Raw genomic sequence first — 122,713 nt, forward strand, 5'->3', positions numbered from 1 at the left:
TAACACAAGTTAACTTTCCAGGGCTAACCGACTGTTCGTGAAAAGATGTCTCGATATTTTTTTATTATTATGACACAACCCTGGGAATAACACCACAGGACTCTGTGGAGATAGAAAATCTATTTAAGGACCTAAATAGCAAAAAAGTCAATAAGAGTAACCGCTTTAAAATGACTGAATCGATTTTTATGAATTTTTACACTCTCCGGATATGTCCGTCACTAAGTATGTCTAAAATACACGTACTGACATACTGTAGTCATTTAAGAGTAAATATTTAGTCATTTCCCTTTTTGCCTTTGACCTAAAAAAGACGAAAATGTTACAAGTTAAACTTAGTATCTGGTAAATTAAGTGCTAGTGATCTCTCCATTTGTTCGTAATCTGTGCTTAGAGCTTAATTCTGTGTAGGCTAGTCTTAAAGAGAAAGTTGTGACTCGCGACTATTTTTATGTAACGCCTTTCATGATACCAACTCTTTTATTGTTTTTATAGCAATGAGTTAGAAATTCCGTGATATTCTTGCTATTAACCAGTGGTCAATTTGAATTAACAAAACGCGAGGACTGTAGCAAATTTTGTGAGTAGCTTTTACATATTTAAGTAAGGCTTAAAAAAGAAGAAAATAAAAAAATTTTTTTCAGAATGTAGTACCTACAAATATAGGTGTTTTATGTTTAGTAGTAAGCAAGCTTCATACTAGATGAAAGAAACAATCAAAAAATCCTCTCTATTGAGTTTTGAGGGCCCATTTGGCTTATTTTACATAAGGTCCTCGAAGGCGTAGGACCCGTACTAGACTAGATAGTATTTTATGTGGTTTACTGCTGTGATTTTTTTCTGTAATTTTAAAGAGGTAGGTAAGTATACTAATTCTTAGGTATACTAAGTAGATAAACATAGCTCTTCATATTCAGACATCTGTCTATATTGGACCATATATATCAAGTGGTAAAATATCTCACACAACAAATGACAGAAGCTAATAAAGTAGACAATTTAAAGAAACCAAACCCATAGTTTCAAGGTAGGAAGTTCCTTGATAGCTAATACGTACAATTTATATTGCCAGACTAAAAATAGTGTTGTGACGACTCGCCAATTTGGCTGGAATGTTGCAAGCGTCTGGCGCCCACATTGCCCTAATAAATAGGGATGGGACATGGACTACGAATTGATAATGACTACTGACTTAATTGTAGTTTCCAAAAAGGACTTGATAAGTACTTAGGTGAGTAACAATCTTCATTTACCGCTGTTTACAGGGAATTTGACATTACTTGTATGCAGCTACTTAACTAAACTCAAAAGTTGTGTCAGTAGTAAGACAATCAACGGATGAAATAAACCACTAGGTAATCTTCTACAAAGCAGGCTGAAGGTTGGGAGTTAGTGCTGATACACCCGTGCTTTGGAGAGCAAGTTAATGTTGGGCCTGATCTCTCTCCGGTCGTGTTGGATTGCCGTCCCATCGGGCTATGAGAGTGAAGGAATATTGAGTGCACCTGTGTCTGCGAAAATGCTTGTTCACTATATGTCCTGCGCAGATAGTTAATTTTCTTTACTTTTAACTCTTGAAATCTCCTATTAGGCCGATTTTTTTTGTTCTAATATTTTAATTTTCCTGTAGTCTAGTCACATCACTACTAATAATGTCTGTCTGACACGTGACACAAGTATTGGGGCAGGACGTCGCGATTTATAAGCCAAATAGCTTCATTACTTAGTTTTTGTTGCTTCAAACTAGATTTTTGCTGACATAACTTTTTCATGAATTTTGGGCTCTGGCTCTCGTTTGTAGGTACATGTATATATCTTTGGCAGTTGTTACAGAGTCCAAAAAGATTGATAACTTGCCTTGCAAAGGGGGATTGAGTAACAGATGACACAGAATAAGAGACAGAGACAGAAACGCTTAACAGACGAACGTTTAAATTTCAGTTTAATTTTTTTATCTCTTATTTCCTTTATTTTCAGTGTGCTTTTGCGCAAAAATTAACTATCTTTCTTTCTTTAATAACTTATTTATCAAAGAGTGCCTTAAGCTTATCTCCATCTCAGATATTACCCAAACCCGACCTAAGTATTTCTACCAGTGAGAGAATTGCATCAACTTAATTTTCAAAAAAGTTTTTCAACCACAGAACAACACAAACAGCTCTTTTTCGCGATGTGACGTCACAAATCCCCTCCACCATACATTAGGTAATGTTTAAAGTAAACAGTGCAGGCATTGCATTCATACGGCTTCCACTAAGTCAATTTATTTCGCGACTAACCGAACATTCTGGTAGCTTCACTCGCAACTGGGAACAAGTAAAAGTGGGAACTAGGAACAAGTACAAGTGGGAACTACTTCGCACATCTAGGTGATGATGTCCTCTTAGCCGATTATCGGCTACGGCGGCTGATCTCATGTAAGAGATCAGCTAGCTGCGCAGGACATATTATAGTGCACAAGCATTAGCGCAGACACAGGTGCACTCTCTGTTCCTTCACTCTCATAGCCCGATGGGACGGTAATTTGACACGACCGGAGAAAGATCAGGGACACCTTTATAAAAATTAAGCTCCGTCGATAAATGGTTATCTAACAATGAAAGAAATTCTCAAATCGTACCTACTTATAAATCCTGAGATCACCGTGTACAAGCAATTTTTCTAGTTTAAAATGTGAATCGATCCTTCTTTTCTATCGAATGTAGGAAAATAACAAAATCATTTCAATAGGTTTTTTGTTGAATGGGTAAAAAATTATTTGTACCTACTTACCTAGTTTTGAGGAAAACCAATTTGTGTTTTGTCTTCCTGATAGGTTTCTTACCGGGGCTTGGGAATTCCCGAACGCTGATTGTAATATGTTTTTTTACCTAATCCTATTGTAAAGAAATAAGTAGGTACCTTTTTTTTTTTTTTTAGCGACGTAAAATCATCAAATGACCCCTCCCGCTGTGGGTTAGCAGCGGTGAGGGAGTGTCAGACTCTTACTGACTAAAATCGTCGTGTTCCGTCATAGGCCTTTTATGTACCAGGGCCGCGGTATCTCTTTCGAACAACCCGCAGCCCCGGCAGTGCCAGCCTGCTGGGCCCCGCTGGGTTGCTGACATCTCTTTGAGGAGCGCGTGGAACAACGCGCGCCGTCGACGCGGGTCTGTCGTCTAGAAAGACAGAGGGACGATGAGCCACCCGAACTCACCGCCCACAGACCCACGCCTACGGTGGCCGGGAGTCATCTCGCGACACCCGGCGCCCATGGTGTCTACCTGGTCCAGCGCGGCGGCCGGGATGAGAGGTGCGAACTCTCTGGCGTTCCGCCTCCTCCTTCTCGAGCATGACCGCTTCGCAGAAGGAGGCGACGGCATCCCATTCCCTCGCCCCGGACCATGGCTGAACCAGGGCCGGGCGCGAAGGTCGCCGCCGCCAAAGCCTCGACGAGGACCCGGCGGTGCCTCCCATGCAGGGCACACCTGGACTGTGTGGTCCACCGTGTCCTCGGGGCTGTCCGCACAATGGTGACACCCGGGCGCCTCCTCACGACCGATGCGGTGCAGGTACCTCCCGAAACAACCGTGTCCGGTGAGGACCTGCGTCATGCGGTACGTGAGGGCGCCGTGACTCCTCGAGCCACTCCTCAAGGGGACTTACCGCCACGATGGTGGCGTGCCCTGCACTGGGTTGCGACAGTCGCTCCCTCCAGGCCACCATGAGATCGCGCCGGAGCTCCGCCCGCTGCGCGACAACTTGCCGCGGCAACGGGGTTTCTCCCCGGCGCTGAGCCTCCTCGCGCCAGTCGTACAGGCGCAAGAAGACCCTCGCCTCCAGATCCCACGGTGGCAGTCCAGCAAGTAGGCCAGCTGCTTCGCGGGAGATCGTGCGGTACCCCCGGATTAGCCTAATGGCTATCACCCTTTGGGGCACGTTCAGGTAGTGTAAAGCCCGCGGCCGTACCGAACGTGCCCATACCGGGGCCCCGTAAAGGGCCATGGACCGCATGAAATAAGTAGGTACCTAAGTTTTAGTTTTAGTAGTTGAAAAATATACCTAATTATGGTTCTCATATGAGCAGGACAAACAGGTACTTAAGCTTCAAAAATTAATTGAAGTTCATCAAAATCTTCAGCTCAAAAAAAGTTCCAAAAACTTGGATAATTTACTTGGCATTTCAATTTATTTTTTCCTCAAAAAAGCAGTAAAAAACCTCTAAAGAAAATATCATATTTTAAGACACATTTTAACAAGAAAATAATCACTATCGAAAATAAACTTCCCTTAATTAACGCAAACACATGTTAGGTATTCCATCAAAACTACACAAAACCCGCCAACTTCACCCAGAAATCGAACCCCCGACTCACGCTGACTACAACAACTGATCCACTAGCGATTTGTTTAGCAGTATTTTGTGCTACAAATCTTATTAGCGGCATGACGTAACACTGTGCGTCCTTAGCGTGATTCATTTAATCCATGCATTTATTGAGGAATGCAGTTTGTGGAGTCAGGAGTTTCTGGTCATCATCATTGGTTTTTAGAGTCACTAGGCTAAAAGTCGTGGTGGCCTAGTGGGTAAAGAACCAACCTCTCGAGTATGAGGGTGTGGGTTCGATTCCAGGTCAGACAAGTCCCAATGCAACTTTTCTAAGTTTGTATGTACTTTCCAAGTATATCTTGGACATCAATGGCTGATAAAAAGGTGAAGGAAAACATCTTGAGGAAACCTGGACTACTTATGTAGTCTGAAATCACCAACCCGCATCGAGCTAGCGTGGTGATTAATGCTCAATCCTTCTCCTTGTGAGAGGAGGCCTGTGCCCAGCAGTGGGACAATAAAAAAAAGGCTGTAACAGTAACAGTAACAGGCTAAAGGTTGCCGCGCCTTTCGGAGCACTGAAAAACTGATCATGATGAGATGGTCACCCATCTACAAACCGACCACGCTGAGCGTTGCTTAACCATATGTTCAATCGACCCGTGGGAGTTTCTTAACCACGAGCCCCTCTTGTATGATATTGTTATAAGGTAAATGGCGCAATTTCCTCTGTATAGGTGTTATTTCGTCATATTAATCTCATTTCTTTGCAAAGTTCTAAATCTTTACAACCGAAAATTATGCGGTCAAGATTTAGGCATTAACAATGTCTCAAACCTTTCACCACATACCCACAACTTTCAAAACAACAAAATGACAAGAAAATCTCTCTCCGAACACAATACAACATCCCACCGCACCCATTTCTAATCTTTGCCGTCCATTTTCCGATATCAAAAATAATAATCGTTTATTAGCAACCCCCCACCCTGTTCCCTTGCCTCTCCCCCCCTCCCTCCACGCACGGAAACACACGAAGTTACCCGACGACTTCCGACAGACACCGATAGTGTCCAGTGAAAATATCCACGGCGAAACTATGGTATGCCGGTAATAGGACAGCTTGGAGCTGGGAAATGTGGATACGAAGGTTTCTAGATCGATAATGAGCACAATTGCTAGTTTGTGTGTCTGATTTAATAAAATATCTATTGGAGTTGTCTCTGAGTAAAATTAAAGATTGTTGAAGAAACATGATGCTATTCTTTCATTAAGTCCAGACCTTTCAATAAGTCTAGACATTAGAATATATTCTTTTATAAAAGTAAAACATCTAGATTTTAGTTCGAGAGGCTGTTGTGAAAATTATAATAATCTGCCTAGCTTCTCCCATGTGGGGTCCGCTTTCAGACTAACGGGGACGGGATGCAGCTGGGTAACAGTGATTTACAAGAAACGCCTTTCTGACCAGGAAATGCAATAAATAAGGGAACACACACTATCAATTGTCTTCCAAACCTATTTCTGATGTTCCCCAATTTTTTTCCATATGCCAGTTTTTGGGTTCCGTACCCAAAGGGTAAAAAGGGACCTCATTGTTTTCGTTCCTCTATCCGTCCGTCCGTCTGTCACCAAGCTGTATGTCATGAACCGTGATAGTTAGAGAGCTGAAATTTTCACAGATGATGTATTTTTGTTGCCACTTTAACAGCAAATACTGAAAACTAGAATTAAATAAATATTTTGGGGGGCGCCCATACAGCAAACGTGATGTTTTTGCCCATTTTATAAATAATGGTACGGAACCCTTCGTGCGCGTGTCCGACTCGCACTTGGGTGGTTTTTTTTTCTAGGTTTGTAACGACAAATTCACCAGTTACATTTCGTATCCACGTTTCTATAATCCGTGCATTTCCCATACCTCGGTCGATATGTTACATTTAAATGTGTATCGAGTGTGGTCGCTTTGTGTCATTCCTATTTACAACTTATGCGTTTATATACTTTCTAATGGCTACTAGCTGCCTTTTATTAATTTTTATACCTATCTAATATCTGTTGTAAATAGCGCTTGGTTTTGAGTTCCGCTAGTCTGTTATTTAACATCTCATCAGCATGCGTTACGGGTAGTCAGAAGCCAGTAAGTTTGACAACCAGTCTTGCCAAGGGATTGCCCGGGTTGAGGAGGTCAGATAGGCAGTCGCTCCTTGTAAAACACCAGTACTTGGTTGCATTCGGTTAGACTGGAAGCCGACCCCAACATACTTATATAGTTGAGAGAAGGTAAGGCAGATGATGGTAGTTCCGATATAATTAGTAATCAAGGAATTTTCGTTGTCAAAGTTAAAGTTTTATTGTTAACTAGCTTCCGCCCGCGGCTTCGCTCGCGTAGAGTTTGGTTATATCGCGTTTCCAAGAGAATTCTTCAAAAGTACGGAATAGAAACTACCCTATGTTCTTTCTGAAGGTCAACTCTCTATCTCTGTACCAAATTTTATTAAAATCAGTTCAGTGGTTTAGACGTGAAAGCGTAACAGACTGACAGACAGAGTTACTTTGGCATTTATAATATTAGTAGGGATTACAAAAGGACAGCATCCTCAAAGATGTCTTTCACTACTTCAACAATCAATATATTTTATTAATATATTCAAGAGTTATTTCATCTCTAAGACCTCAAAGCTATTGTTTACTCAAGCCTCATACTCTTAGCGAAGGTATATTGATTCGTTTCGGAAAACCTCTAAAAGAGAGGTTTTAAAAATTTTACACGACTCGTGCACCTGTATGTGTTCTAGCTATACTCCTTATTGTTGGTTCTCGATTCCTTTTCATAGATTTTATATGGATATTGAGAGGAAGTTTTTTCGCATGTAATGATGTTGACAGGCTAGATTTTTAAGGTGATTCCTGGATTCATCCTCTTTTTTTCTATCTATACTAATACCATAAAGAGGAAAACTTTACTTGTTTGTTTTTTGTAATGGATAAACTCAAAAACTACTGGACCGATTTTAAATATTCTTTCATCATTAGAAAGCTATATTATCTGCGAGTAACATAACGCGGGTGAAACCGCGGGAAAACGGCTAGTTGTAAAATATAGAGGTTTATAGCCAAGGCCTTTGAAGGCAGTTACTCTACTTTATCTTGCTTGTTGTGTTTTTGAACTATACAAGGCAATGTAGTGCCAACAGTAAGTAACATTAAATGCATTGAAGCATAATTTTAAGAATTGTAAGTGATATACAAAATACTAAAGTGCATCAAATTCGCTTTCCATGTGCCATCTTTAAAAACAATCCAAAATTACGACACCATTATAAGTACTGAAATACTTAGTGCCACAAAAGTAGATACAAAGGCTTATTATTGACACATTGCCCAGGAAAAAACTAACTCCCTGCAAAAATATCCCACAAGCGAGAATCCCCCGACTTTCGACAGTAAGGGCCCACCTAATGCAAGAGGCAGTTACGAGCACTCTCAATTTATGGTCACCATAAACCGCCGCTCAGTCGCACCCAAGTTCTGTAACCATAGACACCGTAACCTGGTGCGAGATTTTCATAAACGTACCGTATATTACCTTATTTCGTTTGATGGATATGCTTTTCAAATATGGTTTTGAAAATTAGGTATTTGCTCTTGAAAATACAGTTTGAAAATTAGATAGCTATATCTACGCTCCTGTTTTATGAGATAAGCAAATGGCAAATTTTCAGTTTTCGACATATGCTGAAGAAGTGCCTGATTAGCCTGTGTGTTAATCCAGGGTATCACCCATCTACATAGTAAATTTCAACCAAATCGGTCAAGCCGTTTTAGCGTGATAGAATAACAAACATACATCCATACATTGTCATAAGCTTTCACATTAGGTAATATTATTACATGTAGTAGGACAGTAGGATTATAATATTAGTAAGATATAGTATTAGTATAAACCGCCGCTCAGTCGCACCCAAGTTCTGTAACCATAGACACCGTAACCTGGTGGGAGATTTCATAAACGTACCGTATATTACCTTATTTAGTTTTTGATGGATATGCTTTTCAAATATGATGTTTGAAAATTAGGTATATGTTCTTGTTTTATGAGATGAGATCTTTTTCCCAACTATGTTGGAGTCGGCTTCCAGTCTAACCGGATGTAGCTGAGTACCAGTGCTTTACAAGAAGCGACATTTTATAAGATTACCAAATAGCGAATTTTCAGTTTTTGATACATACTGAAGAAGTACCTATCTAGGTACTACACGTTGCCTGCTGTATACTCATGTTCCCTATCTTTTTCCAAATACGTTAGTCAACATCCCGTTTAACTGGATACAGCTAAGTATCAGTGTGTCTTGAAATTCCTCCGTGTTTCAAAAGGCCAGGAAGTCTGAAAGTCAGAATTACAAAGGCTTATGGGATTGAACAGGAAACTGAGTTGACCAGGTCCATGAGACAGTCGCTTCATGTAAAATAATGGTACTCAGCACCCTCCATGTAGTGTAACATTTGGCAGTAACATATTTTCCTTAATATACCTACCTACATACTTGTGAGATCCTTCCATATACCATACTGACTAGTACATTATTTGGTCATGAAATTAAAAGATAAATCATTCTAGTTGCTTAGAGAAAATAATTCAGATTATATAGAATCATTAAGATTATTCAGTATATATTTACAAACAGGCGTAGTAACATAACTACAAGAATCATTTAAACAGCCTTAATCGTTCAAATAGAAAGCATTTGTACAAAGTGCACATAAAAGTCCTTACAGACGAGACATTTTGCAGCAATCAGACAGTTTTTAGTGCTTGTCTAGATTAGCCTTTACACTAATCCTATTAAATGGCACCCCTTCTTCATAGTAATTAAATGAACTGTGATTTAAATTCTAGATTGAAGTTGCGTACTTTGTAGGCAAGTATACAATAGTTTGTCTTTGTGAAAGGTACAATGTCTTATTACGTCTGTTATTGATGTCTAACTAACATACACTTGTACTTTTAATCTGCCTGCCTAGACTTAACTAGGTATATGGTCCCCTAAACCCAGTTACCTACTCAAACAACACGATACTCATTCGGAAGACTGGTCTTCTGACTTTCAGACTGCCCAAACTCAATGCATTTTGTAAGACTGCAGTATTTTATGTTTCTTAATTTTTGTTTTTTCTTAACTTCACTCAGTTCAAAAGAAATAAATATCTGTCGAAATAAAATCACAAAAAATGCAATAACATTAGTATATAAATGATTCACAAAAATCCAACCCAAAAATATATAATTATTTTCATCATCATCCTCCTCCGAGCCTTTTCCCAATCATGTTGGGGTCGGCTTCCAGTCTAACCGGATTCAGCTGAGTACCAGTGCTTTACAAGAAGCGACTGCCTATCTGACCTCCTCAACCCAGTTGCCCGGGCAACCCGATACCCCTTAGTTAGACTGGTGTCAGACTTACTGGCTTCTGACTACCCGTAACGACTGCCAAGGATGTTCTATGACAGCCGGGACCTACAGTTTAACGTGCCATCCGAAACACAGGCAATGGTGTCTAAGATATACTTAGAAAGTACATACAAACTTAGAAAAGTTGCATTGGTACTTGCCTGACCTGGGATCGAACCCGCGCCCTCATACTTGAGAGGTTGGTCCTTTACCCACTAGGCCACCACGACTTCAAAAAAATAAATAATTACATATTCACAAAAAAGCAATCAAACCTCAATAAAGTTTAATTGTAATTCGTATCCCAGGATACCTTTTAGCGACTTTGTCGACGTCGGCTTCCAGTCTAACAGGACGCAGCTGAGTATCAGTATAAGCTAAGTAGATACATAATTATGACTATAGGTTAAGTGCAATGTAAATACAAATTCCAGCCCACTAAATAATTATTCACAAAAAAAAATCCATCTCTAAATCAATAAAGTGTATTCATACTTCGAACTCTATGATCAAAGGGTCGTCGATCTGACAGAGGTGATGAGGCCGTCGGAATATTTTTTCCGCGGGCGTTCACCTGCCGCTCTGTTGGTACCACCGCGCCGTGAAGGATCACGCTTACATGGGTTTGGGATGCGTAGGGATAGCAGATTTGTGTTATGAAATAATGTTAGATATTTTTTATTACTACGTATATTGCTTGAAGGTAAATCTAAAGAACTTGAAACCTGGACTTAATTTTCTTTCATCTTTCATTCTTCTATTCACTTTTTATGTCCACAAATACCTCCTTTCATTTTGTCAAACGAATCAAAAATGGTTACCTATAATTTGACGTATTATGTAGAGTATTGTAGAGTAGCAGCTTACTTAAACTGCACAATCTATTAACCAGGGCAACAAGACACCCCTAGACAAGACTAGTTTTGAGCTGTAAACAACAATTCAATGTCGTTTTGAAACCAGAAGTATGTACTTGCTACATGACACAAATCGTCACATTGGTCACCTATCCTCTGTGTTAAGCGCTGCTCAATTCACAGGCTTAATAAGAGGTAGGGCCTTACTGCGGTTTTTAATAACGGTCTACTTTTCTGTTGATTTACTTACTCACTAGAGATTTGTCACATTAGCCTGAGATAAGTCATGACAAATGCCTATCATACTATAAGACAGAGTTGCTTATTGATACAAGCCATAGGTAAGCTACAAATTAAAATTAATTTTCATCAACAATAGTTTGTCACCGTTATCCGGTTAGTTAGTTTATTATGCAGCCACTACTTTGAGCGTGTCTATTGGGCAATATCTGCCGCGCTGTGATCACACGACGTGGCACTGCGCTACTGACCAAATAGCCCGGGCGCGTTAATTGTCAACCTTATCATTTGTGTGCCTCACTACACACTGCGAGTTCCACGCTTTGTGTAGCTAGTCTATTTGGATGGAAAAATGTCGCTTTTAATATTTTTGCTGCTACAAGTTTTTATAAGAATAAAATCGCATATGAGGCATAGCTTCCTAAATTGTTATCTACATATTTTGGTAGGATTGTCAATTGAGTTTCCAAAAAAGGAGGAAGTTCTCAATTCGCATCTTTTTACTAACAGTTGTCACAAATTGTAATTAAAGCCTCTTGAATATCACAATACGAAGACAACGTATTTGCTTGACACAAATCGTCACACTGGACGCCATTCCCAATATCGGAGGAAGTTGGCATCGATTGTAAGAGCCTAATGTCAAAATTCTATCTCTACTAAGAAAATACAGTAGGTACCTACTACTCTACAACAGATACATAGAATATTGGGAACGTAACGGCACTTAACCAGATATAAAATAATTTTTCTAACAATACTTTCCCACAGTTACCTATGCAGCCAGTACTTGGAGCGTGTCTATTGGGCAATATCTGCCGGGCTGTGATCACACGACGTGGCACTGCGCTACTGACCAAATAGCCCGGGCGCGTTAATTGTCAACCTTATCATTTGTGTGCCTCACTACACACTGCCAGTTCCATGCTTTGTGTAGCTAGTCAATTTGAATGGAAAAATTACGCTTTTAATATTTTAGCTGCTATAAGTTGTTACAAGAATTAAATGGTATAGAGGCAAAGCATCCTACCTACTTTGATAGGATTGTCAACCAACTTCCAAAAAAAGAGGATTGGAGGTTCTCAATTCGAATGTTTTCTACAAATAGTGGTAAAAACTCCAGCCTCTTAAGTATAAGTGTGTGCTTTCAATTCTAGATTAGGTAAGTGCAGATGTAGCCTTAATAAGGAAAAATGTTTTCTGGATGTATCTTGAACTCTATCAGTCCACTCCTAGGTAAAATAAACTAAGTTTAAACACTAACTTTCCAATAGTTATGCTGTCAGTACTTGGAGCGTGTCTATTGGGCAATATCTGCCGCGCTGTGATCACACGACGTGGCACTGCGCTACTGACCAAATAGCCCGGGCGCGTTAATTGTCAACCTTATCATTTGTGTGCCTCACTACACACTGCCAGTTCCATGCTTTGTGTAGCTAGTCAATTTGAATGGAAAAATGATGGTTTTAAAACATATTTTTGCTACTTTAAATTGCACAAGAGTAACTTTTACTCTATATAGAGGCAAATCTTCCTAAGAGCGTCTGACATTGTAGCCTTTTTTGATAGGATTGTCTATGGACTTCCCAAGAAGGAGGAGGTTCTCAATTCGGAGGTTTTCCACAATAAGAGGTTTAATCTCTAGCCTCTTAAATATGAATGAATCGATTCTAAGTTAGGCAGGTACTTAGCCACAAATAAAATTAATTTTCACACACAATACTTTATCATACTTATGCTGTCAGTACTTGGAGCGTGTCTATTGGGCAATATCTGCCGGGCTGTGATCACACGACGTGGCACTGCGCTACTGACCAAATAGCCCGGGCGCGTTAATTGTCAACCTTATCATTTGTGTGCCTCACTACACACTGCGAGTTCCACGCTTTGTGTGCCTAGTCAATTTGAATGGAAAAATGATGGTTTTAATACATATTTTTGCTGCTGTAAGTTGTTGCAAGAATAGAATTGTATAGAGGGAAAGCTTCCTACCTACTTTGATAGGATTGTCAACCAACTTCCAAAAAAAGAGGATTGGAGGTTCTCTATTCGAATGTTTTCTACAAATAGTGGTAAAAACTCCAGCCTCTTAAGTATAAGTGTGTGCTTTCAATTCTAGATTAGGTAAGTGCGGATGTAACCTTAATATAAGTTTTAGTGTTTTCTGAGTGTACGTTGGACTCTCTTAGGTAAAATAAACTAAATTTAAACACTATCTTTCCAATAGTTATGCAGCCCCTACTTGGAGCGTGTCTATTGGGCAATATCTGCCGCGCTGTGATCACACGACGTGGCACTGCGCTACTGACCAAATAGCCCGGGCGCGTTAATTGTCAACCTTATCATTTGTGTGCCTCACTACACACTGCGAGTTCCACGCTTGTAGCCAGTCAATTTCAATGGAAAAATGTCGCTTTTAATATTTTTGCTACTATAAGTTGCACAAGAGTAATTTTTACTCTCTATGTATAGAGGCATAGCTTCCTAAGAACGTGCAAAATTATTACCTGTTTTGATAGGATTGTCAAATGAAATACCAAAAAGGAGGAGGTTCTCAATTGGAAGTTTTCCACAAATAGTAATTTAAGCTTCAGTCTCTCAAGTATGAGTGAGTGGCTTCGATTCCAGGTTAGGCAAGGCAAGTATCTATTAATGTGACTTTTATTAACTTACTAAAAGTCAGTTACTTACTAAAAGTAGTTAAAAGTCTTTGTTTATTCTAAGTGTATCGTCAACCCCAATAATTGAGTAAAGATGAAGGAAAACGTCAGGAGGAAACCTGGAATTTTAAAGTCCGCTTTGTACAAGGTAAATAATTTTCAGTGCTTCAAAAAAGAACTTTGAATATAAATAGAACGACCTTTGGTGTTATAATTTTTTTACAACGTGAATAAAAAACGACGTATCTTTTCTACATACATTCCTCAAATTTTTCAACGCTGTCATTTCAAAATTCTTCCATCAAATATCAATGAAAAACTTCATAATAATCATCAAAAACCCTTCTTTCGTTTCAAAAACAAACTGACGTTTCATTATTAAACTCGGTTCTATTCTAAGTTCCATATTAGGTGCAAAACCCGTTCAAGCTAACATTGCATCTGCTACAGGTGCAACTTTATAGCCTAGGCATTAGATCTATCTAGGTGCACTTCAAATGGCTTAGTATAAATGATAATGCAAGTTAAATTGTCGTTTTTTGTTTAAAAGGTAGATAAGATTTTTTTTTTTTTTGGTTTGCGTAATTAAATTATTATAGCTTATAGATTGTGTTGCAATTCTGAGGTCTGAGGTCTCGGGTTCGATTCACGGGTCGGGTCTAATGTTTTCGGAATTTAAGAAACTTTTATATAGCAAAAAGGAAGTTGCTGATTATTTATTGCATGATTGTGTATTATGTCCTGTGCAGCTGGTCGATTTCCTTAGAATCTATTACCTACTATTTTAATCATTTTTGGTCATCTTTAAGCGTAGGTAGATGATGTGAAATATCAGCAGATGAGTTCCTCCATGTTTCGGAAGACACGTTAAATTGGTGGATCCAGGCCATCATTCGAACATCTTAGAAAGTCTGACAACCAGTATTTTAAGAATATCTATTAAGTTTATATTTAACTAATGTTTATGTTTAATTAATTCTTAAAGTACAATTACTCTAAGAATGAATTTTAACTTGGTAGGTTTGTACAAACTCAAAAAATGCAAGCATCAAAATAAATATTTAAAATCCGCCATTTTGGTCTCGGAATCATGGCGGGCGATTGTTTGAAAATTTTACGGAGCTGTTCGTAAAATGTCAAGTTATACAAAGCGCACGGAGTCAATGTTTCGTGCGCGCTTTTAAGAATATGCGCTGGCGCAGATCACTGGCGTATGTCAGATTTTTGAGATTTTTATCTTGGGCTGTATGTAGAGAGTGAGTGTTTTTTTGCAGTTAAAAATAGTTTTGTTAATTTCTAGTAGCAAAAAGTATGCAATACTAATCGCGGCTTTATGTACCTATTATTTCGACAGTAGGTACCTAGTTCTCTACTTGAGATAAATTAATCAACAACCTTACCCATTCCTACTTATACTATTTTTCAGGAATAAAATCACATATCCCCGAAGCCTCGATTTCTATCCATTTGGCCTCAAAATTGTACATATCTATGACATTCTGATATTAAGAAAAATCGTTTTCATGAAATTACTCTATAGCTAAATTAGGTTTTTTTGCTAAAGAAGAGCATTTGGTCCTAGCTATAACAAAAAAAACCCATAGATAGTTTTCTCACTTTCCTAACTTATGCCACTTGCATGACAGCGCATATGCGACTGCGCCGCGAATTCGACGCGGCCTTGGCGCCGGTCGCCGACTCGGGGACTTGGCGAAAATAAGAACATCATACACACGATATGACAACCTCTATGGCTTAAGTATAATAGCTTGTGATATGTAATTTGTAGGTATAGTTGTCAAATTCTGGATGTTTTTGTTTAAGTATTAAAAGCTGTGCTTTTGTGTTTGGTTGTTGTTTTTGCTTCTTGTAAAAAATAAAATACAAACAAATGCAAACACTTTTAATGGTGTACCTAGTATCATGAATTTAAAAGCAAAAGTTGTTGTTAAAAGATTGGAAAGCAGGGCCTTTTTAGATGAAATTCTGTGTATTCTTATATTGATACAGGGAAATAACAATTTTATTATTTTCAGTGATTAAATAACATAATCGCAAATAAATCACAGACGTGTTCAAGATGAAAATTGATATGGAAGGTAAGTATTTCCTTTTGGATAATGGCAATATCCGATAAAGGATATTTTTTGACAGTTTTTATACCAAAGTAGGAACCTGCGCTGAGAGAAAAGTTTTTTATTATTTTTTGGCGTAAGTAATAAGGTATTAAAGTCTTAGTTTAAATTATTCTTTAAAGTTACAAACGTTACGTAAATGAATTTTTATTAAAATCGGTACCGACCGACTGCATAATATGCAAATAAAATATGTTTAAACAAAAGGAGAATTAATTTAATTTATTCGGCCTGAATAATTGGCATTAAGTTTTTTTTTTAATATAAAAATGTATATTTATGTTTAAAATTAAAATCCCTTAGCATAATTAGCCATGGAAAATTCAAATAGGTACAATGGCTAATAAAAGTGGAAATATGCAATGTTTGTCCGTTTCGTTTGTTACCATTCTACAAAACAGCTGGACACTTTAGTGTCATGCTTTTAAAATCGCACCTGCAAGTGTCTATGTTTTTATTTGTCATTATTTATTCTAATAGAACGTTAGTGTTAAAAAAATATATATTCTATATTTTCCTAAACATTTTATAGCTTATATGGGACAGTCGTATTTATTTTACGCGAATAAGATATCAAATTATTTAATTTATAATATGACCATATATCAAAAACTATAATTATGGTCATTTTCATAAATAAATGACTGGTTTATGAACCCGACAGCAAGTTCTTGTGATCTTTAAATAAATAAAAATAAAATCAAAAAGTTTTCGACCAAACTGACTCCACCCTGAAGGTCAATGACCTTAGACGCGTCATTCTTATATTGGCCGCATTTTGGCCGGACGAAACAACGGAAATGCACCTGTCCTGCTCACACCCATTACGAAACATACACATTTTCGTGTGCACAATGAATACCGATTATCTCATTCACGGCGTTCGCTTTTTGAAATTTTGCGTCGATGTGCGTTTTTATGTTTATATGTGTGCGTCACAAAAATTATCTGTCCCGCGCTCCGCGATGCATTCGAATGGCGGTTCGCGCCAAAAATATCTTTTTATTATGAATTTTTATTATATTTTGTATTCAACAGGCGTGTGGATGCATACGATGTCATATACGTTTGTATTTTCAATACATTTTTCGATAACGTTGTGGTAGGTCACGGATGTTGTGAGTGTGTGCGTGGGCGCGTGATTCGAATTTCGGGATTCTAATATCGAACCGGATTTTGTTTTAGACGGCGCCATGTTTGTTTCTTATTGGTTAGGAAGTTCTTTTTTTTAATGCTTCCCGCCTTGTTTTTAATGGCGATTATTTGTTTTTTTATAGCTTAGAAAAAGGCTTTGAAAGATGCAATTACGCATGAAGTATATAGCTATAAATGTCCGTTGTTCTGTTGTAACTAATGAAGCAATGAATACAGGTAGTCTGAACATTTTATGACTTGCCATCAAACTATTATTTTAACGTCATTAAAGGACTTCGATGGATACTTACCTACGTACGAATAATGTCCGTAACTAGTATTTCCTTTAATAGTATTAATAGCGAGTGACAGTTTTTTATACATTACCTAATTATCTAAAAAAGTTTTTTAATTATTAGGTACTATTTTCGTAATATAATAAATAGGTACTTAACTAATAAATATAAGACTCAACAACCAACTAATAAAAAACAAAAAAATAGAAAAAAAATCGCAATAAAAATTCAAACCGATTCTAATTACGGTGGAAAAAAATCGCAAAAAAAACCACAGTTACGGCCGATCGGTTCTATAAAATCTCAATGTATAGCAAGTTGTTCACACAAGGTAGTTGACCGGTACCACAATAAGAAGACTGCACATCCCGTCACCTGCTGGTACAAAAACATAGAACGAACCGGACCGGTTCAGCGGTCCGGTCCAAGCCGGCCCGACTGATTTAATGATAGAAACACGGTTTTTAGGTATGGTCGCACGATTTTTAGATTGTTGCGTTTGATTTATGGGGGGTTTTTAAGATTTTTTTCTATTTTTTTTTTCCTTTTTTGTAATAGATTACTAGTTCATTATTAAAGTAAATAGAACTACGTAATGAGTAATGATATGTCTATGAATGTTTAAAGGGTCATAAAGCTCGATATTATCAATTTTATTTACGCACTTCAAATAATAATGATCATCACAATAGCATAAACATTTTAAGCTCAACGATTACTTCTACTGACATTTTACTTCCATGACAATATCAACTTTTTTACTTAACTTAGAAAACAGCAAACAATAAAAATGTACCCTAAATTAACATAAAAACGTTTACGTAATCCATATTTAGGCAAAAAAACGCCCCGTCACCCACTTCATGATAATGAATTTAAATGGTTCAATTAATTTTATGCATACCAACACGGCTATATAAAATTTATGCTCAAACGAAGCTGAGCGTAAATTGCAAAAATAGCTATTCAACTTCTCGGTCATTACCCTATGAAACTAGGACCCTCGTAGATTAGCAGGAAAAAAACAAAAATGGCGTATTGTTTTGTTTAAAACCAGTGTTGGCATAAAGGGTGGTATTTTCATGATTTTAGTTAGAAAACCGACGTTAGGGCTCCACCAATAGCCAGCGCCCCTGTCAGCGATAGATAGGGGATGAATTTTATACAAAAAGCGGAAAGCGCTTCATAGACAAATTTATACAGCGCTTTAGCGCTTCACTACAGCCCACCCACTGCACAAAACCAAAAAATAAACGAAAAAAAATCTAAAAAAAAAATGAAAAAAGTTTTTTCTTTTTTTTTAATTATTTTTTTTACAAAATAAAAATCCTACATCTAAAGCAAGGTTTATCTATCAAGCGCTGTTCGCTGCAAGGGTGCGAACATCCCCTAGCCGGCATCTAGGTCCCATCCCGACCGTTTACACACATTATTGCAGTTTGATGAATTGCGCCGCACGCCTCCGTCAGCGGTCATTCAACTCGTGAAACGTGGGTCCCTCAGCTGGACTGGCATAATTAAAAAAAAGTAGAACTAATCTATATTCTGAGAGATACCATGTTGATTGGTATTTTTTTTTTCTCAATGAGAACGTACCTATGAAATGAAGATATAGAAAATACGCAACGAAATATTACAATGTAAAAATTAGGTAAGACAGAAATCTTTCTTTTACAAAATTTAAATAAAAACTTAGGTTCCCGTGGACTTTCGTTTTACAACGAAAAACGTACAAAAGGGGTTTTCGTTATAAATTTTGTAAAACCTATCTGGTACCTAATACCTCAGCCATTTACTGATTGACCGATCTCAATCTCCATTGTCAGAGAAATTACTTAGGTTCCTTAAAAAAGTACCCAAAAAGCGTATTTAATTTATTGTTTTGGTAGTTTATCATTTACATGTTTTATCACAAAAAATACATTAGTTAAACCTGGGCACATAATTATAAATCAGTAGCATTTACGTAGGTAGGTAGCAACTATTTAGTAATGTGTTGCATTGTAGCGCCACCTATTCTTTTGACCACTGAATTAATATTAAAAAAAAAACTGTGCGACCCTATACTTTAAAAAGTCTTCGACTTAAGAATATTCACAAACATTTGTTCGAAGAAATGTGTCTATCTTTTTAAAATAAAAACGATTCAATTCATGAACATATTAAAAACTTACCTTTCACAGTAAATTCCTAAAAAAGGAACCTGTAAGTACCGAATTTTTGTAGACTTCAAAATAGGCAAAGGATAATTTTGTCAAAGATTTTTAGTTTTTTGAAGATATCTTTGAAAACTTGTCAACTGTAATCTAAGGGTCGTTGTGATAGGGGTAAATTCTTTTAGGGGTAGATACGTAAATCTCAAGAGGAAGGGTGAAAAGATACTTTTGATAATACAATCATTAATAACCGAATTTAGTTTTGGGTCAATGATCAAAACCGTTTACTTTTTGGGGAGTCAATTTGTCACTCATAGACGTAGACGCACTAGTGTGTCGTCAAGATGATACTAAGTATGTCGTACTTAATTCAGATACCGATAAATAAAATCTTTTGACGAATTTTAAATTTCGAATAGCGTGTCGCTCTTTTTATTCAAAAAAAGAATAGCCTAATTCCCTTTCCATCTAAAATTCAAAAACCGAACCGAAAATCCGAAAAAAGAATCAGCCAGCAACCTTAAACTTTACTCGCAAGTGATTGGTGTAATTAAAAATCGTTCAATGAACTTGGCATAACATAACTAACCTACGACAACGTGTCCTGCGTTGTGTATGTGTGTGTGGTGTGCGTGTGTGCGTTCATTTCGTGAGTTCATTCACCTTGCCAGTTGGGGAAGTTGGGAGTAGCGAAAGGTGTGGAGAGGCCTTTCTGACTTGTTTATAAATTCCAGAGCTTTTTGTATGGGTTTATGAAAATGATAAAATAATGAGATGAATAAAAATAGTTTTTCTACTGTGTTTAGAAGTGATGGCAAGCCCATAAGGTCTTAATTTAGCCAAACTATAAAGAACCAACTTTTTAAGAAACATTTGAAGATTACAAGATTCCTTCCAATCCTTCCAGCTTTTATCTGTATGTAACTTTGTAACTAGCGTTATATATTATTTTTTTTACCCAAAGATATAAATAACCATAGTATCGAATCTAAGATTCCTATTTTAGATAAAGTTTTATTCAATATTAAATATCAGATTCTCCCACAAATAACACCTGTCTTTAAACGGCCCAACAAAAAAAACGAATTCTAATTTACGTTACCTACTGCGTAAACACTTTGACCAACAACAAACATTTAATTTTCAATTTACAAAAAAATAAAACAAAAATATTTTTAAAACTAAGTCGACTCCACACCACCTCTAATCGTCCGATATTTAACCAAGTCGCGGAGTTGCATTTTTGCCATACACGCACTTATCATGCTTGTGTGCGTGCACACACACATTGCCGTCCAGTGCGTGTGATGGACGCTTTATATTTTTTTTTCTTATACTCGGTACACACTGGCCGAAGGTTTTAAGATTTTATTATTTAAATTTTACCTTCTTGGTGAAATGATCGAGGTAATTTTTTGTTCAGATTCTTTGTACTTACCTATAATGTTGGTTATGTATGGTTTTATTTGTTTTGGTTATAAAAATGCAGCATTGAAACAGGCCTATATGATAGTCAGTTTCGTAAAGAAATAGATTGCTGATTTCTTCAATATTACCTACCCAGAAAACTAAAAAATCGAGTGTCCATGGAGTTTCTTGCCGGCTCTTCTCGATGAGACCAATATTTTGGAACCGTGTAACTTGAGTCGACGTTTTATAAGAGCCTGCAAAAGCCTAGTTAAAATAAAAGCATTTGACTTTGTCTTTGAAAATCTTTACACTGTTAAAACATTGCTTACATAGCTACGTAAATATTTGTATAAACTTCTAAATTCACCACCAATATGCTGCCTAGCCCTCATAACCAAGCTAAACACAGTACCCTCTTCCCAGCAGTCGGCTAACACAAATGAGTGCTACACCTAACACATATCAGTTTACTCGTGATGTCCGTCCGTCCGTCCGTCCGGCGGCGTTTCCGTCATCATATTATTGTTTCATACTAATTTTATTACCGGACCTCATCTCACGTTTATCTTCGAATTCCTATTTTATATGCATTTTCTAGTTAAAGTAATTATTTTTTTCATAGAAATTATCTATACCTACTATCTAATACATACTGTATAAAGAGAAGTAATAAAGAGGATGAAATAAAGAGGATTTTTTTGTACCGTAAAGGCTCCGAAACTACTGAACCGAAACATTCTTTCACTGTTGGGAATGTAGACTAGCCTCCGAGTAACACACGCTATACCTATTTTAGCCCATATAACAGAACCCCAACAAACTAATACCGTGAAATAATTTTCAAAAAATACACGAATACACGACAGCAGATTCGTTAATAGACATTGAGCTACACCGAAAATGTCCAGTACCCCTTGTAATTTTGCACAGGTACTATGTAGGTAACTGCACTTCATCTAATTAGAATTCTAAGCAAACGATTTTTATCTTTAACAAATCAAGTTAACAAATTAATGCATCTTCCCATTCCGTAAGGGTGACAGACTTATTACAACACAAAGCTTCGAAACTACCCTTTGTGTCAACCCTTCAGCATAATTTACTTTTAATAAGCGCAAACTATTCACCAACTATAACCGACATCAAAAAGAGATGACGCGTAGAATCCATTCAATTAACTTAACACGTGAACGAGTCAGGCGATAATTGGAGACGCCGAAATAAGGGGCATAACCGAATATTGTAGTTAAGTTATAAGCTGTAGCGATTTTTATTTGCTACAAGCGATTTTTATTTGTTACAAGCGATTTTTATTTATTACAAGCGATTCTTATTTATTACCATAGGTTTCCGAGGTTTCACCCGCGTCCGTGAAAACTACTTCTCATATCTAGATAAAATATAATCCAGGTATGTCACCCGAGGAGAGTGTAGCTTCTTATGAGTGGAAGAATTTTCTAAATTATTACGGAGCCATACGGTACAAACAAACACAAGTTGTAAGTAATCGACCCTTTGGATTCATATTATAGAAAACCTACTATTGTTAGGAAAGAATATTTACCTGAACCACACATCAAATTCTATCATGATGGTGTGTTACTTTCAGTTAAATGTTTTTATAAGCTCACTTAGGTCTATCTTTCAATATTACAGCCTGAAAGATAATTAATTTAATAGTAAGTACTTTGTATCTCATTATAAGTGAACTGTATGTAAGTTGTTATGAGAAATAAATATCTTTAAACCGAAAGATTATTTTTTTGAGTCGCAAAATTTGATTTTATAGAAGACAATAAAGTTTTGCAACTAATCTCTACGTCTCTACCTAATGAAACAATCCCAAGCATAATGCGAGATCCTCAACCATTAAGAAGAACTTAGGACCTAAATCAAATAACACAAACCTTGGACCATCGTCTACAAGTCGTAAGCACAAGCCCGACTCAACAAGTTGTAATTACTAGGAAAGGCGACATCTACACCGCTATTTATATTTCGGTTCAGACGCTGACTGGCCAATTAATGTGATACAATTTGTGCATACTGTAGGTACAAACTTATCATATTATACTTAGTTCAGTTTTGTTAGGGAGTACCTCAATACTTACTTGTTTTTTTTTTAACGTCGTCAAAAATCATCAAATGACCTCCCGCTGTGGGTTAGCAGCGGTGAGGGAGTGTCAGACTCTTACTGACTAAAAACCGTCGTAGGCCTTTTATGTACCAGGGCCAATCAATCCCGCAACAATCTTTGAACTTCTAAATCTAAATAATTGAGGACAACACAACTATTATACAATATTTGGCAAGTATTTAACACACTCACATAAAAGGTAGCCTTTAGCCTTAATAGAAAAATGGACAGATCCGTAACACTGATTTTTTTTAGAAATAGGTCCAGTAGTTTCTAAGTCTTAACGCATTCAAACAGACAAACTCTCGCAGCTTTCCTACTTACCATCTTTTGAGCCTATGAACCAAATATGAAAATATTATAAGTCTTTGTGCCAATGTAGATAAGTTTTATCTATATGTACTTACTTACGTGCGATTTTTTGCCAACACATCAAAAATCTACATAGGTAAGTAGGTAGTCGCTAGGTTACTGCTCCTAATACATACCTCCGAATTCATTAATTTGGAGCGTTCAAGCGATATCCAAAGTTATTAGAACGAAAACCACTAGATTTGGGTGGATTAGAATAATAGAATTAAGAATTCGAGGACGTCGTTTTAATTAACAGTTTGTGTATGTATTTAAGGATGTTAAGGCTTATGGGGACACAACAGATAAAAATGTTAGATTCGACAATGATAGATGATTATTCGAAGGCTTTTGTGGAGAAATGTGAAAATCGAGCTCTTTAGGAATCAGATAATACCTACTTCCTTATAACTAAAAAGGTTTTTATGAATTACCTAACAGATAAAAACTACACTGACATATAAAACTGTCAAGTTGATTGACCATTCACGTTGGAAATAATTCAACAAAAAATATTCTGCTACCTATTTACAGCTTTGCCAAGACTTCGTAGCAATATGACTTCACGTAAAATAGAGGATGTTCATCGGGAGCTACTGAACAAACTGCTGTCGGATTCAGGGTTGGTCTGCTTCAGGTCACCGACTGAGTCGCCTGATACCTTCACCAGTTCAGGGTCTGCTGAGGAGCAGGGTAGGTAGACCGTGAGATAGAAGCAACCATTGCAAACTGTCATAGTAGATAAATATTTTAAGCCCGATAGCTCTTATGAATGTTCCTAAATATAATAGTATATGTCTGTTAGTCTTCACGGTGAAACGGCAGAACCGATAGAGATGAAATTTGGCACGGATATAGATGGATACCTATTACAGGGTCTCTTGCTGACACTCACGGATGAACCTATATGTATTGGTAGATGTTAAATTTGTTACTATTCAACGGCAAAATTACTGCAAGTTTCGCTTAGCTGCTTCTACAAAACTGTTACAATCTTCACCTAGAAACTACCTTCACCAGGTCCACCAGAAGAAGAAGAAGAAACGGTACCAGAGGTGGTCTTGGAAGAAGAACCGAAGGTCGTAATAGAGGAAGAGTCTCTAGAGTCGTTACCAGAAATATTCCCAACGCCATCCTTGCGATTCGTACTGCCCGACAAAGTGAGGAAAATTGAGAAACAGAATAGGTGCTTATAAATATTTATAACGCTGCTTATATTATTCGGTATAAATAGTCTTAAAGTCAATGCATCTATATCATCCATCGTCATCTCCCGAGCCTTTTCCCAACTATGTTGTTCAGTCTAACCGGATGCAGCTGAGTATCATTGCTTTATAAGGAGCGACTTCCTATCTGACCTCCTCAACCCAGTTACCCGGGCAACCCTAAGGTTAGACTGCTGTCAAACTTACTGGCTTCTGACTACCCGTAACGACTGCCAAGGATGTTCAATGAGAGCCAGGACTACAGTTTAACGTGCCATCCGAAACACTATATCTATATAACACATTCGTATACATAGACAATGCATCTATATATTTTGGTGAAATGGTATAGCTAGATGGAAAGGAAATCATGGCTAAGTAACAGCTCAGGTTGCCTGAGTTGCCTTTCAAAAGGTATGTCTTGAAGACAATCTGTACCTATCTATTTAGATCCAATTTCAAATACATACAAGTTCAATCACAAACACATAATGTTCCTGGAATAAAAGTGACATGTTCCCAAGTAGTTTATCACCAATCACAAATATCAATTCTACAACTCCCAACATTTTTAACATAACTACATATTTCTTCCTTCCACAGGATTCACGTTTTACCAAAAGAATTCAACACCAGTATAGATCCTCTCACCATTCCGAAGATCAACACCACACCACAACAGAAGTACATAGAGATATTAGCTGAAATAGTCGGCTGCAAGAGATACAAGAGCAGTTTGGCCGAGTTCTGGTTCTTGGATACCATGGCTAATTTGCTGAGAAGAGCACAGGAGGACGAATTGGATAGACGTTAGTTTATTGAGCTCATCTTCATGTTAATGGTCAGAATGGTAGTCAGAAGCCAGTAAGTCTGACACCAGTCTAGCCAAGGGGTATTGTTTTGCCTGGGTAACTAGGTTGAGGTGGTCAGATAGGGCAGTCGCCCCTTGTAAAGCACTGGTACCCAGCTACATCCGGTTAGCCTGGAAGCCGACCCCAACATAGTTGGGAAAAAGGCTCGGAGGATGGATTTCATGTTAATGGTCTTGAGCTACCAGTTAGAAGAACAGTATTTAGCATTGACTTACCTACTGACTGCCATTATTGAGGTACCACGAAGACATCCGTTGGTAGCATTCGTTTCAACTATAGTGACCGATCAGGAATATCCATGCGTTAATATCTCAATAGCAGATTCAAAGTAAAAGAAAGTCAAGTACCTGTTGATTTCTGACACTTGCGCGAATATTAGACATTTAAATAAAATTGCTTTTACGGTTTTTTTTTGCGGTTATATTAATATGATGTAATCCCGACGTTTTGGATACTTTACAGCATCCATAGTCACGGGCAGACTAAGGTGTTGGTCGTCTTGATATTTTAGTTACAAACAGCTACCCTACATTTTGTTGATTATTGACAATCCGATTTACGCAGAACTAGCTCACTGCATCCTTAGATCTAACAGTTTTCGGCTTGGATTTAGATTTAATAGTTTATAAGATGGGGTTTCCAAAAGGTTATATGTACGCTCCAGCCATGTTCTATATTGAAATTTGTTTTTTTTCAATAGCCTCGCGAATCCTTCTTTTATTTAAATGTCTACAAGGTACTGTTGTCATATCGTTTATTTCAAGTAAAGGTGCAATAAGTTATTCATGTCAGGGTCTCATTCTAGCCACCCAAGCAATCCTAATGCTATGGTTCTGCGAGTGGATGAAAGAAATGGAGTACTTTGACGCCGCTGATAGACAACGAATGATGAAGAGGTTTCAGGTCTGTAGCCTCATCATCTTCCATCTATACTAATATTATAAAGAGGTATGTTTGTTTGGTTGTAATGGATAAACTACTAAAAACTACTGGACCGATTTTAAATATTCTTTCACCATTAGAAAGCTATATTATTTGCGAGTAACATAGGCTATATTTTATCCCGGTGCGGGCAGTAGCTCCCACGGGACGCGGGTGAAACCGCGGGAAAACGGCTAGTATTAAAATATTGTTCCTCAATTAAGTTTACATACATTTATCGATACTCCTTCAGAGTCGCATTGCCTGATTTGATCAGTAAAACATCTCGAGGAAACCTAGACTATACAATCAGAAATCACCAACCCGCATTGAGCAAGCGTGGTGATTAATGCTCAATCCTTCTCCGTGTGAGAGGAGGCCTGTGCCCAGCAGTGGGACGATAAACAGGCCGATGATAATGACCACCCCGACAACCATGTCATCAGTTTCTAAACGTGTTTTACCTATCATAGGATAGGTCATAGATGCTCAAGTCTCTTTTCAGGATAATATGCTGGCAGCAGCCAGGTATATAGCTGAAACTGGTTTCCTACCCGATCCGAGTACAGCTGGGGTTCATTACAAGGCCATGGAACAGGCCGAAATGGACAGCATGTCGTCTAAACAGGAATTGTCGAAGCAAGGAGTGCATTTTGGGCACGCCAGTTACGAGTGCTGTCTGAGAGATCTTACGAAGATCATTCATTATATTTTTGATCTGTTAGTGTTCAATCATTATCTACGTATCTTGACTTTCTCATTTCTTTGAAAGTAAGTGTAGGTAGCTAGTATGATTAGTGGGAATATGGTTTTTAGTCTGTTTTCGAGTATTGCTGAAACCAACAATGGCAAAAATTGCTACTATTTTAAACGACTTTCCCAGGACAATTCCATTGGTAAAAATTGTTGCAAGGTAAATTCCATGTCAAAAAATCAGCAGCATTATTTACGCAACTTGAAGGCAAAAATAAATGAAGGTCTTATTGTAGCTTCCCCAATAAATTCTAACCATCCGTCTTAGGTCATAATCGAAAGACCACTCTTATTTATTTTCTAACAGACATGAAAGAAAGACCCCCTTAAAACTTAAGCACTTTTAGTTTCAGCACAGACTACCAATACAACCTAGTCCGTTCAGTGTTCACGTTCACACCAGAATACGCGTTGTTAGACGCTCCCTATCAAATGCAGAACCCTAAAAAAATTTATGCTGTCGCGAAAGCTAAGCCTGCCAAGAAAGAAAAGTCACCCAAGAAAGACAAAGCACAAGCAAAAGTCAAGAAAAAGGACGTTGAAACTGAAGAGTATTTGGCTTTGATGGAGGTAAGACATTCCGAATTAAAACATATTTTGTTAATCTTTCGCTTATAATATTAGTTTACTAGACAGATATAAGTGAACTCTAAATATTCTGAACCACTAAGGCCAAGTTCACCGACGACATGAACAATTTTCGCGTTAGATTTTCAAAGTAGACGGTTGTTTTAAGAAAACCATACATTTATACTGTCGGCGAAGATGGGCTTGAATGTGGGGTAGTTACCTAGTTGAGATAAGAATAATCCACGCATCTATCCACAAAACCAACATTTGCGACCATTTCACAGTTAAAAGCCAAAGAAGAACGTTTCCTAGAAGAGAAAGAGGAACGTGAACAGGAGGAGTGGAACCGCAAAAGTCACATTCTACCTCTCACCTTCGCGGCTACGGACGAATTCTTTAACAAGTACTGGCCTCCACCGCCCCCCGAGCCTGAGCCGGAACCAAGTGTTGAAGTTGCTAAAGGAAAGCCGAAGAAGGGGAAGAAGTGATGGGGGATGGGATAGTTGGGGTGATTTGGGATAGTTGTGATGATGCGGGATAGTTATTGTGATGCGGGATTTTTGGGTGATATGGGATAGTTGGGGTGATGCGGGATAGTTGGGGTGATTTGGGATAATTGGGATGATATGGGATAGTTGGCCTAATGTCGTATAGTTGAGTGAGAGTAGGTTAATATTTGGGAAGATAGTTATTTACTGTGTTTAACAATTCATTCGGTTATGTTAACATTAAAGCTATAAAGATGAACACATGATTGTTTTTTTTTTTCAAAAAAAATATCATTCTACTCCACATCATTAATTTAGAAAGATATAGCAAATCAAAAATGTACTATGGGGATTATAAATAAGAAAACATCTACAGGTTACAGTTGATTTAATTCTCTATATTTTACATCATTGACAACTGGTATTCAATGTACAAGAATAATGTCTTTATATCAGTTCTCGCTATTAAATTACGCAAAATATCATTTTACTTGAATTGTGCATTATAACTCACTGATACTTGCTAGGCGGAATACATGAACTTTAATGTATTTTTTTATTCGGTAAGGGGTAAGACATTTTTAGTCAAAAGAAGTCTGACTCCCACTGCACCCACAGCGGGAGGAGTCATTTGATGATTTCCCACAAAAAGGGATAGACAGCGAAATAATAATGTTGTACCTTTTCTAGTACAATAGCTGCACTCATTATTTGCAAACTTGGGCAACTGGACTTGCATCTTTATATTGCGAAATATATTTTTAATAATTATATATTCGTATATGTATTCGTAATTTCCTTCACTTGTTTCTGGAATACCTAATATATTTTTAGACCATATATCCCGCCTAGCAATGTTTGCATAGAAATGACTTTAATACATAATCTAAGATTCCTAATACATATGTACATCGATAAGTTTATAAACTTACGAACTAAATACGACATATAGATTATATTTGGTTATAAATCCATTAATATTTAAACACTTTTAAAAGATCAACCGTCTTACCACAAAAACTTTTAAACGTCAGTTTATGCCTTGTCTAAAAAAATGTCAAATTATGACGTTGACATATGGTTCATTTTGCAGCCAAAATTTTATTAGACAAGTGTAAAACAGGGTTTAAAGTTTTTGTAGTAAGGCCAATACCGTCTTACCACAAAAACTTTTAAACGTCAGTTTATGCCTTGTCTAAAAAAATGTCAAATTATGACGTTGACATATGGTTCTTTTTGCAGCCAAAATTTTATTAGACAAGTGCAAAACAGGGTTTTAAGTTTTTGTAGTAAGGCCAAAACAGTCTATAATGAGACCTTGATACTTATATCGATATTTTTGAAAACATAAATTTAGGAATAAAAATTTTACTACTATTTTGAATAAAAAAAATGATAGGGAATTGCCATGAAAAAGTAACAATTATTTAAAAAATCAATTGCATTTTATTTTGGTACTATTATTTTGTTAATATTGAGCGTTTAAAAAAAGTTGAAAATCATATGGGTATCAATTAATTGTCAGTTACCCAATATTTAAAATTAAAAAATCACATTAAAATTATTTTTTTTACGGAAAGTCATAGCCCATATATGGGCAGTAATTAAAAAATATGTAAAATAATAAAAAATATTCGATAGAACTCAATGATATACAAATTGAGCATTTGATTTCCAAATTGAGAGCAATCAGTATCAGATTTCGACTATGAAATCAAAATTTAGTTTTTTTTTTGTAATTTTATTTTTTTCGTGGTGTTTTTGGATCTAGTAAAGGCCTAATGTATTAATATCACACTCATATTTGAACAGTAAAGCTTCCATTCCGACACACACGCAACAGCAACGCGCGGCTGTCGCCAGACTCGGAAGGGAATCTTAAACTAAATACCATGCTTAGATTCAATCAGTTTCGACGCCCCTTTTCAAGTAAAATTATAATATATTTATTTCTAGACATTTCTTAATAACATTGATATAGTGAAAGATAACCTTAGATTTTAAGCAAAAAGGTTGCTATTAAAAACTATTTAGTTTGAAAAACTGGCACTTTAAAAAAAACTTATAAACGTACTATTAAAATTAAAATATTGCACTATAGTACTATGTGAAATGTTTGAACTATATTTACTTCATAAATTGCAGTGTGGTTTGTAATAAATGCTTACATCATACTTTTAGAGCTGAAGCCAGAAATAGCCAGACCTTTATTTTTAACCGACTGCACAAAAAACAATTCAATTCGGCGATTACCCTGATATAAAATTAGCCCTCGTCGACAAATAGGGAATTGAGCAGTCCAAGATTTTTTCACAAAGATAAGAAAGAAGTTTGCAAGTTACCAATGCAACTTTTCTAAGTTTGTATGTACTTTCTAAGTATATCTTCGACACCAATTACTGTGTTTCGAATGGCACGTTAAACTGTAGGTCCCGGCTGTCATTGAACATCTTTGGCAGTCGTTACGAGCTGTTCGAACAAGCCAGTAAGCCTGACAACCAGTCTTACCTAGGGGTATTGGGTTGCCAGGATAGCAACATAGTTGGCAAAAGCTAGGGAGATGATGATGAGATAAAATAGAGATCTGGCAGTCACTGGCTCTTGATCTATATAGTAACTATTGATTGATCAGTGAAATATTTCATCTGTGGAGTACTAATCAACCGTTAATGGCAGTTATGTTCATAATACAATATTTCTTATTTATAAACTGGAGGATAAAATTAACATATTTGTAATAACATAATGCATTTCTTAGAAGATAATTCAATAATACATTGAACAGGTTTTCATATATTAACTGTTTCTAAACGCGGGTGGAACCGCAGGTTAATATGATATATGTTTATCTAAATTGAAATGATATGACATTAAATGGCCTAAACAATAAAATATTAATTGCATTTTCAAATTAAATTAAGCAAATGGCATTTTTGATATGATCATGGGGAAAAACCTTTTAAATAGTTTTTCTTCTTTTTTTGTTTGTTTCATAAATATAATTTTAGTGTACTCTAATTATTTGTACAAATACATATAGAATTGGGACTTAGCTGCATCTGGTTAGACTGGAAGTCGATCCCAACATAGTTGGGAAAAGGATAGGCAGATGATGTTACAAAATAAAGCAATAAAATTTGACACACTGGAATTTTTGTAACTTCTCAAAAATTGAGCGTCAAATGAACAAAATCTAAAATTTTGTCCAAAATCAGATTTTTATGATAGTGTACAATCACAAAATAATTGAAAATTTTGAATTTTACTGCACCTAAATAATTATACAATTTGGTGCTAAACAACTAAATAATTAATAATGCAGATTTCTCTAACACAATTTCCTAAATACGCAATATTTTTATTTATTTTTTCATATAAAAATTAACTCAGTCTAATTTACACAATAATTGAAATCAACACCATTTTCAGATTTAGTCTTGGAATTTAGTTCTTTTTTGTCAAAATTGAGCACTTTGCCTTTTTAGGCAATAAACCGATTTACTGAATAGTGCAAGTAATTTATATTCATGTAGTTGCTTATGAAACTTTCACAAAGCAAGTTTCCCGTAGTCTGGAAGCTGGTGATTGATTCACCCGTGCATCGGAGAGCACGTAAATGTCGGTCCTGCGCCTGATCTCTTTCCGGTCGTGTCGGATTGCCGTCACATCGGGCTATGAGTGAAGGAATAGTGAGTGCACCTGTGTCCAAGCAAATGCTTGTGCAGTATAATATGTCCTGCACAGTGGGCTGATTCTGAAATATTCATCACTTGCAAAAATCAGTAAAAACGGTTGTTAGAAAATGGAATTTAGGAAAAAAACTATCACAATTTAGATATTTTCCTACTTAATCATTACAAAAGGAAGATTTTTACGACACATAATAATTATAATTACACTATTTTTATTAATTAATTACATTCTTATTATGTATCACTATATGACCGATACTGATATTATGCTGAAAACGGCTATACCACATTACATGGAGAGAGAAATATTATATATTGACGCTATCATATATTCGAAAAAATATTACATAAGAAAGTCCAAGTCCAACAAGATTTTTTCAAATTGGCCCAGTGGTTTTAGAGATAAGTGCATTCAAGCAAACAAATCCTTTTGCTTTCTTGAATTAGTATTTATCTACAGAAAACAGTAATATCAGTATCTGTCCTATATTAATACCTTGTGATTGAGAATTATATTCATAACATGGGCACATCCCATTATTAATTATAATAATAATTACGCTTTATATACAGTCCTTTATAAATGCAAGTAATTAAACATATTCAATACATGTTTTTATTTATACTGTGATTTTATGAGTAAAACTTTTTCGTGAAATATTTTTTTATTGGCAACACAGTTGGGTGTGACCAGTCACTAAAAATAACATTCTACCAAAAAGTTCCACTTATACAATACAAAAACACATAACTTACAAACTACAGATAATAATTAACATTGGAAATTGGCAAACATATAATTATAAATATTACATTTTAACAATTATGTAGTTTTTTTTCAAAAAGCTCGCAGAGATCCGCCTACCTAAGGTATCGGCGTGATAGTACGAAATGCAATTCCAAAATTGTCTTGAGATTCAGTTTTTTTTAAAGAATTTTACTTATTTTTTTAGATGTGGCAATGCTGATTTTTTTTGTACACTGGCAATATAGATAACTGGCTATATTGAGAGCAATTTTTGGCTTTCATTTGCTTAATAATTACATATGGATATTTGAATGAATTATTTAGTGTAATGGTTTAAATATTTTTGAACATTACTTATATATTTTTTGCTTTCAAAATCTTTATTAAACATAAAAACAAACCAGTTTCCCATCCAAAAAAATAAGTAAAACTCCCCACAATCATAAAATTCATCACTATGGCACATGATGACATTGCAACCACTTTGAAACCACGATGGCACATTCCAAAGTTCACACTGAAAAGTCTCAAACACACACACCACTATTTTCGAAGTCGGTTAACCGTCACTGTAGATGGCACAAGACACAATACACTGACACTTATAAGTTTGTTTGTAAGTCTTGGACACTGCACATTGTGTAGTCACTCTGTCCGCTATGGTTGAGTGGTTGAGTGGCTCAGATGTGCAGGGCGGGCTGGGGTTGCCCCGAGCGCGGCGCGTGCTACAGCAGCGCGCGGCGACACTCGTCGCGGTAGGCGCCCAGGGTGCCCCTGTTTCATGTCTGCCATCTGAAAGTTGAAGATTGATTTCGTTAATCATTTTGGAATTTCTTGCCGATACTTCGCCATAGGACCATATAGAACTATCAAAAGAGTATACAGAGAGAGGCATATTTCAAATACAAAAACGCTTTCGCTTTGGCTTGAATTTGTGAAAATGACAAAAAAATGCCATATTTACCTATAGAAGATTAGTAAGTTAAGTATGTTTTAGACTTCTGTATTTGTTTTTACAGAGGAAACAGTAATAAATCATCTGTGAAATTTTCAACTGGTCAACTGTCAGATTTCATGAAATATAAGTCAGTAACAGACTGATGCCTTAGCAAAAAGGTATTTATTTTCGGGTACGGACCCCTAAGTATGTGTAAAAAAAAATCGTACCTAGCTTTCTGCAACTCTATCTGTCCCTCCAAAGTCTTAGCGAGGTAGATAACGAAGAGTTGCGACAGTGCAACTCCTAGCGCGACCGACGCTATGGTGTACAGATTGCGCTCGGCCCAGGATCGCACGATCTCTATGCAGCCGCTCGTCCAGACGCGCTTGCTTGCTTCGGCCACCTGGAATTAAATGGGATCAGTTATTTAACGTGTTTATTGGTACACAGAAAACTCTGGAAAAGGTTTATGAACCTTTTTGATGAACTTCTTGGTGACACAGTCTTTTCTATTTTGTTAACTCATAATTAATTAATTTTACAATATTTGCACACGTTTATAGCAAACAAATGATTCTATTTGAACACACTTTCTCAAAAGTACAATATGGCGGCACACTAGAACAACATGACGTTATAAGCACTGACAGACTTTCTGGGTCCTGATAACCAGTCTTACCAAAGGATACGGATTGCCCGGGTTACAAAGTTGTGGAGGTCAGATTAGGCAGTCGCTCCATGTAAAACACGTACTCAGCTGCATCCATTTAGACTGGAAGCCGACCCCAACATAGTTGGGAAAAGCCTCGGGAGATGATGATGCTAGCCGATGATGATGATGAAAAACTGACGTTTAATTTGTCATTTACAATAGGCCTTACTCCCACACACTTAAGGTCGAAATTTCCTCAACATTTTTTGCCACTTACCGGGTAGTTCTGAACACCATAACCGCACATGATATTGACGAGTCCTGAGGATATATCGGTGGCGTTGATGCAGCATGAGAAGGGCACTCCGCATCGCTCCACGGATGGAGAGGAACAGTTGAAGTACTCGTTCTTGGACCAGTCCATGTAGCCGTCTGAGGTTAGACCACAGCAGTGGAACTGGAAATTTTAATGGAAATGTTATAATTTTTTTATCAATAGTATGCCATAACGTGCTATGTCTTGAACGTACATCTACATTTATTAATATGTACTATAAAGCTGAAGTTTGTTTTGATAAATGTCTGAAAATACTGGTCCGATTGGAAAATTTATTTGTGTTAGCTAGAACTACCTAGAGTATAATAATTGTGTTTAAATAAATATTGTTTTTCTAAAGTATTACATAATAAATTTAGGCTAGGAAACAGAGCACAATAACCAGCTTTTGAGGATAAAATAAGTTTTATCGTGAGTGATTGTTCCCGGGAACAAGATAAGGAAATTAACTTGATAAGTCCCGGTTTTTTTTAATTATAAAAATAGTTTATTTTTCCTTAAAGCATGAAAAATACTGGATAATTGCTAAAAAACATTGTTTCGGAAGCAAGATGCTAAAAGTTAAGATATAAATTTACACTACACTATAATTTACACCAACTATTCAATACAAACCCCCATTTCACATTAAACAAAAAAAAACTAAAATTCCAAACCCACATCGCTTTGAGCAAAGTCGATAAAATTTTGCAAATCCGGGTCATCTCTATACGCGTGCACGACACGTTCCGTGAAGCTCAACTCTAGTAGACCGTGGAGAGAACGGGGAAACACGAAGCCGCATACAGCCCCGCCCATTTCGACTAGAAACAGGATCAGCAGGCAGAGGGAGTACTGGAAAAAGAAGAGAAAAAATAAATTAAAACCATGATTATGAATCGTGGTTTTAAAGTACCAGATTTTATACCAGGTTTTAACCACCGTCCCGATAAAAGTTAGTGGATTAAACCTATTACTATAGCGGGTTCTTCTTTAAATCACGTTTTATAATAATGAGGGAAAGGATTAGCATGGTGATCCAACGAGGTAATGCTGCCAGCCTCTTGAGCACGCTCCCAGTAGACAGCGATAGGGATGATTTTTTTTATGCTTTTTAGTTTTAGTTTTTTTTTACTAGGATAGTTTTTTATCTTTACTGTAAATATGTAAATATACTTATGTATATGTAAATAAATAAAAGTGGTAAAAAATCCTTATCAATATACAAAAATGAATGCCTATATTTCTTGATCACGCCATCACGCGTGAATGGCTTCTACCCAGGAGAAGGACATAGGATAGTTTTTGTCACCATCCGGCTTCGGGAAGCAGTTATCTCGGGCCGCGGGTGAAACCGCAGACGGAAGCTACTTAATAATAATAATGGCGTCCGAGGCCGATTTCGACCGCAGCGGCTGTTCACATATAAGGAGATCAGCCAGCTGTGCAGGACATATTACAGTGCACGAGCCTTACTAAGTAACATAACATTACAAATGCGAATATGTGTCCTATCCCGGATTTCTCTATGGATAAGGAACCTAAAAAAATTACACAAATATTGGCCAAAAAATACTATATTTTAATCATCTTCCTTAAAAAAACACCATTATTTTTAATTAAAAACAAGTGACCAGAACAAGGAAAACCAATGTTTTATCAAAAATTAATTCATAGTTCAAAAATACTAGAAAAACACGCTCTTATAATTACATGTTAAAATTGTTACAAAACTTGAACAAGTCCAATCACAGCTATGATAAGATGTTCAATCATGAAGTTTCACTTCATAATTTCCATTTAAAACAGCTGCCAATTTTCATGACTATTTTCCAAAAGATGTTAGTCTTTTGGGAAATAGTTAAATCCATTACATAGTTTACATACAGTCCGACTTAACAAACGCGTGTTTGTATGATAAGCCCATATTCACCATACTTTGTTACACTATTGTTGAACATCTTTGGTAGTCGTTAAGGATAGTCAGAAGCCAGTAAGTCTGACAAGATCACATTATAGGCAGCTCCTTGTAAAACATTGGTACTCAGCTGCATCCGGTTAGACTGGAAGCCGACCCCAACATAATTGGGAAAAGACTAGGCAGAGTGAGAAATATGATCGTAAATACCTATACTTATAGTAATTTTGTCCAACGATAACATGCAAGTTACAACCACACTGATAAGCGCATGAAGATAAAACACGACTGCTTCTACTGCAAATCAATTTATAAAATATTTTTTATTTCCGAAAAATACTTTTGAGTCACAGATGACGAAGTATGGAAGGATTATGCTACACGAATTCCAAATAAATTGGTATAAGTCCAGGATGATAGTGATTTTGGATGATGAAGTTAACTTTACTAATAATACTTTATTATAACAAAGGAATATTTTTTATTAATAAACTATATGTTTATGTCACCATTACCTAAATTTTATACATATAACATTACTTCGAAAGTCAAGAAGGATAAATTAATTAATTATAGATGGCCGACTACATTTATTGAAAACATTCAATACAACTTTCAGAAATACTAATTTAAATAATTTCACTTTTAATAACACAAAATAGATATTAAAATGAACAGAAATAGTCTTGTAAAACATCTCAAGATTCCTTACATTACAAACGTGTGTGTTCAGATCTTTGTACATCAATCAAACTTCAAAGGCTGCGCGGATTATGGTGGAATTTGGTAGAAGTATTATTTATATATAAATTAGCTTACACATCATAAAAACATTTACACTACCTTTTAATCTGGTGCGGGAAGTAGTTCCTTTCTACTTGAAAATACAAGAACATTGAATACTTACAAACTTAAGCAGACAAGTGTTCTCCCTCAATGCGCCGACGCATCCTGCGAAGCTGACGACGAAAACCACGCCCCCTAGCAGCGCGATCAGCAGGCTTATGTTCAGCATTACATCGTATACGGTATCCAGCTGTAACAAGAAAGATTATTTTTAAATTGTATTTAAATGTCATAGCACTATTCTAAAGAGTGAGAGAGTAAAAGTATGTGTGTGGCGTATTTCAAAGGCAAAATTATTCCTAAAATCAATCCAAAAACTATAAAATTATAGTGTTACTAAATAGTGCTGGTAATAAAAGAGAAGTTGAGTTCAACAAGATCTGTATGAACAAGGACAGCAACTAACTTCAGAAATAAGAAGCGAGAACATCACTCAACTGGATGAATTTTTTAAAGTTGGATACACTATCTTCCAAAAGGATTCTACTACCAAATTGAATTGAAAGTTTAAAATGTACATAAGTGAAACTGACTTTCACTACTATTTAGCATCCTCGGTTGTGAATACAAATTGAACATCTAAAATAAACATCCTCTTAAATATGAAAGTTTGTGGGTTTGGATATTTGTTCCTCAATTGCGCTTTTAAAGCTAAACTAAATGAGCTGAAATTCTGCCAACATACAGTTTGCTATGGAACATTCATTCATCATACCTTAAAGGCTCAACAAAATTGGCACACATACAGTTAGAAATTCAACTTAACATAGGATACTTATTATCTGGCTGTCATTGACATCCTTGGCAGTCCTTACGGGTAGTTGGACACCAGTCTAACCAAGGGGTACTGGATTGCCCAGGTATCTGGGTTGAGGAGATCGGACAGACAGTCGCTACTTGTAAAACACTGGTATTCAGATGAATCCGGTTAGACTGGAAGCTGACCCCAAAATAGTTGGGAAAAGGCTCGGAGGATGATGAATTTTTATATGGGAAGTAGCTCTCACGGTAAGCGGGTGACACCGCGAGCAGAAGCAAGTTACAAATAAAATTCCATACATACATAACATATCACTCATTTAGTTGCCTACATAAAAAGTGTGTAAAATAAAAATTCCTTTTAAAGAATAATATCGGCTAGAACTTGCATAAACACGGCTAATATAGTGATAACATTTTTCCTTGAGTAAAAAAAACAGAAATAATGAGATTATGTTTTTGACCTTTTTACATCAGTAACGAAGTGATAAAAAATCTAAGCTGTAGTTATTTTGCTCACTTTTCCTTCTGGTTAAATTATTATCCATGTAGATAATTAAGAGGAAACATTTTTATCGTTGTTTGTTTGTACCCTTAAAACTTCGACACTACTGAACCGATTTGAAAATCTTTTGCTGTTGAAAACCAACATTATTCATGAGTAACATAAACTATATTTTATCCATGTATAGGCAGAAATTACCTCATTTCGCGGGTGAAACCCCGGGAAAACAGCTAGTTTTTTGTATAGAAATATTAATCTGAACCAATGTAAATATTATTTTTAAAAAGTGTTTTTTTCTCTGCTTGACTGAGATCTGTATACATTTACAGCATTTGAAGAGATTATTGTATAAAATAATCTGTTACAGCATTTGTATCGTGCCACTGCTGGGCTGCAGCCTCTCACACAGAGAAGGCTTGAACATTAATCACCACGCTTGCTCAATGCGGGTTGGTGATTTCAGACTTTATAGTCCAGGTATAGTCAAAATGTTTTCCTTTAACTTTTTGTCAGCCATGTCTAAGATATACTTAGAAAGTATGTTCAAACTTAGAAAAGTTAAATTGAACCCATACCCTCTTACTCGAGAGGTTGGTTCTTTACCCACTAGGCCACCATGACTTTTACAAAATAAAACTTACTTTAAAATAATACTTACTTTAATTAATCCGGTCGCCTGCCATTTATCGATGAATGCATAAAGTCCTACAGCGATCAGCAGACCTCCAAATAACTGTAATTATACAACAACCAATGTTTATTACAGGAGCATTGGCTCTTAATAACCACAAGTGTGAATAATAACAAGTAATGAAACCATTGTTAATTTATTGATTTCTGACACCTATGCGAATAGACATTTAAATAAAACTACTGTTACACATTTTATTGCAGTTATATTGATATTTTTAAATCCCGATGTTTCGGACCCCTTACATCTACTCTTAAGTCTCTAAAAGTAGTTTATTAAGGCTCAGTTGTTTGTACGATTTTGACAATGGTTAATTTGACGTTTTTATTAAGAAATTTTAAAACTGGTACTTCAACAATGCTTTTTGAATTTAAACCCTGTTTATTTTACTGTAACTAGAACTTAACCCTAACCTTGACGTAACTGAGCTTCGAACAACCGGGAATTAGCAGTTAATTTCAATATATAAAAAGTTTTATCAACATTGTTTACTGTTATTTAAGTGCCTACTCAAATGGAGTATAAAATATACTTTTATAGTAATATGATAAAGAGGAAACATTTTTGTGGTTAATTTGTACCCTGAAGACTACGAAAGTACTGAACTGATTTGATAAATTCTTTCACTATTGAAAAGCTACACTATTCCCAGGTAACTAACATAGGCTATATTTTATCCTGTTAAAGGGAATAGTTTAATTTAAAGAACTGTATAGAATTAATCAAAGAAAATAAACAATTATTCATTTTATATTGCTATTTTATACCATCACAAGTTAATTAATTGAATAGGCTTGTGGTTTTCCTCAACTCACCTTTAATATAATATTTGTGTATTTAACTTGTAAAATAACAAACCAATTCCTATGTATTAAGTATTTCAAGGAATCAACCACTTGGTGTACTCAGAATTTGATCAATAATAAGGAAAAAAACAAAAATAAATCATATTTCAGGTACCTAAACAGAATTAAATATTACCTTAAGTATAACATGAGTAGGTCAAGGAAAAACTACATTAAACTTAAAATAATACATTACTTGAGGTCATTGAACAGGAATGTGCATTTTATTAGACAATGACATCACAGTGCAAGATAATATTGAGATGAGACATGCATAGACTTTGACAACAAGATAAAAGATTTTGAACACTTTCAAAGAAATTCATTGTTAGAACAGACACCTATGTATGGATTATAATATTTGAATTTTTCAAAAGTGACTACTATTTCATTATTGTCACAGAAAGTGTGAAAATATTGCAATAAAAACCAACAATAGGCTACATTTATCGCGCCATCACATTATCGCCACAAAGGCCGGAACAATAGAGGACGGATGCGGCCGAGAAACAACGAGACTGAATGCCAGGTTTCCCATGCCTACATACATGTATCATCGAAAACAATGATTCACATCAAACAATGATGAATGAAATCTTAAAATTCCAACTCTCTAACATTGAAAACTACACCAATTTATACGTAATCCTCAACCTATGTTAATACTCTTGAAGTTTTTATATAAAAAGCGATAAATAACTCACCCAAAATATAAAATTCAATACAAAAATCATATATTTTACACATCCGCTCACGTAAGTGAAGTTCGGACCGCGGCGGCGATGCATTTTGAGCTAGTTTGCCATAAAACAGACACAATTTAAAGATGTACACTATCTAGTGTTTATTTTTGTTGTTAATATTAATTATCTTTTTATATACTGAACAATATTGGCGAATGAGTAATCAACGTCCACCTCGAAATCGTTTTCCTGTCACTTCTGTTCTGAACATAGATTATAGAACGTCGGTCTTTGACATTTTGCACAGATTATACAACACAATGGTAGGAAATGTTGCGTGTGTTAAATAATATTTTCCTAATTTTTAAATAAAGGGGACTTTCCTTTCCTTTCTTAGAGGGATCTTTTAAAGGACCATGGGCAAAAATGTATGAAGCCTGGGCTCACCCACCAACAGAGATGAGACCACTTTGAATATACTTGTAAAGCACTAAATATAAAGATTTTAACTCATTTTTGCGAAGAATCCATGGGGTTATTTTGCTATAAATATTTTTCTCCAACCATAAATAAACTAATATTCTGCAAAAAGTAGTGCTGTTACGGCATTGTAGGTTTTGTTATTGAACACCTTTAACTAGTTTTAATTCCAGGGTTAATGTATACATAAAAAATAAAAATAAATAATTGTTAGCAGCTGCAGTTAAAATTATTTTTGTAAACATTTCAATCAATAATAATGTCGTCTAAATATCCTGCCGGTGGAATAAATTGTGTGTGCCTGCCTAACCCTAGATACCATATTATTGAAATTATATGAGCACAACTTCCTACTGTGCGTCTACCTGTTAGACACGAGCAGTAATACTGAGTGATGGCATCTCGACCCATTTCGTTTCTGTTAACCAGAATGTATACGTAATATGTACGTGCACGAACATGTCTTGACTGTATCCTTCTTCTTAATAGCCACACATTTTGGTGTTGGATATTGCAATTATCAATCAAAAAGTTCCAATTGTCGTTACCCATCAGAATATGTTCTTGGCAAACTCTGAAAAGAAAAAAAAACTATTCTTAGGTGCATCGGCCTAGAAGTCAGTGTCTAATGGATGTTCCTGAGTTTATACGCCACCGACTTCTATGCCGATGCACCTAAGAATAGTTTTTTTTTGCTTTTCAGTGTTTTTGGGAGTCGGTTTTATTTGTTTGTAAAAAGTTTTTTTTTTTTGGCTTTTCAGTGACAAGCATAGTTGTCACTATCCGCATTTGTGGAAAGTTCCCATCAATACGAATAATATAAGCCCAAACACGAGGTAGTTTAATATGTAAGTTGTCGAGTTCCCTCGACCTTCTCCGGTCTCCATCATCAGGTCAGCTCCAAACCTTCACTGTTGCATAGTGTTATCAGACGTACACCTCACTGTCAAGTTTTTAATCTATGCACGCCTACAATTTTCGAAAGTTGCCCTCGATTTCTCAGGGGTTCCATCATCAGATCCTGACCTGGTGATTATGAGGTGGACCCATAATCCTAGCATAATCAAATCCTGTGAATTAGGTTTTATGTCAGGAACAACCAAGCGCACTACGACTCCTAACAATTGTCCTTTTCTACAAAACCTATTTAAGTGCATATCTTTTTTTTGCCATGGAATTGAAGGTAGTGCCCATAGTAACAATTTTAGTACAAACAAAAACCTTCACAACGGCATATGCTACAACTCTGTTGGACAATGAGCCCAACTTGACTCATGGTCCTTTATTTGAATTGTTTAAGACCTCTTATGGTGTATTCAGCAGAAGAGTCTACTATAGATATGACCTACCGTTGGACTCCATAGAAATATAAAAGTGTGACTCAATTTACTTAGGACATTTTTATGCTATCCCCTCATGTACCTACGGCTTATATAAGGTCCCAGACCAAAGCATTTCGAAATCCCAGGAGTCCTGAGAAAAACTGTTTTGTCTCTTATTCAACATTACGAAAAGTATACTTACGAACGAACTCTTCTATTCTACTTTTATTACCTTAATTGAAAAGAATTATATTAATTGATAAACGAGGTATTATACGAGACAACTTTTTTTTAACCGACTTCCCAAATCTTCCAAATTACCAAGACTGTTAAAATTACTAAATCTGACAAATTACCAAGACTCCCCAAGACCCAAGGGGAGACAAAAGGGGGGACTCCCCTTTTGTTGTTGTAAATGAATTTGAATGTACATTTTTCAGCAGTATAGGACGGGTTTGCTCACAACCTTACTTAGGGCTGGATTTGCCTCTGAATACTGTGGTAGAGTAAGAGAAAAGCTTACAGAAACAAAATATTTTGTAACTTAATTTAATTTATTTCACATTTTCAATATCCTTCATCGATAGTCATGGTTAAAGACTCAGGTTCATACTCGTAGTCAATATACCGGTTCTTGATAATGTGCTTGTAAATGAACGCTGATTTTCTTGGAGTGCGAGTACGTAAAGGATCCTGAAAGTCCATGTGGTATAGCCCGAAGCCAGTTCTGTGGGAGAAAACGACGGTAAATCAGCTGTTAATAAGGATATTTGAACTTATTTTGGTTTTATTGTGTCTTGAAAAGGAATGTGGTATCAAAACGGGATGTTTTGCGGTCTAGCCTCATTTTTCTTTGTAAGTTGATAGTTATGGTTCTTGGGTAGGTAAGACCTTGGATAATTGTCGGCGTTAAGGAAGGTAACATAACTATCAATAATCAAGAGCCAAATCGGTATCTACAGACCGCGGAAGTAATACTCAACGAAAATTATAACAAAGCTACTTGAAAACCGTATGCAAATCGGTCAAACGTTTAGCGGTTTTTTATAACAGCCTTAGGTATCTATTTTTGCGTTGGGAATTACAAAAATATTTTTATTTGTATCTAAAGTATAAAAAGTATAGCTATACTTACACATAGCCATCCAACCATTCCATGTTATCCATGAGACTCCAAGCCATATACCCCTTGAGGTTCACCCCAGCGTCCAAGGCGTCCAGGGCGTCTTCTAAAGCAGCTCTGTGGTATGTGATCCTGTCATCATCCACCAGGCCACTGTCAGGGTAAGTGGCCCAGCCGTTTTCAGTGACGTAAATGGTGAGGTTGTTGTATTTCTCCTTCAAATGGGTGAGGACGTGGTATATGCTGTTTGGCGCCAACTAGAAATAGGTGGTGTTGAGTTCGGTGGTAAAAATCATCAAATGACCCCTGGAGATGTGGGTTAGCAGCGGTGAGGGAGTGTCAGACTTTTACTGAGTAAAAACCCATCATGTTACTTCGTAGGCCTTTTATGTACCAGGGCCGCGGTAACTCTTTCGAACAATCCCGCAGCCCCGGCGGGCCTTGGCCTTGCCGCTGGTGAGACATAACTTATCTTGCATTGTGTTTAAATACATATAGTCATTTGTTATCTTAAGAAAATGGATTTGTTTGTTATGCCTGAGATAATTCTATTAAAGATAATGAAAATAATGAACGGGTCCTGCGATATGGCGGCGACATCAACCGACGATTCTTGTAGGTTTTATTTCAGTAATTCCAACATAGAAATATAGATGGTCAATTCAATAAGTAATGTCTTGTTTCTTCTGTTTCCTCATTTTTGTTTAGTATTGTAGATACTAGTGCATCAGAACCCCGATGGACTACCAACCCTGGTGAAACCAGTTACAAGTAATGAAATGAAACATATTTTTTCTGGAAGTATCAAAATTGACTCACGTGTTACTGACCTTCAACCAAGGAGCTGAAGATACCGGCCACTCCGGAGGCACAAAGTACCCAAGATCAACATCATCCATCATCGAAGGCGCAGAATGAAACGCTTTGTGTTCCGTCGCTGACACCAGGACCGTGGTGTAATGGTTCACTCCAAAGAAATCTGAAGCTCCCTTGACATAAGCCTTCTCTTCGTCTGTGAAGTCTGGTAGGCGGGAACGGGAGAAACCTTGCTGAGCGCTCTTCTCTGCGATTCTTTGAGAAAGCTCTCGAGGGAAACCACCTTCGGCCGAGAAGATGGGTTCGGCGTACAAACCCCACTGGAAAATAATAAGGGAATATAAGACCAAGATATCATAACTGGTTTGAGCAAGTTAGGTAGGTAGTCGCTGGTCGCTGGTAACACACTGGTACTAGTGGAACTATTTGGTTACGAAATAAAGATAAGTATTTTGCAAAACTCGAAAAAACAAATATTGCCGTCTCACCTGAACTTGTCTCATGATTTCAGCTGCCAACTCATCTTCAGCAGAATCAGTGGCCGGACCAAACCAGTTCACACTAATAGTGATACCGCACTGTCCTCCTTGAGTTGCCCTGAACTCCTTGTCGTACAAATGGTAGGCTCTAGCATGAGCCATCACCAAGTTCTTCGCACACAAATACACGCCTACACCAGTGGTGTTCAGAAGAGGTGCTTTGTTCATATCCTCAAGACCTTCGAAGCAGATCTCTCTAGGCTCGTTGAAAGTGATGAACAACTTGACCCTGTCTCCGAAATTCTCGAACACAACCCTTGCGTAGTCCTCAAACCATTCGGTGAAGAGAGGGTTCATGAGACCTCCCAAGTCCTGCAACTTTTGGGGCAGATCCCAATGGTACAGAGTGACCATAGGAGTGATGTTGTATTTCACCATTTCGTTGATGAGGTTGTTGTAGTATTCAATGCCTGGTGGATTGATTTCATTGGAAAAGCCTGTAGGCAGGATACGGGCCCAGGAGATTGAGAATCTGTAGGCGTCCAAGCCTAGTTCCCTCATCATCTCGACATCACGCTTGTAGTTGTGGTAGGAGTCGGCAGCGATGTCTCCGTTGGTTAAATCTTGAACGACCGTAGGGTTTGTGTGGGTCAAATGGTCCCAAATGTTTTCACCTTTACCTGAGCAGAAACATTTCATTTCTTATTTTCTCTTTTACCTCACAACTTGTGTTACTGACTTGAACGTCTATCATCTCACAAAGTAATTTTACAATTAGCTTACCATCAGCATCCCATCCACCTTCAATTTGGTAAGAAGCTGTGGCAGCCCCGAAGAGGAAGTCGTCAGGGAATCTACGCTGATTCCTGACTGTTGGTTCCTGGCAAGTAGCTGCTACTGCCAGCAAACTGTAATCATTAATCAACAATAATATTGTTACAAAGAATAAATTTTTTAATCGATAAATATTACTTGCTTACCAAATAATACGGTACTTCATCTTGACAACACCTTCGAAACTAAATCGCTCATGCGCCGAGTATATCTTATTATTAAACATGCAAATTAATTATTATACTTCCTAGCTTTAGAACATTAGCGTTTCACAAAGTTTCGTACACGTGTTGCACCCTCCAGGGTTCACAACGTGGAACAAACAATTGAACGTAAAAGAAGTTGAGAATTGCATGAAAAAAGTAGCTTGCAGACATTGGTTTATTTCTCTTTTGTCATCAACAAAACCATTTTGCTGAAGAGAAGAAATGATCAAAGTTAAATTACATCAAATCATAAAGGGATAATTTTGGGAACGTAATCATGACTGTTTGTCCTTACGTAGAGTGTAAATATCTTTCAAGTATTAGAGACACAAAGCCACCGTGTGAGGGCAATATCAGTATGTAATCTGTGTCACCATGCAAAATTCGGATGCTCAACGCAAGGCCGAAATAGACTTCTTGTTTTACGGATATGATCTACCGTAGTGGGCCCCATAGAAATCTAAAACTGAGACCTAATTTACTTGAGACGTTATACTTATTTTCTAATTTGTATGTACTTCCTTATGTACTACTCCTTTATACACCCCCGTCCCTCAAGTAAGTGAAGTACGTTTTTCAGCCATGTTGAATATATGTGTTCACAACCTCCTTTAAGGGCTGGATCCACCCTTGAATGGCTAGTAAGGTAGGTATGGAAAGTCATATTAAAGTTACAGAAAATCAACACATTTCATAAATTCAAATGATTTATTTCACATTTTCAATAAATAAAGTGTTCAATATCCTTCATCGATAGTCATGGTTAAAGACTCAGGTTCATACTCGTAGTCAATATAACGGTTCTTGATAATGTGCTTGTAAACGAACGCTGTTTTTCTTGCAGTGCGAGTACGTGCGGGATCCTGGTAGTCTACGTGGTAGAGCCCGAAGCAAGCTCTGTGGGAGAAATTATTCATCTTTGAATGCGGTCACCTAAACTTAATACTTGGACTCATTTTCTTTGAGAGCTTGAATGGAATTCATCACAATTCCTCAAGAAGGCTTACTACAAAAACTGATAATGCATAAGTCCTCGTCCACAGATTAGGAGGGCTAAAATGCTCTAAAACTTACGATAAAATAAACTTAAGATTGAATTAATGCTACTTCTTTAAAACCGTTAATTAGCTTAAGAGGTACTGAAACAGACAGATACACATAGCAGTCTTTATAAAACCTTTCTTTTAGTATCGGGGGTTGAAAATAATGTTATAAGTAGAAGGTGACACATGCTATACTTACACATAACCCTCTAACCACTCCATGTTATCCATGAGACTCCAGGCCATATACCCCTTGAGGTTCACTCCTTCGTCTAAAACATCCAGAGCGCTCTCCAACGCAGCTCTGTAGTAGGCGATCCTGTCATCATCCACAAGGCCACTGTCAGGGTAAGTGGCCCAGCCGTTCTCAGTTATGTAGATGTTGGGATTGTTATATTTCTCGCTTAAGTGGGTGAGGGCGTAGTACACGCTGTTCGGCGCAAACTGCAAATAAGTGTTGTTGAGTTTGGTAGGATTGGTTCTATCGTTGGACTCAAGATAACAATTGAGATCTTAAGAAAATAGATTTGTTTGTTACGGTTAAGATAAAAACAATGCTTGAGATACAATTCTAAAATTCTTAAAGATAATAAAAATAATGGACGCTTCCTTCGATCTGCAGATATGGCTGTGACATCTAGCGGCAATTATTTTAGGTTTTATTAAAGTAGTTCCAGCATAGAAATACAGATAGTATTATATTTTCAAATGTAAATATTTTTAACTTTTTCTGTAGCAATAATTTAATAACGAAAATCAAACCTCATATTTAGTACATCATATTCTTCCTTCGCATTTCATTCGTTTCGGGCGTAAGCCAGTAGTGTTACAAATTATAAAATGAATCATGTTCTAATTAAAGTAGCTATCGGAATGGTTTCAGACAAAAAATCATACTGACCTTCAACCAAGGAGCTGAAGATACCGGCCACTCCGGAGGCACAAAGTACCCAACATCAGCATCATCCATCATGGAAGGCACAGAATTAAATGCTTTGTGTTCCGTCGCTGACACCAGGATTGTTGTGTAATGGTTCACTCCGAAGAAATCTGAAGCTCCCTTGACATAAGCCTTCTCTTCTTCTGTGAAATCCGGTAGGCGAGAACGGGAGAAACCTTGCTGAGCACTCTTCTCTGCGATTCTTTGAGAAAGCTCTCGAGGGAAACCACCTTCGGCCGAGAAGATGGGTTCGGCGTACAAACCCCACTGGAAAATAATAAGTTAATATAAGACCAAGCTATCAGGTAAGTAAGATAAGTATTTTGCAAAACCCGAAAAAACAAATATTGCCATCTCACCTGAACTTGTCTCATTATTTCAGCAGCCAACTCATCCTCAGCAGAATTAGTGGCCGGACCAAACCAGTTGACACTAATAGTGATGCCGCACTGTCCTCCTTGAGTTGCCCTGAACTCCTTGTCGTACAAATGGTAGGCTCTAGCATGAGCCATCACCAAGTTCTTCGCACACAAATACACACCTACACCAGTGGTGTTCAGAAGAGGTGCTTTGTTCATATCTTCAAGACCTTCGAAGCAGATCTCTCTAGGCTCGTTAAAAGTGATGAACAACTTTACCCTGTCTCCGAAATTCTCGAACACCACCCTTGCGTAGTCTTCAAACCATTCGGTGAAGAGAGGGTTCATGAGACCTCCCAAGTCCTGCAACTTTTGGGGCAGATCCCAATGGTACAGAGTGACCATAGGAGTGATGTTGTATTTCACCATTTCGTTGATGAGGTTGTTGTAGTATTCAATGCCTGGTGGATTGATTTCATTGGAAAAGCCTGTAGGCAGGATACGGGCCCAGGAGATTGAGAATCTGTAGGCGTCCAAGCCTACTTCCCTCATCATCTCGACATCACGCTTGTAATTGTGATAGGAGTCGGCAGCGATATCTCCATTGGTTAAGTCTTGAATTACTGTAGGGTTGGTGTGGGTCAAACGGTCCCAGATGTTTTCACCTTTACCTGAGCAGAAACATTTCATTGATTATTTCTTTTTTAGTCAATAATTTGTGACACTTACATCTTTCAGATGGAATTCAAGTTACTATTGTTGTACGAAGTAATTTCATAATTTGCTTACCATCAGCGTCCCATCCACCCTCAATCTGGTAGGATGCCGTGGCAGCCCCGAAGAGGAAGTCATCAGGGAATCTGCGCTGATTCCTGACTGTTGGTTCAAGGCAGGTTGCCGCTACTGCCAGCAAACTGCAATCATCAATGAAATGCCGATGAAAACTCAAAGAAATTTTACAAAGTAACAATAATATTGTTACAAAGAATACAATTTAAACTAGATAAAATATTACATAACTAGCTTACCAGACAATAAGGTACTTCATCTTGACAACACCTCCGAAACTAAATCGCTCATGCGACGAGTATATCTTATAAATAAAACATGAAATGCATTATCATACATCTTAACTTTAGAACGTTAGGTACATATGCGTTTCCCAAAGTTTGGTAAACGTGTTGCACCTCCAAGGGTTCATAGATAAGAGGAAACGATTGAACTAAAGAACAAGTTAAGAAATGCATAAAAAAGGAGCTTGCAGGCATTGGTTTATTCCTCTTTTGTCGTGTGTCCTCTTTTGTCGTGTGTCCTCTTTTGTCTTGTGTATCATACCATTCATTCATTCATTGCATGTGTATGTCACTTTCATCTTGGTTTTGCGTTTTTCTGATAAAAAATCATTTTTTACAGAAATCGAGTTGATTAACGAAGTTAGGCTTTTTAGAGTTTTATTAGGATTCAAGGTGCAATGTGGAACCTTCGACTATTTTTTCTTCCATTTTTTAAAAGGGGTCCATAGTGTTTAAGTTTGAGAGCCACTAACAACCCCTTCAATCATTATCAGATGTGCGATTTACTCTCGTTAGATTGTCTTATCATGACAAGCTATTTGACTTATTTATGTGTATATGTATCTTGTCCTGTTATGCAGTTGCATGTGACTTAGACCTTCGAAAGATTCTGAGGTCAAAAGGGTACTTCCGCATCTATTTACAGTTGAAATCAACAAAACCATTTTGCTATAGATAGTCAGTGATCAAAGTAATTGCGTCAACTCATAAAGGGATAATTTTGGGGTGCTAATCCTGACTGTTTGACATTTCGTAGAGTGTAGACATTTTTCAAGTCATAGAAACACAAAAAATGTATTATCAGTAGTATCAGTATGTAATCTGTGTCACAATGCAAAATTCAGATGTACAGTCAACTTCAGGTCAGTGGTAACAGTTTTATAGGAAAATCGTACTTATTACTATTGAGTTAAGGTGCATGACAGTTACCACTGATGTGCGGTCTACCGTACAATAGACTTCAGAACTGGGAAGTTTGTTTTCCGGCCATAACACTACTAATGCCCGTTTTCACCAACAAATGCCTAAATTTACGTATCCCCTAAGAGCATTTAGGGAACACTTAATACGAATTTCGTTTTCACTAACGTTTAAGTGTCCTTTATCACCTTTATTTTTGGGGGAGCCCTTATTATAAGTGACACTTAGTTAGGGAAACGTTAAGAGATTGTTGGTGAAAACGGGCATAAGTGGTAAAAGGGGGCCTTATGGGGTTGCAGTCCTTTTGAAATTTTGACGTGAAAAACTGCTTAATACTAGCCTACTTCTACTATGCGTTTTTACTTTGATAGGCAGAGCCGTCTTATCTATCTATTGCACTGGTAGTTAGCTGCATGCGGTAAAACTGGAAGCAAACCCCAACATTGTTGGAAAAAAATTCGGGAGATGAAAGTATTAGGTACAAAGGTAAATGATTTTTATAATAAGTTTCCTTAAACGTGGTTTCCTTAAGCTTTGACACGTGTCAAGGATAGCTAAACTGATAAGCAAGATATACAGGCTTCATTTCAGCATCTTATCTACGCTGAAGTAGCCATGACGTGGGTATTATGACGCATAAGCATCTTCCCTTGATCTTCAATGATAATGATCGGTATCATCTGAATAAGGTTATCATAACCTTATATTGTTGATTTCCTGCATCATAAAAGTCGTGGTGGCCTAGTGGGCAAACCAACCTATCAAATATGACGGCGCGGGGTTCGATTCCAGGTCAGGCAAGTACCAATGCAACTTTTCTAAGTTTGTATGTACTTTCTAAGTATTTCTTAGACACACGACTGACTGCGTTTCGGATGGCACGTTAAAATGTAGGTCCCGCGTCGTTACGGGTAGTCAGAAGCCAGTAAGTCTGACACCAGTCTAACCAAGGGGTATTGGGTTGCCCGGGTAACTGGGTTGGGGAGGTCAGAGATTCGATTCCCTGGAAAGGCCGAAATCGCTTTGTGGGTTTTAGTTTTAGAAAGCAGCCCGGAGTTTTTGTGAAGTTCTGTTTTACACCCCCGTACCTGGGAGTGTACCTACCTTCGAATGCTACTCAATAGCAGTCGTTATTACAATTCCACGTCAGAGGCCGGCTGGATTTAGGAAAACTCTGACACCAGGGCTTGTTAGGTGATTAAACCTGCAGCTCACTCGATAAGAAGATTATTGATAGGTACAATAAGTACACACGTGTCATAGTTTGTATGTTATAATAAACTAAGAAAAGGTTTATTCTCAGTTAGTAAATATTGACTATTATTCTTATACAATGGATTTGTTTGAGCTATAGGTATATTTACAGTTTTGCAATTGTCTCCGCATTCCACACTAACTAATAGTTTCTTAGTAGTGTCTTCTACCAGCATAGACCTACATATATAAGTATTAACCACCAATTTTTCCCTGCATATCAGTACTTTGTATACAGACCCAGTCCGATAGGGACTGGCAAACTGCAAAATGGTTTTTTTAAAGAAAATTGTGACGTCATTCAAAAATTTTCAGTCGGTCTGATACAGTCAAATATTTGTTATGAGCGAAGGTACAACCATTCATTTCCATACTGATTTATGAGCCTGAGCAAACTGTCGGCCAACTAAAAGTTACTCCAGCATCTCGTGTAAACAAGTTAATAAGTAGCATAGAACATCTCTAATTTATTAACTTCTCAATCACCCATTTTATCGTACAAGCGAAACAAACAAACAAATACTTACCTCCCCACTCAGAGACATTTAATGATTCCTTAAGTCACTCCTTAGTGACGGAATGTCATACAAATCCTTCACTAAGGAATGGCTCAAGTACCTAACCATTAAATGTCTATGAGTGGGGAGGTTAATCTCATTCATTACGATAATGAATCCAGCTGATTTACGTATCTCTGACAGAATGACAAATTGTTTTAAGTGGGTATTTAAAACGTGCTCGTCAATTCCGCTCATTAAACGAATGTTGATAAAGGGTTCATTAATTAATCTTAGCTCTGATTCCGCGTGATGAAGTTGTTATTGGTTATTAGGTGTGTAATAAGATAAATATATGTTTATTATCATTTATTTATATTAGTACATTTAACAGTCGTTCATATTAACCAGTGTGCAAATAAATCGGTCTTAGAGTCCACTTCGCGCGCCAAAGTTGCCATTTCGCGGGCATTTTACACATATTCGCACCCAATTTATGTCACTGTTTGCTACATAAAACTAGTAGACCAGAAGAAACACGAATGTGTGTGTCACAGTGCTTCTCACGGAAGATACTCATCAGTGTTTTGTTTTTGTTTTCATGTAGTTTGTGTTTGGTGGTGATCATTCGTGATGGCTCGACTTTGAGGGATAAGAGAAGGTTCCCAGATGACTTCCTCTTCGGTACTGCTACTGCTGCTTACCAGATTGAAGGAGCTTGGAATGAAGATGGTAAGCCATACGTTTTAGAACCTGTATCAATCGGTTTTTTTCATGAAGGTACATACCTACATACCAAGAGGCGTGTCGATAAAATTGTCATGGTTAGGGTCCTATCCTCACCCATTTCTTATGGAGAAAGGCTAGTGCTACCGCCGGTTAATTTTTGCATCACTCACAATGATTAGATCTTTCAAATGTATGCTATATGCTTCATAGGAAAAGGCGAAAACATTTGGGATTACATGACACACACCCACCCAAATGTTATCAAAGACAAGAGCAATGGCGACATCGCTGGCGACTCCTATCACAACTACAAGCGTGATGTCGAGATGATGAGGGAACTAGGCTTGGACGCCTACAGATTCTCAATCTCCTGGGCCCGTATCTTGCCTACAGGCATGGACAACGAAGTCAACCCCGCTGGCATTAAGTTCTACAACAACTACATCAATGAAATGCTTAAGTATAATATCACACCAATAGTGACTCTGTACCATTGGGATCTTCCTCAAAAGCTCCAAGAGTTAGGAGGATTCACCAACGCTTTAATCAGCGAGTGGTTCGAAGACTACGCAAGGGTTGTGTTCGAGAATTTCGGAGACAGGGTTAAAATCTTCATCACTTTCAACGAGCCAAGAGAAGTTTGTTTTGAAGGCTATGGGTCCAATACAAAGGCTCCTATCCTGAACTCTACGGCTTTAGCCACTTACTTATGTGCGAAGAACTTGGTGATGGCTCATGCTAAAGCCTACCATTTGTACGACAAGGAGTTCAGGGCAACTCAAGGAGGACAGTGCGGTATCACTATTAGCGTTAACTGGTTTGGTCCAGCTACTGATTCTGAGGAGGATAAAATGGCTGCTGAAATCATGAGACAAGGGGAGGTATGAGTTTTTTTTTATTGCTCTGAGATATTCCTGAATATGAAAATGTTTAATCGGGAAGTAGACTTGTAGGAGAACGAAAGTAACTAGAAAAGAATAATCACTAAACACATACTCATAGCTGGAAGCATATAATTTTATTTTCTAAATGTTTCTTTGTTTTTCTCCTTCTTACAGTGGGGCTTATACGCCCATCCCATCTTCTCATCCGAAGGGGGTTTCCCTGCAGAGTTGGCTCAGAAAATTGCTGACAAAAGTGCTAAGCAGGGCTACCGTCACTCCCGCCTCCCTGAGTTCTCTGAAGAAGAGAAGGCTTTCGTCAGAGGAGCTTCAGATTTCTTTGGAGTGAACCATTATACAACCTACCTGGTTTCCGCAACTCAGCACAAGTGGGTAAATCCTGTGCCTTCTCTGTTAGACGATATGGATGTCGGCTCGTATATGCTTGACAGTTGGCCTAAGTCAGCTTCATTTTGGCTAAGGGTAAGTAAAAGTTTTGATTTTTGTTTCAATAGTGAAGTTATTTAGTTAGTTTTATATTTGTATTAGTTCAGTTATGAAATGGGTTTCATCTGCTAGCCTGACAATAATCATAATCGTAATCATTTTTTGATATGTCAAAGTGCACACTAAAATACACAATTAATTGTTCTTACTATACCTAGCTCAATTCTCCTCTATGTCGCGAGGAGGCCGGTGCTCAGTAATGGGCCGTTAAAAACGCTGATGATGAAGTTTTTTTATCAAACTTTTCCACAATATGAGTAATGAACTAATAAAAATCTACAATCTGTTGCAGATGGCGCCAAACAGTCTTTACAACTCCTTAACCCATCTCAAAGCCAAATACAACAGTCCAGTCTTCTACGTCACCGAGAACGGTTGGTCTACCTACCCTGATGCAGGACTGGTTGATGATGACAGGATCACCTACTACAGAGCTGCCTTGGACAATGTGTTAGATGCCATGGAAGATGGAGTGAACGTCAAAGGGTATATGGCTTGGAGTCTCATGGATAACTATGAATGGATGCAGGGTTATACGTGAGTATTGAAGTTATTTAGCATCATCTAGTCTATTGTGTATTGGAGGTAATCCTTCTTAAACATGGCCATATCGGATGGTCCATTTCTAAGTACTCCTGGATGAAACTGAAGGAAGACAGAATATATAAAACTTTTATAATCACTCCCACTACTACACCTTCAGTTTTATTAGACCGTTCACGACAGGCTTGAGCAATGGACATAACATAATCCCCTGAAACTATTAGGGCCCAACTGAGAGACCCAAGTTCAACGACAACATAATCCCCTCTTAAAAAGCTGTTGTCTTTGAAAAATTGAAGGTTTTAGTCCAAAGTTGTTTTATGAAAACTGACGTTTATGTTGGTAACCAAACTTACAGCCAGTTTCTTCATCAAAAGTAAAAGCCAAAGTAAAAGTCAAAGTAATGTCTAAAGCAAAAGTTACGGTCAAATTAGTTTTTTCTATTAGTTTTGCTGTCACTTTAGCCTTGAAAAAACGAATTTGACCTTTACTTTTACTTTAGACATTACTTTGACTTTAACTTTTGATGAAGAAACTGGCTGTTAGTGATTTATGTTTGTCTTTTGTTTTCAGGCTTACTAAACATACAACAGTCAACAACTATTTACATATAGATGGTATAATTAACTCATATAGCCCATTTCTTCCCCAGAGAACGCTTCGGTCTCTACCACGTGGACTTCTCTGACCCTATGCGCACGCGCACACCTAGGAAGTCAGCGTTCGTGTACAAGCACATCGTCAAGCATCGCTACGTAGACTACGAGTACCAGCCCGAGTCCATGACCATGACCATCGATACAGGACATTCACGGACGTTTTGATCTGAACTGATATTTATTTAGTAAATTATTGCAACACATTTGTAGTGTTAGTTTAATTGTACGTAGAATTAAATATTTTAAGTCTATGGAGGTCAGAATCTACATATATTAATATACGGTATTATAAAACTGCAGAGTTTGTTTCTTTGTTTGGAATGTAGTTACACTGGGTAGTTCTCAAAAGACGCAAGTGAAACCGCTAATGGAAGGTGTATAACTGTATGTGTTTCCCTTTTCACTGCAAAGAACTTATCTCGCTGTAAGTCTCTTGTAAGACTTGTAACACAATGATCTACAACCCACGTGCTGACCGCGGTATGTGATATTCTACCTTGACTGTTACTGAGCGCACCCATAAGAGGACATCTTTAAAACAGTCGGATGATATGTAACTATCTATTTCGACACGTGAAACAAGATAAAACTTGAGATTAAACATCTTATATGTTTTATCTCAAAAACATTGTTGTATGACTTGCATAATTTTGAAGTTGCAAAGGGACTAAATTACCTACACAGTTACTACACAGGTACACTTGGTACAGGTTCCGAACATGTAAAAATTAAATGTTTAACAAATATTTGATAGGACAGGACAGGGTTAGACAACCATCAAACCAGAGCCCTAATAAATCTAGGAGACATTGCCACGAAAGCAAAAACAAATTATGGAACCAGGTGTTACTTTGCGGAAATCCATGATTAATGTTAGGAAAGATAAATGAAAACCACAAAGACACTCTATAAACAAACAGTTTTCTGCCCTAGAAAAAGCTAAGTTTTGGCAAGTCAACGGATGTTTCATGAAAGACGTAAAACAGATAAAAGATTGATTTTAAGATAACTGTGTATCAATCCGAGATATATACTCCCGTACGTTAAGTACACTGGTTAGTTGTCCGTCATTATTATCTTCGAAATGAGGCTGCTGGTGATCTTAAGGTATGAAACAATCTTTTTCTTATACGTATAAGTACCTACGTACTTCAATTTTTTTAGTGCATTTTGTAACTAACCACTTTCTTACGTTCCTTCTGGAACCCTTTGTGTACCATGGCAACGTTAAACTCTATTAACGTTCTTCATTTCTACTAAACGGCATACCTATAGCCTTTTGAATTAGGATCATCATATGGCCATATTGTTGCTATGTCAAAAAGCTAATATCTAGATGACCCACAGTTGAATCTAGAGAACCTATGTGTGACCGTATATCACATTCTTCTTTCATGATGATAAAAACCTTTAACATTTTCTTAAGAAATCTATGTTTGCTTTGATATTGATCTTCAATACATAGTTTCTACGGGATATTTAAAAATTTTCATACCTTTGATTCCAGTTTGGCGGTGGTAGCCTGCCATGGCTCAACCCTGAAGCATCAGAGAAGGTTCCCAGATGACTTCCTCTTCGGTACTGCTACTGCTGCTTACCAGATCGAAGGTGCTTGGAATGAGGATGGTAAGATGATTTTTATTATATAATGTCATAAGGATAATTCAATATAAGAACAGGACAGCCTGTAGTTGAACTTATATAATATGGCTGGTAGGTTACAATTTTCATCAGTAGTTAATGAAGAATAGCAAAATTGATGAAGATTCGTTGGAGGCTGAAATAATGTGCGTTTGTGTCAAGATTAGGCGTAGATATATCTGCATCTTTTATAGATAAATAATTTTGATAAAATATCTGATGTATTTTTTCATCATCTTTTCAGGCAAGGGAGAGAATATCTGGGACTACTTGACCCACAACAATCCAACTGTCATTAAAAACCAGGACAACGGCGACATCGCTGCCGACTCCTATCACAACTACAAGCGTGATGTCGAGATGATGAGGGAACTAGGCTTGGACGCCTACAGATTCTCACTTTCCTGGTCCAGAATCCTCCCTACAGGATTAGCTAACCAAGTCAACCCAGCAGGCATTGAATACTACAACAACCTCATCAACGAAATGGTGAAATACAACATCACTCCTATGATTACCCTATACCATTGGGATCTGCCCCAAAAGCTGCAGGAACTCGGAGGTTTCTCGAGCCCTCTCATGGGCGAATGGTTTGAGGACTACGCAAGGGTTGTGTTCGAGAATTTCGGAGACAGGGTCAAGATGTTCATCACCTTTAACGAGCCTAGAGAGATCTGCTTCGAAGGGTATGGATCCGACACTAAAGCTCCTATTTTAAATGCCACTGGTGTTGGTACCTATCTGTGTGCCAAGAACCTGCTGATTGCTCACGCTAGAGCCTACCATTTGTACGACAAGGAGTTCAGGGCTACGCAAGGAGGACAGTGCGGCATCACTATTAGCGTGAACTGGTTTACTCCAGCCACTGAAAGTGCTGAAGATGAAATTGCTGCTGAACTTATGAGGCAGGGAGAGGTAAGATGAAACTTTACCCTTTAGGGTACTCTACAAACTTTTACTTGGTACTCCGTAAATACGTATCAACGATCAGGCATTTGGCCGGTATCAGACCGACTGAAAAATTTGAATGAATTCACGATTTTCTCAAAAAAATTCTACCAAGTTCAGGACAACTGTCTCTCAAATGTTTAGGCTGCAGTGTGCGGGTAGTTACAAATAATAAACGTAAGCTGCCATGTAATGGGTTAATCACACCATATTTTACTATTCATTTTCAGTTTGGAATATACGTACACCCCATCTTCTCAACTGAAGGAGGTTTCCCTAAAGAACTGTCAGAAAGGATTGCAGAAAAGAGTGTCCAGCAAGGCTTCGCCCGTTCTCGTCTGCCGGAATTCTCTGAAGAAGAGAAGGCTTTCGTCAGAGGGACTTTCGACTTCTTTGGTGTGAATCATTATACTGGCCACTTGGTATCAGCGACTGAACATAAAGAGATACATCCTGTACCTTCTCTGTTGGATGACGTGGATGCTGGACAATTCTACGCTGATGACTGGCCGGCATCAGCTTCTGCTTGGTTGGTTGTAAGTTCTTCATGGGTTCTATATTAAAAGTATGGTGGGATATATAGGATCTACGATTGCCAACATCCGTAGTATCAAATATCGAATTGACCAGTTAGTTGGTGATAATGTCTGAAGTCTAACCTCTTAATTTTCTCTCATCATTATCCTAATCATTTTTTTACCTACATTTCTTTCTTTTGCTTCCAGCTTGCACCAGACAGCATCTTCCAAGCTCTTTCCTACCTCGACAAAAAGTACAACAAGCCAGTCTTCTACATCACAGAAAATGGCTGGTCTATGTACGAAGACAGAGATCTGATTGATGATGACAGGATCGCGTACTACAGAGCTTCCATGGAGAGTCTGCTCAACTGCCTCGATAGTGGGATTAACGTGAAGGGTTATATGGCCTGGAGTCTCATGGATAACTTTGAATGGAATCAGGGTTACAAGTAAGTTTTAGTATCTTTTGATTCCTATATGGAATAAATTATGAGTCAAGCTTTTAAGTCATCTATTGTAGCTGATGCTGAGAACTTTTTGGTTCAATCGATCATAATCATCAAACTATTCATTTTTAACTCAAGCCTGTTTTCAAGTAGAGAAGGAAAGGACATTAATCACCACGCTTGCTTACAACGACGTTATTACCTAAAGATGTTTTCCCTCACCTTTACTCAGTCATTGGTAGCCAAGATATAATTAGACAGAATGTATATATACAGTAACATTAGTACTCAATAGACTCGGAAGCTAGACATTCTTGGGAGTATAGTGCTTTGACCTTTAAGCCACCACGACTTTTCAAGATTATGTTTTAACAATTTCATCTCTCTTTTGCAGCGAGCGTTTCGGCTTATATCGAGTGGACTTCTCGGACCCAGCGCGCATGCGCACACCTAGGAAGTCAGCGTTCGTGTACAAGCACATCGTCAAGCATCGCTACGTAGACTACGAGTACCAGCCCGAGTCCATGACCATGACCATCGATACAGGACATTGAGTCTAATATTTATTTAAATAAATACTGTTCACTAATAATTGTAATTCTTTAGATCCACCCATACTCAATTAAGAAACCGTATCTATGTATTGTGAAAATAAGAATCGTTATTCAATACGTAAGTAAAAGGGCGACTAAAAATGCGTGAGCCTATTTATGGTCGTCTTTTACTATACCTGCTTAACCTTTCTTTTTTTTAAAGACGTGAAAAATCATCAAATGACCCCTCCCGCTGTAGGTTACAACAGCATTGAGAGAGTGTCAAAGTCTTACTGACTAAAAACCGTCTTGTTCCGTCGTAGGCCTTTTATGTCCCAGGGCCGCGGTTGCTCGCGCGAACAATCCCGCAGCCCCGATACCTGCTTAACCTCAGTTGGATTTGGTATCACCTAATCGTTTGCAAGAGTTAGCAGCCCTAGAACACAAAGGACTCCAGAAAGAACAAAGATGCACTTTAGTCAATAAAAATCTCAACCCCTTTGCACCCACACAGAGAGGAACCAAAATTTCTTATTTCCAAAAAAGGGTGCAGTCCTACTATTGTAAAACAAGTGAGATCCATGGACCTAGATCCTTCGGCTTCTCCAACTGCAACTGACACCAAAACCTGCAAGATGGAGCCTTATAAATCATCAGTTCTTATATAACGATCTATTTTGACAGTCGGATCAAGATAAGGACCTACAAGAAAACTGATGAAAGCACTCGAGATTATATCTCCAATTTTTCCAAACAAACAAATTGATGTAATGTGCCTATCTTCTTATCGAAATGGTATTTGTATGACTTAAATCTTCAAGACGTGGGGCGGCTAGATGGGAGGTGACTGTTTGTTATGGGTTCCGTACCTGGTTAAAATTAAAGGAATCATCATCATCATCAATTCTTTTCACTTCTGTCATTTAAACATTTTTGGCAGTTGTTACGGGTACTTAGAAGCCAATAAGTTTCACTAACAGTCTTGCCTAGGATTTATTGTAAGTATTGGGTAGCCCGGGTAACTGGGATGAGGAGGTCAGATTGGCAGTCACTCCTTGTAAAACACGTCAAGTAATGCTGCTGAGCGAGGACGTTACTGAACGATAGTGATGTGGAGGATTACTATGACAGCAGTATTTTTGTACATGTTTTATGTAAATAAAAATGCATAAGGTATAATAACGTACGTAAATGATAAATAATCTTTGCACAAAAAGTTGCAATCTTTAAGGTAAGTTGTACACTTTTGGGAACCTTCATAACAGAACCCTAAGAAAAATATCACCGTTGTTTTGACAGACGAAGTGTTGCAAATGGTTGTAAATATGTCATCATCTTATTTATAGCTAAGATATAACTTATAATAAATACTTAAATAGGCCTCTTTATGAAATCCTCAAAAAAAAATCTAGCCGAATGGCAGAAAGAAAAGTGGCGTAGGTACAGAATATATAATTGTGAAAGCTTTTTTAAAATCAGCCCTGTAGTTTTAAGTTCATCTATTACAAACAAACAAACAAAAATATACTTTTTTCCTCTTTATAATATTAGTATACCTCTAGATATAGATACAGTAAGATTTTTTTTCATTTGAGTGAGACGCCGCCTGATTTTCTAATCCATGTATTTTCCTCACGTTAAACATACAAATAACCATGATATTGCGTAAAATAATAATAAAATAGATAAAAGATTGATTTAAGATAAGTTGTCAATCCTAAGAGTGAATATATATGAGTGTATGTTAAATATAGTGGTTAGTACTTCATTAAGTTCGCTGAAATGAAGTTGCTGGCGGTATTAAGGTAAGTTAAGAAAATATTTTTCAATGAAACTTGTAGTACCTATTTTGTTCAATTTTATTAAATGCTGCGAGCCTCTTGGGTACGCTCCCGGAGGGCAGCAATGAGGAGTTTTTTGATGCTATTACATAATTGATATTTTTAAACTGTAGGTCCCGGCTGTCATTGAACATCCTTGGCAGTCGTTACGGGTAGTCAGAAGCCAGTAAGTCTGACACCAGTCTAACCAAGGCGTATCGGGTTGCCCGGGTAATTGGATTGAGGACGTCAGATAGGCAGTCGCTTCTTGTAAAGCACTGGTACTCGGCTGAATCCGGTTAGACTGGAAGCCGACCCCAACATGGTTGGGAAAAAGGCTCGGAGGATGATGATATAATTAATATTTTTATTTCATATAAGAAAGTAGTGTATACACATAGTTTGTATAATAACAATGTATTATAGTCCCAAAATAAATAAAGTTCCAAAGTCGCATAAAAAGACAAAATCAACCACTTTATTAAAACTGGATTTTTAGGTATTCGGTTATCGAACGCAAGTAATTCTACCTCTTTTCTATTGAATATTATAAATGGCTTTTATTAATTATTAATGCTACTGTAAGTAAGTGTTATCTTAGATGACCCATTGACCCAAAGGAGAAATTCTTTCAAAGTGTTGCCTATATTTCCCGCTTACAATATCCAGATTATGTTTTTATTTATTTTATTTATTTACAAATTTTTGTACACACACATAATAGAGAAAGATGACAGGAAAGAAAGAATTTACAAAGGTAATGCTTATTTCTTAAGAAATCTCTTCCAGCATACCTGCGAAAGGAAAAAGAGAATAAAAGAGATGTAGACAGTGTGTAAAAAAAGCAAAGGAAACAGAAATTAAAATGGAAGAAAACAGCTGTATATTGTATAATACCTACATAAACAATACGTAAATAATGAATATATACCTACTAAATAATATATACCCAAAAATAAAATAATATATACCTAGATATATATATAAATAAATAAAATAACTATGATGCAATGGACAGATAATGTTCTTTAACTTTTCTCTTAAAAAGTCCAACAGTTTGGCAATCTCTAATCTCAGCTTTGCCTTGTCTCTCTTATGCTTTGCCTTGGTTTAATTTTGTAAAGATACTCAACCCGGGCAACTAGGTTGTTGATGAGGTCACACAGGCGGTCGTTTCTTGTAAAGCACTGGTACTCAGCCGCATCCGGTTTGACTGACAGCCAACCCCAACATAGTTGGAAAAAAGCTCGGGAGATGACTCTTGCTTTTAGTAGTACTGACGATATTATTTCTGAAAATGTAATTCTTGTTATTTCTGAAATTAGTAATAATTTTATAATTTATTAATCCAGTTTGGTGGCGGTGGCCTGCCATGGCTCAACCCTGAAGCATCAGAGAAGGTTCCCAGATGACTTCCTCTTCGGTACTGCTACCGCCTCCTACCAGATTGAAGGAGCTTGGAATGAAGATGGTAAGATAATTTTATTTTAACGATTGTCAATCTTTACTTGTTTGACTTAAGCTTTTACCTAAGCTTTCTATTTGAGGATCAAGGTTAGGGCGCTTTCAATTTATACTTTGCTTAACGCACCGCTTCGGCTCCGCAGCTGGCCGTCAAGTTGAAAGTTGAAAAGCGCCCTTAGACTAAAACCAAGAATTTTTCAAAAATGGCAAAAACTTCTTACTACATTTTCCTGCTAAGCTGAATGTAGCAGTAATCTTTCGGCATAAGGTTATGGTGACAAGAACTTATGTAATATTCTGTATTTTCAGGCAAGGGAGAAAATATTTGGGACTATATGACCCACACAAACCCAACTGTCATCAGAGACCAGAGCAACGGTGACATTGCTGCCGACTCCTATCACAACTACAAGCGTGATGTCGAGATGATGAGGGAATTAGGCTTAGACGCCTACCGGTTCTCTATGTCATGGTCTAGAATCCTCCCTACAGGCATGGCCAATGAAGTCAACCCAGCAGGCATTGAATTCTACAACAACTACATCAATGAAATGCTTAAATACAACATTGAACCAATGGTAACACTATACCATTGGGATCTTCCCCAAAAACTGCAAGAATTGGGAGGGTTCACAAATCCCCTGATCAGCGACTGGTTCGAAGATTACGCCAGAGTTGTGTTCGAGAATTTCGGAGACAGGGTCAAATATTTCATCACTTTTAACGAGCCTAGAGAGATCTGTTACGAAGGTTACGGATCAAATACTAAAGCTCCTATTCTAAATGCGACTGGTGTTGGTACTTACTTGTGTGCCAAGCACTTGGTATTGGCTCATGCTAAAGCCTACCATTTGTATGACAAGGAGTTCAGGGCAGCTCAGGGAGGAGAGTGTGGCATCACTATTAGTGTGAACTGGTTTGGTCCTGCCACTGAAACTGCTGAAGATGAATTTGCAGCTGAACTTATGAGGCAAGCTCAGGTGAGATGAAATATTAAAATATTTTGTGACAACATCAGTTTTTTGGCCTAAATCTTTAGGAAACATAACTGACCATGTTGATTATATTTGCAATGTCTCTTCAGCAGGCTAATGACATTTTATTGTATTTGTATTTCAGTGGGGAATATACGCCCACCCCATCTTCTCAGCCGAGGGTGGTTTCCCCAGCGAACTCTCCGAGAGAATCGCAGAGAAGAGCGCTCAGCAAGGCTTCCCCTGGTCTCGTCTTCCTGAGTTCACTGACGAAGAGAAGGCTTTGGCCAAAGGAGCATCAGATTTCTTCGGAGTGAACCACTACACTGCTTACTTGGTATCAGCTTCTGAACACAAATCGTACCCTGTGCCTTCTATGTTGGATGACGTTGGTGCTGGCTCTTATGTGCCTGATGACTGGCCGAAGTCTGCATCTTCTTGGCTAACTGTAAGTATTTGTGAAGATATTGAAATCATTTACTGTTCTCTCAACCATTTGGTTCCTCGTATAAAACGAAGAGACTCATCTTTATCCGTTTTTTATTTTAATTTCAAATATTTCCCTAATACATATCTTTCAGTGTAAAATTCAACTCTCAACAATGCATTTTTTATTTTCCAGCTCGCTCCTGACAGCATCCACAAAGCTTTAACGCACCTGAACACAATCTACAACAAGCCAGTATTCTACATCACTGAAAACGGCTGGTCTACTGACGAGAGCAGAGATCTGATAGATGACGACAGGATCACGTACTACAGAGCTTCCATGGAGAGTCTTCTCAACTGCCTCGATAGTGGAATTAATCTTAAGGGGTACATGGCCTGGAGTCTCATGGATAACTTCGAATGGATGGAAGGTTACATGTAAGTAAACCTACTTGTTGTTGTCACTTCTCGTGACCCAAGGGTTGGCCTTTTTTGTCTTTTTGTTTTTCGCACAACGTATAAGCTTTGCCATTCAACGTGGCAATGCAGCCAGCCTATTGGGTACACTGCTGGGTGACAGCGATGAAAACCAATTTTTCGACACCCTTTATTAGTTTTAAGTTTCTTTTTATGTAAGTAAATCTACTTGGATTATTTTAGGCATGATGTTGGTTTCAATTTAAGAACGTCGTCATATGCCTAGCCAACTTTGGTGTTTTTAATTGTTAGGTACCTGAAATGTCTCCCTTCCAATAGCTTTGTCATTATCCTCAATAAATATGTGTAACGAAATACGTATACGGTTCATGTAATCCAATAAACAAAATAGTGGAGAATGAAGTTCTTTTTGCGACTTTTTGGGAATGACTGATGAATGATCTTTTCTCTTTCTTCTCCCACAGTGAGCGTTTCGGTCTCTACCACGTGGACTTCTCGGACCCTGCTCGCACGCGCACGCCGCGGAAGTCAGCGTTCGTGTACAAGCACATCGTCAAGCATCGCTATGTAGACTACGAGTACCAGCCCGAGTCCATGACCATGACCATCGATGCAGGACACTGACGATTGACTGACAATGATCTTAACTAATAAATAAATTAAGTATATATGATTCCTTTGCTTTTTATTGAAAGAAATAACTTAGCGGTCATTTTGAAGTCTAACAGCCTTACTACAACAACTTAAACATCTGTTGAACTCTTGTCTAAAAAAGGTAAAAAAGGGTTATTTCAACGTCGTAATCTGTAATTTTTTACACAAGTGTTCAACAGACGTTTAAAAGTTTTTGGTGTACGACGGTCATCATCATCCTCCGAGCCTTTTTCCCAACTACGTTGGGGTCGGCTTCCAGTCTAACCGGATGTAGCTGAGTACCAGTGCTTTACAAGGAGCGACTGCCCTATCTGATCCCATCAATCCAGTCACCCGGGCAACCCAATACCCCTTGGTTAGACTGGTGTCAGACTTACAGGCTACTCGTAACGACTGCCTAGGATGTTGAATGACAGCCGGGACCTACAGTTTAACGTGCCATCCGAAACACAGTCATTGGTGTCTAAGATATACTTAGAAAGTAAATACAAACTTAGAAAAGTTGCTTTGGTACTTGCCTGATCTGGAATCAAATACTCGAGAGGTTGGTTCTTTGACCACTAGGCCACCATGACTCACAACCACCCACGACTTTGGGGTAGGACGGTATGTAGTTAAATAAATATATGAGAACTACGCTATTTATTTTATTTTATTTATTTATTTACAAGGCACACCAACAACTTATTTACAATAAATTACTTTCGCATATATAAGTTTACAATTATGGTTAGTCCTGTGTAAATAAGTTAGTTACAGGTGCGCACAACGCTCACACAGAATAGCGTGATCGGCTGTAAAAAACTTAAATACTTAGGTAATGGTCAATAAAATTTAATTAAAAATGAGCTATATTATGATTAGCTAAGGTTCTTTCTCATTTAGTTTCATATCATGGAAGAAGTTATAGTTAGTAGGAGGAAGAACTAATAAAGAAGAAGGGTAAGAAGTAGTTTACAGCTGTAGCTGAAGTTAAGTCTCAATGATATAATGAATGACATAAAAACTGCATAAAATATAGTTCCTTCATCTGAGTGGCAATCAATAAAATTAGCCTATGCTGCCTATCACATAGAAGTTACTTTTAATAACTACTTTTATCGAATTACATTATTTAACTTTAAAACCTTATTCATGCGGATGGAATGTTTTCAGTTATAAGGCTAATTTATATTTGAAGTTCGTGGCTTTGCTTTCGAATGAAAAAAGAAAAGGATTTTTATACTAATTATTAATATTATATGTACATGCAACACTGCCCAAACGAACTGAAAGTCGGCACGCGGAAAACGGAGAGGAAAATTCAACAGAGTGAAATTTTTCGCCGTTCCTACAAGTCGTTTAGAGGTGATAAGTCAAATGACAGGCACTTCGTCAAAATTAATATCATCAGCTACTTTCAATGTACACACACTTGAGATAAATACATAGTTGTTTACAATAGACATATGTCAAGATTATCAGTTTCTTATCATATAAATACGTACCCCGCAGACTAAAATCAAACGTGAGTTCAAAGTCTCTTAAAAATACCTTTTTTCAGATCGGCCTATCGGACATTCATATCTTCTTAAAGTAGTGTACGTATGTGTTTTTTTTTTAACTTAAGTTAGATTATGCATTCCGAAATATTTTAATTTGGACCATTAAATCCTGAGGTTAGCACTTTCTAAAAAAATTGTTTATTAGAATGCGCTCATCTCAGGTTTGACTTAATTAGTATCGATAATATTTAATTTTAATATAATTGATGATATGAGAGGAAAATTTTCTACTTATAATTATTTCACCCAATGCATTTGCAGGCAATACCGGAGGAATAACTGGTTCTAATCTAAATCCCAATACATTACAAATATACATTATTCAGATAGCAGAAACAAGTCAAAATACTGATAACAGACTCAAGTGTCATCCAATCCCTTTAGATACACACGACTTTGAAAATAATATAAAGTGTAGTTACTTATATAATATACGGATTAGTATAACAAAGTTGGAGGATGAAACTGCTAGTGATTTTAAGGTACGTAGCGATGGAAATAATTGTGATAATTTGAAATCTAAAAGTATACAAAATACAAGGTAATGTCTTATGTTTTGTTTGGTAAGAGAAATCTAGTTTGTCATTCATACTTGTTATTGCTATTACAGTTAAAATAAGGTCACACGTTTGATTGTATGATTAGAAATAAGTTGCATAGAAAACCCTGAATTGAAGTGATTTGAAATTATAATTTATGTGACTGAAAATTTTATTAATTGCACAATTTCTTTTTCTTATTATTTGTTTACTAGCGACCCGCTGCGGCTTCGCACGGGATAACAGTATTCCCCTACTATTTAATGTATGTTATTGAACATATAAACCTTCCTCTTTAATAACTCTATCTATTAAAAAAAAACGCATGAAAATCGGTTGCGTAGTTTTAAAAATTTAAGCGTACAAAGGGACATAGGGACAGAAAAAGCGACTTTGTTTTAAACTATGTAGTGATTTAGTACCTTATGCCTTTTGGGAAGGTCATCTGATAAACCATGTCTTAATTTTACTCCTTACACCCTAGTTTAGCAGTAGCCTGCCATTGCTCAACCTTGAAGCACGGGAGAAGGTTTCCAGATGACTTCCTCTTCGGCACTGCTACTGCTGCTTACCAGGTTGAAGGCGCTTGGAATAAAGATGGTAAGATTAATATGGTAAATACTGATATTCCTTGTTCAGAAACGAATATTACAAAAGGTAAAGTTTTGCGTAAGCCATTAAAGTAGATCTATTGCATAGTAAGATCGATTTCGAAAACCAAATTAATGAGCTATTGGTTTTGGTTAGAAAAAAGGTTAACTATACTTACTATATGAGCAGTTTTTAGTAAAAGAGAGGTGCAATGAAAGAATTATTATAAAGATCAAATCAAATTATTAATACTTTTCAGGCAAGGGAGAAAATATTTGGGACCATATGACCCACACCAACCCAACTGTCATCAGAGACCAGAGCAATGGCGACATCGCTGCCGACTCCTATCACAACTACAAGCGTGATATCGAGATGATGAGGGAACTAGGATTGGATGCCTACAGATTCTCAATGTCATGGACCAGGATTCTACCTTCAGGCATGGCCAACGAAGTCAACCCAGCAGGCATTGAGTTCTACAATCATTTTATCAATGAAATGCTAAAATATAACATTACTCCTCTGGTCACTCTATACCATTGGGATATGCCCCAAAAGTTGCAAGAACTAGGAGGATTAGCCAACCCACTATTCGCAGGATGGTTTGAAGATTATGCTAGGGTTATCTTCGAGAATTTCGGAGACAGAGTCAAGATGTTCATCACTTTTAATGAACCTAGAGAAATCTGCTACCAAGGCTATGGAGCAGATCTCAAAGCCCCTATACTTAATTCTACAGCTGTCGGTACTTATCTTTGTGCCAAGAATCTGGTGATGGCTCATGCTAGAGCCTACCATTTGTACGACAAGGAGTTCAGAGCAACGCAAGGAGGACAGTGCGGTATCACTATTAGTGTGAACTGGTTTGGACCAGTCACTGACTCTGCTGAGGATGCAGTAGCAGCTGAAATTAAAAAACAGGGGGAGGTAAATACAATTAATTTGTTCATGACTATTAGTGGAACCTATTAACAGAAATAAATGTAATTCATTAATGATTATATTCTTTCCAGTGGGGTCTCTACGCGCATCCCATCTTCTCGACCGAAGGTGGATTCCCAAAGGAGCTATCACAGAGAATTGCAGAAAAGAGCGCTAAACAAGGTTACCGTCGCTCCCGCCTCCCTGAGTTCACTGAAGAAGAAAAGGCTTTCGTTAGAGGAGCTTCAGATTTCTTCGGAGTGAACCATTACACTGCCAAGTTGATATCTGCCACGAAATTCAAGAAAGTAGTTCCTGTACCCTCATTTTTGGATGATATGGATGTTGGTGAATTTATACCTGATCGCTGGATGTCTGCTGCATCAGAATGGCTTACGGTAATCATTCCTAAAGTTCTTGAGATAAACCCCATAGAAATTTCTAGTAGCTTCACTAAATTGACTATTTTTTTCAGTTGGCTCCAAACAGCCTCTACAACGCCTTAACTTACTTGAAGGAGAAATACAACAATCCAGTCTTCTACATCACTGAGAACGGCTGGTCTACTTTTAAAGATAGAGGTCTGCATGATTATGACAGGATCATATACTATAGAGCTTCCATGGAGAGTCTCCTGAAATGCTTGGATGATGGAGTTAACCTTAAGGGTTACATGGCATGGAGTCTCATGGATAACTTTGAATGGATGCAGGGTTATGTGTAAGTATTCGTGTTCATAGCACGTTCATAATTTGTGTGGTGGGGAGTCCCTTTAGTCTTGTACACCTGATGAAATCTTTGTTCAATTAAGTTTTAACATTCCTTGATTAAGATAAAGTATAGGACTCAAAGAAATTTTACTTTATCTGCCTTGTCACTTGTCCACAGTGAGCGTTTTGGCTTATATCAAGTGGACTTCTCTGACCCGGCGCGCACGCGCACCCCCAGGAAGTCAGCGTTCGTGTACAAGCACATCTTGAAGCATCGCTACGTAGACTACGAGTACCTGCCCGAGTCCATGACCATGACCATTGATGACGGACATTGAAAAATTGAATAAAATTACAGATTTCTATCTCATTGATATTTTTGCTGTTTCATTAAAAAAAAAACAGATACTTTGATTCGTTACGTGACCTTACAGATAACCATGTTTTACATGGAAATCTTGAAGTGTTGTGTTTTTTTATTTCAGATATTTCATGTTTACACATTTACCTGTTTACACTATCCAGTAAGTAAATTCTCATATTATTTTGATGAATGTCGCTTTTGTGATCTGTTATTATTCTGCTCCCTAAATAAGTTCAGATTAGAGAATCCCCCAAAAAAAAAATGATAGAGTCTTCTATTAAAATTGACCGTAAAAATCATAACTGAAGGTTTTTTTTTTGCCTTAACACATTCACTGCGTTACGGCAAGTATTTGGCCGTATTTGACTCTCAGCCAGTGCGGTAGCTCGTTGTCCTTGTTTTGCGTACTGTGCGGGGGCGATTTATCTAAGTTCCCTTGCGCGTAGGAATGAGATAGTGATATTTTCAATATTGTTGCTTTTAATATAATAATATTGTACACTAACAATATACGGCAAAATAGTTGCCGTAACGCACAGTAAAATAATTATTTTCATTCAGTGCGGTACGGCGAATATCTTGCCGTACCCCCCCAACCCCGCACCACATTGCATGCGTCCGCGCGGCGGTTCAGTGTGCGCTAGTGCTGGCCGTAAGCAAGACGTAACAATATTTTTTGTGAAAAATATTACGCGGTTCTGCTACAATGAGACAATACAAATACAATGTTCACATAAAAAACTGGATTTGAGTGGAGAGAGAGGGGAAATCATCATCTTGATGCCAAAGATGTCAAGTGTGAAAATAATTCAGTGGAATAACTACCTACTTACTAAGTTTCATACACGTCCTTTAATAGTTTTTAGTTTTTTTAAAATTGGTCTGTTGGCGTAGTGGTTGTGGGTTAGATTCCCACACAAATCAAACATTCTTTGTCTAGTTGTCTTGGTCTGGGTGTATTTTCTAACTATACTATGCATTATATGTATTTGGGACTAGGTGGCGCTATAGTGTGATTGTGGTAGAATATAAATACATATTTATACATATTATATAATTAGGTTACATAATTATGTTGATTTATATAATAATATAACACTGATAAATATGAATATTTTATCTACAATAAAAAATATTTTTAAACTATCGACTATCATTCCAGAAGTAAACCCCATCCCTAGCATTTTTTCACTTCTACGCTGTACGGCATATATATTGCCGCGAATGAAAGATTTTGAAAAATCTCTGTATCTTTCAAAGTATAACAGAGAACCCGGGGCGACTGCAGCTAGGTATATACAAGGATATAGTCTATCGATTTGTTGATAAAAACCATTGATATAGGTGGTTTCCACGTCTGTATAGGCTTTGAAAGTCAGGTTCTGGTACGGCAAAATAGAAGCCGTAACGCATATCAGGAAATATAGATACGGGCAGCATTTGTCTCGTATCGCACTAGTAGAAAGTTTAGATTTAACGCTGCCGCAGTGAATGTGTTAAATAAAAATGTTTGCTAGATTATTATTTTGAGATTTTTTCCTTATATTTATTTTTGAGGTTTTCCTTAAATTTATTTTTGCTCCATACCTACACATCTTAAATTTTACTTATTACGATAGCTAGTAACTACGTAACATACTGCAATAGCTAGGCGATTATTTATGTGTTTCGATTGTATTGTTCGATAATACACAATGTGCAATAAACTTAATTGGCAATGCTACAAATTATGAGGTCATATAAAATATAATTTATGATTCTAGAACAGTGTGACACACGTGCGAACGTAAGAACATAGTAAGAAATCATAATGAGTCTTTGGGTGGATCGAAAGATTTATCCAAGGCGTTTGATTGCGTCAGTCATCTTTCTTACAAATAATACCAAGTTATATGTACCTAACTCTTCTCTGGATTTTGTTACTTAATAGGATTTTATCCCTTCATTGATACTGTCTTGACTGATATCAGTCTGAACGTGAGTATTAATTGGAATATATATTTTTTAGTATGGGGGTCCCCCAAGGTTCTATTGTCTGTTCTGTTTTTATTTCTGCTATTATTTTTGTTGTGATTTTTATCCGTACCTAATTTACAAGAAACGGCATAGTTTCTTGTTTTTTTTCAACGTTTCTTAAACATACAACGTCTTATTGAAAGCATATTTCTTTTTAAGAAAGTCTCTTGATTTTACCATATCTTGATTGAATTATAATATCTTGGTGTCAGAATATAAATTGCTTTTTACATAATGTAGCTACGATTAAGACTCAACATCATTTGTAAACATTTAAGTACCCTGCATCATACTCTAACAGTTGGTAAGGAAAAGACTAGCCAGATGATAAAACAACACTCTTTGCACGCGAATTTAAAGAAAAAAACCTTGACATTAAAACTCTAATCAGCGACAGACGTTACAAAAAACTGACAAATAATAAAAAAAACGTAAGTTATCAAGTAAATAGATAAACGTTTATACATACTGTTTATTATATTATTATCTTGTGATAAAATTACGACGACGCTTACGTAATTAATTAAATAGTAATCAGTTAACAGCTTACAGCCGACAATGAGGGTCGCCATTTTGTGTTTGCTGAAGTAAGAATTGTTTCAAACGTGTGTTTATTTGTGTTCGTAAAGTACCAGTTTAGTGTTCGTGGTTAAAAGGGTTAAGTGTGTAATGTGTGTGTTAATTTCGCAGTCAATACATGCCAAAATAATGTTGTTAGCACGTGTAGTTGTTTTATCCCATCTTATCAACGTGAAATAATATAACACACACGAATAAATACCGTACGGGTCGAGCTAAATAAAACCGTTTAAAAATTGATTGATTTTCCATTATATTCTGTGTCTATCATTGCCTTTAGCGTAATGAGCTTAATAGATACTGTAAAAAAACTGTGCTTAATAAAACTGTAGAATATTGAAATTAAAATTTTTGTCAAAGAAATTGGTGAAGGGTGGACTGTCTCTGACGTTCAAAAATTGCTGATGTATCAGTCTATTTGCTACCAATAGTCTCACAGTGATCCATCTATCTTTCAGTCTACTCATCGGTTCAGATGGCTGGTCTGACCACAGGAAGAGAAAGTTTCCTACTAACTTTCTGTTCGGGGCAGCCACTTCTGCTTACCAAGTGGAAGGAGGCTGGAATGCTGATGGTAAGTCATCATTTGGACTAGATAATGTCTGTGGCATCACTATAACTTAAAGAAGTGGCTAAGGACTGCACCTGATAGAAACATATACCTTTTTTTATGGAGAATCATCAAATGATCCCTCCCGCTAGTGGTTTAGCAGCGTGAGGGAGTGTCAGGCTCTTACTGACTAAAACCCATCATGTTCCTTCTTAAGCCCTTTGTGTACCAGGGCCGCGGTAACTCTTTGGAACAATCCCGCAGCCCCGGCAGGATTTGGCCTTGGTGGGCCCACTTTGGTGAAACATATACCTCCTGTAAAAAGATTTTCATACTATAGTTAACTTTTTTTGAGTCGTTTTATGTGAATGGAAACGTTACCTACAACATATTTTTAAGTGGGGAATTTATAGGTACTAGTTTTACACTTGTCCTAATTATGAATGAAATATTGTATATCACAGGTCTATTATTACACTATCAACTAAAATTAGAACCAGCCAATCATAACGCACCAAATTTATTTTCAAGACAAGATATTTCCTGAATGATATATTATCAGCGTAAGAAACTGTTAAGTCACAAGTGCAAATTAATTATAAGTTAATGTAAAGAACACACTAAGTTGCCTGTTTAATTAAATGACTAGTCATTTAGTGTAGTATACCGACATAAAGACCTAAAGAGTGGAGCGAGGAAGGAAAACTTTAAGGGGGAATACTCCCAGCTCTCTAGTTTAATTCAAAGGCAATGCAGAAGGGATAAGAACCAACACCTAGAAAACATCTGCATCGAAATTGAACGCCATGCAGATAAATTTCAGACTGCCGACCTATTCAGAAAGGTTAAACAAATAACGCGCAAACCCAAACCTTCATCGTGGGTAATTGACGACAGAGATGGCAACCCGATTCACGAAGTAGCTCAAATCTCGGAAAGATGGAGAGAATACTGTGAGGAGCTCTACCAGGAAGAATCTCAGATGCCCTCTCCGGTGGAAGTCGTTACGGAAGAAGAAATATATGAAATGGCGGAACTACTTAACCGTCTCGAGACGGTCAGTCTACAAATGGGTCTTGCTATCAATAAATCCAAGACCAAACTCATGGTGATTGACTGTTTTGCAACTATCCAACGTACCAACCTCCTACAAGAATATGAGACTGTGGATCAATTTCAGTACCTTGGATCTACAATCACGAACAAAGGCAGTAGTGAACCTGAGATTAGAAGGCGCATTGGAATGGCTAGGACAGCAATGACCGAACTGAGTAAGGTGTGGAAAGACCGGAATATCACAAATCGGACCAAAATGCACCTCGTTCGCACACTTGTCTTCCCCATTGCCCTCTATGGTGTAGAAACGTGGACAATCAAGGCCGCCCTCAGGCAGAAAATCGACGCCTTTGAAATGTGGTGCTGGCGCAGAATGCTGAGGATACCATGGACAGCCTACCGCACAAACGTTTCTATACTGAAAGAGCTAAAAATAGACAAAACTCAGCGTCTGTCCACAATCTGCTTGCAAAGGATCGTGAGATATTTTGGCCATATTGCTCGCAGAGATGCCAATAATTTAGAGCGCCTGATAGTGACCGGGAAAGTAGAAGGAAGGAGACCGAGAGGCCGAAGTCCCATACGGTGGTCTGACCAAATTACCAAAGAGCTGGAGATGCCTATGAATGTTGCAATGCATCAAGCAACAGAACGCAATAAATGGCGAAATCTAGTGGACAAGATCAGAAGGAGTCACGATCCTCAGCAGTGAGGGAAACGACTAAGAAGAAGACCGACATATATTTAGTTGATAGTATTGATATCACGATGACAGGAGAAAATATCTAAGTTGAGTTATAAAAATTGGTCTGATTTGATTTGATAAGTATCTAATATATTCGGACTAGCCGCGATTAAGGATATTGAACTCCAAAAGAAAATATACGCATCCAATTCAATGTTGGTCTACTGTTATGATTGGAGACAATAGTAAGGATATACTTAAGTATTACGAAAGATAAAAAATAAAACACGTTATAAACGTTACCACCTACCGACAATCTTATCGTTATTTTTGTCAATCAGGTAACTAGAAAATTCTTACTCGATTAAAAGATTACCTACTTCTGTTATCTTTTCATCTTTTTAATTATAGAAGGTAGGTACGGCTTTCTGATAACTAACGTATTAAAGATAATAATTTATTAAGTAATGTTTCTTTGCATGATCCGTCAAATAATCGATTAATGAAAATGAAGTAGCCGGTCTATATTTGATATTATTTAATTTTATATTTTATCAATGAACTCCAAAAATGAACGCAAAAAAAATCACGAACGATTTGGACAAAGGTAAAGATCGCGCAAACGTGAAGACACGCAAATTTATACTTACATTGTGTACTACAATTATCTTGACACGTAAACGACTCAAAAGAAGATGACACAAACTTCACATACATACCTACTAAACATCAGATTAGCAAACAGGCTACTTTATAACCTGGTACTTGAAGTAGTTCCCATAAAACACTGGAAGCATCCAGTAATGGCCTAATAAACATTACCTCAAAATCTCCCCAGGTAAAGGCGAGAGCATTTGGGACAAGTTTCTCCACGACAACCCCGACCTAGTAGCTGATGGCAGGAACGGCGATGTGGCCAGCGACTCCTACCACCAGTGGCGGAGAGACGTGGAGATGCTGAGGGAGCTTGGCGTGGACTTCTATAGGTTCTCCATATCCTGGTCTAGGGTGTTGCCTACAGGTATGTACGGTAGACCGCGCATCAGTGGTAACTGTCATGCACCTTAACTCAATAGTAATAAGTACAATTTTCCTATAAAACTGTTACCACTGACCTGAAGTTGACTGTACCTATGTATTTTGGGGGCCTTAGTTGCCTGAAATAGAAGAATAAATAAATATGTCCATAGTCTACTTTTGATTTGATGAAGCTGATGAGTTTTGTGTGTGAAATCTCAGGAAGTATACTTATGTCCGATTTGGAAAATTCTTTCAGTGTGAGATAGTCCATTTATTAAGGATGGTTATTATGCTACTTTTTATCTGGGTGTGAGCAGTAGTCTTGATGAGATAAAACCGCAAGAGGGAGCTCTTTTTGCAATATACGCCAAATCATCTTTCAAGAGACTTAATGATGTATTTAAAAACTGGTACTTACCTATCGGCTAGTCTGAATAAAAGTTTCGTTGTTTGTTGTTACTTCTGTAAAAGATAAATAAGACCCGGAAAATAAACAAAACAGAAGTATTTTCAATGCAACAAGTTCATTATAAATCTAAGGAACTAAGCACATCCTTGGCCCATCGCTAAGTTATCTTCTGTTTATCAGTTGATAACCCACATGATATGATGATTATATTATTTATCAACAGTAATCTGTTCCGGCCACTAAATAAAAATATAATTACATCAAAATCTTGATATAATTCGTTGGTCTACTAACATCTACCCTGGTCCTTGAAAGATTGCCCCCGCGCACAGCAATTTTTAGTTAGCCCATAGTTTGATTGGGTTCTTAAAAAGTAACCTATTTCCATTCTCAGGTTATAACTATCTATTTACAAAGTTGAGGCGTTATATGTTCAGTATTTGAGGCGTGAAAGCATGACAGACAGACTGAGTTACTTTCGCATTTGCTATATTACCTACATAATAAGTATAAATCAGTCTTCATGGTGAGATGACTGAGATGGCAAATACCATTGAATTTAAACAAAATACTCAAAAAATATTTCGTGGACTTTCCAGGTTTCGAAAACGAGATCAACGAAGCCGGCTTCAAATACTACGACAATCTAATAGACGAGCTCCTCAAACACGAGATCCAACCCATGGTCACTCTCTACCACTTCGAGCTACCTCAACCCTTGCAAGAGCTAGGGGGCTGGACCAACCCCCTTTCCGTCACCTGGTTCGAAAACTACGCAAAACTAGTCTTCCGAAGATACGCTGACAAAGTGAAGTTCTGGATAACCATAAACCAGCCTAATACAGTCTGTATGGAGGGTTATGCCAGTGGAATCATGGCTCCAGGGTTGAACTCCAAGGATGTGGGTGGCTATGAGTGTGCGAAGAATGTTTTGCTAGCCCATGCGAAGGCTTATAGAGCTTATCAGACTGAGTTTAAGAAGAAATACGAAGGTGAGTTTTAGAATGATTAAAAGTCCTGTATTTTTACTGCAGTCAATTTTACTTGCTATAATAAAAATGTAATGAATAGTTACTATTATAATATTAATGAATTTATTAATAAAATTAAGTAATTTATTGTTAAATTATGTTCAAATGAAGTTGATAAACGATTTATTTATTTATGATACTTGTTAAAAGAAAACATTTTTAGAAGCAGCCTTGATGCACGCGATGTTCTTACTTTGCAGTCTTTTATGATCTTGTCTGCCCTTCAAAGCACTCATCTATGTAACTGAATTATATGTTTAAACAGCTGAACAAATATTTCAGGTAATGTTGGCATCAGCATAGCTGTAAACTGGTTCGAGGCGTTAAGCAATACCACTGAAAATAACGAGGCTGCTGAAAGGGCGAGGGCGTTTGAGGTGAGTTTCATTATTCAACAGAGGGAGAAAATACATGCATCACCTAGAAGTTGACTGGAAAGAATGCTTATGTCCGCCTTTGTACATGGTTCATGTTGCATAATGATTAAATAGATAGACATATGCTACCTATCTATGCTGGTAAACGTTTTTAAAGAGTTATTTCACCTGGAGCTGTGGAAAAATTGGTTTTATTTGACACAAGCTAGCGTGTCGGTGAAATAGTAAAAGCATTTTAGTTTGCTAACAATTTGAGATACTTAAACCATGAAAGAAACACTGATTTAATTTGTCGTCATCTTATTTAAATACGCGAATCATACTTATTTGCACGCTGCAAATAGACAACTTGAATGTACCTATTTGTTTCCAATATTCCAGTTCGGCCTGTACCTGGACCCCATATGGTCAAAAAAGGGAGACTTCCCTGACCTAGTTAAGAAAATAGTGGATAAAAAGAGTACAGAGCAAGGATTCAAAACTTCCAGACTGCCCAAACTTACTGCTGCTGAAGTTAAACTTATTAAAGGTATGTATTACTTTGGTAAGTTTTGTAACTATCTATTGGTGAAGATTAAGAATTGATTATTATTGCAATAACTGAACAAAGACCAGCACTTTTCTAAGAATATACGTCTGACATACCTACGTCAAAGCTAAGTTTACTGGAAAGTTTCAATCCGTTCACTAGTGTTTGAAAAACTTCACACGTTTATAAAGATAATGTAATGTGCTATATTTTTTTATCAAACTACACATAGTACATAACTATAAATAGTACCTATTGTATATTATTTTGCCTGAGCGCACCAAGTTTCTTTGAAATCTGTTCAAAACGGTTTAGTTGCAAAAAGTTTATCCACCTAACGTAACTGGCGTTGTCTGTCGCTTTAGCTAGAATCTATCTACATAACAATGAAAATATAACTTACCTTCAAAAACTTACAGGTTCAGCAGACTTCCTAGGCATGAATCACTACACGACATTCCAAGTGCAGCCCAGTCAGACGCAGTTCGAAGCCCCTTCAGTAGAAGATGATCGGAATACAGAGTATACGCAGGGACCAGCGTGGAGGGCCGCTAAATCTCCGTGGTTGAAGGTATGTTTGAAGATCCCATTTGTATTAAAGTTGAAGGTCGTAAAATGGTCTAAGGATACATAGACTGGTAACCTTTTTAACCCGCAATCATCGCAATAATATTGCTGCTGTATAAAATAAAAGTGTACAATTATTATTGATCAGATAGACGTGGCGAAAAACTTGGTAACATAATAGGTAATTAATAAATTAAGGTAACTTACTCCAGCTAGAAGTTTCAACTGCATCCTGATAGGAACTGTTCCATGTACCTGAATAAAAAGAACTCGATTAGAAGTTTTCAAATCGGACTAGTAGTAACTACCTATTGAGATTAGCGCATTCAAGCAAACAAATAAATTCTTCAGATTTAAAATGTTGCTTAAGACATGAAATAATGTAAAAAATATTCACTTTGCACCATCCTTTTTTCTCACCACAAAATCAAATAAATCCAATCACCTTTAAAATCTTTCAGAGCGCTCCCTACGGTCTCTACAAGGCTTGTCTCCACCTTAACCTCAACTACGACTACCTTCCCATCATCATCACGGAACACGGCTGGTCTTCCGACCCTGGGTTAGAAGACCAGGACCGAGTGGACAATATGAGGGGATACTTGGGTGCTCTGCTGCTGGCCATGGAAGATGGGACGGAGGTCAAAGGGTATACTGCTTGGAGCCTCATGGATAACGTCGAGTGGATTGCTGGTACCAGGTTGGTAGAAGATGGAAGAGGGTTTTTTGTAAGCTTAGTAGGATTGTGACTATAAAGAATTCTATATTGGTAGCCCTCATTTTGGTTATCATGTTGAACTAATTAGATTTCTATGTGGGTTCACCGTGTACCTAGTTAATATAGTTTAGTCTTTATTGGTTTATCCTTGGAGTTATTTTATTCCTATTTAATCACCTTACTTACTTACAACTTGACTTAAAAAAGAGGTTCTCAGTTTGACCTGTGTGTATGTTCGCGAGTGCGCGATTAAATAGGTATCTCACGTTTGACTGAACCGATGTTGATGCGGTTTTCTGCATAGTATTTGTCAGACTTACAAAAAGATTTTTTTTTAATTTTTACTCCACAATTCCTAACGTTTAAAAATCTTCTATGTTACCTAATAAAATGTTTTCTTCTATTCTAGTGAACGCTTCGGCCTATACGAAGTAGATTTCGAATCGGAACAAAAGACGAGAACGGCAAGACTGTCCGCTCTGGTCTACAAGCATATCATTGAGAGCAGAGAGGTGGAAGATGCTTGGAGACCCAGCAACTTGAAGATAGCCATCACCAAGAATGATAAGAAGAACAACTATAGAGTTGAACTGTAAAAATCTGTGAAGAAAACAGAAGGTAGAAAAATCGAGATCATTTTCCTCTCAGAAAGATGTTTACTAAACATAATGTGTAACTTTTAAGTATTTATTAAAATGTACTTAAATAAAGGAATACTTTTATATTGAAATATTTTTTTATTTTCAACTCCATTTTTTTTTCAATTTAAGAAAGTTTAATTTAGTGACATCTGTTGAATGTTTAATAAACAATTGCAACTTTTAGACAGCCTTACGTCTGTGCCTGTAATTAGTACTAAATAATGTCGCTAGATGTCTCTCTACGAATAGTACGCATGATTTGAAAGCAGGTGGCGTTACTTGTAGAATTCACACAGAATTTTGAAGGAAGTTTTTATTTTGGTGAACTTTTACTTGTTATTATTGTATTTATTAGGCTTTTTATGAGATTTTTTCTGTTTTGCTAATTGATTACGGAGAATTAAAAGCGGTGATTAGAGAATAAGATATGATACATGAACTTGCTCGGATCTAGTTGAGGTAGATTATGACCGTAGACCAAACTAGAGCATTTTCAAAAATCCTACCACTTTTAACCTTCTTACATCATTTTACATCAGAAAAATCAGAACACCACTCACTAAAACCATTTAATATACCATAACAAATCAAAACGACCAGATTTTGAAACTCTAAGTACCAAACAATGGACTACCAAAATAAATAGGTAGCCGCTTCAAATCAGCAAGCATTCTAGGGTCAGAAGACTCCGTACACAAACAATTTTCAACTCTAGCGCTGTAACTTTAAGGTTGGTTTTTATTTGTTTTGTTCAGCAAGGATTCTAGGGACAGTACACTCAGTACACAATCAATTTTCAACTCTAACTACGTAACTATAAGGTTGGTTTTTAACTGTTTTGTTCGAGTATAATTTTTGCCACCCGCAGCGCGTGTTTGGGCATAGATTTTTTTAATCTATTGTTGCAATTTTTTTTAGTTTTTATTGTAAGCGAACTAAACACCGTATGTAATTCGCGTTCAAATTGGATCGAGGGCTTGTCGTGTATAATCTTTTTGTTTGTATTGTTCAAATATTTAAGTAGTGTATAGTATTTTTATTATTTTACTACTTACTTTTAGGTAAGTATTTATTTTCGTTCAATACGATTAGTTGGGATGAGTGAAAATGAAAGTTATGCCGCCGCCATTTTTTTTTTGTTGAAATTTTGATGTGGATTCGATAGCTACTTGGGAATCGAATAAAAAAAGATTATATGATCTTTTATAGTGTTCAAATATTTACCTCGTACAAATTCATAGTCTTAATACCTAGTTCAAAAATACTTATTAGGTACTTACCTGCTCTCATTATTGATTGTAGATTTTTAACGAAAATTATAACGAGAACAAAGGTTCTTTAATTTGCCCTATGCATGTATCGATAACCTAGGTATTTACCTATAGGTAAGTCGCAACACCAATTTCCTCTAAAATTGGCTTAAAAAAATATTTTCACAAAGGCAAGAAATCTTATCTCCTTGCACGTTACACACCTCCCTTCTTACGACTAAAGCGAACATATACCTACATATATACTATAGCTAGTTATATAAAGCATATATATATATCATGAGGGGGAACCTTTTATTATATTTGTAGGATTGCGTCAAAATGTATGGCGTGATGCGGCCGTGTGCGTATCATACATATTTATATGATAATGCAGTCGGCAAGTGTGGAGACGGTTTCTTGGAAGAAAACTGAAAAAGGTTTATTTTTTTCACGCAATAAAACGGAGGTATATTATGTGTTTCTTTCAATGTAGTTCGTCCACTGTCTTAAAATATACCTATGCATACATCTTACCTAGATAATATATTACAAAGCTAACGAGTTTCTTTGTTTGTTGGCTTGAACGCGGAGCAACTGATTCGATTTCAAAAATAATGGTTTTAGATAGGATCGGTCTCGATAAAGGCTGCAAAAAAGTTTCCGTTATGTAGTTAGGCCATCTAGTATATTATTCACCTAGTCGTCACTTTCACGAACATAATGTAAGCCAGCGGTTTCACCCGCATCTTAGGTCTGCGCACACACGGATGAAACGTAGTCGATATCAACATCTTTCATTCTAATCGATTCAGTAGTATTCAGTTTTGCCTAAAGATAGAGTAACTTTGGCATTCATAATATTAAATAACTAGTCAAGTTTATAATATAGGTAAAGCACCCTCCACACTCCCCTGCGTCCATCGCGCGTATCATACAATGATATACTCCGCACCGATCCCTCTAAACTGGAAGCATAAGAAATCCGGTAAGTAACTCCTTATTGCGTTACTTTCTGTCTGTCTGTTTGTGAAGATTTTTGACGAAATTAGCTTGGAGGGGAATAAATATTTAGGTAGCTGTTTGTGAAACTGGCTTTTAGGTTAACTAAAGAGATTTCTTTTATCTTAAACTTTCATCTTTTATAAAGACCACTGTGTCATCCAATTTGATGTCATAAAATGATTTTCATAGCGCATGAACAATCATATAAGAGGTTCTCACAAAATAAATATGGTACTTAAAGCAAAGATTTTGATGTGTAGATTGACTAAAGGATGTTTGTAACACTTCAAGCAAGAAATATTGAACGGGTTTTGATGAAACTTGGCTGTAGGGTACCAGAATAACATAGGTACAGGTAATTTGAGATGCAGTACTTTTTATCTAGATATAGGATGTAGTTCCTGCCCTCAGAATGATCCTCAATAAGAGTACCTACTAATATTGTCTCTCATTAACGCTCTCAAGCACAGAACAAACTCTTTCGTGTATAAAAGTACTAGCTTCCGCTCGCGGCTCCGCCTGCGTGGTGGGTTGATAAAAAGTATGTGTTATGTGGCTATGTGTTAATCCAGGGTATCATCTATCTACGTACCAAATTTCAACCAAATCGTCCAGCAGTTTTTGCGTTAAAGAATAACAAATATCCATCCAGACATTCTCAGAAATTTTCACATTTATTATCTAAGTAGGATTACAATAGCTTATTTACATATTTCACAGTTAAAAGAATAACAATGTCCCATAAACCTTATTATCTATATTTTCAATTAGTTTCTAAGTCCAGGCAAATCCAGGCAACAAAACTAGTGCAACACAACAAACAAATCCAATTTCACAATAATACCATTTGATCTCAATGTATGAAAATATTCTCTTTGATCTTAAAACCTTTTAATTTTATTATTTCTTGCTATTCAAGTAATTGATTGGAAGGTAAAAGAGTGCTTTCTTGTATTATCTTTTATATGTAAATGTGTTATTATAGATAAGATGTAGCAAAATTCCTTATTAATTATGTTTAAAGGTGAATGAAGATCAAATGGATTTCTTTTCGCTGTTTAAGTACTTAGTGAATAAAAATGGGCCTTTTTTAGTTCGTCCAATGTATGTATTTCTGTCTATCTAAGACACCGTAGGTCAATCATTACTTGCGTCTCAAATCTTTCTCTAGTCTTCAGAATCTTCTAGAAACCGAACCATTTGACTGATAAGAAAAAATAATAGACTTCTTGTTGAGGAAGGCTTTAGGCTACTTCTTATCCAGGTGCACGAAGTTGTAGCCACGAGACACGGTAACCTAGTTTCACTATACAAGTTTTTCTTTAAAAAACATTTATTTAGTCCAAAAGCATTATGACTTACTGGGTACACAAGCTCGTGGCACCCCATAGTATCCATCAACGATTATCCACATAATAATACTTACATTTTCAACCTCCATTCTTACCATCGGTTTCTTGAAAGCTAATCTGAAGCACTTTATACAAAGCTAAAGCGGTCTATCGCATTAAATTCACACTTCATCGGGCATTAACGTAAATAACTAACAATGGGCAGTTCGCACAATGGCTGAGTTGCGTAATTCGCCGAAATATTAGTGTTAGGGCGTTTCAGATGGGATGTGGACGCGCGTGTGATAATGACACGATGGATTTTAGTTTGTGAGAGGTTTTTGTTTTGTAAGAGTGTGTATTTAAAATTGAATATCTAAGTATGATTTAAATGTTGGAAGTTATAACTTACCTATAGGTCAGTATATTAAGTAGGTATATGATTTGTAATGTTTAAAACGTGTACCTAAGTAGTAAGGTACGTGGTAAGTAGAAGATAACATCTAGTTTTTTTTTAGTTTTTAGGATAATAAGCCTACGTATCGTTAGACGTTTTAAGTTGTAAGTGAATTATTATAAACATTAGTAGGTAAAATACAAAACATCTTTATAATCACAGAATACAATCTCAAATTAACTGCGGGCCGCTGCGAATCGCCATTAATCTGAAAGGGCTTTACGAAAAAAAATCTATCAATAAGATTATCTCCTTAGGATAAGTTGGACAGACGGACAGACGGACATTCATATAACACTTACTTATAAATACTTATAAGTACTTATTCATTGTATATTATTATTACTAAGCACAATATGAGTGACCGCAGTTCAAAAGTATTAGCTTCTTTTGTTACGTACTTGTGAATTTATTGAGATATTTCAGTTTAAGTAGTTACTTGTTAAGCTTTGAGTGTGCCGACGGGATTGTGGATTGAGGTTAAAAAACTTGTAAAAAAAGTTCTTGAATGTAACATACGAGCCACGATTTGACTGCTGGCTAGATAAAACAGTAACTTTGGTAAACACTTATTGTTCTTAATTAATTTTGAAGTTATATACCTATATGTCAAATACTACACAAATGTACCATAGTCTACAGCTTTTACATGAAGACATGAACAATTAAGGAATCATCAATCCATTAGCCCATTTTTCCAGAAATGGGGATACGAAAAGATGTTTCCTTTGAGTACCTACACAAATTATGCTGCCGTGCTACCGAAAAAGGGCACAACTAACATTTTTTGTCAAAATGAGTTATATACCTATATGTCGCAGGGATATGATAAAAACGGGGATTTGATCAATTCCCTAAGGGATTTGATCAAATCACGGAGGATGTTAAAATAACAACACGATTTTATCTTTTCCCTAAACAAATCTAGTGAATTGAACAAATCCCTAAACTGGTTCAGTGAAATGACGATTTTAAAAAATTACAATGAAAAGACACAATTAAGAAAATATGCGTTTTCCTATTAAAAATTTAACACTGAAAAGGCATATTTGGTTATATGTGCCTTTTCAACATAATATTGCTCCTTTCTTGATATTTGTTATGTTAAGTTAAAAAGAATTATGCTAATTATTAAATATATCCATTTAAATTAAAATATAATATTGCTATCGTTGTGACCATGCCAAAAAAACACAATTTTTTACATTTTCACAATTTCGAAAAACACGTTTTAAACGTGTTTTTTTTTAACAAAATTCAAAGAATATTTTAAACTCGATTTTCTCAACATTTGTAAAATGTTAGTTGTGCCTTTCTTAATAACGACGGCAGTATGTACGTCCCCATGAAAATATTTCTAAAATGAAAATCTATATTAAAAGCAATTTAATGTTTTAATTAGGCAATGACACCAAATTGCAGATTTAATATGATGCTTAACCTAGTCTAATCTGCTATTTAAATCCAAGTTTCTACTGCTAACAAACCTTTTACCTGAACAATTTCCACGATATAAGTACCGACACAAACAAACAACCAGCCACCGTTGTTATTTATTTGTGTAACCCAATACTTGTGTTTACTACCCCGGTGTTAGGTTGGTGACAATAATCTCAGATACGAGAGATAATAGCTACTTTACTTTAAAAGTAAAAGTGTTTTAAGATTTCTGAAGATAGGGGCATAGATTAGTGTGAATTGCATAATGTGAGATTCGGTTTAAAGGTTTTTTTTACGGCGAAAGCTTTGGACATCTTGATTTTATTCTTTTCCATAAACGCCTACTTAGATATCTCTTTATTGTAAAACGTTGTCTTTAAAAACGTACCGGCTTTATGTAGTGCTAGGTGTAAACCATAATCTTGAAAGTTAGGAATTAGTTTATACCGAGGACTAAAGGCGTTACTTTTTAAAGCTATTTACTGTAATAATGTGGCTTTAAGTAGGTATTTTAAAAGATTAGAAAATACTGTTTTTGTCGGATTCCTCTCTACATAGCATCATAGTAAAATTAATTACCTAAGTAGTTTGTGAGACATTGCGGATTGCAATAACCGATTCATCTGTTATTTTTCGATTAATGATTGATATTTTACATAGTTTAAACGAAAATAATGTCAAAATTAAATTTCCAATCAAAAAACCAAGTATGGATCGATGAACCATTTACGCTTAATTCATCACTTTTACTTGAATCTAAAAAAACCTCTTACCATCCACTTAACATTCCATGACACGGCGACACAATCCCACAGATTTGTGCAAGTATTTGTGCATAGAAGTGACAACATTACACCGTGCCATAGACTGCACTAATCCGCTAAACACCATAGATTAACGACTTGGCGATTACAAAAACTTGAGTATTATGTTACTTTTAAATGGACGTTTTTGTGCTTGGACTATCGTTTATTTGTATGTGGATTATTTAGTAAAATATTGGTGTAACTTAATTAGTATGAAAGCAAAATGCAATATTCATCTGCCAGTATACTAAATATTTTGTTTTTACTTAATTCATACTCCAATTAGCAGATATTTAAACAAAGAAACAATACATTTTATATCATAGCCTACGCTCACCGACAATATAAACGTTCGTTTTTCTTAACTCAGTTTTTCACCGTTTTCAGTCGGTCTGATGCGGGCTAAATACCTGATCAGAATTTGCGTGGTATTGCTATACTGATTTATGAGTCCAAACAAACTATCGGCCGACTAAAAGTTTGCAGTGTAGCACTTTTCGTACACCGTATCGGCGTGACATCAAACACTATTGTTTGGCAACATAACACCAAGTTTGTCAAGTTGCAAGTGACAATACTTACAGATTACCTTCTCTAACAAAGGATTAAGATTTCTTGAACATGATAAAACGTTGCGCTAAGTTTTGGAGAGTGTGGAAGGCGCTTTATAGAAATAATGCATGTAAGAATGTATTCTACTAATAATGTAAATGTAGATGTTTGTGGGTGAGTATTTTCGATTTTTTTTTATGTTTGTTCATCAACTCAAAACTTGGGGTTCAACTTAAAACTTAGGATATTCTTATCCGAGTGTGGTAAGTATTTCCCTCGGGAAGTAGGTGCTACCGTTGTATTCTGTAAATCTAATACTAAGAGCTTCGGATAACTAAGATGTAGGTACAACCAATTAATTGAAATGTCCTTCAAACGAACAGATTTTGCAATATCTTCTTCACATGGATCAATTCAAAAAATCTTTATCCAAACTACTTTGAGTTTGTTCAATCAATAAGGTACTTTCCATACCAGTTATAAGTATCATCTCATTTAAAATTCACATCAAAAAACAAACCCAAAAAATCACACACAAAAAACGACTAACGATTCATAATGACTCCCACTGTTAACAAGAAACATGAGAGCACCACCCATTTTGAATCTCAACCCGTAATCTACCTATACTCATACAATTACAAACAAGGGTTTAACAATTAGAACGGTAGAAAAAACATTATTACGGTAGGTATACAGTATACTGTACCCACCGTAAGTCGGTAAGGGCCGACACGCGCCGCCCATTACGGTATTAATTAAATAAAACGCGCGAATATGTTAGTGGCGTGTGAAAGGGCTTTAGTTGCGTTCGGTGATTGGGAATTTTGATTTTGTATTTTTTTGTGTGAGCTGGTTTTAGATGTGGTATTTTTAATGAGTAGTAATGAGTTACCTGCTTTAAAATAAATAAAAGTTGGTAAGTAAAAAATAGGAATTTAATATGTAAGTACCTAAGATCAGTAAATAATTATTGAAGGAAAAGTAAAAATAAATTTGACACCGTTTTAAATGAAATTACAAAACATTTCATTCAGTTCGGAGAAATTATAACCAGAATACATTTGAATACATTACATACACACGAAATTAATAAAAACTCCAGCACATGTTTTTTTTATTAAAAAGTTACACATAAAAAACAACCTACATCTTATAAAAAAAAAACAAATTGTAAAAAAGAACACTTTTAAATTCAAATTTAAATTTCACATCAACAGTTTCCCTTTTTAAATGGTCCCATCGATCCCATAGACTCAGGAGTGCCGCGTGGCGTGCCATACACCACTCGACTATAATGTAAAGCGCGCCATTCACTCTTAAATTCAAGAGCTGTATTGTTGTTCAGGTCGGTAATTTTCTAAGGGTTTTTTGTAATTTTTGGTCGGTAAAATTGTAGTTTTTTTTGATAGTTTTTTGAGTGTAAGTTGCGTATTATTCTTTGCTATAAACATATTATAAAGGCGAATGGTAAGAAAATATGTTTTTTAGACAGTTTGTTTACTTAAATCATTAATTGTATTTTGGTTAATTATTACAACAGACTGATCAATTTGTCTAAATAATTAGGTATATATATTGAACCCAATAAGAAAATTGATGATGACTCAAACTTACTGGGATTACAAATATGTACCAGAAATCACTACAAAACACATGGTAATATAACTGAGTGGCTATTTGACGCCTCATAACCCTCTGTTGACAATGGATTATGTTGTGATAGTGGAATATCACAACAGTGAGTGTTTAAGGGGTAAATTATTAAAAAATATCCAGCTTAAATCTACAAGATGTCACTTATATTTCCCCCATCTCTACATCTAATTCTTTATTTTCATATATATATACATATTTATCTTAAAAAACTACTTTGGCAATACACCATTTATTTACTTACCTAATATTTTTTTGTTGGGAAATCATCAAATGACTCCCGCTGTGGGTTAGCAGCATGAGGGAGTGTCAGACTCTTACCGTCTAAAACCCACCATGTTTCTTCTCAAAAACAATCCCGCGCCATTTATTTAGGTACCTACAATAATCAACGCATCCCATTTAACGGAACAGTCTTCTCAAGAATCTCAAGTATCAGTTATGTCGGCAATATCAATAAATACTCATTATGTGTTCAATTCTGTTCGCAGTAAAGAGGTTTAACTTCCCTCCCTTCCCGCGGAGAATTACCCCTCGACGGTGTGAGCAAGCCCTTGCTAGGGTGGGTATGTAAAGGAGATTTTGAGGGATTCTCCTGATAAAATCTTAGGTGTGGTGTGATAATGTCTTTTGAATATCTTGAGCATCGGATGATCTGTTTTAGAGTCTTAGAAATCATTTTTTTCATTAAATGCTTTAAACTTTAAGCTATATAGTATTTAAGACGTCAATAACATTATTTATTTGTAGGACAGCTATTTTCCTAGCATCTCAGCCTGTTTCTTTTCAATAAAATATACTCTGCTCACAACTATATTCTAATAAATATTTTTACAACTACTAACGTAGGTTTTGGCACACTAACGTAGCCTATTCCTTATTGCTATACAACATTAATGTTTTTTTGTTAATAATTTCATTTTCAATGACTTGAAAGAAATGTTAATTCTATTCTCAATTTACACATCATCTATGAGGTTTAATAAATTAGAAAATTATCATGTCCTTAATTCTGACAACATCCAACAAAAACAAGACTTAAGTACTTATATTAACTCAAAAGATTCATTTTGGACTTATCCCTCCCGCCACAGAGTAGGTGGCTCCCCCAGTAATAGGGCTTGTATTACGCAGTATTCCAATTTAGTCGGTAATGTGCGCGGCTTCCAAGTAACACACTGTTATTTGGTAGTCTGTGTACACACTCAGATACTCGAATAGGTGTTGATTTTTTGTTATTTTCAGGGATTTTTAGTGATGAGATTTTTAATGTTATTTGTAAAAAATGATTTTTGAGAACCACATTTTTATAACATAAACAATTTGTTAATAATTCATTGTCTAAGGTCTTGATTTGCTATTTATCGGTATCTATTTAATCAAAGACAAGTAATTTCTTTTTACTAAAAGAGCTTTGTATAGGTTCTTAGTGCTCTTCAACTCACATTGTGATATTATGATAATACTTATTTTGTTTTTTTTTTTTTTAAACGTTTTTACAGTATCTTTATATCTGATCTATCACAAAGTCTAAAAGACAAGGTATTAAAATCGGGTTTTATTAAAAAAAATACAAATTACAAAATTAAAAAATGGAACAGGTATTCAAAATATGAACGTGCAAAAGTTAAGCGCAGCTTGGAATCGTCGCCGTAAACTAGTTTTATTATAACGATGTATTTTGGCTGAGTGTGCGCCCGGATTTTGTCATTCCCGAACGCATAATGTGGAGCTGACTTTACGTACTTATTTATAATATTTTTTATTTAAATAATACTACAGCAAATATTGAAGATTGAAGAATAAATAAATGAAAACATTACTGAAAATTTTCATAATAGGTAATTAATTTTTCGTTATAATTTCACAGCGCTGACTTAAGAAAAAAAAGTAAGTATGTCATTACCAAATTAAACTATAAGTACCTATATTTCATTAGGTGTGAATTAACAATAACAAAATACTCAGAAAATCTCCAATTTCCCTATCCAAACACATTGGCAAAAAAAGATGTCACATCTACACAAAAACAACGCATAGGTAATAAAAACGAAAATGAAATAAATAAATTCACACCTAACCTAACTGCAAAACGACGGAGCCAGCGAAAGTTAATTTGAAAATGGAATCAGCATAGCCGACCAATGGCGGGGGTGCCCTCGGGACGGCCGACCAATCGCGGCGCGGGGATTTTCGCGCGCTGAATTTTTATTAGCTGAGATAATAACGCGCCATTTTCAGACAGGTCCCCTTTTTCGTTTAGGAGTCCGTGGGAAAGATGTGGAACGGATGATTTTGTAGTTGCAAGATGAATGTTTTCTTTACATAGAAAGTACTTTTGATTTTGTTGCTGTTTGAAAGTTATTTGTTGCAAATACTTTGTTTCTGTTTTAATTGGCATGTTTTACGGATGAATGGAGCTTAGTCTTTGTCTCTCTATAGCAAGAGTTTATAACACTTGTACCCTGAACTAGCTCTACCATATGCATTCCACTGTAAAAAAGTTTGCCTAGCCTGGACGTGGTACTAACTAACTTTACTAACTAGTAAACAAAATAATAGAAACAACATGCCCAAGTCTATAGAGAAAGCAAAGATTAAGAAAGAAGAAGACATGTTGCGCCGACCCCAAATAAAACTGGAATAAAGCCTGGAGGATTACGAATGAAAGCAAAGATCCATACCACACAAGTTATTTTAATCAATAGTAAATTAAAAGAAAATGTATAACATACAGAACCCACCAACTACACACCGTTTCGCTCCTAACCCAGCTATATCTAAGTGTTGCCACTCGCGAAATGGGAAGTGACGTGAATGTGCGCGCGGTGACACGACGCCGATTACCGGATTCTATTCGATTTTCTATGTTTGCAACACTGAGGTTTATAATTAAGGGGAGGGGCGTTGAAATAGGCACGTAGAGAAAGGTAATAGGGTAAAAATGTATTGATATTTTAAATGAAAATCTATTAACAGAGTTACCTACGCCGAACATCTTCCATATTATAAGTTCTTGTATTTCAAGTACCTTTAGGCAATAAAGAAAGCTTTATAGATAAGGTTATTTTACAATCATCACTTGCTTAGGTACCTACTCTGTTTATTTTAGATATATTTTGCAGAATCAAAAATTACTAAGATCTGTCTTACTATGGTCTAGCAATAAATTCATTCTCCCTAGATTGGCCTACCATACCTATCTATGTATGTACATATGTAGACATCTGCCAAAAATATTACAAAATCGCCATTACCATTACAAAACCCAACGCCATTCTTTCAAACCAGCCAATCAGTCCAAAATAGCATTCACAGACCACAAACAAACCGAGATCATTACAAAAATTCAAAAAGAGAACCACAGCCAACAATAGGTACCTCATTCAAGAAGTTCCTATTTCAAAAAAAGACGAAACAAGATGGCTACTCTCTAACTTACGACTACATAACACAATTTCGCGGGGTTTTAACTTATAAAATGTTTGTTGAGTTGATAGCTTAGAGCGTTTTAATGACCGGAGACGCCACACAAAGCTCGATGCGAAAAAATTGGCCAAATTAAGCGCGGGTGGTGAGGACATGCAACAAATAGTAGGTTCTCAGTTTGACCTAGTGCCTTAGTTTGTGCGCGATTATGTATTTTGTATGACCACAACATTTGGTTACGTTTGGCTGTATCGTTTTTCATGCGATTTTTAACTAAAAACACAAGCATTTATACACATAAATGGCGCTTTCATAACTTTCATCGGCAAAGCCTAGATATTTTTGGCTCCGGGATTCTGCCTATCTTTAAGCAAGGCATTTAGTATCCCACTTTAACCCAAGGTTACCGACAACACAAACGTCAGTTTTTCTTAATACGAATATTTACCATTAAAATTGCTCGAGAAAATTCATAGTAAACAGTTGATTTCAGAAAACTGACGTTTTTGTGGTCGAGAAATTGGCCTCAACTGTTGTATGGTTGTTATACCGCCACCTATCAGTCAATCGAGTTCATACCTTTGTCAAAAGGGATCGGCAATGACGTATCCAGCTAACTAATTGATCTAAGTTTGATAGAGAAGTTTTCATCCGGCTATTTTCCGCCCCCACAGGTTCAATGGGGGTGAAACAAAGAAGCAAGGAAGTGAACCCTGGACTACAGGGTAATTGTTGCCAACAATTGTTTTAAAGCTTTTAAAATTATTATTTTTGCGCTTTTGTTCCCGAGGGAATAATGGCCGAGGTTTATTGTTTGATTTGATAAATGGTTATTGTTTTGTTAATGGTTTACCCTAACCTACCTACCACGGTTTACACTAACAACCCTACCCGGCTAGGCCTGGGTTATGTGAATCAGTCTATCTTCGATTTTATTGGTTTTTTACCAACCGCATAAATATAGGTGTAAGTTTTTTAGTCAATTGAGGAGAGCTTCATAATATGTGGCTATTTACAATGAAGTAGGTACTAGGTTTATTTGCTCGCCTCTAAATTTTCTTCGCAATGAACATGCTGTGATGTGCTGCATGTGAGTATTGCCATATACCTCATGCCCTTATCCCGTTAAGAAAGACGCTCAAAGTATGGAAGACATCATTCCAAAAAGAAGTCAACCATAAATATGTTTTTTTTTTATCTGAAAAGGAGTTCGGTTGATGATATCCCAATAACGAAATCAATAAAAAGTTCTAAAAGACTCTCGAGAATAAAACGTACCAACTCAAAGCAAATAGGTCTCGTTAAAAAATTTAACGTATAAAAAATAAAGAGGCAAAGTTAAAAAAAAGTGTGAATCCTAAAAAATCACAACTCGTTCGTCCGTAGAGTTTACAGCTTGGCTGTATGGCGCGTTTCCTTGGCCCGCGGCGAGCGCCGGCGACGGCTAATTATTTCCCGCCCTTTCCGTTTCCTGCCCGATCAACGTTTTCAAACTCCGCTCTCGGATGAACTCCGAATTTGAATTTAAAAATTTTGAATGTGGAACGTGGGAGCTTTTTAACGATATTTTTTTATAAGTTTTGTTTGGGTTTAGAAATGGAATAGAATCAAATTAGAACGATCATTAATTGGCGGGGTTAGGTACCGTAAAAAAATAGCTTTGTGTAGATTTTACTTTGCTTAAGTAGGTACATTTTCTAAGCTACCGGAATACATGATGACCAGTTAGCCGATTATCGGCTACGGCGGCTGTTCTCATGTAAGGAAATCAGCAAACTACGCAGGACATACCTATTATAATGCAAAAGCATTTGCTCAGACACAAGTGCACTCACTATTCCTTCACTCTCATAGCCCGATGTGACGGCATTCCGACATGACCGGAGAGAGATCAGGAATACATATATAGAATATCATGTTCTTAACATATACATACCAAATTCAACCCGTCTTTTTGAAAAGATAAATCTTATACTACAAATCTACGTAGATATTTCTCACAAACGCGAACTTGTATCTTGCATCACAAAACTTGGCAGCATCTGATCAGAGTCTCATCTCGCGAGCAATCATTGCGTAGCTTTGTCTTAAACTACAAACTGTGCCCGTTTCATACGTCAAGAAGAGTTGCTTGGAGAAAATTGTTGCCAAGATTGGAAGGAGTACTTGAAGAATAAGGAAGAGTATTTGTTGTGTCTTAAAAGTTACGTTTTAGATTTGGTTATTTTATTTTTGATGATGAGATGGCAGTATATGGCCAGTACTAGTTGTTTCCCGTGGTATTACACACACCTAGGGAGTATCATTTCCTGCAACCGGGTAAAACACCTAAAAGATGAGAGAATTAGAGTTTATTTCTCTGAAAGAGCAACAAACAGAGTTAATTTCACATGTACAATACCTATTAGTTTATTTGGGTACGAATTGATGACCAGAAGTCGCGAGCTTACTTATGTTTAAAAGCTGAAAATCTATATTATAAATACTTATATTTAATAGGTATAAGTTTGACAAAAAAACCTTAACTAATTTAAGTTTTAAACTAATTTATCTAGAATTTTACATTACCAAAGTCATCTTAATTAAAAACCATTTGATATCCAAGTATCCTTGAACAGCTGGGTATAATCAGGCACACAAGTGTATAAGTTGCGTGTAAGTAATTATGGAGTCTCTCTCAAGTTTATTTATTTCGGCGGCTGCCTCCCACTCAGAGATACTTAGCTTATACGGGATTAAGAGGTTTTGATACTTTTTCATATAGTAAGGAGATAAATAATTTTCACCTTAAAAAGCAAGGTTTTTTTGTAACTTCAAAAATTCTTTCAGCTGTATTGATATTTTTTCGTATATTTCCCTCATACCGATTTTTTTATATCTTTTTCATTTTTTATTTCTATTATAAGGAGCCCTGTTCCTTAGTAACTTAAGTTTGTAGGTATGTATAATGTAATTAGATAAATATGATTTTTAAATAAATATCATTTTTTAGATATTACATTACGTTTTACAAACATTTACCACCAATGTCAGATATTTTACTAGTGATGTTTCTGATTTATACTATTTTAAAAGTATCAAATAGTGTTCAGCACTATAAGAGTTTATTCATGCTCTTTAGAAGAATATCTCAAAGGTGTAGCTAACTTACAATATGCGGTACAGTCGAGCACATAACTCTTGGTGACAAAGATAAATATTTATACCTATTTAATCTTTGATGATTATTATTTCAATTGCTACTTATATAAATTTTTTCGTTAGAACCACATAATATGTGTTTTTGTATGTCACATATTGTGCTAAGGATCCTCTTTCATGACACGAAGTTGGGTGACTTGCAGCTAAACGAATGAACATAGCTGCTCACAATGGTATAGTGTTATCCCTATTTTAATATTAGCATATGAGTATATTTACCTAATAATAATCTGTTTATATGTGTATTTCATTAAGTAAGGTGTTTCCATTAAAAACTCAATAGAAATCTACAATATACCAACCTATTTCACTAAAATAACACCTAAAAACTTAACCACTCACTAACTCACACAAAATAACACATACCTAAGTACCCAGTCAGTAAACCAACTTAATAAGTACCTAACTAAAATATAATTTTCTCAAGGCATCACCATTTTCTCCTTGCTAGTACTTTCGCAAGACGTCGCCAGCACCGCAGTGAATTCGGGCCCTGTTTAACATTTAAATGTTGAATCATACTTGCTATCATCCCTCCCCATCCCCCATCCCGGGATAGGATAGGGGGGATAACACCGGGATTATAATATTATATTATAATGCTCACTGTATTTTGTGCGTGACTGTACTTTTTAGGATTAGTGGCGTGATTGAATTTTTTGGGCGTGTCGTGTGAAAATTAGTATTTGAATATTTTTTTTGGATTTTTTTCTTACAAGAATGAGTCGTCTAAAGCTAATCATTAAACTAGACAAGTAAATCTGAGTAATAAACCGTTTATTTATTTAGCATATAATATGTCCTGGTCAATAGTAATTGTGGAAAAAAATGTATTATAAAATGTTGATTCAGATTTAATATTTTTTTTTTCAGCATTAAAGGCTGAAACTGTGATGACAGACACCTGAAAACACCAAATCTAAATTATTATATAATAATCTCAATAAATCGCATTTTTTACCCTTTATATTATACTAGAAATCACAACTCAATACCACCTAATTCTACCACAATCTTAACACCGATAAGACACAAGTCTTTATTCGCTTAAAATCCCGAATTCATTAAGTATAAAATCCAAAGTCTTATCCTGCCTAATCTACCCCATCTCTATTTCAGCTAAGTAAGAGTCGCAAGAAAGTAAATTCAAGTAAATTTTAAGTAATAAGGAACCTCGCTAATCAAGGAGTTGGTTAATTACGATTCATACGCCCCCGATGTCCGAGTGCTGGCGGAAACGCCCGAGTGTTCACGAAAATTAACGAATGAATCGTTCTCGTATTGGTGTTCTTAAGAATTCGGGTTTTAAATTGTGATAGACTATGTAAGTAGATGGGTATGTATGAGTAGGGAGGTTTATGCCTACTTTGTTTAAGGGTTTAGGACCTAAAATTTTATTGAGTTCCTTACTTTATTCCAAGTGATTTTTTGGGATGGGTAAATAACCGTCTTCCCAAAAATATGGAAGATTCTCAATTTGTCGGAATCTTGTATCTTCTCTATTGCCCGATGGGAAAATTTCTCTACAATATCTGAAAGACTTGGTGTGTTTATCGCCATTTCAGCATAAATATTTCATGAAAAATTATTGTTTATTTATCAACCTCACAAAAAATAATTAACCAACCAACCGACCATGAAAAGTACCTAACTACCAATCTGCGCCGCTAACTAATCTATTCCAAACTTCTCAGGTACATTCCAAGTTTAAATTTCGTCCCCTCGATAGAATCATTCGTAGATTTGAATTAAGAAATTGGATTGGTGTTCTCTTGTTCAGAAGTAATCAAAAGGATTTTGGCGGGATTATCTCACTCAGCAGGCGTACTACGGCCATTTCCATATTCGAACTATCTTTTGTTTTGGCTTACTGGAGATAGGACTTTTATATTACGTGCTGCATCGGCTTTATGTCAAACGTCTATCTCTAGTAAATCAACGGATAGAATATAGGGACAGTTAGAAGATAGAGTTCGTTCGTTTTTGTCATTTTAATCTTGTTTTAGTTAATTAAGGCGTGTCTTGATTTGATTTTGATTACTTTTGGTTGAAGTTATGATTGATTATAATACTAATTTGGAGTTAAAAGATGACATTTTACATGGTAATCGTTGGGAATTTATTTAACAAAACAGATAATAAGTTTATAATTTAATGACATTTTACATTTTTGTTTTTGGGAATTTATTACAGGGTTGGCATCAAGTAATTCTCATGGATCATCATCAAATTCCTTAGGTGTCAGGAGCCGGTGTTTCTAATGGCCGTAATTTACTTTTACAAAACCAATGGAAACAATTATACATTAAGTATGCGTCGTTAATTAACACAACATTTATTTTTCATTAAATACATCCATATTTACAGCTACAAGCCATTGCATACACGCTGTAAGCCGTAGGCACCTACCTATTTTAATCTAGGTACCAGAATATCCATCAACACACAGCCGCAGTCCACACGATAAAGTCAAAGGCGAACTACAAACAAACACACAAACACACAACACACGGTACGTGTTATTTGGAGTATTTCACACAAAATACACGTCAATATGAACAGATATATTACTTAACTGTCGTAGACTTAGACGGATCGGGTAGCGAATAGCACAAAGAGATACATGGGAATGCCATCAGGAGGTGTTAGGGATGTTGCGTAGTGGTAGCGAGGCGGTAGATATAGTGAAGCTATGGTTTCAGTGTCTCTAAATGCAGGGTCGATAATTTTTGTTCGAAATTGTTCGAAAGAGCTACCGCGGCCCTGGTACATAAAAGACCTACGACGGAACACGACGGTTTTTAGTCAGTAAGAGTCTGACACTCCCTCACCGCTGCTAACCCACAGCAGGAGGGGGCATTTGATGATTTTTGACGTCGTTAAAAAAAAATCTTCGGTAATTTTAACTAATTTCGAAAAGAGTTTGGTTGTTTGTCTTAAAGACATCGGAAATATTGAAGGGATTTGGAAACTTCTTTCGCTTTTGGAAAACTAGGCTGTTGCCGAGTGAGCCTATTAGAATTCAGGTAAGGGAAGTAGTTTCCACGAGATGTGGTATGAGATGAGATTGTTAGAAACTATATAATAGGTGTTCTTGTCGTCGTGGCAATCTCTCAGAAAGGTACGAGAGTGCAGGTTTTATTCCAGGTCAGGCAAGCGCCAATGTAACTTTTCTAAGTTATATGTACTCGTGTCTTCTAAGTACTTACCTGTATCAAGCACACTAATAGGACTGAGTAAATGAAGGAAAACATCTTGAAGAAATCTGTACTTTTACAAGTCTGAAATCACCAATCCGTCAAAAGCGAGCGTGGTGAATCCTTCTCATTCTTTCCCTGTATATATATGCAAGATGAGGCCTCTGCCACTGCAAAAGCTGATGATAATAATAAAGAAAATATGGGCTGTAATAAACCCATTCCTACCTAAAGGATTCCTAGTAAATCATCTTCCACATACATTTCCTTTACTTCAAACAAAGATACACCTAAAGACCGGTTTACATACATCACATATCTTCAATATAGCTATCACATAGCTTGCACTGGTAAGACACCCTTATATTCCCTCTTCACATACAAGGGGAGAAATCTATCACGTATTGCTTTATGAAAAAGAAAATATTTTGACGCATCGCATTAAAGTATGGCTGAGATAATAAAATATTATGGAAATTATGTTTCTGTGTAGCTGTGATGTGATTTAGGTTTTCTGCTGTTTACGTAATAAAAGGTTTTTGTTTGGGGAATACTGAAATGGTAATGGTGTAATTATTTTTGGATTGTCAAGGTTTGTGTTTTTCCGGTAAGGTAAGTTTAATTTTAATTATGATAATGATCTCTTTTATTTTAATTGCGTCATCAGCTATGTCATCAGATCTTTAAAACATACTTTATCTCGAAAGAATCACATTAGAAAATGGAGCTTATGCTGTCTGTTGCTTTTTATACTAGACTAATATTTCGTCTTTTTGGCACTTCATGGACCTTCAAAACTTTTCCCAACTATTGGAGTCGGCTTCCAGTTTAACCGTACGCAGCTAATTACCAGTGTTTTACAAAGATCGAATTAAAGACATTATTAATATTTTCTTCCCAAATACAACCCATGTAAATCCATCTCAAAACAAACAGGTACAATTTGAATTTTCACGCTCTATTTGAAGCAATGGCGTCGTTCCCAGTCTTTGAGCTTTGTAAGCGGACCCTGGACGTCAATCAGACAAATTGGATGGCCAAAGAACGTCCGTGACGTGTGTGCTGCACGCCGCACCGACTCCGTTTGAGCCGAACCTTCATTTTCACGTTCGATTTATGAATTTTGAATTTGAATTTTTACCTCTTTCGTTTTTTATTTTTTTTTCGGCCAGTTCTTTTTTGGTGTTGATGGAAAAGATTGGTTGTGTAGCGTTCGGATTTAATGAAGGCGTGTTTTTCGTTTTGCTGTTTTAATGGTAATGAGTTAAAATATGATACAGAATGAGTCTTTCTACCAATTTATTCAGCTCTTGAATTCATAGCTTAATCAGAGCAGTAACTCATAAGCCTTTTACGACATGGTCAGTACCGTCCGAACACAGGCCTTTGCCTACTCACCCAAAGGAGAGCGTACCTATTACTGTAACGTTCAAAGATTTACAAAATAACAATTACAAACCAATTCATTTAACACTCAACAACAATTGACAGTCCCAATCCCAACAATCTCATCCACTCGAAAATCATCAACACTAACATCAAACAACTAGAACATAATCTTCAATCGTACTTTTCGGCAGCTAAAAGCAATCAATCAGTCACATATGGCTCTCAAAACCTTCGCAATTACACCCCTCGTTATTACAATCGGGGTACACTAAATTACCGAATAACATGTTGACGACAAAATGCTTTTCAATCCGCACTAACAATATACGCCAAAAGATCCCCCTTTTTGTGCCATCCCTCGAATGCCAATCTTCCTAGATTGCTTTTTTTCTTTTGTCAATTTTGAATACGGCTCGCATGTACGAATACGTCCTTTGTAGATGATTAAATACTGTACACGCTGAATTGCCAGATTAAAAAAGTATTTGCAACCTTTTTGGTGAGCGTTAAGGTCGAAAGAGGATTTAGTTAGCGGCAAATGTCTATGGTTTCCAAGTAAAATGCGGATTGGTTATTTAATGGTTTCTTGATTTGGACGATTTTGTGTGATGATTAATTTTGTTGGCGTTTAGTTTTGGATCGTATTGTGTAAGGATTAGATTGATTTGGGGACATGGAAGTGGTTCAATACTTCCTTGAATTGATTCTTTACTTTATTTAATCGAATCTAATAAATACATTTTGGATTACTATGCTTTCGGATCTATGTTGCTGACCGTCGGCGTAGAGTACTTAGTTCTCTCATAAGAACACACTCCAACAGACTCGAAAATGCTGATCAGCTCATGTATTTTTGTTACTAGCTCTAAGTTTACCACACAGTAATAATAATTTTATAATGTGTCAAATCCTAATGTTGTACATTTCAAAGTAAATCCTAAGTATATTGCTATCAATTTCACAGAATCCATGTAGTTCGCTGTAATCTAACTTCAACCTACGTATTTGCCTACTACGAGTACCTATACTATTTTAGTGTGCAATAGATACAGTTTTCAGAGAAATTCATACCTATAAATGGAAAAATAAAGAATAAAGAAAATCATTCATTATCACTACGAACGTATAAACAGCTATACTTTTTTTATCTTACCATAAACAAGTTCCTAACAAATTCCGACCTCCTTTCATCCCACCAGAGACAAAAGTAGAAATATCATGATATCTTTCCCGCTAACAAAACGCATTACCAGCCCAGTCTAAACAATTTTTTAAACACCGTTAAACACAACACTCCCTTTTATTAAGTCGGTGAATCTCCAATACCGATACCCAAGGGGATATATTGTAAAAGAAATAACTTTTAATATGAAAAATGGGATTATCATATGAAACCAGTACATTTTTACTATTCATAAACGCTACACAAGTCAATTTCAACCTTACACACCAACAAATAGAGTTGAAAATTCAATTACGGAGTATAAATTGACAGCAAATAGAATTTTGAAATAAGACTGGCTACACAAAATGAGTTTGCGGTTCTTAATACAAAACACAAGCTGAATTCAACTTTATTGCTTACGAAATAGAGTCTTTACTATAATTTCTTGTAGGTTAATATAATTTTGTTCACGTTCGCCATCTTTCAGCCATGTTGTCACCTCGCGAAAAATTGTTTTAACATTCAGTAGAGTGGTTTATTTCAATAAATATGAATGAAGTTGTAATGTTATTTTGATATTTTTTGTGTTATTTTGTTATTTATTTAGATTAATAAAGTTTTGTTGTTATACGTCGCGACGTGTTAATAACGTTAATAGTGACATGATCGGGGGTTGAGGTTAACGTCTTAGGATTTATAATGTACCTATTAGGAATTATAATGGAAAAGGTGGTTTTGGTTTTTTCATCTGCTTGCTTTGATTTAATAGGAATTTGGTTGTAATAAAGATTGTGAAATAAGAGAACGTTAGAAAAGGAAACAAGTAGATGGAATAAAATAATAGTTTTTCTACAATTAACATATACCGATTGAACGATAATTGAACTCGTATATGTTGTTGTATACATAATTTAAACTAACTAAATACCTTTAATACCTATAATTTTTGTAAATAAGAATATGTAGGTACTTACACTATATTTTAAAAACTTAAACTACTATACTACTTTAAGAAAAGTAACATATATAAAAGAACATCGATAATATACATGTAACACCTTGTCTCTGCAAATAAAGATTAATCTTCTTATTAAAGTATTAAATGGATTTTCTATCTTATGTATACAAATTACAATGAATCTTTTCTACTATAAGCTACACGCATTCCATGAAATAAAAACTCATTCAAAACAAAACACTACACAATATTATATTTAAAACAAAAAAATAAAAATAAAAACAAAATAAAAAACTCCAATCGAAAATGGAACGTCTATATTTTTTTTTGAACTGCCATCGACAAAGGCACGCCCGTCAAATGCCATTGCTTAAATGAGAACGCAGTCATTCGGGAATGTGGTGGAACGGAAAAATCATCGAGCGAAAATGTCATCGGTTCGCCGTGTTGGACTGCTGTGTGGCTGGAATAGGTAAGTTGAATACAGGTAAGATAAAAATTGCGTCGCTCAAACTTCATTAAAAATATTGCTGAAAGTGGTTAATAAGTATCTACATATGTTCTTCTGTGAGTGGTAGGTGAACTGGAGCATCAAAGGATGCAACTAAAAATTGCGATTGGGTCTCAAGATATATTTCATTTGCAGGTTTTGTGGATTACACTATAGATTATATATTTATAGTTATTTCATTAATTAAACTGCATAATCTACAAGAAAGTCCTTCAAAGCATCCGTCTCAAAAAATCGTAAAAACTACGTATGGTATTTCGTACTAACATCACTTATAGATAGAAGAAGTGTTTAACGCATATATCATAAATAGTGCAGAGCCGGGTCCTTTAAAAAATCACATTTTTGATGAGTACATATTTGTCACTTTTTCATCACCTATTGGTTCTGCAATCTATCAGTTGTATCTTAACTGTAAACCGCTTGTTGATATTAATTTTCTTATTTTTTTTTGCAGTCACATACCGTATTGTAGCAGTAAACAGAAGTAATCAACGGAGTTGTGAGCGCTCACAAAATGGCGTGAAATGCGAAACAACGCGACGCCGAATATAACGTGTTTTAATACTTCAATACTAAGTTATTTTATTTAATATAAAGAATTGCATCTGGTATAATTAAATGGCGGTAGTACAATATATTATTTGGTAGGTAAGTAAATTTTCGTCACGGTAAAGAGGCAGCAGCAACAGAAAAGCTAAATGGAAACCGGCTGTCCTGATATTGGCATGCGATGCGAAGGAAAGAGGACTTTGTTTTGATGAAGGTGATAAGTAAGAATGTGGATGGATCAAGTGGAAGGGGACGACCAAAGAAACGATGGATGGATTGTGTGAAAGTCAACATGGCTACATGAAAGAACGTCACTTGTGAGATGACGGCAGAAGAAAAGTATGCAAGAAGAAAACGTTACGCCGACCTCAAATAAAAAATTGGGGTAGAGGATGATGATGCCACAAACCGTTGGAATACCGCCTGTAAGCTATCAAGCGGGTAGTAGACTAGATAGTGGTGGCTTGTGCTGATTTCCCAGCGGTTCTCAACGCCTGCTCCAATCACGATACTGATTGTCGCAAGGCTGTACCTAAAATGTTTAGGAAAATAAATAAGTTTTTTAGCTACTTCTAAGTGAAAGTCACACCTTTTTGAGGTACCTAGATCAGTTATGTAATTGCCTCCGTATTGATATGGCATTAAAAGTAGATAATGAAGGGATTATTTATCCATTTATTTCCAACGCCCATATTAGTATTTTTATTTGTATCAAAACTTAAATACATAGTTTTTAGTTCTTAAATACCCTAATGATGACGTAATTGATTCAAAGTGTCATAGATATAACATTAATCAAAATGTATATCAGATACTAAATAAATAATTGTATCGAGTCAAAATGTATACAATTTTCTTTATGTATTGCGTAGGATACAACAAGTTTTCTAATTTAACGCCTATACAATTTAAACCATAGAGTCGGTTAGCGGAAATCCACCAAAACATGTGAAAATTAGTTTAGAGATGACATAACTAGAAAATCTGTGATGGAACAATCTGTAATCAAAAACACAATCCTTCTCCATGTGAGAGGAGACCTGTGCCCAGCAGTGGGATGATAAAAAGGCTGTACCCAAACTAACGAAAACATAATAATAGTTCTGAGACAAAACGACAATTTTTTATACGACCCTGTCAACCCTACGCGTATCTAGTGCTCTGGGCGTCCTAATCAGTGCGGCGTGTCTTTGGAATTTTAAACTTTTGAAACGTTCGTGTTCCAATATTTTGAATTGCATTTTGTTTTGTAGTTCATTTGGCCTGACTATTGACTCATGATGATAAATTATACCTCTACAATACCAACTTCCGCCCGCGTTTTTATGCACTGCTTCGATCATATTCTACCGTTTTAGCGTCATCGTGAAACATACAGACAGACTATAATTTAATAGAATAAGAAAGGATTCTATGTACTTACTTGTTACTTAAATTTTAACAGAATAGATTAAATCAAGGTTAGGTAGGTACTAAAGCTACAGATGCAGCTAAATTATTGTAATTGTTTTAGAATTTACGTGTCTTTCATTTATTTTAATGATACATTCACGAGAGCTACGCGTGCGGCGTAGCATTTCGTAATCGTAGCAAGCTACGCTCGTAGCTAACCATCAATTTTGCCGGTAGTGTGAATCTTTAATATGTCTTGCGATCTTCACGGCGCCGGCCTTCAGAATTGACAGTTTGCCATCTATTTCATAATGTCAAAGTTAAGGGTTTATATTTTAAAATACCTAATCGCTCACCACACGCCTGCCTGTGGTCACTACGGACAAATCCCACCAGCTCAAGGGAGAGCTTTAGGTGCCTCTCTCGCAACCGCGTTTAAATGTTAGACTTACCTAGAGTACTCTATTCACGATTCTTATATATCTATCTACAATAATCTACATGGTCAAAACCGCGAAATACGGGTATCATTTTCACCAGCAATTTTACCTATTCGACAGTGTCCCCTCGGGCCAGTGTCACCTCGCTTCACACTGAATCCTGTCACACTGACTCCCGCGGCGATTCGACACTGCCTGACCGATGTTTTGTGTTGTTTCTGTTTAATTTTGTTTGTTAAAACATTGCAAGTTTGATACAAGGTTGTTAAATATGTTTGTGGGTTTTGGTTCGTGGTTATGGTGGTATTTTTAGCTTATGGTTAAGTAACTGTTACACTGGTTGGTAGATTGTAAGATTAAAGCTTAGCGCAGACGGTCTTGTCGTGCCGAGTTTGTCATGGTTTTGGAAGATTGGTGGGTCCTGAATGTCATATGAACCTCTTTGGCATTTGTTACGGGAAGTCAGAACATTGAAATGCTGGCAACCAGTCTTACCAAGGAGTATTGGGTTGCCTGGATAACTGGGTCATATGTATAGACTGTCGCTCTATGTAAAACACGGGTAAAATATTATTCATCGGGCCTTATTTTATATACATATGCACCTACTTATTAACGCATCAAATAAGTATTTTTTTAGGCTTTTTAAGTAAATAAGTTATATCAAATTTTATCTACACTCAAAATTAACCCTTTAATCAAATATGTACCAAAAAAATCACCACTAAACACATTGGTAACTTAACTGAGTGGCTATTTGACGCCTCATAACCCTCTGTTGACAATGGATTATGTTGTGATAGTAGAATATCACAACAGTGAGTGTTTAAGGGTTAGGTTAGTTCTGTAATGTGTCGGATAGGGGTTCCGTATGCCATTTGAAATAATGATTCTAGGGTACTTCGAGTATATATTTTGTCATGTGGTGATGATTTTACCATGGTGTCCCGGAAATTTTAAAGGTATGATATATTTTCAGGTCAGTAAAGTATGGAATGTTACTGTTTTATGTTTTACATAAAAAACAAGTGATGATGATGAGACCAAAATTCAAAAGAAAAAATATTGTTTTTAATTTAGGCTCCAAAACTACTGAACTGAATTGAAAAAAAAACACTGTTGTGAAGCTACACCATCTCCGAGGTACATAGGTTATATTATGTATATCTGAATTCAGAAAGTAGTTTCCTACGGGAAAATCTTGACAAAATCAGGTACCATCAGTAGATACTCACAAAGTACCATTAAAACCCCAAAAAGGCGAAATTATTATAACACCAAACACAGAGAACCCTAAATATCATTACTTAAGCTTCCCCTAAAAAGCCATTGAATAACATTTTAATTTACACATACTGTACCCTCTACAACCCATTTTCAACCTTAGTACTAACACTTTAAGGTCTAAAATCTATTAATAGTAACATCATCAGCATCTTAGCTTGTGGGGTGACACTACAATTCATTTTCAACCTTATTTTGCGAAGTTTTAAGGTTGAATATCGAATGATGGCAATACATCTTGACTTGTAGGGTACTAGTAAGTCCTCTATTATTTATTTTTGTGTGAATTGAATGATTTGTGCCTATTTCACCCTCTGATGTGATCCATAATCTTCATTTTGTTGATCAAGCAAGGTCTTTGGAGTGGATAAGTACTCCAAGTATTAAGTAAGGGGAGGTATTAGTTAAATAAGAATGTCGTACTTCAGATAGTTTGGTGAAATTAAGTGTGACATAAGCATTTCTGTCTGTTTGACTTTCTGCAATCGAAGGATTGACTGTATTACAACCCCATTTAAGATTGTTTTAGACTTTTACTTTTACTTTTTACTGAACAAAAGCTAGGGCTTCAACTTCGAACATTTTCGCTACCTTAGCAGGATCTCCAATTCAGCAACGATAGGATCTTACGCTTACATCACTATTTCATGTACCTAAGTCTACTGACGTTCACTGATTAACATAGGCATATATCATAAATTTCCAAAAAGAAGCGCCTGCCTGCGGCCCTAAACCAGATCGCGTGGACCACCTTTGGAGAAAAGAAGTAGTCTTACCAAACACAAAATCAAATATCAAACTGCTTCTAAAAAACTCCCTTAACCCAGCCTAATAACTGAACCCAAGGCCCTCAAACAAGAAAATAATCTACTCTAAATACTTAAACCCCTCATAATCAAAATACCATGTCACGGAAGCCATATTTATTTACCCATTTCCAAATAAAAAAAGGGGACATCCAAAAATCATTTGAAACCAAAATGAAAAAGGTGTCAAAGATCAAATTTACGACTCATTATACTTAATCCATAAGAAATAGGGGAGGTTTTCAAAATGTATAGGAAATTGAACTCTATTTGTATGACGGTAAAGTTGGTTTTCTTTTGTAGCGTGTTTGTGATAACCTAACCTAACCTAACTGTTCGAATTTATAGGAAATTGGACTCTATTGGTTTAATGTTAAGGTTGTGTTTGTTTTGTAGTGTGTTTGTGATAGATTTGATAAAATAGTGAATGCGTTTTGTAAGTGCCCATTGTGGCGACAGATGGTCCGTGAGGGAAGAGAGCTGAGGGTTGCTTCTAACGAGGAGAACTTTATTGGGGAAATTTAAATAGTATAATTGCCAAGACTACAGGGCTAAGTTTTTGTGATGTTGTTGAATTATTTTTAATACTTAGTGCCAAAGTCGAAGCACGAATTAGTATAAGCTCTAGCAGGGCTCTAGTTTGTGGTTGACAATGAATAAATCCAGTAAATGAAAATATGCCAGGCCGCACCGGCCTCGAACAGCCTATTCAACACACAAGCAAAAACTTCCATTTTCAGCTTTTCAAATTGACCTATATTTCTTCTGAAACGTCTAACTTATTAATAACAATCATACATCTATAAGACTACCTATATGCACACATAATTACATAACAATTTTAGCAACTTTACGTACCAAAGAAAATAAACCGCACGGGTAACAACCCGCAAAACTAATCATTCTTAAGGGTAACTCGAGCCAAAAGCCATCCATGGAACAATTTTATGATGTTTTGTCATTCACCGACGGGAATACGGATATATCTGTTTAATGGACCCTAGTTAGGGTTACGCATACAAATTATAATAAATATAGACCACGTAGATTAAAGAAATGAAGATTAGCTTTTAGCCGACTGCCGAGAGGTTGTATGTTTGTATCAAGTGTGCGGATTTGAATCAGAATTTTGGTCTCATCATCTACCGAGCCTTTTCCCAACTATGTTGGGGTCGGCTTCCAGTCTCTCTGGATGCAGCTGAGAACCAGAATTTCTTATCAGACCTCTTTAACTCATTATCCCTTGATAAGACTGGTTGTCAGACTTACTGGCTTCTGACTACCCGTAACGACTGCCAAGGATGTTCAATGACAACTGAGACCTACCTACAGTTTAACGTGAAGTTTTGGTCTAGTGGTCAAAAAGAGCGATTGCTGGTGACAGGGTAATTGGGGACACAGGGTATTGATACCCTGATCAGGCAGAATACTTTGTGGGTTTTAAGAAACTTTCACATAGCAGTTCGGAGTCTCGAAGTTAGTGATAATACACTTGTGTGTCGGATGACAAGTTAATGTCGGGCCTAGGCCTGATTCCAATTTACGAAGCCTTAAAAAACATCGAATAAGCTAGCAACATTCTACTTATATGAATACAAAACCCCGAAACAATGAATACTTTGTATTTACATCCAAAAAACATCTCAATTAAGAACCTCCTTTTCGATAAGTCGGTTAACAAGCAGTACTACCTAATAAAGTAATCAAATAAACACCAAACATATTACATACGGAACCCTATCCTACCGCCCCTCGCATCACAACACTACAAAGTAATGAGGATAACCGAGAGGGTGGCAACACTAATTAAACGGTGATTCGGTGTTGCCAGATATTGTGCCGGTGATTTTATTTATTTGTTTCCTAATGGGTGATGGTTTAATTTGTTTATTAATGTAGGTCTAATAATAGTTTTATAATTCAGAATCATTGTTATAAATAGTCGTAATAGTTTGCTTATTTTATTATGGTAACGGATTTAATACATTTACTTGTGAGTGTAAACAGTATACAATTACAAGCCTTAATTTATAAAAAAAAACATACTGGCCGAATTGAGAACCTCCTCCTTTTTGGGAAGTCGGTTAATTACTTATCAGTACATAATATGGTATGTATGAAGATAGGTAGATAGTTATCCTATCCACGGTCCCGCTCGACAGCGATGAGTTTTTTGTCGATTTAAAGTTTTAGTGTAAATACTTCTCTTATAATATTGTTTGTATAGACTTGTAAATAACTGTACCATACTTGGCTTGTTTACACACACTAAGATTTTTCCAGTAACATCAACATTATGTAGTTAAAAAATATCATACCTATACAAGTAATTTTTTTGCGTTTTATCCATCATTCAAAATCGGTGTATTTCGACGACAAACCATTATCATTGTTCAACTCGATCGCCCCCACTCTACTTCAAATCAAATCTAACCATTGATTCATAAACAAACATCTCAATTCGCATTTCGAACAAGCTTATTCTAAATTCAAATAGACAATACTGACTAGAGGGAATTGAGAAGGGGCGGTGTACAGTGGGCTGTGGACTGCTTAGAGAAAAAAAGTAAAATAGTTGCCTATGTTATAGCAAGTTCGGTAAGTATATAAGTACTTACTAAAATTAACATCATCTGCCGACATTTTTCCCAACTAAGTTAGAGTTGGCTTCCAGTCTAACCGGATGCAGCTGAGTACCAGTGTTTTACAGGGAGCGACTGCCTTTCTGACTTCCTATTTGTCAGACTCTTTAACTTCTAACTAGCCATAACATCTGCCAAAGATGTTCTGCAAATGATAGCCGGGCCCAACAGTATATAGTGCTTTACAAACGGCATTCATATAAAATTATTTACATTCCGTTTTTATCCTTTCATTGTCATTTAGCCATCGACTGCTACTTATCTACGAGCTCCTCTTTTCATACATTTGTACATATTTTAAATAATTGTCAAAATGACCTGATCCATCATAGTCAATCATTTCAACCCCACACAATTCTCTTTGTAGTCACAAAAATAAAAACACACTTAACATCATTCTTACAGTGTGCGCTCCTCCTAAGCTATTACACGACCGGTTGGCCAAATGGCGCGAAACTCGACCCTCCATAGACTAAACAATAACATTAATGTGGGTCTGTAATGAGGCCGAAAATAATGAGGTGTGTGTGTTGTCTATGCTCTCTTTTTTTAATGGAAAAGGTCAGTTTGTTATCTTTATTTATTTTTTTAATTTTATCCTACATGGTTTTGTGTTTTGATGAAAGGCAGGAATGAAATTGAGATATGAATATGTTGTGTTTGATTAGTGACATGTTAGATTATGAAACTTTATGGTGGGAATACCTACACCACACTTACCTACAAACAACTACTAACCAAGGGGTATCGGGTTGCCCGGGTAACTGGGTTGAGGAGGTCAGATAGGCAGTCGCTTCTTGTAAAGCACTGGTACTCAGCTGAATCCGGTTAGACTGGAAGCCCACCCCAACATGATTGGGAAAAGGCTCGATGATGACTTGCCTACAAACAATATGTACATTATTTACAGCGACTGGGATATTAGATATTTCCTGAATGTCACCCTTTTTTACTACAGACACAAGAACGCTCAAAAATAACGTGGTTTCCTGAATTACATAAATACGCTTACCAGTTTCCAAGATAAATCCCTAAACGTAAACTTTATAAAATCACTAGAGATCACACAAAAATAATTGAATATGTCCCTAAAGTACAGTGGGACAAGTAATGCACCGTCGTAATGGGTAATATGGGTAGACTGCATTCCCTCAATTTGCAATGTTGCACCCCGCTGTTATTGGCTATATCTTCTTATTTAGACGTCACAACAAACTAGACGGAAATCACAAGGGTGATGGAGAATTTCAATGATGGATTATTGTAGTAAATGTGTTTGTTTGTTTGAACGTACTTATCTTAAGAAGTATGGTTAAACGAAGTAGTTGTCATTTTCTTCTTCTTATCGAGAGACGACCTCGGTAGCGCAATGGTCACCATACCGAACTGCCGAACTGATGGTCCCAGGTTCAATTCGGTCAACGTTTGTGCCATGAGTATACATGTTGGCTGTGGGTCTGGGTGTTATAATATGTAGGTACATAAGTATATTTATAGATATAAACAACATTTAAAGTATATGTAGTTTAGCAGTTATGTTTAACACCCATAACACAAGCTAATAAAGAGATTACCATGGTTCTAACCGCTCTTTACGAAGGTGTCGCGATATTTATTTAACTGTAGATTTTAAGCCAAAATTCTCTCAAATCCGCCTGACAGCCTCTCAGTTCCCGTAAAACGTAGCTAAAACCGCGGGAAAACGGCTTCTCTCTCACAGATTTCCAAGAAAAACAAAAGCTAATCTATCCCTTCGCACAATAGACAAGAGAGTGCGTGGGAGGCGCCATTATCAGCCAATAGACAACACAAGACGGTTCCTGGTAGCCGCAATGAGATCTAATTGTACGGTAGAAGCCCTCCGGTGTTGGGGTTACCGGGAGTCGAGAGATTTCGAAAATGTAAACGTTTGGCGAAAACGGGTTACTTTGTAGATTATGAGAAATAGGTAAAGAAAAGATTTCAATATTTTTGTTATGCAATAAGAAAAAATACATACTTAGTAATGTTATGTGAAGATGATATGCCTGGAAATAGTGTCACTTGTCTACTGTGCCGACTCCAACTAAAAAAAAGTAATAACAGTTAGTCTTGCTAAAAATAATGCCTGACTTTCAACATAAATTAATCCTTAGTTTGTTTGAAAGAAATTGAAAGTACATATACCTAACTATTCGTGCTTTCTGGATAGAAGAAGCTCGCAAGTCGCTAGATTCGAAGTTCGTGTGACGAATATTAACATCTCTAAAGAGTCTTTCCGAACGGAGTTCAACTCAAACAATACAGTTACATCTTTTTATCAAGCAAATCACAAATTACCCTAACATTTTCGCTTCGCCTTCGACATTCGCCTACCCGTTAACCCCTCAACAAATTCTTGCCGGCGGCTACCGAACGGTTTACTTTTCCACTTACTTTGAGACTGAACGCACTTTTAGTAATGATCACCATTGTAACTTGGTCTGCCCTGCCCTGAATACCCAGTCTTAATTGGCCTGTATTTATCTTCATAATGTATCTTGGCAAAGCTCAAATTATACTAGCTGGATCATAATATGGCCAGGTTATGTTGATCTCTGTGTAAAGATGATTAGTAATGTTACAGGGGTCCATTCGAATTGGTTGTTTGCTTATTAAGAAGCAGCAATTCAGTAAATACAAGAAATTATTCAAGATACGTCCAAGGCCAATTTCTTTCACGGCGGCTGTTCTCATAAAAGGAGATCAGCCAGCTGCGCAGGACATATTATAGTGCACAAGCATTTGCGCAGACACAGGTGCACTCCCTATTCCTTCACACTCATAGCCCGATGGGACGGCAATCCGACACGACCGGAGAGAGATCAGGCGCAGGACCGACATTAACGTGCTCTCCGATTCACGGGTGTATTAATCACCAACTTCCAGACTACGGACTGCGAAAGTTTATAAAACCCACAAAGTGAATTCGGCCCGATCCGGGAATCGAACCCGAGACCTCAGGCATAGCAGTCGTGCTTGCGACCACTAGACCAACGAGGCAGTTAGAGATCTATATAAACTGGATGGCATTAAAAGCTTGTACAAACGGGTGGGCAGAGTTCAAGGCAAAGTGGACATCGTTTATATGTAACGTAATTACTCTTATGGGGTTTATTAAATACGTTGTGTTGGCTAAAAGCTATGGACAATTATATGGGGGGGGGGGGTCAATGTATATTACACACACATGTGTGAAGGTGTTTGCGTGTGTGTGTGGTACGTGATGCATTTGTTTCTTTGTGTTGTTTTATTGTGATAGTTATGTAATACTTTTGAAATGTGTTTATTGTAGATGAAAACATGACTACATCTAATCTTAAAAAACTTGTGTTATGTTAGTACCTTAGGTATTATTTTGGGGCTTCAATTATCTTGCATTAGGTACCTAAGCTCGCAAGATTTAACTACTAGACTTGAGTACTAGAAAATCATCAGAAATTGTTAACATAATTTCTATAAATAAACCTCAAGAAAGCGCAAAATCTGCCTAAATAAAAAGAGACATTCCATAGAGACACTATGAAAATGTATCCTTTGGCAAATAACGCTTCCCAAAACATAACACAAGCGAATCTGTGCGTAAAAATTACAATAACTAACTAAATAAACCCAACCACATAAAGACTTCATAAATAAACATCAGACATTACACTAAAAGGCTAGCCATTTCATCATTTAGCTGGTGTTTATGATCATTAAACGCCCCCACCTCTGGGAATTCCCAATTCCCAGGTCCCAATTCCCAGTTTAGGGGTCCCAAATGTATAAGGTCTGTAAAATTGTGGATATACCAACTGTTGTTTGGACATTTTTTTATGTTAATGCTTCAGGGAGTTAATATCTGGTGGTTTTAGTGTTTGGTTTTATTATAATATAGATCAAAGTATTTTTTTGCGATTTTTTTCGTTGTTAGAGATTTTTGCATTATGTTTGGTAATGTGATTTAGGGCAAAAGCTAATCTTATGATTTGAAGAGATACTTATTAAGAGCGCTATTACAAAATCGAATTGCTCAGTTGTAGGTAAATTAGACGATAGCCGGCCAGCACTTGCGCATGTGTGCGTCTAGTGAAATACGCAACGCACACCTGCGGACCGCCACGCGGCACAAACAAACTTGAGACTTTGCCACTTTTTTCCGAAATAATTTATTGTTTTTATAGTTTATGAAATATTATTTGTACCGATGAATTTTATAACCTAGAATAGCTCGATTGAGTTACAATAAACAAGTAATCGTTTACAATTTTTTAATTATTTAATCGACAACCAAACTTTTCACCATGTTTATCAATTATAAGTAATTGATTTATAAAAAAACTAAAATCTATAATTCGTCTTCCATGTATTGTATCTTCATTTTCCTGCAACAATGAAAACTAAGGAATGTAGATAGTTTATTAAAACAAATATGTCACGTATACCTTTTGCGGGTGACAAAAAATACTTACCATATTATTTGTACCGGTATTCAATTGAGTCTGATAGTCTGAATTAAATATGCTTTCATTATCCTGCAAGAATCAAAGAAGTCCAATTACATTATTATGCAACAGCGAAACTAACGACGATGACATTTACGTACATATTTCTTTATAACCAACATCAAAAAAAGAGAACCCAATCTATAACATTTTCGAATTAGAATATCATGGCCTAATACTTATGTATATTACATTTCAATCAGATCATTATAACTAATAAATAAAATAAAACTCACTAGTATCAAAACGTGTTAGATGCGTAGGTTGCGCTATATTTTTCGAACTCCGGCGAGTTTACGCGGCGCAACAGCGAGCGATACGTCCCTCCTCGGTAAGCGCCTGGCGCTGACTAAAGTTGAACACCGCGCGTCACAAGATTTATATTGATTTTGCATTGCAAACAAAAATTATTTTAAAATATTGTTTTACTTTTAAATAGACCAATTTTTTTTCAAGCTTTATAACAATACCACCTTAATTATTAAATGTTTTTTATTTGAATTTGGATTATACTTTCATAGATAAAAAATATAGTTTCGTACGGAAAATTGTCAGTAACTCTCAGTTTTATAGAATTATTTTTGGTGTAATACTGTATGAATTGTAATAAATTGATTTAAGCACTTCCAAGTACAAGATATAGTTGTATCTTGAACATTTTTATAAATGGTTAAATTGCTATATCCTCGGAGTACCGAAGCATCAAAAGATACCCAAAAGCAACATTTTATGAAACATCCTTTGCAGAGACAAAGATTTTACTGATGTACGTGGACAAATTAAAATATTTATTTAATACACTTTCAAGATAAATGATCAAACTTTCTGAATCTTATTTTTGTTTTTTTATTGTGACTATATCCAAAGCATCAAAACTCGTATAAAACGTTTAAATTCGCGAAAATTTGTGATAGCCCTCTTAATATCATAAATGTTATATGGTGAATCTGTCTGTGTAGGTTTCGTAATGTGAAATCTACTTAATTTATTTATATTGGTAAGTACATGAATTGTAGAGCCTGAAAAAAGACATAGGCAACTTTTATCTGGGTGTAGAAAGTAGGTTCTGAAGTGGGTTACTTATACAGTTTAAATTATATCGTAAAAATATCGTTGGTGTGCTAAATGTGGTTATTTTATTCTCTTGTAACTTATTTCGAAACAAACATCATCATCTACAACAAATTCATATCACCATCTAATTTGCTAAATAACCCAAACAAACACAGATTCAAATCAGCACAGATAACTCAATAACCACCGATAACCAGACAAACAAATTGTTCCCCACAATATGATACCATAACACCCCTTTATCACAGAATAAACATGAACAGTTGTGAAACTACGTACTAACATTCGTATAAATCGCGCTCACGCATGCATGTGTATCGACGAGCTTTTACCGGCACTATCGTTGCTGTCAGTACTGAGTGTCGTGCATCGAGCACATGTGTGTGTGAGTGACATTGTACATCATCATCTCCCGAGCCTTTTCCCAACTATGTTGGGGTCGGCTTCCAGTCTAACCGGATTCAGCTGAGTACCAGTGCTTTACAAGGAGCGACTGCCTATCTGACCTCCTCAACCCAGTTACCTGGGCAACCCGATACCCTATGGTTAGACTGGCGTCAGACTTACTGGCTTCTGACTACCCATAACGACTGCCAAGGATGTTCAATGACAGCCGGGACCTACAGTTTAACGTGCCATTCGAAACACAACTTTCAATGTATCCAAAATAGACATTGAAAGTACATACAAACTTAGAAAAGTTGCATTGGTACTTGCCTGACCTGAAATCGAATCCACGCCCTCATACTCGAGAGGTTGACTCTTTACCCACTAGGCCACCACGACTTTTTAATTGTTACGCACGTTAGTAGGTACGTAGCTTCGCAACTGTTTACAAGGGAATATATTAAACTATGCTTTTATGGGGTAATTGGGAAGCATGGGGTATTCGGGGTAGAGTTACATGATTTAGCTATTAAAGCACCCTAGCTGGTGGCGATTTTTAATTTAATCTTAATGGTTACATGTGATCAAGTCTTTAGGTACAATGGGTTTCAAAGGGTGGTTTGTGTATTTTGATCTCTGGAAAGGCTAGGTTCTTAATGATAGAATAGAAAGTAGAATCTTATGGAGAACTAGTTTCACAGATCCGAATATTAGTTTGCGTAAGTATGTTAAGCGGGTCAGTTGACACAGGGGATCAATTGAATCTCGACTATTTACTATCAGGTTTTCGAACAATAGTTTCTAATCTACATCTACATGATATATTATTGTGAGGAAGGTCTTTCGTGGTTCAATATAGAGGAAGAGGATGACCAAATAAACCATGAATTATGGATTGTATGAAATACGATAGGACGGGCAAGAATGTCACTTGTTAAACATCAGACAGATATTTATAGACGATATAGATAAGAGGATAACTATGGAGAATTGAAATCATCATCATCTATTTTCCTAACTATTTTGGGGTCAGTTTTCAGTTTAACTGGATGCAGCTGAATACCCACGGTTTTACAAATAGCGACAGCCTATAAGACCTCATTTACAAATAACTTTGAAATTAAATGATTTGAAATAAAAAAATACAATTATAACAACCTCTTTAAACATAATTAAATCAAAACCCGAGGCACAAAATGAATGCCTTACTTCGCCCACATATTAATAAATAAGTATATATACATATACATGTATATATTTATATATATATTCGTAACTTGAGCCTTAGGCGATGATAATTAATAACTTCAAAGAGACGCTCGTTGTTGTTTAATGTTCACTAAGTTAACAACTTGCATGTATGGTTTTTAACAATGTAATTGATAGCACGTTTTAATGGGTATGTTTTTTTTGGACGGCAATTATTGGCGGTTTTTAGGGTTCCGTACCCAAAGGGTTATAACGGGACCCTATTGTTTTCGCTCCTCTGTCCGTCTGTCCGTCCGTCCATCCGTCCGTCTGTCACCAGGTTGTATGTAGTTAGATGTGTAGTTAGAGACCTGAAATTTTCACAGATGATGTATTTTTGCTGCCGCTATAACAACAAATACTCTAATATTTTGCGGGGCTCCCATACAACAAACGTGTGTTTTTTGTCCGTTTTATAAATAATGGTACGGAACCCTTCGTGCGCGAACTCGCACTTGGCCGATTTTTTTTTGGCTTTTGATTTTTTTTATTTGGTATTGTGTATGGTAATGTACTGATAGGATTTTGAATGTAATGTATTTCAGAGTGATTTTAATATGTAAAAAGCCTTAAAACTTTATACCACTCTGGTATAAAAGATAAGTTTATATTAAACAGTGGATCATTCAAATATTGATTATTTTTATTGCTGACCCATTGGTTATATCAGTTATACATATGTCTCAAGGAGAGTCAGCAAAAACCAGCGGGGCCCACCAGGGCCAAGGCCTGCCGGGGCTGCAGGATTGTTCGAAAGAGTTACCGCTGCCCTGGTATATAAAAGTATATAATATATTGGTCTATGGGTCAGACTGTAAGCACGAATTATAACAGTAAAAGATACTGTACCCGTTCTATGACACGTGCTGTCAGCTGTCACCACCATCTCTAGAGAGCAAACCAACCCATTACATACAAAACGCATCGTAAATCCAATAATTGTCATCCTCAAACAGTTATCTTGTCCAAACAATTATCACACTACAATAAATAACAATAAAATCGTCAACCAATCGTTATTATTGCAAATTACCGCCATCTGCTAACGTTTGACAGATCCCAAAGGGTTTTGGCGCGCTACCACCAACTGTCAAGCGGCCATCTTGCAACCATAGACGAAAATTTGAAATTTTACGCGCCATTGATTCCAGCTTTGTGAAATTAGCCGTGTTTAATCCATTTTTAGTTTACAATGGTAGTTTTTGCAAATAACTGTTTTTCTTTTATTTTAATTTGTTACGGTTAGTTTTACTTGTAGCCTTTGTGTTTAATTTTCGGCTCTTTTTGAGTGGTCGTCCGGAAATATTGATTTTTTAAATCGTTTAAGCTGAGTTTCGGTTTATGCGATTAGGTAACTGATAAGTAGCTCATATTTTTTTGATTGATGATTTTTACTACTTGGCTCAGCTTTATTTGAAAGAACACTGCAGGTAAATTTTATTGTTGAAAAGTAAAGCAAACAATAACTAGGTAAAAATCACAACGATTAAGGTAAACTTTGCAAACTTATTCTTTATTACATGATGACATAAAGAGATAAAACAATTTTTTACAGGAGGAACGCCAATTTTACGCAAATAGCCAATAACAAACATAATTATAGCAATTGGAACATCAGCAATTAAAAACAGCCAATGACACTTTTGCCAATCATCACTATCAACACAAAAAAAAATCAAAAATCGAATTTCACAAAAGTCCATCATCCAATTCACTGACTCATTAGCAATTGATACCATACATTTATCTCTTGCTAGGGCATCGCCACACGGGCCAGCGGCAACGGTGCGTGAAATATAAGAGCACTTCACAATAGGGCTAATAACTCGTGTGAAGCACCCTTAACGCTCCCGAGGATTTTTGGTGTATGGTATAAGCGATAGCGGGTATTAAACGGGCGGTAAACGGTTGATTATAAAAAGTTTTTTTAAAACTTTTAAATAACAGACGGGTTTCCTTTTATTTGGAGTCTTATTTTTTTTCTATATTCGGTATCTAAATATTTAAGTTGAATAGTTTGTTACTTTGCTTGAACGCATTTATTTGTGTAACTACTGGATCGATTTGAACAATTATTTAAGTGTGAGCTGACTATATTTTGGTAAAGTGAATGAAGGTAAAGGTAAGCCAAATGGCTTCCACCAGATGCGTTTAAAACCGAAGACGGAAGCTAACCTTGAGATAACATGTAATATAAATTAATATATTCAAATATAAATGCATGTCATACGACTCCAAGTCACAAAATCAACGTCCAAATCTATGAGTTTGAACACTATCACACAACCACTAAATTATCACATTCCCATACCTATTTCAAGTCAAGTTCAACCTACCTAAGACTTAAAATCGCTACCTCCCTCATCATGAACCCCACAAAAATATCCCTGTTACGAAAAATATGATGTTATCTACACGCTGATCTTCCTTTGTCGGTGCGTCCGCCTTTGTGTAAGCAGACGATTTTTTCAAAATGGCGTCTACTGATCAGAATATTGAACGAAACTATTATATATTGTTTTCTGACAGTATTAGTATTGTTGTTTGGCTGTTATGGATATTTTGGAAGGAAAAAGATTTTTTTTTTTTTTTGTATAAGGCAGAAATATTGTTAAGTTAATATACTTACTTACTTTTGGTGAGAAGTTTGCCGTATGTTTACCGTAGTCGAATTGTGTTCCTTAAAAAAGTCACCATTTGTTGGGGAATTTTGGTGATTTCCCACCAAAAAAATGACGCATGATGTTTATTACCAATCCTTGCTTATATAATTAATACCTAAATACAAAAGTTAGTCCGTCTGACTGTCGCCCTTTCACGATTAAATGATGGTTGACGTTTGGTTTGTTGCGTAGGTACGCAGATATGCGTACCTACGCGTACCAAACGACAAAACAACGTTTAGAGATAATAATCTTTGTGCGGAGTTCCTAAGTAGCTCCTACGGGACGCGGATGAAACCGCTTAAGCATTATTCGACTCTTGCTCTCTCTATTACTCTCCATAGACATAAATAAAACAAATTAAATGCAACCTCAAACTATTTTCCCTCCATTACAAACGAGCTATGAGAACATCACTAAATCACAATAACCAAAACGCCAGATCTTACTAAAGCAACGACACTAGCAGAAAATCGACTAATCAAAAAACATTTCTCTGGCTAAAACCTAACGTGTATGGACGTACAGACGTACGGTACGCCGTAAATACGGGCGTGCGGCTAATGACTGAATAACTGATATTTACGTCTGATGGGTGCTCGAGTCATGGTTGGCGCTTTTGATACTGCAGATTTTAACTCACTCGAATAATGGTTCTGAAAATAATGACAGTAACCACAATGATAGTTTTTAAAAAAGAGTCTTAAGTTGACACAGAAAAAAGGTTTGTGCTCGTGTAATGAAATTTCTCATTTCTTAGCACTAAGCAAAGCTGAAAAAAAAAAGTATTTACTGTTATTTGTACTTCTATTGCTGGTTTAACAATGCTGCCTTTTTTGGATCCATAGGAATGGTATTAAGAGCCTGCTGGGACTGCAGGAAAAAGAATTGTTTGAAAGAGTTACCGCGCTCCTGGAACATTAAGAGGAGGAAAATGGCGTGTTTTAGTTAGTCAGTAAGAATCTGACGCTCCCTCATGCTCCACCCATACCGGGAGGAGTCATTTGATGATTTCCCATAAAAAGGTCTATGAAGAACAGATAGTAAATCTCATCTTATCGGAAAAGAGAGTTTTTCGATTCTTATATTTGGTGGCCTACTGTTCGACAGTTTTGATGATGAGATAATATTGGAATGTAGCGGCACTACGAATACTGATCCGAAGAAAATGTTGAATTGTTAGAATTTATCAGTAACTGTATTTGTATTATTACAATTGGCTTGTACGTAACAACACGGTACTTTAGCAGAATGGTTGAATCGATGTAAAGGTATTCGTGGAAAACATTAATGATGTTATGATGTTATTATTGATTTAATTTCCTAGTAATTTGGGCAGATTAATTTTAGAGAAACTGACACACATAGATAGATGAATAAATTATAATGATAAAAATAAATGATAGATACATAAATATACCGTTGTGAAAAAAATAAAAATATTAATATAAAAATAACATACAAAGAGATCAACCAGCTAAGCAGGATATATTATAGTACACAAGCATTTGCGCAGACACAAGTGCACTCACTATTCCTTCACTCTCATAGTCCGATGGGACTGACAGTAACGTGCTCCCCGATGCAAGGGTGTATCACCAACCTTCAGACTCCAGGCTTAATCCAGTTCCAATCCGGATTCCTTTCAGTCTAGTTACTGTTGTTTTGTTTCTTAAAACTCACATCTATTTTAGCCTGACCTGGGAATCAAATTGTAGATCCCGTCCATAGACATCGCGATACTACTACTTTACCAAATATCAAATGCGCCCACATTAACGGGTATAATCCCTCTCCGAAGCCATAGACTGAGTCTAAAGTAATATATGTTGAACAAAAAAACTCACAGTCCGCAGTTATCATTGTAAAATGAATTAAAAAGAGTTCGGGCTAAAAGTACCTATGGTTTCGGCAAAGGATTGAGTAAAAATGATAAAAATGATATACGATGGCCCCAGTGCCGGCTTGATGCGAAAATACCTCGGCTTATAGGGGTGGGCGAGTGTAGAGTGATGAATATCGATAGATTGTAATTCGTGTTCAGAAATTGTTGATGTAGTGTCTTAAAATGGAGCTGGTCTAGGTGTTAGAAGAATGGTTGCATAAAAGAGAACATACTACATTTACATTAAATTGAGATGACATAGAAGCGTCATGATTCTTTTTGCTATAGGAACTTGATTCGGAAAACTTAGACTGTAATCATAAAATAAAGATTAAGCATTGTCGAAACTCCGTAGTAATTGTATGATAACAATACCTAGGTACGTTGATTACACATAAGTCCACTTCATTACTATCATTACTCAGATAAAACTAATACCTTCGCTAGAAATTTCGAAGCCTCCATAAAGGATATCGATGATTTTATCGACAGATCTAAAACATCCCTAAGTGATATTTAGTAAATGAAGAGGTATTCTCACTAGGTGGTCTTCAATTTTTGGCAGTGATTACGTTGATCTGATGATGAAATGCCCTGACAATATGAAGAGTATTTTATAGGGTTTGTTACGAATACATAATGAATTATAGTATTTTGATATACTTTCTAGCAAAGTTTTATCTAACCGCCAACTGTGACAAATTGCTAGTTCGACTAGACTAGACTTTTTACATCTACCATACAAAATCCTAAACCATTTCCTTACATTTTCAGTACACGGAAAAGAAACAAAGCCCTCACCATACTTATACTGCTTATACACTGTACGCAACATCCTCAAAAACATTCAATAAAATCCCCCCAAAAACCCATAACCATAAATTTTCCCCCAAAAATTCAGTGTGTACCTCTCTTAACACATACGTACGCTACGTCAAAAGAATTAAAAAGTACCCGCTACGTATATACGAACAAAAAAACTGACTGTACTCGAAGTAACGTTATTACCAGCTTTGGTACCGGATTTATGCTTGTATGTATGTATGTGTGTTCGTGTGTTCGTACACCCAAATTGGAGAGTCCGATCAGCTAGAAGATATATTTTTTGGGGAGATTTTTGCTCAAAAATTTGTAGAAAATGGTGGTGGTAAGTTGTAAATTTTTGACTTATGTGACTAGTATTTTTGCTTGCTTTTGATGAATGATTGATTAAGTGTCCTATTATCACCAGTAAAAAGATGTCCCACTGCCGGGAAAAGGTTCCACTGTTAAGTAAAGTAAGGATAGTTGGTAGCTCGAAATCATTCATAGTTTTATGTCTTTTATATGTACGTACGTATAAATACATATATACGAACAAAAAAACTGACTGTACTCAAAGTAACGTTATTACCAGCTTTGGTACCGGATTTATGCTTGTATGTATGTATGCGTGTTCGTGTTTTCGTTCGCCCAAATTGGAGAGTCCGATCAGCTAGAAGATATATTTTTTGGCTTTGGATTTTACATATTTTTTGAGCTGTAGAAAATAGTTGTTAGTTGCGCAAGAAGCAGTGTTCCACT

General features: G+C 36.4%; 6 protein-coding genes across 6 annotated transcripts; 4 read left to right on the forward strand and 2 right to left on the reverse strand.

The window, feature by feature from the left end:
* The first annotated feature begins 23,620 nt into the window (after positions 1–23,620).
* Positions 23,621–28,191, forward strand: LOC110377070 (uncharacterized). The gene is made up of 7 exons (XM_049849241.2): positions 23,621–23,830; positions 24,158–24,323; positions 24,946–25,151; positions 26,020–26,117; positions 26,641–26,855; positions 27,236–27,458; positions 27,743–28,191. Exons 1-7 carry the CDS (start codon positions 23,695–23,697, stop codon positions 27,944–27,946), a joined length of 1,248 nt encoding a protein of 415 aa, XP_049705198.2. The 5' UTR covers positions 23,621–23,694; the 3' UTR covers positions 27,947–28,191.
* Positions 28,192–28,317: 126 nt separating this feature from the next.
* Positions 28,318–40,820, reverse strand: LOC110377072 (tetraspanin-33). The gene is made up of 7 exons (XM_064040138.1): positions 40,563–40,820; positions 38,981–39,055; positions 37,120–37,248; positions 34,976–35,149; positions 34,256–34,435; positions 33,554–33,729; positions 28,318–33,178 (listed from the first exon to the last, which is right to left on the reverse strand). Exons 1-7 carry the CDS (start codon positions 40,644–40,646, stop codon positions 33,166–33,168), a joined length of 831 nt encoding a protein of 276 aa, XP_063896208.1. The 5' UTR covers positions 40,647–40,820; the 3' UTR covers positions 28,318–33,165.
* Positions 40,821–42,876: 2,056 nt separating this feature from the next.
* Positions 42,877–49,241, reverse strand: LOC110377053 (lactase/phlorizin hydrolase). Its single transcript, XM_064039970.1, has 12 exons — positions 49,172–49,241; positions 48,933–49,057; positions 48,144–48,814; positions 47,746–48,051; positions 47,044–47,288; positions 46,542–46,698; positions 45,742–45,806; positions 45,545–45,669; positions 44,771–45,441; positions 44,297–44,602; positions 43,479–43,723; positions 42,877–43,070 (listed from the first exon to the last, which is right to left on the reverse strand). Exons 1-12 carry the CDS (start codon positions 49,189–49,191, stop codon positions 42,911–42,913), a joined length of 3,096 nt encoding a protein of 1,031 aa, XP_063896040.1. The 5' UTR covers positions 49,192–49,241; the 3' UTR covers positions 42,877–42,910.
* Positions 49,242–52,299: 3,058 nt separating this feature from the next.
* On the forward strand, positions 52,300–59,355 carry LOC110377078 (lactase/phlorizin hydrolase). Its single transcript, XM_064039971.1, has 12 exons — positions 52,300–52,620; positions 52,828–53,498; positions 53,676–53,981; positions 54,298–54,542; positions 55,201–55,365; positions 55,619–55,631; positions 56,268–56,314; positions 56,715–56,833; positions 57,093–57,763; positions 58,027–58,332; positions 58,522–58,766; positions 59,158–59,355. The coding sequence occupies exons 1-12, from the start codon at positions 52,431–52,433 to the stop codon at positions 59,315–59,317; spliced, it is 3,138 nt and encodes a 1,045-aa protein (XP_063896041.1). The 5' UTR covers positions 52,300–52,430; the 3' UTR covers positions 59,318–59,355.
* Positions 59,356–60,954: 1,599 nt separating this feature from the next.
* On the forward strand, positions 60,955–65,095 carry LOC135118367 (myrosinase 1-like). The gene is made up of 6 exons (XM_064040201.1): positions 60,955–61,101; positions 62,469–62,587; positions 62,890–63,560; positions 63,700–64,002; positions 64,177–64,421; positions 64,886–65,095. The coding sequence occupies exons 1-6, from the start codon at positions 61,079–61,081 to the stop codon at positions 65,043–65,045; spliced, it is 1,521 nt and encodes a 506-aa protein (XP_063896271.1). The 5' UTR covers positions 60,955–61,078; the 3' UTR covers positions 65,046–65,095.
* Positions 65,096–66,901: 1,806 nt separating this feature from the next.
* Positions 66,902–80,014, forward strand: LOC110377079 (lactase/phlorizin hydrolase). The gene is made up of 15 exons (XM_064039972.1): positions 66,902–67,101; positions 67,643–67,758; positions 68,009–68,679; positions 68,766–69,071; positions 69,149–69,393; positions 69,562–69,716; positions 72,302–72,350; positions 72,801–72,916; positions 75,472–75,654; positions 76,662–77,054; positions 77,376–77,470; positions 77,852–77,999; positions 78,419–78,570; positions 79,028–79,266; positions 79,694–80,014. The coding sequence occupies exons 1-15, from the start codon at positions 67,079–67,081 to the stop codon at positions 79,878–79,880; spliced, it is 3,078 nt and encodes a 1,025-aa protein (XP_063896042.1). The 5' UTR covers positions 66,902–67,078; the 3' UTR covers positions 79,881–80,014.
* Positions 80,015–122,713: the final 42,699 nt, after the last annotated feature.

Source organism: Helicoverpa armigera, chromosome 21, assembly GCF_030705265.1.
Source record: "Helicoverpa armigera isolate CAAS_96S chromosome 21, ASM3070526v1, whole genome shotgun sequence".
Classification (NCBI taxonomy): Eukaryota; Metazoa; Arthropoda; class Insecta; order Lepidoptera; family Noctuidae; genus Helicoverpa; species Helicoverpa armigera.

Excerpts from the sequence above, each read along its gene's own strand:
- LOC110377070 (XM_049849241.2), top strand. The coding sequence starts at position 23,695 with ATGACTTCACGTAAAATAGAGGATGTTCATCGGGAGCTACTGAACAAA. Across the intron at positions 25,152-26,019 it reads GGAGGACGAATTGGATAGAC|CCACCCAAGCAATCCTAATG; the intron begins GTTAGTTTATTG and ends GTCTCATTCTAG. Across the intron at positions 26,118-26,640 it reads GAATGATGAAGAGGTTTCAG|GATAATATGCTGGCAGCAGC; the intron begins GTCTGTAGCCTC and ends GTCTCTTTTCAG.
- LOC110377078 (XM_064039971.1), top strand. The coding sequence starts at position 52,431 with ATGTGTGTGTCACAGTGCTTCTCACGGAAGATACTCATCAGTGTTTTG. Across the intron at positions 53,499-53,675 it reads AAATCATGAGACAAGGGGAG|TGGGGCTTATACGCCCATCC; the intron begins GTATGAGTTTTT and ends TCCTTCTTACAG. Across the intron at positions 58,767-59,157 it reads GAATGGAATCAGGGTTACAA|CGAGCGTTTCGGCTTATATC; the intron begins GTAAGTTTTAGT and ends TCTCTTTTGCAG.
- LOC110377072 (XM_064040138.1), bottom strand. The coding sequence starts at position 40,646 with ATGCATCGCCGCCGCGGTCCGAACTTCACTTACGTGAGCGGATGTGTA. Across the intron at positions 39,056-40,562 it reads TATTGAATTTTATATTTTGG|TTATTTGGAGGTCTGCTGAT; the intron begins GTGAGTTATTTA and ends GTATAATTACAG. Across the intron at positions 37,249-38,980 it reads AGGCGACCGGATTAATTAAA|CTGGATACCGTATACGATGT; the intron begins GTAAGTATTATT and ends TTCTTGTTACAG.
- LOC110377079 (XM_064039972.1), top strand. The coding sequence starts at position 67,079 with ATGAAACTGCTAGTGATTTTAAG. Across the intron at positions 67,759-68,008 it reads AGGCGCTTGGAATAAAGATG|GCAAGGGAGAAAATATTTGG; the intron begins GTAAGATTAATA and ends AATACTTTTCAG. Across the intron at positions 78,571-79,027 it reads CTAAATCTCCGTGGTTGAAG|AGCGCTCCCTACGGTCTCTA; the intron begins GTATGTTTGAAG and ends AAAATCTTTCAG.
- LOC110377053 (XM_064039970.1), bottom strand. The coding sequence starts at position 49,191 with ATGAAGTACCTTATTGTCTG. Across the intron at positions 49,058-49,171 it reads ATGAAGTACCTTATTGTCTG|TTTGCTGGCAGTAGCGGCAA; the intron begins GTAAGCTAGTTA and ends TGATGATTGCAG. Across the intron at positions 43,724-44,296 it reads CTTCAGCTCCTTGGTTGAAG|TTGGCGCCAAACAGCATATA; the intron begins GTCAGTAACACG and ends ACCTATTTCTAG.
- LOC135118367 (XM_064040201.1), top strand. The coding sequence starts at position 61,079 with ATGAAGTTGCTGGCGGTATTAAG. Across the intron at positions 61,102-62,468 it reads AAGTTGCTGGCGGTATTAAG|TTTGGTGGCGGTGGCCTGCC; the intron begins GTAAGTTAAGAA and ends TTATTAATCCAG. Across the intron at positions 64,003-64,176 it reads CTGCATCTTCTTGGCTAACT|CTCGCTCCTGACAGCATCCA; the intron begins GTAAGTATTTGT and ends TTTATTTTCCAG.